Below are 144,179 nucleotides of genomic sequence, written 5' to 3'. Positions count from 1 at the left end.
GCTCACCTAATCCAGTATAACTCATCTTAATTTAACTAATTACATCTGCAACAACCCTATTTCCAATTAAGGCCACGTTCTGAGGTACTGGGGGTTAGGGTTTCAATAAATGAAATTTGGGGAAACACAATTCACCTCATAACACACATCAAACTCATTATTCTACGGGCTTTCTGTGCCCATTTTATTTTCTCATTTCCACTCTATTCCTAGCTACTGGCATTTCTAACTTAGATGTTTTTTCCTTCCAGGAGGGGTCCCCACACATCCTCTTGGCCCCTTTAATCCAGTGTCTGTATTGCAGCCACCACCGGTTTTCCATTTTGTAGGTAGAGGCAGTTCTGTAGCTTCTATGTGCGTCTCTCTTACCATAACACTCCTCACGCCACAGGTCAGGGAACCAATGTGAAGACTGCCAGTTACTGAGTAGGTCTGTTCCAGCTATGCATTCCAGAGCTGGGGAAATGATCATAGGATTCATACATTTGGGGACCCACGGGACTCACTGAGACAGAGATCTAAGCTAAAACTCCATTAATCACCTGAATTTCATGGACCCCTGCTCTGGCTGGTGGACCAGAGTAGCATTTTGGACCTCCTACAATTAGTGTCAACTCAAAGACAGTATCCAGTAATCCCCAAAGGATGATTGTTTCCCTTTCCCCAGTGTACAGCCTCCCTAGTAAATAGCCATAGGTCCTTCAGGGGAAACAAGTCCTTGGGGAAAAGATTAATATAAATTTTGGCAGTGTAGCAGAGGTAGGCTTCTGCTCAATCTAGAACTCTTCCATTTACATAGATCAAGCAAGAATTTAGTAGACCACTCACCTTTTCTTTTCTAGGTATGCCATAATCAACACCAACACCCTAGGTCTCTGTGAGTTAAGGTAAATGTTACTCTGACTCTGCTGTTTATTACCATAACCAGGCCATGTTGTCTTTGGCAACTAAGTGTCGCCACTTGGCCCCTCCTATCCTGGGATCACATTAACCTCATTGCATTTAGGGACCCCAGTTTGATGGAAGCAGTTCTCACTGTTTTTTCTGACCTACAAAGAGCTACCACTGTGCTCAAGGATGCTGGGGCCCCACACCCAAATTCATTTCTAAAGTAAAATTCTGAAAGGTGTCTTCCTCTGGACTCTCCCAGCGTGGGTGAGTAGGTCTTAACATGATAAATCTACCCTAACATTCCAATCCCATTAAGCCTTCAGATCCCTTCCTCTACAATATACCTACCAAAGCAGTTGTGGCAGTCTGACTTTAGTGTGGGCCATTTTTGAGTCCGTGTTTCAGCCAACTAACCAAGCTGTTAGAGCCCTTTCAAATCCCTTGAACTAAAATACTAAATCCAGAATCTGTTTAGTGGGCCCATATCAATAAATTTGGCCTGATTCAACTTTATATTTATCTACAATTATCTTACAACCTTAAGATCCATTCCCACATAGACCCCAGATTTCCATCTGTATAGATTGGAAAAATTATGCAGTTCTTTTGGCGTGTAATTCACCTCATGGATTATACTTTGTACTTTACCCTTTGGTAACTGCTGGGACAGGAGTCTACTTGTGGGTTCTAGAAGCAAAGTAGGGTGGTGGAATCCTGAGGAGAAGCGGTAATGCCTTGCAAGGAACAGCTCTAGAGAGGCCATATCAGGTGTTTCAGACAAAGTAGGATTAATGTTCTCAGACAAGAGTTGAAGGGCTACTTCTGCTGGTAAGAAAGAAACAGCAGACCTTAGGGGTTCAATGGCCCCAACCTTACTGGGATCTTCCCATACGTCCCCATTCCACTGTTCAGGCTCCCATTCTTTCCCACTCAATGCTCTCACTGTAACAGCAGACATTCCTTGAGGTTGGGAAGTCATTTGTGTTGTAATTCACCCACTTGCAGGATAAGATTCTGGGTTTGGTTTTCAGAAATCTCAGCCCTGTAGCTAAGGACGTAATGGTTTCTTTCAGAGAAAATACAAAAAGAAAGCTTTCAGGTCATTAATGTGAAGCTTCAGCTAGGAATTTGAAGCACTGAGCTCATCTTTTTCTTTTTCTACTTTGTCCAGCTCAGTTAGGAGCAACCAGCCAGTCCCCTTATGCTCCTTGTTAGACTAAAATGTCCTAAGGGATGGTCATCCAGAATCTTGCTTTTTATGTGTTACCAAAATGTGGTACTTTGTGTGTCTCCATTGCCACAACACTCCATGGACTACTAGTACCCTCTTGAACACTGGAAACAGTCATTAATGTCTTTCAATTAATCAGATTAGAGACCATATTCCAGAAAACCCAGAACCAATTTTCAAAACTCATCCTCAAGGTTCTGTTTGTTTAGAATCACTTCTGGGTTCAATCAGAGAAACAGAACCAGCAGCAGATGTATATGGAAGAGATGTATTAGAAGAAATTGGCTAACACGATTGTTAGGGCTAGTTAAGCAAGTCCAAAGTCCATAGAGTAAGACATCAGGAAGGGCGGATGTTACCTCTTGAGCTGAACTGCTATCCACAGGAAGAATTTCTTCTTTCAGGAAATCTTAGTTCTGCTCCCAAGGCCTTTCAACGGATTGGATCAGCCCCACCCATATCCCCAAGGATAATCTCCTTTACTTAAAAATCAACTGATTGTACATGTTAATCACATCGACAAAGTATCCCCACAGCAACACCTTGAATAGTGTTTGAATAAGTGATAATTATAACCTAGCCAAGGTGACACATAAAACTCATCTTCACACCTTCTAAATCAGACACTCTGAGGGTAGGGCCAAGCAATCTGTATTTAAAGCCCTCTAGTGATTCTGATGCTTCTTCAAGTTTAAGAACCACTGGTTTAGAGAACAAATCAACAGGGAGGAACAGGAGTTGGGAGTCAACCACAATGTTTTATTACAATCAGCCAGTATCTGTTGCTTACAGTTAAAGAATCTTAGAAGATTCACCATACACACAAGGTCCTTAGTAGCAAACAGAAAATGACTCTACTAAATTGGGCAGAAAAGGAACTTATTAGCATTTATATTAAATAGCTCAAAAAACCCATGGGAAGGCTGGAAAACCAGGCTTAGGAAGAGGCAGGTTTTCAGACATGGGCATCCAGGCAGCACACAAACCAGCCAAGACATACCACAGCAATCATCCAGTTAATAGGGTCCCCTGGGAAGTACCACCAGACACTCACCAATACCTCCATGAAATCTTGAACTACCCTATCACTGCTGGGAATAGTCTCTTAATTGTCCTGAGGTCTTTGTGCCATTCTCTCCAAAGACCTGGAGGGAACATAGGACAGAAATATTGACAGAATTTAGTCACATGACCATGCCCTAGCTGCAAGGGGCAGGAAGAAGTAATTTTTGGCCCTCTTTCCTAAAGAGCTCAGAGTAGTAGAAAGATCTACACTTGAGATCATTACAATGAAATGTACTAAAATCAATGGTAAAAGTGTATATATAATGTATTATGGAAGAACAGTAGATAAGTTTAACCCAGTCTTGGAGGATAGGGGTCAGAATCTAAAAGATCAGGAGTTTCAGAGAGAAGCATTCATGAAACTACAGAAACACACCTAACTGGTTAAAATACCAGAAATCCTATCCTAACATCTGAAGTTCTGCTGAACCCTCATGTGAGGAAAACTGTAAAGCCCCCTTTCACCTCTCCTTTCTCCTTTTCATGCCCACCCAAGCAGGTCCACCAAGCTCCCAACTTCAGTACCTTTCTTTCCCTTGGTGCCATCCCCTACTGTGGGCCATCAACACACTAAAGAGACCCAGTTAGTTGTACTGTCTTTTATTCTGTCTTAAATTTGGTGGCGATACCTCAGAATCTTTTCCACAAATAACAAAGATGTGTAAACATACAACAATAAAGGAGAAGCACCCTAGTGGGGGTTCGGGGCTGAGGATCTTGAGCCCTATATGCCCAGTTTCTTTCCCCTCTTTCCCTCCAAGCAGTCTTTGAAAGAGCCTCAAAGAAAACCACCCCTCGTGGGGCGCCTGGGTGGCTCAGTCGGTTAAGTGTCTGACTCTTGATTTTAGCTCAGGTCATGATCTCACAGTTCACGAGTTCAACCTTGCATCAGGCTCCGCGCTAACAGCACGAGCCTGCCTGAGATTCTCTCTCCCTCTCTGCCCCTCCTCTGCTCTCTCAAAATAAACTTAAAAAGGACTTTTTTTTAATAATAATAATAAAAAGAACATCCCTCGTGCTGAGAGTAATCTAAAGTCACCAATTTAGTCAACTCTATATTCACTCATCATTTTCTTAAAATTCCAATGACCTGAAATAATGTATCCAAAAATTGAAATTGGGCCTGAAACTAACATAACATTGTGTGGCAACTGTATTTCAATTAAAAAAAAAAAAAAATCAGGGCGCCTGGGTGGCTCAATCAGCGTCCAACTTTAACTTGGGTCGTGATCTCACGGGAATTGCTCAGAACCTGGAGCCTGCTTCGGATTCTGTGTCTCCCTCTCTCTCTGCCCCTCCCCTGCTTGCGTCCTGTCTCTCTCTCAAAAATAAACATTAAAAAAATTGTTTTTAAATCACTTTGTTAAAAAAAAGTAAATTTAATATGCAGATCACTATCACTGGGACAATCCACAGCAGTTTTAAATTAACAACTTTCTTTTTACTTTGCTCTCCAAGTAAAACATACCTGGATTCAAGATTATAGACCCCTGTAGCAAAAGGTAAATTAAAACCCAAAACACTAAGCAACTGGGGAAAAAGGCAATAAGCTGGATTTTCTTTTATTCCATCTCCCTTTACTAAGAGGAAATGGAGTAAGGATTTAGCGCAATACACTTAAATAAAAACTGTTTCTTGTGTGACATGAATTAAGATTTCTACCAAGTTTTACTGATGAGAGGGCAGTTCTGTTCACAATACTCTTTCAACTGGCCCCTAAATCACATTTTAAAGAATAAACACAGGTTTGTTTTTAAATGATTCCTAAGAGGTAAAAATGGGACTCTCGGGTTGCAGAGTTTAACTGAGACAAATGGTGCAATCTTTGAGAGTTGAGAGACTTGGAGATTTCTTTTTTTTTTTTTTTTAAGTCATTTTTTCGCAGAGGCCTCCTTCCACACCATGTCTGAATTCCTTTTTTGAAAACACCAAGTGACTGGAAGCTAAGGCAAGACTCCCAGGGGAAATTAGGGAGACCCCTTTTCCTTTGGGAAGAAGGATAAAAAAAAAAGTTAATACCAATTTGTGTCAAGGCTGGTAGAAAGAATAAAAATTAAACCCTTTGTTTTTACTTTTCCTGTCATTTTAACGTAAGACTGAAACAGACTGCTACAATATTGGAGATTCACAGAGAACGGCATGCTTCTGCTATTAAAAGACCTTTGCTGAAACATTTAAACTTTACTTCCTAAGAAATGAATACGGAGGTTTCAAGCATTTTTGTCAGCACAACATCATTCACAACAACTTTCTAGATACTCATTTTCTACCTTTTCCCAAAAAAGGTCATTCTCACTTATTAGAACCCCACCACCACTGAAGGGTTCAAAGCTCCTGAGCTCAAAAGTGATCAGAACACAGATAAGTATAATTGGTAGTCCAAAGCTTGGTTTAAATGTTATCAGAGCAAACACCAAACAGTAAATACCAAATAGATTATTATCGTTTGTATAAAGTAATGACACATATACTAAAACCACTTAAGATTGACGTTTTATGTATGCAGGATCTAATGGTAAGAAAGCCTCAGTCTTAATGGCATCACAGGTTTTAGAAATTAAATACATTTTCAGCTTTCCATGGCAATCATCACTCTCAGAAACCATAAAACACAACTGCATATTACACTAGCATACAGTTCTCTACATAAGCATTTTCTCATATATCATATCAAGTAACAGAACACAAAAAGCAATACAGGACAAAAAAAACTACAGAACTTTTGCATATTCCCCTTTCCCCAGTTGTTAGCAGGTAGCACTTTTTTTTTTTTTTTTAAGAAACTGATGAAAAGTCAGAAATTTTGCATCCAACGTTTGACTTCAACTTTTTACTTTCTTATCGTCTTCTGGTACCACCATATCCTAAAATGAGAAGAGTAAAATTTATATTCATTTTCAAAACTGCACTGGCATTGTTTATCAAATTACAACAGTAACACATCTATTGTTAACAAATGAGTAAGAGAGATGGGAGGGAGGGAGTGGGGAGCAGGGCTATGCAGACAATGCTTCGCCCCCCGTAACAGCCCTCCTAGTTGGTCATCCAAACATCAAGGCTGCTGCAAATCACTTGTAGGGAAACAAAAGAAGATGTGTTCCATGATTAAGGCAACGTGGGCAATTAAGGCAACGTAGTATGGGCAACACTCAAAACCTAAGCCAAAAAGCAGAGAAGCCTATGGAGCCAGCCACGCCCTGCCACCTGTTACCACGCCGGCGACAAACAGAAATAATGTGGGGGCAAGTTTCAGGCTCTCAAAAGTAAACGTTAACTTCATTACCCCCACACACAGGTACACGCACACACGCTAACGGGTTACAGATGACAAGTGTTCCCACCTGGAAAGTCCATTTTTTTTCAGGTTTTCCTTTAGATTATTTAATGTTTGATGATTTTCTTCATGTAAGTCCCATACACTTCTAGTTGATATTTATGGGTTTTTTTATAATTTTTGTTTCCAATAAGAATGAGTGTTCTATTATTGTGTTTTGGCCTATGTAAGCTATATTTTTCTATATCCTCCCAATCACTACCTCCCCTTTTTTCTCCCCAAAAATAACTACCACCTTAACATCTAACTCCATAGGTTAGCTTTGCTTGTGTTTAAACATGTGTATTTATAAAATATGAATGTTGTAATCATATTTATATACAGTCCTTTGTGTCTGGCTTCTTTCTTTTTATATTTGGAAGAGCTATCCACATTATTGCATACAGCTGTTTATTCACTCGCCCTGTTACACAGCATTCCATCGTATGGACATAACTCCATTTATTCAACCAGTTCACTGCTCTTGGATACGTGGGTTTCTTCCACTTGGAGGCTACTAGGAGTAAATATGCAGGGTGCCTGAGTGGCTCAGTTGGTTATGAAATCCAAGTCTGGATTTCAGCTCAGGTCATGATCTCACAATCATGAGATCTAGCTCCATGTTAGGCACGGAACCTGCTAAAGATTCTCTCTCTTCCTCTCTCTCTGACCTTCCCCTTCTTGAGTGCATGTGCACACACATACGTACTTTCTTTCTCAAAAAAAAAAAGAAAAAAGAAAGAAAAAAGGATTAAAGATGCTATGAGCATTCTCATACTTATCTTTCAGTGTATGAATGTGTGCATTTCTGTTGCTATACGTCTGAGAGTGAAATTGCTGGGGCTAGAGTATGCTCATGGTTTTTCAAAGTGATTGTATCAATTTATATTCACACCAGTACTATAAGAAATTCACTATTACACTTCAAAACATATTTAAATGCAGTTTTCTGTCAATATCAAGAATTCATCTCTCTTCTAGAACTTCCCCCTGCTGAAGATGAATCCAATCCACAGCAATCTACTTCATGACCCATTACCTCCCATTCTCTGCTAATTAGCTAGATGTTTAAAAACAAATAGTTATTTTTTTACTTTTTATATTATATCCTTGATTTTTACAAAATTTCCTCTTAACAATAGAAATAAACATTACCACCATACTTCAATTAATACATTTTTATTGAGTTTTGCTGAATATTCAGTATATAGAAATTCTCATTCTAGAATTTAAGAAGAACTCTAGAGGTCACAGAATTAAACACATGTAGAAACCAATGCTCAGGAAGGTTGAAGGTCAAGCCCTGGTTGGTTAATGTTGGAAGTGAGTCTAAACCAAATCCCTACTTGATTTTTAAAGAATATTTAGAGGTGAGAGGAAAGAATGAATCTAAACTATATTCTCTCTCAGCTAACTGTGCTATTAATATTTCTGATGGGTACGCCAAATAAAAGTATGATTACTAATACACAGTTATCTTTTTGAATGTATTTTTTAAGTTTATTTATTTATTTTTAATTTTTTTTCATGTTTATTTATTTTTGAGAGAAAGAGACAGAGCATAGGCAGGGGAAAGGGCAGAGTGAGAGAGGGAGACACAGAATCTGAAGCCAGCTCTAGGCTCCAAGCTGTCAGCACAGAGCCCGCCCCACACAGGGCTCGAACCCACGAACTGTGAGATCATGACCTGAGGCGAAGTCAGACACTTAACTGCTTAACCGACTGAGCCACCCAGGCGCCCTTATTTATTTATTTTTGAAGGGGGCAGTGGGGAGCAGAGAGAGAGGGAAAGACGGAATCCCAAGCAGGCTCAGTGCTATAAATGCAGAGCCCGATGCGGGGCTCGAATTCACGAACCACGAGATCAGGACCTGAGCTGAAATCAAGAGTCGGACACTTAACTGAGTGAGCCCCCCAGGTGCCCTCAGTTCATTATCTTCCTAAGTTCCAAAACTACTTCTATACTCTACTGCCACAAGATACGAAGCTCCATGTTTTTGCTCTCACCTGATGCTGTTCTGGTTCTCGTCTCTGAGCTTGCATATGCCGAATAGCTACCCGAGGCTCCACGAAGTGGCGAGTAGGCACGGCTATTCCACATGCTGGAGGACGAAGGAGGAGGAGATGGGTAATACCACGAGTCAGAAAAGGGTGTGGCTGCTCTATGAAGACATAAAAGCGTGTCAGGCATTTTCTTGTGACCAGTTTTAAATACTCTGTTGCTAAACTCTCGGAAAAAAAATCTTTATCAAGTGTTTTTCCTCAGTGTTCTGGTATAACATGAAATAGATACTATTTTGTTTCTCTGATATTGTATGGTCATTGCCATGGTGGGGGGGGGGGGGGCAGAGAGTGACAGGGAGAAGAGACTCTTTCAGAACTCACAGTCAGATAAAATCTAAAATTAAGCTACCAATAATACTGAAGACATCCCAAAATCTGGCTCCAAGCCCTGTCCAGCCTTGCTTCTATCATTCCCTACCAAACCTGACTGCTAACTGTTCCTCAAGCGCGATGTTCTTTCCTATCTTCTCATTTTCGCAGATGTTAAGTAAACAGTCTTTTTCCTATCTCATAGTATCTATAAGGATGACATCGGAAGAAGACACAATGAAAGAAAGTAGCATATACAGTATTGATGAAAGCCCATATAGCAGATACTCTGATTTAATATGGTAATGTCACCATTATTTATTTTCCTCAACAAAACCAAATCCACTCCAACTGCAAGTAAAACAAAGAAGCTTCCAAAGAAAAGTGGAATTTAAGAGCAAGTGAGATCAATGCAAAGCCTACCGATTGCTGCCAAACAAATATCCTAGTATTCCTCCAGTTCCCAAGCCAGTCCAGAACCCAGGTCCTGAATTGCCATATCCTTGTTGTCCTGTGAAAGCACTGCCAAAACCAGAAGTTGCACCAGGTGGTCCTAGAAATAAAAATGATTTATTATATACCCTCATGTAAACAAAACATGACCTACAACACCAAAAATAACATGACATTTCAATTACTTCACCTGTACTGTCTATTGCTAATACTCAGCCTTCAACTCATAAACAAGTTGTATTCAAAAAGTATATTCATAAAATACCGATTTATAACTAAGCAGTGCCTTTCCCATAGACGTGGAAAAAAGGGATGTATCTTAGAAGGGAGGAGGGTCCCTTTCTGAAAAGTCATATTTGCCCTGCTCCGGATCAGCTACTGCAAGACGACCCCACTTGTCGGAGGTCCTTCCTTTCTGCATTATGAACATCTATGAAAGCTTCATGTGATAGCTGTACTTGGGTGCCTGATGCAGGAATCCAAGTGGAGGCAGCAAAGATATTTGTATTGATTGGGAAGTCAGGTCTTAAACCAAAAAAGCATCCTCTGCTCAGAGGAAGTTTTTTTTAAATTGATGTATAACATACATAGAGGAAAGTGTGCTAATCTCACTTGTATAGCATAAGAAATTTGTACATATGTACCCATGCATGTAACCACAACCCACATCAACAAAACATTTCTAGCACCCCAAAAGGCTCCCTCATGACAATTCCCAATAGATACCCGCCCACATCAGAGACAGTATTACCCCGACCTCTCTCACTATACTTTGGTCTTACCCATTCCCGAACTTCTAAATGTAATCATTTACTAGGTACTCGTCTGTGTCTGGCACATCATTATGTCTGTGAGAGCAACCCCCACTATTGCACACATCTGGTTTTGTTTTTGTTTTTGTTTTTTAAAACCAATCTACAGTATTCCATTGTGTGAAAATAACCACAATTTGTCCCATTCTTATGTTTATGGACATTCTTTTTCCAGTTTTTGGCTATTGTGAATAAAACTGTTATAAATATTCCGTGCATATCTTTTTTTGTACAAATGCATGCATTTCCCTTAGATATGTATCAAGGAATGTAGCTGCTGGGTCATAGGGGAGGTGAATGTTTGATTTTAGACAGTGACAGTTTTCCAAAGTGTTTTCTATTTTAACTCCTACCATCAAGTTGCAGTTGCCATTACTTGATACTGTGCCTTTTTAATGTTAGCTCTTATGGTGGTTACACGGTGGTTAATAATGAACTCAATGTGGTTTTAATTTGCATTTTCTTGAAGACTAATGATGCTAGGCACCTTTTCATATTGTTACTAGACATCTGGATATCTTCTTTTATTATAAAATGGCTGTTCAACTCTCTTGTCCATTTTAAAAATTGGATTGTCTGCCTTTCCTCAGACTTGTGGGAGAGTTCTTTACATATTCTAGATACACACCCTTTGTTGGAAATAATGTTTTACAAATATTTTCTCCCAGCCTGTGGCTTGCCTTTTCACTCTGTTAATGTTGTCTTTTGATGGCTAAATGTTCTCAATTTAAATAAAGTCGAATTTATCCATCTTGTCTTTCTGGCTGGAACTTTTTGTATTCAAAGACATTTTTGCCCATCCCATGGTCGTGACAAATATTTTCATGTTTTCTGGAAACCTATGTTTTACCTTTTATACTGAGATCTATATTTAATGAATAGATTTTTGTGTATGGTATGAGATGGAGTTCAAGGTAAATGCCTATTGCCAAATTTGATCAAGTTCTTCTGATTAAGATGATTTATAATTTAACCATGCCACCTTAACATAGTGGTTGCAATTATCTTTACGCAGAAAAATAGGTAAAAGAAGTTGAAAAAGTAAAATATGAGAACACAAATCTGCTTTGGTCTCCCAATGCCACTATGTTTCTATTTCAGAAACCAGCACAAGATTCACTACCTCACATCTACCCTACTTATTGCCATTACCTAGGGAAACATACCTGTGAAGTCAGACTTAAAGCCTGCGGGAGGGGGTCCTGCAGAGTTGGTGAATCTCTGGTAACGATGGGAATAAGGAGGATACTCAGAATATGGGGGAGGAGAATCTTGACCATCACTAAGGAACAATTTATAAACTCCAAAAGCAATAGCAAGTAGTACTATGACGGTAATCAATCCACTGATGCCACAGGAATCTGAGGAATACAGCTTGTTATAATAATCAGAGAAAGAGTTAAAGCCATAGTTTTTTCCAGACTCTCTCAGTTTCTTCAGGCCAAGTTCTGTGTAATCTAAATTATACTCCAAGCCACAGGAACCTCTTAGTACATATTGGTCTTCAGAGGATTCATAGCCTTCACAGCTCACTACAGTTTTTCCAAATTTATACGCAATATCTAAATCAGTCTTACATTCCCACTGTGAAGAAAAACAGAAATAGATTATGAGAATCAAATTTTTTTTAATAAATACTATTTGGGTTATACAGTTGTCTCAATAAGGTAAAATGAAGTTAGGGAATGATAAACAAAATTCAGAACAATGAGTACTTCGGCGTTGGGGAGAAGGCAACCTACAGGGTTCAAAGCTAGGTAGGAGGTACCTGAGTGTGCGTTTTATTACTATTCCTTATTCCTTACATATACACATGAGGAATTCTTTTGTATATATTAAGTATACCACAATTTATAAACGTTAAGCAAAATTTATTTTTTATTTTTTTTTTCAACGTTTTTTATTTATTTTTGGGACAGAGAGAGACAGAGCATGAACGGGGGAGGGGCAGAGAGAGAGGGAGACACAGAATCAGAAACAGGCTCCAGGCTCCGAGCCATCAGCCCAGAGCCTGACGCGGGGCTCAAACTCACAGACCGCGAGATCGTGACCTGGCTGAAGTCGGACGCTTAACCGACTGCGCCACCCAGGCGCCCCCGTTAAGCAAAATTTTAAATGTCAACTTTTGCTACTGTAGTTCAAGATGTTTACTTTAAAAATAAGGGTTCTTGGGGCACCTGGGTGGCTTAGTCAGTTGAGCACCCAACTCTTGGATTCCAGCTCAGGTCATGATCTTGCAGTTTGTGGGTTTAAATCCTGTGCAGAGACCCATGCAGAGCCTGTTTGGGGATTCTCTCTCTCTCTGCCCCTTCCCTGCTCATTCCCTCTCTCTCCCCCTCAAAATAAATAAATAAAAACTTTAAAAATAAAAAAAAAAAATAGAGGTTCTTTAAAGGTTAGGGCTCAAAAATCAGCATCATACATGAATATCTGGTAACTACGTATAGCATCAGAAATAGTACATAACCTTGCGAAAAAAACTTTCTAAACAGGGGAGCTTGGGTGGCTCAGTCACTTAAGCGTCCAACTTTGGCTCAGGTCATATCTCACAGTTCGTGAGTTCGAGTTCTGTGTCAGACTCTGTGCTGACAGCTCAGAGCCTGGAGCCTGCTTCAGACTCTGTGTCTCCCTCTCTCTATGCTCCTACCCCATTCAAACTCCTGTTTCTCTCAAATAAACATTAAAAAAAAATTTTTTTTTTAAAACCTTCTACACAAATCTTATAATAGACAGACTAACACAGACTAACTTTTCAGGGTCCAATCCTGTACGTAATCTCTTAAAAAACATTTTTTGGGGCATCTGGATGGCTCAGTCAGTTGAGTGTGTGGCTTCAGCTCGGGTCATGATCTCACAGTTGGGGAGTTCAAGCCCCGCGTCAGGCTCTGTGCTGACAGCTCGGAGCCTGGAGCCTGCTTCAGATTCTGTGTCTCCCTCTCTCTCTCTGCCCCTCCCCAGCTTGCACTCTATCTCTCTCTCTCTCAAAAATAAATAAACATTGGGGCGCCTGGGTGGCGCAGTCGGTTAAGCGTCCGACTTCAGCCAGGTCACGATCTCGCGGTCTGTGAGTTCGAGCCCCGTGTCAGGCTCTGGGCTGATGGCTCGGAGCCTGGAGCCTGTTTCTGATTCTGTGTCTCCCTCTCTCTCTGCCCCTCCCCCGTTCATGCTCTGTCTCTCTCTGTCCCAAAAATAAATAAAAAACGTTGAAAAAAAAATTAAAAAAAATAAAAATAAATAAATAAATAAACATTAAAAAAACATTTTTTTAACATCTTTTTTAAGTAATCTCTATGCCCAGCATAGAGATTTTTAAGCAATCTCTATGCCCAGCCTGTGTTCAGAACCCCAAGATCAAGAATCACATGCTCTGCCACCTGAGGCAGTCAGGCAACGCATCTCTTAAATTTTAAGATATTTAGAAAAATGCAAACAGTTCACACTAGCCTTAAATATTTCCACCTTAAAAAAAAAGTCTAAATTTAGTTTAAATTCTGTAATTATATATTGAGCTAAATAGGTAATATGCTTCTTTTAACAACATTTAAAGAGACACAAACTAAAATAGATCTGATTTGTTTTTCTGCCTTTCTGTAAGTTTTGGCCAAATTATCTTCCTCTCTCAAATTTCAGATAAGCTGTTTTATTTTTTGTAACACCTTTATTGAGATACAACTCATATACTATACATTCACCCATTTTGATGGTTTTTAGTACATTTGTAGTTGTGCAACCATCACCACAATCAATTTTAGCATATTTTCACCACTGCAAAAGGAAATCTCATATTCATTAGCAGTCACTCCTTATTTCCTCCCAAATTTTCCAGCCCTGGGCAACTACCAATCTGTCTTTATAGATTTCCCTATCCTGGACATTTCATATGAATGTCTGATCAGACAATATGTAACTGACTTCTTTCACCTAGCATCAAGTTTTCACGTATATTGTAGCATGTATCTGTACTTTATTCTTTTTTATGGCTTAGTAATATTCTATTGTAAGGCTATACCACATTTTGTTTATTCACTCATCAATGACGGACATTTAGGATGCTTCTACTTTTTGGCTATTATAAATAATACTGCTACAAACATTTATGTACACATTTTTGTGTGGATACATGTTTTTAATTCTTTTGAGTATATACCTAGAAGTAGAATGATTGGGGCATTTGGTAACTCTATGTTTAACCTTTTGAGTGCCTGGCAGTTTTCTAAAGCACCTGCACCATTTTACATTCCTAATCATCTACAATTCCTGATCATATTAACATCATTTCTCAAAGTAGGTTGGTATTTTTTGAGGAATGACAGTAACATGATAACCAGCAGAGATTCTCTGTCCCCACCCCAAGTGTATAAAGTTTTGGACATTTACTAATGTCTTAGAAGAAATTTATGGATGAAAATTACAATGAATATTTCCAGGCTTTAAAATCAGTTTTCTTTGGAGGATGTTCTTCCAGAAAATAACTGATTTATATTTATATATTTAACTTGAGATTTTCTACATGCACTTCCCCAAAATACTGAATAATATCCCAATAAATACTTGAATAAAAATTCCAACTAGACTGCCATCAACATAATAAATATTACCTGTACATCATAACCATCCCAACCTTTGTTCTGACATTGTATGACTTTTGGGGTATAAGAATCACATCCAGCTGTGCCTCCAACACATTTCAACTGTGGGATCGGATCCAGCCTACGGGAAGTGGTATAGCGGTCGTGGTGGAGGGTAAGAGCTTTTACATCCCGCAATAATATTCTGTCTGAAACAGGAAGAATACAGATGAACAGGTAGTAAATATCCTGTCAAACATAGAAAGGGTCATCCTAATAAAATTCATGTCATAGGAAATACTTTCGAAAGTACATGGGTATAGAATTCTAGATTGTCACTCAAGCAAGAGGGTGGAATTTTCAGACATCTGAAAAGTTTCAAAATATATACCTTGTAGGTATCAATTCTCAGTAAGACAATGAAAGATATTCACCACCAAGAGAAAAAAATAAAACAAAGAGAAAGACATAAAACCCAGAGGACTAAAGAAAAAGTAATGGCATACAAAGGGACAAAGGAAATCCCAAGGAGAACGAGGAATGAAGGCAGCAATATGACAACCATGGCCAGGCAGAGGGCAGCAAGTCCACACTGGAAGAGTACTGCTCAAAAGCCAGACAGTAGGGCTGCCAGGAAAATTCCCTGCTGCTATCATACCATCTCTTTTAAACCTAAGGAAACAATGTCCAGGTGGACCTGGCTTTGGTTTTTATCTGTATTTGGTCTGTCTTGACCTCAAGCTGATCAATTCCTCCTCTTCCCCACCATGTCCTGCTAACTGGGCTCAGTTGAGGACACTCATGTCACCCCACAGAAGCATTCTGGCTTTAACCTATTCCTGAGTGCAACAGATAGACCATGGGAAACTTAGAAGTAAAAGACCGAGAACAACCTACTCCTTCTGACCATATTTCTGCCCAATGTTCAATATCGGACCACTACAGTCTTCGACAGATACCTTAATTATAGTGAGTCCTATGTTTCCCATGATTTTCCCCAGTGATTTCTCCAGAAGGGGCGCTTAAAATCTCAGGAAACCTGAAGCCAGAGACCTTTTTTTTACACCGCTAAGAAATGAGCTAGTCAGTTTTTCATAAACTTTTAGGGTTTTACCACATACATGAGTAGAAAAACTGGAGTAAAAAAAAGTAATCATTCAAAAATCAGGAAAGTAACTACCTCCAGGAAAGGAAATGTGCTTAGAAAGGATCATGAAGAATTCTTCTTTCTTTCTCTTAAGTGATTAACAACCTAGTAAGTACTTTTTTCTTGCTTACCCAGACACAGATACAGGAGTTGTTTTGATTTTTGTTAGCTTATTTTTATAAAAACTGAAACATACAGCCCACATTATTCTTCACATGGTTTTTCCACTTAACCAGACATCATGGACATTCCCTCATATCAGCAGATACAGATCTTATTTATACTTATTTACCAAAAAAAGAACTTAATAAATGCGACTAAGCTGAGATTTATCAGCCACACTCTCACCAAAATGCAATAAAATTAGAAATACAGTGACATAGTGGCGCCTGGGTAGCTCAGTCGGTGGGGTGTCCAACTCTTTGATTTCTGCCCAGGTCATTATCTCACAGTTAGTGGGACACAGCCCTGAGTCAGGCTCCGTGCTGACAGTACGGAGTCTGCTTGGGATCTCTCTCTCTCTCTCTCTCACTCTCTCTCTCTCTCTGCACCCCTCCCCACTAGTGCATGCATGCATGTGCTCTGTCTCAAAATAAACTTTAAAAAAAAAGAAATATAACGTAAAATACATATTAACATATAAAATCAATATGAAAAGACAGCTGAAAACCAATAACAAGAAAGGAAATTTAAACTATATATACTGAAATATATTATTAAATCTATAGTAATATAAACAGTATAGTATTGGCACATGATTAGAAAAATTAATCATTGGACACCATGGACAAAAGTTAACCAACGATGGCTAAAAACTTACACCATAAAACATACAACAAAAAAATACTGTACAAAGGCACAACAGAGTATGTTTATGATCATTAAGACACCAAAAGCAAAAGACTGACCAGCAAGATAAAGACTGCAATTGATCAAGTTATATTCAATCTATGAAAATCCAAAGTCCATAATAATGCTCAAAAAGAATGCAAAAAACTCATTTATCACTAAAAGTTGCTACCTACCTCCTTTCCCCTGAAAATTGGTAATTAAAGATTAAAAATTAAATTTCTATTCTGACTTTCCACCAGGAACTGTAATCTGAAATAGCCTCAGGTGATAATGGAAATCTCAACCTTATTTTTTTTTTTAATTTTTTTTTTAATGCTTATTTATTTTTGACAGACAGAGACAGAGCGTGCGTGGGGTACAGGCAGAGAGAGAGACACACACAGAATCTGAATCAACTTCCAGGCTCTCAGCTGTCAGCACAGAGCCTCATGCGGAGCTTGAACTCATGAACCGTGAGATCATGACCTGAGCTGAAGTCCGAGGCTTAACTGACTGAGCCACCCAGGCGCCCCGGAAATCTCAACCTTATTGAAGAATGACAGCTAATAAATGCAGATGAAATGACAGAATTAGAAAAAAATCGTCATTTTATAACCCCTAAAGAAACAGATTCAGACAAGGATTTATTGGTTTTAAAATCATTAAGAGACCAGATATTGGTATGGTGCTAGAGTGCTTTCTGGAAAAATATAACTTCACAAGGGAGAAATAACACCACTTTTAATCCACTAGTAATCTTAGCATCAATAATGGTAGAACAAATTGATATTAAAGAATCTACTATCATGTAATCCCTGAAAGTATTTAACATGAATTTTATCAATCCTTAGGAATTAACATTCAGTCTACAAGAAATACAAGGAAGAAAAAAAGTAAGCTAAAACAATGCCACGAAAAAACACAATCTAGAAGGTAGGATATTCTAAAGGACAATAGGCCCAAGCCCTTCACCAAAGCAGCAGCATAAAAAAAGGATTTCTACATTTAAAAAGACTTAAAGAAGAATACAATCAAATGTGATGCACAGACCTGGATTGGGTCTTGGTTTGAACCAACTAGTTTAGACATTTTGGGCAAAAATGTGATATCTGAATATGGAATAGATAATTAGTTGACATTAAAAATTTAAGATTAATTTTGCCAGGGGTAATGTTATTTTTACCTTGTGGGGAAAAGTTCCTTTTTTAAAAAGGGGAAGAGCATATTGAAGAATTAGTGGTGGCCTGTCATGATGCCTAAAATTACATGGAAATATTTCAACCTTAAATATGGAATTGAAAGGAAACAAGGAATATACAAAGATTGATTAACTTGCCATCAAAATTTAAAATATCTTTCCCAGGGGTGCCTGGGTGGCTCAGTTGGTTAAGGATCCAACTTCATTCAGCTCAGGTCATGACCACCCAGTTTGTGGTTCAGGCCTCTTCAGGCCTCTGTGCTGACAGCTCAGAGCCTGGAGCCTGTTTTGGATTCTGTGTTTCCCAATCTCTCTGCCCCTCCCTGGCTCATGCTCTGTCTGTCTGTCTGTCTGTCTCTCTCTCTCTCCCTCTCTCTCAAAAATAAATAAAACATTAAAAAACTAAAAGACATAGAGATAGATATAAATAAATAGATCTTTCCCAGAATTCCTCCAATAGACAGACTAGAATGACTTAGTATCAAGTAATTCTAGTAAAATAAGTATTTGGCTTTTCTAGTATTTACCTGGAGGTATACAAGGAGAAGGTAGACAACAGCTTCTGATTAATCGTCCAATAGTACCAAATTTTTTTGGTACACACAAGAAAACAAGTAACATTTTATTTAGAGTTTCTGGACCTACAAAATCCAAGAGAACTTCCCGAAAGACAACCATGTTATAATAAGAGAATTTGATAAAACAGCTAGATATTTTATCAATTACAAAAGTCAACAGGTTTTTCTATACATATAATACTCAATTAGAAATGAAAATGGGAAGCCTAGGGGTGCCTGGGTGGCTCAGTCAGTTAAGTGTCCAACTTCAGCTCAGGTCATGATCTCACGGTTTGTGGGTTCGAGCCCCACGTCGGGCTCTGTGCTGACAGCTCAGAGCCTGGAGCCTGCTTCAGATTCTGGGTCTCCCTCTCTCTGCGTCTCTCCCTCTCTCAAAAATAAACATTAAAAAAATATATTTTTAAATAAAAAAAAGAAAATGAGAAGCCTATCTGAAATTAGTGCCAAGCTACATACATATAAAAAATATCTGGAAATAAATTTAGGATCAATATGTGATCTATATTTTTTTTAAAATGCATATATAATAAGTCCTAATACACTTCCAACCAGGAACCCAACTGGGATTTTTGGAACTGGGAAGAAATATGTTAAAGGTCCTATGAAAAAAACTAACATCTATAAATAGCCAAAAAATGTTTAAAAAAGAATTGCGTTACCAGATAATAAACTTACTGTAAAATTACTATAGGGGTGCCTGGGTGGCTAAGTCGGTTAAGCATCCAACTTCAACTCAGGTCATGATCTCTCAGTTCATGAGTTCGAGCCCTGTATCGGGTCCTGTATGGACAGCACAGAGCCTGGAGGCTGCTTCGGATTCTGTGTCTCCCTATCTCTCTCTGCCCCTCCTCCGCTTGTGTCCTTTCTCTCTTTCAAAAATAAATAAATAAATAAATAAACATTTAAAAGTATATAAAATAATATATAAAATAATAATATATATAATAAATTAAATTATTATTTATATTAATTTATATATTAATTTATTTGTATTATGTTTAATATATTTATATTAAATTTACATATTTATATTATTTAACATTATATTATTAATATTGTTATTTAATAAATTTATATTATATTTATATTTTATTTAACATATTTATATTAAATTTATATATTTATATTTCTATTATTTAATATTATATTATTTAATAAGTATATCATATTTATATTATATTTGATATATTTATATTAAATTATACATTAATTTAATATATTTATAAATTTATATTATTTAAATAATATTAAATATTAATTTAATATTAATATTAATATATCGATAAAGAGTACTAAATATTAATAAATAATATTAATTTAATATTAATGTTATATTAAAATATTAATTTAATAAATATTAAAATGATATTAATTTAATATACTTATATTGAATATACTTATATTAAATTTATATATCTATATTACTTAACACTATATTATTATATTATTTAATAAATATATATTATATTTAATATATTTATATTAAATTATATATTAATTTAATATATTTACATTAAATTTATAATATTATTAAAATAATAATGTAATAAAAGATAGTATGGGGGTGTCTGGGTGGCTCAGTCGGTTAAGCGTCCAACTTCAGCTTAGGTCATGATCTCACAGTTCGTGAGTTCGGGCCCTGCGTCAGGCTCTGTGCTGACAGCTCAGAGCCTGGAGCCTGCTTCAGTTTCTGTGTCTCTCTCTCTGCCCCTCCCCTGCTTGTGCTCTGTCTCTCTCTCTCTATCTCTGTCAAAAATAAATAAACATTAAAAAAAATTTTTTTTTTTTTAAAAGATAGTACGAAGGCGTACCTGGGTGGCTCAGTCTTCAGACTCTTCAGGGTGGTGCTATCGAGCTTTGCCTGAGGCTCCGCACTGGGTGTGGAGCCTGCTTAAGATTCTCTCTCTCCCCTTCTGCCCCTCCACCACATGCATGTGTGCTCGCTCTCTCTCAAAAAAAGAAAAAAGATAGTATGGAATTGGAACAGAAATAGGCAAGGGAACCATGAAACAAAATAAAGTCTAGAAATTAATCCAGACAGGGGTGCCTGGGTGACTCAGTCGGTTAAGTGCCCGACTTCAGCTCAGGTCATGATCTCATGGTTGGTGAGTTAGAGCCCCGCATTGGGCTCTATGCTGACAGCTCAGAGCCTGGAGCCCACTTCGGTTCTGTGTCTCAGCCTCTCTCTGCCTCTCCTCCACTCGCGCTCTGTCTCCCTCAAAAATGAATAAACATTAAAAAAAATTTTTTTAGAAATAAATCTAGATATATATGGGAATTCAATATAAGATAAAGTGGGCTTTTTAATTTAGTAAAAAAAAAAGGGGGGGGCCTTCCTTAATAAATGACACCAACATAACTATGCAGCTAGAAGAAACTCCACCTACAGCTAGATAAAAACTTAATTCCATATGGACTAAAGACCTAGAATTTCCAAGAATTATATTAAAATAAAATATGCTATGTGCTATATTAACCCCAAACTATTACCTCATACATTAAAACTATAACAATGAAATTATTGAATGGTTTAAAAAGTCATAAGGTGGGGCACCTGGGTGACCCAATCGGTTGAGCATCAGACTCTTGATTTCCACCCAGGTCATGATCCCAAGGTAGTGGGATCAAGCCCTGCGTCAGGCTCTTTGCTGAGCATGGAGCATGCTTGAGATTCTCTCTCTTTCCCTCTGCCCTTCTCCCCTACTGGCACATGTGCTGTCTCCAAAATAAAAAAATTAAAAAATTTTAAAAAGTCACAAGAGGGGCGCCTGGGTGGCGCAGTCGGTTGAGCGTCCGACTTCAGCCAGGTCACGATCTCGCGGTCCGTGAGTTCGAGCCCCGCGTCAGGCTCTGGGCTGAGTTCGAGCCCCGCGTCAGGCTCTGGGCTGATGGCTCGGAGCCTGGAGCCTGTTTCCGATTCTGTGTCTCCCTCTCTCTCTGCCCCTCCCCCGTTCATGCTCTGTCTCTCTCTGTCCCAAAAATAAAATAAAAAACGTTGAAAAAAAAATTTAAAAAAAAATAAAAAGTCACAAGATAAACTAAATAACAGAAAAAAATAAAATAAAATAAATAACAGGAATAACAATAACTTGAAATTATTGTAGCAGGGTTGAGATAAGCAAAGAACACCAAACTAAATTCCCATCACCAACTTGCTATATGACTTTGGCCAAGTCACTTAATTTATCTGTACAGAAATTTCCTCACTTGTAAAATTAAGAATATCAACTTTAAAATTGGTCATGAATCTTAGATTTATCAACCTTAAAATAGACGGCGAAGCTTAGGTATGATTTACTATCATTATCCAGCAGAGTACTTGACACATAACAGATGATCGGGTACAATAAATATTTTTGACATGTTTAAGGAGCTATATACACATGCCGTATCATTACCCTAACCCTACAGCATCTTTCCTCCCTAGACATCCTAAAGCTCACTAGGTTTTGTGGCCCTAAAAATTCCTATGTTGAAGCCCTAATCCCAATGTCACGATATTGGAGGCGGGGCCTTTGGGAAGTGATTAGTTTTAGATGAGGGCTTGAGGATGAAGTCCCTCATGATAGGATTAGACCCTTATAAGAAGAGAAAAAGACCACAGCCCCCCCTTTCTCTGCCATAACAACAAAACAGCCATCTGCAAACCAAGAAACCAAACACCAAACATGCTGGCACCCTGATCTTCGACTTCCCAGCCTCCAGAAAACAAGAAATAAATGCTTGTTGTTTAAGCAACCCAGTCATGGTATTTTGTTATACCACACCGAACTGGGACAAGGTCTAAGTACCAAAAGCTAATACCCATCCTCCACTAGTTATCAGTCAACGGTCACAGGGAGTTCCCTGAAGTCCAGACTCACATCAAAATCCACTTACAGGTCTCAAATTTAAGATGAGCAAAACCAAAGTCCCCCAAACATGCTTCTCTCACAATCTGCCACATCTCAGGAAATAGTAACTCCACACTCCTAGCCACTCAGGGAAAAACCTTGCCTTCTCTCACCCCTACATCTAACCCATCAGAATATCATGTCAGCTCCACCTTCTAAATAGGTGAGAATCCAACCAGTCTCACCAACTCCACTGCCTCTCCTCTGGCCAAACCATCACTACTCTTGGAACTCACTGTACCAGCAGCCTCTTCACTGGCCTCCCAGCTTCCCTGGACCTCCTACAGTCTGTTCTCCACAGAGTGGACAGAATGAGCCTTTAAAATACAATTCACAGCAGGTCATTTATGCCTCCTCTCCCTTCAGGTTTCTGATCAAATGTCACCTTAACAGTGGCTTCTTCCCTGACCAATGCATATTTTAAAAATTCCACTTCTACCTGCACACCCTAGCTTCCTTACCCTGTGTTATCATTGTCCATACCACTTTTCACCACATGACACGCTACTTACCAGTCTGTTTACTGTCTATTTCTCCTCAATAGATGTAAACTCCTTGGGGTCAAGACATTCAGTTTTGTTAACTGCTATATTCCCAATGCCTAGAAAAGGGACTTAAATATAAAATAATTCCATAAAGAATTCTGAAAAGTCTTAGGTAATCTCTTTAGAATGGGTGTACAATTTTTTCCAGACAAATTACTGCTCTATGTTAAAGACAAAGTAAGTGCATCCAAAGCCCAATATATGTATCTATCTATCTATATAGTAAATATAGATAGATAGATAGATAGATACACACACACACACAAAATGAGGGAGTGATTATTGCTTTACTAAAGGGCTTGATAAAACTTAACCCAATAAAATACTTTCATAAAACAATTCCTCAAAGTAAATTTAAGGTACAATAGAATTTATAAATATCAATTGTGTTTACTCTGCAAAATATTTTGGTGCTTTTTGTTCCAGAACAATAGTGTATAGAATAGGTAGACTAAGATTTCCAAGAAGCAGTTCACCATTAATTTAAATTTGGTCCCCCTTTTTTTTTTTTTTTAATTCCCCGGATTCTTCATCTGTAAACTTTTTTTTACTTAAGAACTGAAGTTCAACTAATGTTTCAATCCAGTTTTTAAATTATAATTCTGACCAAAGTGTGATCTTTATATAAATACATAAGGAAATTACATGGACATTTAAACCCAACATGACTTTTATTACTAATAAAACATCCACATTCAAACATCCACACTCAAAGTCAAGCACCTTCTCTCTCATTGTAGCATTTAGGAATCAAATAGGAAACTACAGAAATAAATCTGTTGCTTAAGAAACATAGGCATTTCCTATCGCCTAAGTCACAAATGCAATATTGACACTTTTAATGCTGTAACATCTTCATTCCCCAAACCAAAAATGATGTTTTAACTTGTTTAAAAATTATTTCTTACATAATTACAATTTAAGCATGCACCATTAAATGGAAATCTGTATGTTTATGTATAAATTACCCGGAATATTACTTATCCCACAAAAATTCTTCAGAAAATTCTAATAACATAGTAATTTAAAAAAAAAAAAAGTCCTTTCTCAGAAAGTATTTATCATATACCATGACACACAAAAAATAATGTTTTTTAAATTCTAGTGTTCGGTGAAAAACAATGGGAAAAGCTGACGTAACGAAATGAACTTCACTGTAGTGGTCAGATTAAGAAGCATGAGTTCCGCTCACATGTCTGTGATTCTGCTAACCTACCTGCAAGGTTTACATCCCTGTCCACTAAGTGTGACTCACAGACTGCCGGTGCTGTAGCAACTGTCAGCCACAGCAACAGGCAGCCATGAAAACAGGCAGCGAAGATTACATCAGACAGTCGTAACAACAAAGCAAAATGAGCAAGTGAGTATCGAGCTTTCCAGTTAAGTCTTAGAGATGAGGGCTGTTGTCCGAGGAAGGAGAAGGTAGACAAATTCTGGGAGTCCAGGAAAGGGAGAAAGGAGATCTTTAAATATAGAGTCGTCCCGCCCCGCCCACTCCCCAACTGTCCCCATCAGTCCCATAGGACTTCTGGGAAAAGCAAAGAGGCCAGGTAGGACGCAGACGACTAGGAAAGAAGATGGAAATGAGAAATTAGAATAGAATGGCCCAAACGGCGGCGAACGGAAATGGTCGCCCGCTGGGCCTCTGAACGCTAGGTGAATTCAACAGAAAGGGGCGGGTGAGGACAGCACTCACCAGGGTCGTTCCAGGCGAGGGCAGGGCCAGTGATCAGCAGAAGCAAGAGGAGGCTGAGGAGAGAGCGTCCAGTAGCTTCTGGCCCGCCGGCTGTGGCCATGGCTCCGGTGAAAAAAGCGGACGGCTGCCAGGCGCTCGCGGGCCGGAACCCTGGCTGCGGAACTTGCCGCTACGCGACAACACCCAGCACAGGGGACGGCGTCGAAGAGAAGGTCTGCAGAGCCGCAGCGAAGGACCGTGCGCAAGTGTTACGTCACTGCCGCTGCGTCGCGCGTTGGAACACGAATGGACGCCGCGGGCCCCGCCCCTTAAGCTTAAAGCGGCTGGGGGCGGGGCCAAGGGAAGGACGGACAATCCGGGGGGGCGGAGCCCTGGGCGGGGCGCCGGATGTTGTGGGCGGAACCGAAATTTGGGCCCCTCCCTGTTGCGTTTGATCTGCGGCTCAGAATGGTTCCGCGCGAAAGTGCAGTGGTTAGAGAGATTGAAACCAACGCGAAATCTAAGAAGTGTAGTTAGGTTATGCATTTCCGAAACCTTCATAAGCTCCCTGAGGGAAGTGACTGTGCATTAGAAAACTTTTTGTCCTCAGCACCTAACATGGAGCCTGGCATATGACTCGCGTCCGACTACTGTTTGCGAAGATTGGGGTGAAAGGTAGCATGGAAATATGTTGTGTGGTTCAGAAGCTCAGGACCTCTACCTATTTTCTTGTACGTGGAGGCAGTAGGAATTTACAGAATATCGGGAGAAGAAACTACCACCTAAAGAACCAGTCAGAGAAAACAGTTCTAAGAGTGCTGGAGCATTATCTTTGAGGTCTGACAGGCCTGGGTTTCTCTCATTCATTCATTCAACAAATGCCAGGCACTGTTTTAGGCATGGAGGATATGGGCAAAGTCCCAGTACTCATGGACCTTACACTGAAGTGGGATAGGACAAACATTAAATAATTAGTAAACAAAGAAAAATAGACAGTGACAAATGCATTGGTTAAAGTAACACAGGATATTACAATAGAGACTGGGAGGTGACTTTAGGGAGGCATTTTCTTGCTGAGGAAGTGATTTTGAAGTTTGAGACCTGAAAAAGAAAGAACCAGCCATACAAAGGTCAGGGGAAGGTCCTTCAGGGCTTAGGGAACAGTGGGTGCACAGCCCTAGATTTTTGTTTTGAGGAATAGTCATTAATTCAGCCAATAACTTTATATATTGAGCATCCACCAGTACCTAACAGGACCTGCCAGACACTGTTCTAGGCACTGGGGTTACAGTAGTGAATAAAACAAAATTCAGGGGGTAGGAGAGGCAAACAAGTTCAAAATAACTGAAGCAAAGTAAATTAGGGGAAGAGTGGAACAAGAGGAGGCAGAACAGTGGAGACTTGGGATGGGACAGAGTGAGACTGGAATAATAAAGGTAATAGAAAATTCTGTTCTGAACATGTTGTTTTCAGGGACTATAAAGCATCCAGATAGACCTGTCAAACAGACACTTGAATATACAAGTCTGCATTTCAAAGCTAAAGTAAATTTGGTAGTTATGTTATCAAAATTAAGATGGTATTTATTGTCACAGGAAAAGGTACGATGCATATGGAGAGAATTTAGATATGCCAAAGAAGGAGGCCCAGAACTAAAACTAAGAGAACACTATCATTTGGACTCTGGGCAGAGGATCCTAGAAAGAGTCTGAAAAGTCGCCTCTGGTGAGATATGAGAAAAGCCAGGAGAATAGTTATATGGTAGCTGAGAGAAAGAGAAAGATCACCAGTATTTACTGTTGTTGAATCACAAAGCAACTTTTGGATTTTGCAATGTAGAGGTCATGAATTACCTTGACAGGAGAATTGCTGTTATTTGAGATCACATCATTTGCCACATACAGTCCTAGAGAGTGGTGAACAAAACATTAAAGTTGTACTAACTTACACTCTGGTGGGAGAGACAAACAACAAGTAATGTATAGTTCAGAAAAACAATACGTGCATTCAAGAACAAAACAGAGTAATGCACACACACAAAACCAGACTCTTAAATACAGAAAGCAAAGTGATGGTTCCAGAGGGGGGTGACTGGGGGGAGTGGGTGAAATTAAGGGGATTAAGAGGTTTCCAGTTATAAAATAAAAAAGTCACAGAGATGAAAAGTACAGCATAGGGAATATAGTCAAGAATACTGTAATGATGTTTGGTGGCAGATGGTTACGACACCTATCATGGTGAGCACTGAGGATAGAATTCTTGAATCAATATGTTGTACGTCTGAAACTAATATAACATTGTATGTTAATTATAGTTCAATTTTTAAAAAAGAAGAAGAAAACAGGGTAATATAACGTGAAGTGCTACAATAAATAGGATGTCCAGGAAGGGTTCTGAGAAGCTACCGTTTGAGCTGAGATCTAAATGATAAGAGGCAGTTTCTTTTAAAAAAATTTTTTTTCAACGTTTTTTATTTATTTTTGGGACAGAGAGAGACAGAGCATGAACGGGGGAGGGGCAGAGAGAGAGGGAGACACAGAATCAGAAACAGGCTCCAGGCTCCGAGCCATCAGCCCAGAGCCTGACGCGGGGCTCGAACTCACAGACCGCGAGATCGTGACCTGGCTGAAGTCGGACGCTTAACCGACTGCGCCACCCAGGCGCCCCTAAAGGCAGTTTCTTAAACCATCTCTGAGACACAGCAACAGGAATGTGTGGACCTGATTTGGGTCCTGATTCAAACAAACTATAAAATAAATGACAGTGATGAGACAATTGGATATTTGAACACTGACTAGGTGTATGATGTTAAAGAATTGTTTTTTAGGTTTGATAAATGCACTGTGGTTACCTCATTTTTAATGATCCTTTTAGAAAAATACTAAAATACTAAAGATGAAATTATGTCTGGCATATTCTTCAAAATAATTTGGTGAAAAGTAATATAGGAGGGCAAATATAGGAGGGCAAAGAGGATGGGGAGTATAGACAAAACAGCATTGACCATATGTTCATATTTTAAGGTAGTTGATGGTACAGGGGAATTCATTATACTATTCTGACTACTTTTTATGTATTTAATTTTTCCATAATAACATTTTTTACATTTTTTAGGGTTTTTATTTATCTTTGAGAGAGAGAGACAGAGCATGAGCAGGGGAGGGACAGAATGAGGGAGACAGAATCTGAAGCAGGCTCCAGGCTCCGAGCTGTCAGCACAAGGCCCGACGCAGGGCTCAAACTCACACACTGCCACATCATGACCTGAGCCAAAGTCAGATACTCAATCGACTGAGCCACCCAGACACCCCATGATAACATTTTTTAAAAACTAAAACTAGGGGTTCCTGGATGGCTCAGTTGGCTAAATGTCCAACTCTTGATTTTGGCTGAAGTCATGATCTCGTGCTCATGGGGTTGAGCCCTGCGTCGAGCTGTGCACTGATAGTGCAAAATCTCCCTGGGATTGTATCTCTATCTCATCTCTCTCTGCCCCTTCCCTGCTTGCACATGCTCTCTCTCTCCAAATAAATAAATAAACATTAACAAAAAAATAATAATAACTAAATACTCCCCTGAAATTTCTCTGACTTGATCTGTAAGAGTTAGTAACTGCAAATTTATAAAACTGTGGAGAGGATGAAATCAGATATTTAAAGCACCAGGTACATACTGGCTGCTCAACCGACAGCAGCTCTCTCTTCCTCTCACCCCCATCCCAGTCTTTGTGAGTCAACTTTGGAGGATAAGAAGCCATCTGAGTAACTTTTGAAACCATGTAAGGTAACACAGATTAACTGTTTTATAAAGATATGTAGAGGACATTAAAGGATATAACATTAACTCACGTTTAGGATTCACTTGGCAAACTGATTAGGAAAACCCCTGACATGCCACCTTTTCCAGACAATTATTTTCAAGCTTTCATTTTCTTAGGAAATCTTCAGGGTGCTTGATAAAATTTCAGAGTCCTGGGCTGTGGCCCACAAATTGGCATTTTTAGGAAGCATCCCAAAGAATTCTGCAGGTAGTCTTTGAAATACAGTGGAAACAGTGTTGTTATGGCCTCAAGTGCCTCCAGACAACATGAGTAGACCAAAAATAGTCCTTAGGGCAGTGAGTCTTTTCTTGCTAGTAACACTGCGGATCTCATGGAAAAATCAACGGAGCATAATCTCATTGGATTGTGACCATGGAAGCAAAAGAAGTAGATAGATCCTTCTAACGTGAAGAACAATCCTAGTTGCCTGTTAATGTCATCAAGGATGAATATTTGTACTCCCAAGAGAAAATTAGGGGACTAGTGCTTAACTCAGTTACTGGGGCTTGTGGAAGCCGAGAAAGGCTTCCTCAAATGTGATCTTTCCCCCAGAAGCTAGGAATCTATGGGATAAGAACCTATCACTTCCACCACCACGATTACCACCACCACTGGGCAGCTATCTCTATCATATTCCCTCAACCATTGTGCTTTCGAGGATGAATACTGCAGAACAAAACAAGAAAGGTGTTGATGGTGACCATTTGGGATGGAATCCTTTACTTCTCCAGGAATTTTACCTACTCCTTTCAAGATGGTTGGGAGGAGGACCCATACACCTGCTTCAGTTTAGAGAAGTGAGCTGGTGGTTCACAGACTGTCTGAACAGCAACATGTCCATAGCATATGTTCAAGCTTGCTACAATCCTTAAATGGAAACTTTCTGGATACAGAAAACACCAGAATTGTTTGCACTAACTTGAATAGAAAAGAATTCTACTGCTCCATAAGATATCTATAGATTTATTGGGGGGCATTAAGCCTCAAGTGACCTCTTTCTTAAAAAATTGTAATTCAACCCTGAAAGTAATGGAGAGAAGCAGGGTAGGGCAATACCTTTAGCTCCCAGGACCTCTCATCTTAAAGCATTTTGGAAAAATCTCTTTAACCATTCACTCAACAAAGTTGTACATGCCACTTTTTCTTACCCCAGTGACTGAAAAGATTGAAAAATTCAAATCTTATGTCAAGCACCTCCACCTGTAACTTTTAAAAACTCTTCAAAAGGGGCGCCTGGGTGGCTGTCCGTTAAGCATCTGACTTCGGTTCAGGTCACGATCTCATGGCCCCTGGTTCAAGCCCCCATCGGGCTCTGTGCTGGCAGCTCAGAGCCTGGATCCTGCTTCAGATTCTGTGCCTCTCTCTCTGCCCCTCCCCCGCTCACACTCTGTCTCTCTAAAAAATAAATAAACATTAAAAAAAAAAAACTTTCGAAAGATTCTTATTGCTCAGGAAAGGGGGAGAAATCTAATATAGGATGCTGCTGTCCTACTCTGACACAGAGCAGTCCCCCGGGCCTTCTGTCCTCTCTCCAACAGACCAGGCTCCTGGGGCCCAGTTTGCCTCCCAAGTTCACCATCCAACCACTCCCCAACCTGCACCCCCAACATATTTTTCTCTTCCCCATAACGGTTTTTCCCTTTTGTCTTCTAGTTATGCACCCGTTCGTACTTCCCTTGTCCCTCCCTTGGGGAAATCTCTCTTATCTAAATAAAGGCTTTCAAAGGACTATCTACCCTTCTTCCTAGCAATTATCAGTCCCAATTTTACCTTTTGCGGGGGCGGGGGGGCAGGGGGGCTGTGTCTCTCTACAAACTGCAAGCTCCTTCAGGGCAGAAACCGCATCTAGGTTTGCTCACCGCAGGGCCGAGCCCTGTTCCCACACATAGTAAGCGTTCGATACATTTGTAGGATGACTTAAATAAATGTATTTGTACCTCTGCTTTCTCCTTTTTCCTCTAGCCCTGCTACTACTAAAAACAAAAACAGCGATTCTCACAGACTCCCAAGAGATCGGATTTGTATTTAAATTTGTATTTGTTTGTAGTGGGTCCTGCTGCTCCTAATCTCTGGAGGTGGGTCTCAACAGAACCCCAGCTGTGTCGGAAATCGGGGAGCCAAGTGCAGACGTTCTAATTAGCCTTATTTCTCCTACTGCAAAGCAAGGGAGAAGAGAGAAAAGGGTGCGCTTTAAAGATCACATTTAAATGATGATCCTCCAAGGACATCCCCCCATGCCTCCCAAAGCACGGCGGCTACTCCCGCTCCTTTATCCTCCAAGAATCAGGGAGGCTGCGGAATCCGCGACGAAGGCTTCGGAGTGGAGCTCGCCCGAGCCTGAGGGGAATATGGGCATGGAACCGAGGCGAGGACTGAACGCCGGCGACCGCAGCGAGCCGCACAGCAGCGAAGCAGGGAAGGTGGCGGCCTGCCCGACCGCCCCCAGCCCGGCGCGCCCCCCGCGCCCCCGCGCGGGCGCGAGTCGCCGGCGGAAGTGCTGCGTCGTGCACTTCCGGGTGTTGTCTGGCAGCCGCCGCCGCCGCCGCCGCCGCCGCCGCCGCCGCCGCCGTGCGTCTCGGATCTCCCGGCCGCCGCTACCGCCGCCGCCGCCGCCGCCGCCGCCTCAGATCCTGGAGCCAGGAGCGACGTCACCGCCATGGCCGGCATCAAAGGTGGGCCTGGGGCGCAGGGCGCCGGAGGTCTGGGTGACCGCCCGAGGGGGGGAGGGGGCCCCACGCGGCCCCCGCCTGCCGCCTTCCCGGCCCCGGCGCGCGCCGCGGGGTCCCCGCGCTGGCGGCCGCCCCCCGCCCCTGGACCCCCGCCTCCGCCCTCGCAGCCTCGTAGCAGAGCTGGGCGCGGCGCCCTCCGGGAAAGGCCGGCGGGCGCGGCGGCTTCACCGTCGGCGCCCGCTTTCTGCTGATCTCGGCAGCCTCTGTCCCACCCATCGGCCCCCGTACAAAGAATGAAGTGGTCCGCGGTCTGCGAGAGTCCCGCAGCGCCTCGGGCATCCCACACGTTTTGCAGGAGTTTGCATCCGCGAGAGAGGCGAGCGGAGAGTGGTTTTGAGGGGGATGAGGCCGCTAGAGATGCCAGTTACGTGAAATCAGTGTCATTTGCCGCTTAAAGGCACAAGTGCGATCTTGGGGTGCTGAGCCGAACCGAGTCCCTCCGGAAAGCCTTGGAAGGACTTGGGGACGGTTCTTTCCGGAGCCTTGGCCAGCATATCCACTCTCAGGACCTGTGCTCGAAGCTTCACTGACTCCAAAAACTGATGCGTTTTGATTGTGTTTTGTTTTTCCGATAGTGTTAGACCGTATGAGCGACCCCGAGGTGCTCCTGTTCTCCACAAGTTGCACGTTGAGGCTTTTATATTTCAAAGTTTCAGTTGGGGTTTTTTTTTTTTTTAATAAAATAGTTTAAAACTTCATGGAAAATTACTGGTTTATTCGTATATTTCCTTTAGAAATAAGGAAGGTTGCAATCTTTCCAGTTGTTTGGTAATTTTGTCAGTGTGATTAGAAATACCATTGACAACATTTTCAACTTTTTGACCACGAATTACGTTGGTTTCCTGACCTGCGAATTGTAGAAGGGGCAGGCATGCAGGAAATGAAGAACTTTGATAGTGTTTTTTTCTGCATAATTTATTTCCTTCAGGACAACTTTTATTGAACTGCTTTCCCAGAGTCACCTTCTTACTCTTTCTGGTGTATTTTTAATGTCTGAGAACATTTCATTTCCGATATAAAACTTGGTAATTTGAGCAACAAAGATAATTTTTCGATCTGTTTTTTGAACTGTAATAGACCTTTTTGAATCCTTGTATGGAAAGGCATTTAGGGTAGAATGCTGTGGTTTTAAGGATGTGGCCAGTTTCCTAGTTCTTCCCCATTTCCTCAGTGTCATAAACGTAGGGAGTCTCTGTTGTAGGAAAATAACTGTAATTTCCTTCTCCGAATCTAGGAAAATATGAATCAGGTGAAAGTGCCACAGATGGAATTGTACTTACACTTTTGGTTTCAATAAGATTTTTTGATTGTTATGATTGTTTATCAGGATATTTTCTTTCTGTTGGGCTATCTTTATATTAAGCAGGAGTGTTGCTATCATTGGAGACCATTACTTATTTCTTAAGCCATATTATTCGGTTATGTTTAGATTTTTCTAGCAACTCCCAGGTTAGGGAACTGGTCCCTGCTACTCTAATTTCTTTGTAATCACAGAATCAGCACCCTGTCTCGAGAGAGTTTAAATAATTGGACTGTTCCATCATCCCTAGCCTAGAGGCTTTGGGAGTAGAAACTAGACTCATCTGAGTTTTGCCCTCCAAATGTTTCATCACTCATTTACAGTATAAATTCTTGCCTTATTGATGTGTCATCTGGGGCATCCATTTATACACGAATGATGAAATTTATGTATAAATCAGCCTAGTTGCTGATTTCATAAGATTGGAGAAACTTCACAAGTTTTGAGAACACTTTTGAGCAATTTAACCCCATTGTTTTTGTTTTTGTTTTATTATATCCAGTATGACTGGGCAGTGAGATGTCACATGAAGTTTTTTGATACTCGAATCTTACCTTGTTTTCATTTTCTATTTATTTAAAAGAAATCTTTCATTAACTTTTTAAGAGTGTACTCAAAAAAATTTAGACTTCCTTTTTTGATAAGAACATAAATAATTGTTCTTTGTCATAAAAGAGTTACCCCCCAGAGACCATCAAGTAGTAAAGCTACTTGCCTTTTGGCCAAGATTACCATAAACCAGTATGCTTTTTGAGGTTTTTCTGCCTGATTTAAATTTTTTTTCAGTCTCCTTTCTCTTGTCAGAGGGCAGATCTTGCTTATGTGCAGTTCTGCCTCCTCTTTCTCATTTGTCTCAATATGGGAAACAAGATCTTCAAACTTAGAAAATTTTATGTCCCAGGTTACATGTAACAGTGATCATTTCTGGGTGGGGAAGGTTACTCTTCACTTAATTTTGTTCTGGCTATATGAATTGCTATTGAAAAAATACTATAAATGAACATATATGACTTAAAATTCTTTTTTTATTCTGCTGAAATTCACACACAACAGTGGAATCACAAAAATGAATAAATCAATGTCGGCTGAATAGGAGCCTAAGGGTCTATTTATAAAGAATGGTAGATTTAGTGTATGGGCTTTGTGACATCTGCTTTGTCTCTTTAGTGACCCTTGTTTCCTCCAGGATTCTAAATTATATTCTGGATAAATAAGTTGTTACTATATAGTATTTCTAGTGGTGAATTTAGCTGTTTGGCAACTACATTGAAAAAGTGGAGATGGTTCCCTGAAACTCATGTGACGCTGTATGTTAATTATACTGGAATTAAAATTTATTTAAAAATGGAGATGGTTTTTACTTTTTTAGCATGCCTTATAACAAATATCTTTAGTGTTCTCAGAATTATTTGCATTTTAGATCTAATCCAGTTCTCATAGAAGAAAGAACTGACATTCAGATATTATGATGTAGGCAGTAAATGGCTAGTAGGGTCTAGGGACCCATTGTCTTCTGACTTTCAGTTATGTGCTGTTTTTACTCTGGTGTGATCTTCCCCTCCTCTTCCCTTTTGTCCTTTTCTCTCTTTTTCTCCCCTTGGTTTCCTTTTATGCATTCTACAAATATTTATTATTCAGTGTTGAGAGCTGGGGTGTGAGCATCAACAACAGAAAAACTCTTTCCCTGCTGTGGTGGCGCTAACAGCTTGCAAGGAAAGACAGATACAAATTGATATAAAATTATAGCTGTGATAACTGAGCAAAGGGGATGTGTACAGGGCAAGAGAGCCTCTGCATATGCATGGCTCTCTGCCTGGAACGCTCCCCCCAGAAATCCTCATGATTCAGTTCCTCAGTTCATACAAATCTCTGCTCAGATGTCACCTCATCAGCGATGCCTTTCCAGGCCACTGTGTCTCAAAAAGCGCTCCACCTTCTTACTCTACCTGGTTTCTTTCATAGCACTTGACATTCATTTGCTTACTTTTGGTTTTTTACCATTTTGTTCTCCTGTTAGAATGTAAGCTTCATGGAGCAAGAGCTTTGATTTTTTTTTTTTTCATTGCTTTATCTCTAGTATCAAGAACAGTGTGTGACACAGGTGCTCAGTAGATATTTGTTGAATGAATGAATGAATGAATGAATGAATATGATAAGGGGAATTGGTCAAGTCAGGAGGTTTGGAATAACTTCACCGAGAAAGAAACGATTGAGCTGAGATCTTAAGGACATAGACGAGTTCACTTGGAGGAAAGAGGAAGGGAATGAAACCAGAATACAAGCTTCATGAGTGTGGAAGGGCCTTGTCTGGTTTATTTACATAAATAATCTCCAGCACCTGTTATATAGTTGGTTTGCAGTAAATATTTCTTGAATGAAATGAATGAATGAAAACGTATCTGAAGTAGAAGGACAATAGGTACAAGGGCCCTGTGGGGGAAGGAGCCTGCTGATTGCCAGGAGAGGAAAGGCCAGTGTCATTGACGTGCAGAGTACAAGGGCTAATAGCCTGGTGTGAGTGTGTCAGGAGAGTAAGCAGGGCCAGATTTTGAGGACCTATTTTGAATTGAACAAAACAAATGACAAACTCAATATTTTCCTCACAGTTTACATTTCACTCCATTGTAAATTTGAGGTTCCTCACTTGCTATAAAATAAAAGTGCAGGCTTTTTTCTTTCCTTTTTTCTGTCATTGAAAATATAATGGTATTATGGACTAAGTAAATGTGTTCAGGTTTTACATGACCTGCATCGGTGATCTAAGGGAAAACCAAATCTGCCGACCTACCACGTAAGTGGATGTCCTTGATTATGACCATTTTATTTATTTATTTTTTAATGTTTATTTATTTATTTTGAGAAAGAGGAAGGGAGAGAGAGTCTCAAGCAGGCTCTCTGCACTGTCAGCGCAGAACTGACATGGGGCTCAGTCTCACAAAACATGAGCTGAAATCAAGAGCCAGACGCTTAACTGACTGAGCCACCCAGGCACCCCAATTATTACCATTTTAATTCAGAGAAAGCTGTCAGTAGTACTGAGCAGCATTTAACCCCTTTACTGTTAATTTTGGTTTATATATGTTAGCTTTTGTCCTGGTAACTTTTAGTCCTTCTACAGCTCTTTTGGATTTTAACGTTTCTGTTAAGGTTTAATAGACTGCATTAAAAACAAAAAACGCCTAAGTTATTCTTTTAGCCAGTGCAGTTGCAGAAATATAGGTTATATAGAACTCAAAATAAATTGATCATTCGTATCTTTGCTTAATTCTAAGCCACTAATAAACTGCCTATTCAAGAAAGTTGTTTCTACTTACTAATATATAGTAAAAAAAAGTTATAAAACACAACGCTTTGTGTGTGTGTGTATGTGTGTGTGTTTAATTTTAGAAACTGTGTTTCACCTATAGAATGTGTCTGTAGCTTGTGATATCTTAAAAAGTGATACCAAAGAAGGCTTGTACCCATTATCCTGCACATTTTCTAACATGTAGGAAATTACGGGAGGAAACCTAGCTATAGTTTTGTAAACTATGTAACATTTTTAAAAATTTTTTAGGGTTTTTATTTACCTTTGAGTGAGAGAGACAGAGCATGAGCAGGGGAGGGACAGAATGAGGGAGACAGAATCTGAAGCAGGCTCCAGGCTCCGAGCTGTCAGCACAGGGCCCGACGCAGGGCTCAAACTCACACACTGCCACATCATGACCTGAGCCGAAGTCAGATACTCAATCGACTGAGCCACCCAGACACCCCCATGATAACATTTTTTAAAAACTAAAACTAGGGGTTCCTGGATGGCTCAGTTGGCTAAGTGTCCAACTCTTGATTTTGGCTGAAGTCATGATCTCGTGCTCATGGGGTTGAGCCCTGCGTCGAGCTGTGCACTGACAGTGCAAAATCTGCCTGGGATTCTATCTCTCTCTCTATCTCTCTCTGCCCCTTCCCTGCTTGCACGTGCTCTCTCTCTCTCCAAATAAATAAATAAACATTAACAAAAAAATAATAATAACTAAATACTCCCCTGAAATTTCTCTGACTTGATCTGTAAGAGTTAGTAACTGCAAATTTATAAAACTGTGGAGAAGATGAAATCAGATATTTAAAGCATCAGGTACATACCGGCTGCTCAACTGACAGCAGCTCTCTCTTCCTCTCACCCCCACCCCAGTCTTTGTGAGTCAACTTTGGAGGAAAGGAAGCCATCTGAGTAACTTTTGAAACCATGTAAGGTAACACAGATTAACTGTTTTATAAAGATATGTAGAGGACATTAAAGGATATAACATTAGCTCACGTTTAGGATTCACTTGGCAAACTGATTAAGAAAACCCCTGACATTCCACCTTTTCCAGACAGTTATTTTCAAGCTTTCATTTTCTTAGGAAATCTTCAGGGTGCTTGATAAAATTTCAGAGTCCTGGGCTGTGGCCCACAAATTGGCATTTTTAGGAAGCATCCCAAAGAATTCTGCAGATAGTCTTTGAAATACAGTGGAAACAGTGTTATGGTCTCAAGTGCCTCCAGACACATGGGTAGACCAAAATTACTTGACTAAAATTATTAACTACCAGTATCCTTGGATACTTTTACTAGTTTTGAGCACAGTGAGGGTGCATGTGCAAGAAGCAGGAGCTGATCATGAGAGACTTTCCCATTTGATAAGGTTTCTAAAGTCTAGTAAAGCTGAGAAAGCAGAGTTTCTCCACATCCTGTTTTTCAAACTGTAATGATCTGTGGAGTAAATATAACACTAATGACTGGAAGAGCATTGATCTGGGAGGCTAGGATATTCATTAGAATTGGAGACAGTGGGGCACCTGGGTGGCTCAGGCTGTTAAGCGTTCAACTTCGGCTCAGGTCATGATCTCATGGTTCGCGGGTTTGAGACCCCGCGTCCGGCTCTCTGCTGACAGCTCAGAGCCTGGAGCCTGCTTCAGATTTTGTCTCCCTCTCTCTCTGCTCCTTCCCTGCTTACGCTCTGTCTCTCCTTCTCTCAAAAATAAATTTAAAAGAAGAAAAGAAGAAATGGAGACAGTAATGAGGGAATGTGGTGGTGTGCCCACAATAGGTCAGGGCCTTGAAAATCAGTGTTGCTTTATGTTGCTTTGAAGATGACCCCAAAAAACTTATTTTGAAACTATGGATAACTTACACTTTTGAAAATAACTCACTTTTTTTTTAGTGTTTATTTCGAGAGAGTGTGCATGCACACAGGAGTATGAGTGGGGGAGGGGCAGAGGGAGAGAATCCAGCCCAAGTGGAGCTCGATCTCATAAACCATGAGATCATGATCCGAAGATGCTTAACCAACTGAGCCACCCAGGCACCCTTGAAGATAAATCACTTTTAATGCATTCGTTTTTTGTGTTTTGCTTTTTGCTTCTGGGATCACAGGTAATGTTCAGATTGCTAATATTAATATTAATAAAAATAATATTAATTTAATATAATTAATATGTGTATTTGATTCTTTATTTACTTTGCAGCTTTGATTAGTTTATCCTTTGGAGGAGCAATTGGGCTGATGTTTTTGATGCTTGGATGTGCCCTTCCAATATACAAGTATGTAAAATTTTTGTCTTTTTTAGTGTTTTAGGGTAAATTTTTTCTACTTTTAAAGCTTTAAATTTTTTTTTAAATGAAAGCTTCTACTGTAGAAGTAATCCTAAGAAATGTTCATTTACCAAGGACAAATCTTTTTAAAAGTGCAAAAATCACTTTTTGGTTATTGCACTTCTGCTCAGTTTTGAGCATCTCTTAATAAAATTAAAGACAAGAAAATTTAAAATATCTTTTCAGCAAAAAAATACCAGAAGCAGGGTCGAGAGACAGTTGACTAAGAAAATAAAGTCATGTAAGCAATTATTTTCCATAGGATAGAAAGAACTTTTAAAAATTAATAGGATAGATTAGTAAGAAAAATAAAACTAAATAGAAAAATCAACAATAAATATGAAAAAAGAACTGCAAGTTACTAATAAGCGCATGAAAATATACTCAGCCTCTCTCAAAATTAAATGAAATCCTTTGGTGAAGGTAAGAGCTGGGGCAAACAGGCACTGTCGTGTATGAGAAGGGAGAGGTATAGCTTCATGTAGTCTGTCATCTTGGAAGCCAGTTTCCTTGTAGCTCTTAAAGTCTATATATTCCTTGAACTAGCCCTTCCACTTAGAATTTCTCATACAGGTCTCCTGGCAGATGTTTACAAAGGTATGTGTAGTGAGGGGAGAGTATGGATGTTCATGACAATCTTGTCTGTAATAACAAAAAAGCCTGGAAGTATCCTAAAGGCCTGTCAAAAGAGAAATGGCTAAATTATAATATGTCCATCAATGGAAATAGTAGGCAATCTTAAAAACAATGAGGAGGAGCCAAGAGCTGTGAGTGCTGATATATAAAGATGTTCAAGATACATTGTTAAATGAAAAAGTGCAATGATTCATATTGTTAAAATTTATCCATGTGGAAGTATGGAAGGATCCACAAGAAGGTTGTTAGGAGAGCAAGAGAGAGAAAGTAGGGAGACATGGGCAGCTTGGAGTTTTCACTTTTTGTGCTTTTTTTTTTTTTAATTGACTTTTTATGTTGAAATGATTATGTATTATCAAGAAGTTGCAAAAAAATAGTACAGAGAGGTCCCCTGTATCCTTCACACAGGCTTCCCCCGGTGGCTGTCGTACATAACTGTAGTTGTATTATCCAAACCAGGAAATTACACTGGCACAGTACAATAGCTAGACTGTTGATTCAAAGCCATCTATTTTCTATATTCTAACTTAAAGTCTTCAATATTACTTTCAGTTCATTTTCTACATTTTTATTTCAGTATTTTGGGAGTTCATAGTGACCTAACGAGAGTTTAGGGATGTTCCAGCTTTACCCTGAGAAGGCTGTCATTCATCAAGAAGTCAAGGGCATGAATCTTGAATTTTAAAAATTACTGTTACTATTTATATTTTCCATATGCCTCTTTATTTATAGCCTAAAATAAGAAAAATAATTTTGGTCCTTGATTCCAACTGCTATAATTTATAAAGCATTTTTTTAACATAAGGAATATTTAATCATTGTGTCATAATTCACTTTAGGAATACTATGATTCTAATTATTACTATTTTCAGTGTTCAGGTTATTGTTTATTTTTAAACTATGTCTTGTTTTGAACCTTGCAATATTTCTTTGGTCTTTATTTTTTAAAAGCGTATATTATGTGTAGGAAAATGACATAGATAGCAAAAACTACATTAACTTATTTTTTTTTTCTAGCCAATACTGGCCTCTCTTTGTTCTGTTTTTTTACATCCTTTCACCTATTCCATACTGCATAGCAAGAAGATTAGTGGATGATACAGATGCTATGAGTAATGCTTGTAAGGAACTTGCCATATTTCTTACAACAGGCATTGTTGTCTCAGCTTTTGGGCTCCCTATTGTATTTGCCAGAGCACATCTGGTAAGTGTATATATTTTTCTATGAACGATTTTACATCAGACTAGGTTAAAATTGTCTCAGGAAAAAGGATAGAGATAATCTTTTGTTGTTAACTGATAAAAATGATATTGGAGAGGGCCGCCTGGGTGTCTCGGTAGGGTCAGCGTCCCAACTCTTGATCTCAGCTCAGGTGTTGATCTCAGGGTCATGAGTCAGGCCCCACATTAGGTGCCACGCTGGGTGTGAACCCTACTTTTAAAAAAAGAGGAAGAATGATACTGAAGAGCATGGCTGGGGTCTTCGGCAACAGTTGGCTTACCAGTTCTTCACTCTCAGAAGTGGGCACATCCTCTCACCCAGTGCTTAACAACCACAGGCCGCCCTCTGTAACTGATTAAAGGCCTGAGGAGATAGTGTGTTCTTTGCATGGGAAAGTGTGAAAGAGGAGAAGGGCCTGAGCTCTGTATACCTGGTCTTTCCTCCCAGACTCACCAGTCAGATTCATTCCCCCATCTCTGGGGACTTAGAGATGCCAGGGACTGACCACCCTTCCACATGGAGGGGGCGATTACTCCCCCTACTGCTTTAAAAGAATGTACATGGGTGTGTTTTCGTTTCCGGTACTTTAAATTTAATCTCTCTAGATAAGATTTTAGATTCACTGAAGAAGAGTTGGAGCAATTTCTTCATGAGCATTAAGTTGTAGAAGTCTCTGCTGCCTCCTCAGAATCCAAAAGTCTAACTTTTGAATAATGATCATTTTCATGACTTCCTGTCTTTTTAAAGGAAGCAAATTAAAAACAGCAATATAGAAGGACCATTAAGTGTTGAATAGAGCGAAAGTTACTATCACAGATCTTGCTTGTTTTTATATCATTATTGGCATAGAACTAGAATCTAGATTTGCTTTTCATTTTCTTTCTGTTTTTCCTACATCTGTTAACTTAAGTGTTTATCTGTCTTATTTCTCTAGATTGAGTGGGGAGCTTGTGCACTTGTTCTCACAGGAAACACAGTCATATTTGCAACTATCCTGGGCTTTTTCTTGGTCTTTGGAAGCAATGATGACTTCAGCTGGCAGCAGTGGTGAAGGAACTACTGAACTATTGTCAAATGGACTTCTTGTCATTTGTCGGCCATCCGCGCGCACAGGAGATGGGGCAGGGATGCTGAGTGGCACAGCAAGCCTCTTGGGGGTGTTCTCAGTGCTCCCCTCTCACTTTTATTGTAAGCATACTATTTTCACAGAGACTTGCTGAAGGATTAAAAGGATTTTCTCTTTTGGAAAAGCTTGACTGATTTCACACTTATCTCTAGTATGCTTTCTGTGGTGTCCTGCTGAATTTGAGTATTTATGTGTCCCTGTTTAGTTATTTTTTTTTTTAATCAACATGCAATGTTAAGCATTTTTAAAATGTAATAACCATTTGCATTGGTTAGGAATTAGATTTCTGCTGGCTATTACTGGGCTAAAGGACATCTTTTGTCTTAAAATTATTTAACCTCCATTGCAAAAAGTTAAAAAAAAAAGTTTTCAATCAGTCAGGATGACATCACTCCCAATTTTATGCAGACCATTGGCATACCTTATAGACTGTACACTCAGTACGCATATAGCTGCATTTATACCTCAGAGGGGCCAAGTATTAATGCCCATGCCCTCCGTAAAGGTTGCTGGTTTTGCCAGTAAGCAGGTGTTTTGTGGATTGAAAATTATTTTACGGAATTGCTACAAAGGAATGCTTTTCTTCTCAGTCGTTAGAGGAATTTATTGTTAAACTCAAAGGTAAGCGTGTAAAACCAGATTTTTGAGGTGGTTTTTATTTATGTCTATTATAGATAGAGTGAGTCGCGTTATGGGAAGAAACGATGTTGAAATTCCATTTTTTTTAATCCTCTTTCTATTTATAAGTGAAATGTTTGATCTTCTATCAGCCTTTTCATATTTTACTGTGGGTGAAGTGGAACATACTACTGATAAGGAAAAGTTGTAGTGTGCATCATTTAGACCGGGAAACCTTTCCCTGCTTCCTCCTTTTAACTTATTTTATACGTTGTATATATTAGGTAAATTAACTTTCCAAATATAGTTTGATAACACTTTAAATTAGAGGTGTTGATCTCACCTGGAAAGTACTTGCTATGCTCTACATGCTGAGTGCCCTGCCCCGCAAGGCCTTGACATGATTAACAAGTGACTTGTTAGTCTTGCACATAAGTCATGCATTAACAATTTAAGATTTAGACCATGGTAATTGTAGTTCTTACTCTCTAAGGTTATATCATATGTAATTTAAAAATATTTAAGACAAGTTTCCTGTATACCTCTCAACTTTTTTGATTTTTATTTCATCATGATAGATCTGCTGTTTCCTTTTAAATGGCACTTATTGTGTGAATTAATGCAAGGTAGCCAAATCCAGCTGTATAGCAGCTTCAGACACAGAAGACCTGACCAAAAAGTTCCCAGTAACCAGGCATGATCAAATCGTTGTGGTCATTTGCATTTCAACAATTATCAGTACCTTTTGCAAGAGCTAGTAACGAAGATGTTCAAGTTGGTCCGACAGTATTTTGTTGGGATATTTGTGTGATTTTTCACTATACTTACATAAAAATCGTTTTGCCTTCAGACAAAACTGAGTGATCATGACAGCTTTTATATAAAATTTATTTCTGAAGAAAATGGGAACCCATTTTGGGTTTGTTAAGCTTTTTACTAAAGATGCCTAAAGTCCACGTGTTTTATTGCCAGGCCCAGGTGGTGACTCTAGCTGTGAGATGGGAAGCAGAATGAGGTACCTGCGTGTGGCTGTCCCGCTTCTACAGCAGGCTGAAGACGGCTTGCAGTGTGACAGTGATGTAGCCCTAAAGGGGATGGTACAGGCGTGCATGAATTAGCTGGCCATATCGTTGGGAACTCAGTGCGTGGGATCTACGTGATTCTTTTTTTTGCAGGAAGTACACTCTCTGGCCCTTCCCGTTTTCTGTTCTAGAATATCAGTGCGGTGCACTGCGACTATTCTATTCACTTGGCCATAGACTCTTTCTCTAGCAGCCGCATATTTCTGTGTCCTTGTTGCGTTGGCAGCATTGTGTCTCTCGTCTTGCACACGAGCTTGACATAGTGCTGTCTGATCTCTAGGCTAGTTCTTTGAGCTGTGAATTTTCCATAGAACATGCACTGACACCGCATTGCCATTCTTCTACGGAAAGAAAACTTTTGATGGTGAAACAATAAAGGTTTTAAATATCTATGTTACTTTGTGGGTGTTTTTGAAATGCAAATATGCTGCACACTTCGGCTCCTGAAGTGTGTGACTCATTTTAATAATGCAGTATATTAGTCATGAATGTTAGACTTGCAGAAGTTTCACTTCCAAAACAGAATTGAAACTGTAGTAGTAAATATTGCAAGGAAGCCCTGTGATTTTGAGCTATAGATTGGTAGAAGTAGGTTGGGGAAGTAGAATTTTTAACGAGCCCTTTACAAAAAAGCCATAGAGGATTCTGTTGACCTGAAAAGACTGTTGATAATCAAAAGTCAAGGTTGTACCTGTTCTTAGATTTTCAGAACCTTTTTTATGACCGTATGTTTTATTGTGTATTTATTACCATTCATTATTGGAGCATTTGGCTTTTTGCAAACCTTTCAAATAGTTAAGGGCAAGAATCTGTGTGGCACAGTGTGATTCGAGAAAAGTACTGTTCTCTTTTATCAAACGTGAATCTTGTCCCAAGTTGTCCTAATTATATAATCTCATTATATGTTTTAAAAAGTTTAAACCATAGTTTCTTAGTGTTTGCTCTAACATGATTGGGGGGGGGGGTGTTGTCAAGATAATCCATATTTCTAGAGGAGACTCTGGAACATTTACATTGAATGTGATGAGATTCAGAAGTTTCAGGTCACTTTAAATCAGCACGTCAAATTTAACAAGCAGCCATGCAACATTACCGTTAAGTGATGTGTACGTTTTACAGCTCAGGATGCTTTATAATTTATAAAATAGGTGGGAAATTCAAAATCCTGTTTCTTCCATTAAGCCTGTGTTATCCTTTCTCTTTGTGAAGATTAAGGAGCTCTTATTTTAATGCCTCCCAATTTTCTGGCACTCCCAGGGAAGAGAATACATCCTGTAAAATAAATATTCCAGATAACTGAAGCTTATCTCAAAAAGAACTGACAGTTGTTTTATTTATTTTGGTGAAAGTATTAAATGGGTCATACACTCTTGTACTTCCTTAGAATATATTAAGACATTTTGCGTTTTCCTTGGTAATTTAGGGTTGTCATAAATTATTTCCCCTTCTTTAAATGGCCCCAGACCCGTATTTTTCTAGAACCGTGTTTTTTGCTGGCTTTTCTTACAACTGAGTCTGTACCTAGCTCTCCTTAACTTACTTTGTTTCTAGTTTTCTAAATCTGTAGTACATTAGGAAGAGTGGAAAGTTGTCAGGGAAGAAAAATGAGGTAACCAGGTGGACTGAACCAATAATGTAACGTTTCTGCACACGGTACCTCAGTGGACCTAGCGAGATGCTCCCACCTCTTACACAAAGGAAAGGCTGTGTGACGAGTCTTCTTCCTGTTGAAAAGGCTTTTTAAAAAACTGTAGCTGGTAAACTGTACACCAGACACGGGGGTTGTGACAGAGAACACGGAGGTGTGACTTGCTGTGCCACAAGAGAAGCCTTCCAGTTCCACTTTCCGAACTTGAGGAGTTCCTTGTACTTGAGTAAGCCCCTAACTGATTTCTGAGAGCTTATATCTCTCTTCGCCATTTGTTTTCAGTTGCAGAAAGTCTAGATCTAAAGACAATTTTACAGTTCACTTTTACTGGACACTCTGTACTGTGTATTTTACTTCCAGTCGCTTGAAGATTATTTGAATCCATCCTTGGGTTTAGGACCATGCCCTGCAGTCACAACAACTCAGATATTGTTAAGCTTGTAAATTCCCATCAGAGGGAATAAAACCATCAAACTCCCAAGGTGTTTACACAAGTCACAAGAAATTAAAACCATGTGACCATGAAACGTTCCTTTTTTGATTCTAGTTGTTTCCTTGTTTGTATTCCTTGCGGTACTGACGGAAAAATCAGGAATTTTTGTTTTAGAAGCCAGTAGAATGGCTAATACTGTGAAAGAGGAAGTGTTGCAGTTCACAGCCATAGAAACCATCAAATAGAATAATATAGAAGGAAATAGTATTTTCATATCTCTCTGTAAGAGCATTACTGTTTAACAATTTAGTCATCTTGATTTATAGTGTGGCATTTAATGTCACGTATCTTTTTCTCTTTTGGCTGATCAATGTATTCTGTAATATGTAAATACAGTTATGACCTAGAAGTCAGTGAACTTGTATAGATTTGCAAACCTCCAAAATAGATATTTTCCTGAAAGCTGGATACACTTACATAGAACATTTGAGGATTGTCTCAAAGTGTTCACAGTTGGAAAACTCCCTAGATCTAAATGAAGATGGATGGATTTTAATTCACTTTTGTCATGGTCTAAATCATCAACTTCCAAAATATAGGTGAGAATCAGCTCCAATACCTAGTTAATGAGTATAGCAGTGAAGAAAAGGGTAGTAGTCTCCCAGGGATTAAAACAAAAACAGTTTTGAGCCATACTCCATGCTAGAAGTGACATTTGTCATTTACAAGCATAAATGGCTTAGTGATTCTGCTCATAATCCAGTGCTTTAAAAAGTGTTTTAAAAAAGATATTACTACAGAGGCACCTGGCTGGCTTAGTTGGTAGATAACTGTGACTCTTAATCCCAAGGTTGTAAATTTGAGCCCATGTTGGGCATAGAGCCTACTTAAAAAATATATCCTATAGACAGAGGGGGACACACACACACACACACACATGCACACACACATACGTGTGTGTATGTGTGTGTGTTTCACAAAAACATCTTCCAGACACTTTAGAGTGTCCAGCTGATTAGGTAGAAATGGTCTATACTCCACCTTGGCTATGTCACTGAGACACTTATGCTGAAACTCTGTTAGGTTCAAGTTTTTTATCTAGAAAAGGTCTTTTTTTCCAATGGCAGTTTTATACTACAATGACAGCATTTAGGTAATATTGGGGGATAGGAAAAAAAATAGGAATACAGTCCCTCTTTGAACTAGTAATCTAGTTAGACACTCAAGAAGGTTTCAAAGGAAGCTGATTCCTATCCGATTCCTATACATGCCAAAAGGGAAGTATGGGGGTTCACAGGAAGAAAAGATTTGGGAAGCAAAAGGGAGGTAGAGGGTAATTTCCTGCTCTGCTTTGGCCCATCTTCTGCTGGCAGGCAGGGTATTGGCAAGATGAGCATTTCTCTGGAGCAGCATTGTAGTGTTGGCTCTTAAGCTTCCTGGGATTCAGGGGCAGCAGAAATGGCGGGCGCTTCTTGATTCTGACACCCTCACTCTGGATCCCAGATACAATGGAGATGTAAGAGGGGTGGAGATTTAATTTTAAAGTAATAACCAAGATTTCTGATGAACTGTGTGGGAAAAAGAGAGGAGTCAAGGGTGACTAACAAGTTTTTGATAGTTCTGTCAGGGGATTGGGGGGGGGGGGGAAGTAGGGAGAGTCGAAAACAGCAAAGTCTGGACCGTATGTCCAAACTACTAGTTCGTCATATCCGTTTGTTACCTCGAAGTGACAGCACTTGCCTTGTTTCAAACCTTTACCAGACAAAACAGTACTATTGACGCTTGAACCTTTGCAAACTCCTGAGGGTGGACATTGTGGCACGCGTCGTGGCATAGCGGTTACACCGGGGGCTCTCGGGTACACCCAGCCCGTACTGCTAACTTGCTCTTGGACTAGATGTGCAACCGTAAATGAGTTATTTAATCTGTGTCTCAATCCCACAGCTGCAAAATGAGGATAATAATAGTAGCTACCTCAAAGAGTGGCTGTGATGTTGAAATGTGATGTGCAGAGGGCTCACAGCTGATGTTAGGTACTGTTACTGTTTCTTACCAGTTCTCTGTACCGCTAAGCAGTTCCCTCTTACGTAAGTAGACAGACAAAAAAACATTTTAATAATCCAATCTTAATAGAATATATTGCCAACAGGAGTCCCCCCTGTCAGCCTCATAATATCTCTTGGAAATTCTCTACCTACCTGGTTTCCAGGCATTCACTGCAGTAGTTCGAGGTAATCATGAAGACCTGTTGACTGTCTAATAAACACTGCAGGGTGCCCTGACATGTGCCTCCGGTGGGTTAAGTGTCCCTGATCCTCCTTACCCCCACCCCTGCACCAAACCTGGAAAATGACACACTTTTTTTAAAGAACAGGAAGCTACATTGCCAAACTTGAAACAAGAAGGGAAGAGTTTAGGTGGATCTGAAACTAAGAAATCCCTGAGAGAATGAAAACGCGATCAAATTGAAGAAGAAACCGCAGCCTGAAACGCAGGCGGCAAGCACATGGGAAGACACCGCATAAAATACGGGAGCCATGCCAAGGAGGCCTTCATCGCAAGTGGAGGCGTCCAGAGGCAGGAGGGGGCTCGGGCAACTTCCTGAGGGATCCCCGAGGGCGCTGCGGTGGGAGCAGCCAAGCCAGCAGATCGTTAAGCATCTCTGCATACACTCCCGTCCCCGTCTCACACCTTCCCGTCTGGGGAGGAGGACGTGTTTCCTGAAGTAGCGGAAATGGAAACACCCGAGTCCAGGATACCAGTCACCAAGGAACCCTACTCAGTTGCACATCTTTTTTTATCCCTTACTCGCTGGAAACATGCCTCTCCCTTTAGTCGGGCTGCACGAGCAGGAATAGCTGATGGTTTAGCCCAGGGGTTCTCAGTAGCAAAGATGAGTTCCTAGGCAGGGAAAAACCAAACAGTTCAGGAGTACTGGAAGAAAGCAAACTGGCAATTTACCAGCGAGGAAACAGGTAACAAAAAGAAGCTCCAGGGTTCCAGTTTTGAGAATGGAAACCATCCAAAAGACCATACCAAGTGGTGTACAAAATCAGGCTAATGAAATTACGTTACAGAACATTTTACATTTTTTGCACCCAAGTCCAATTAGATTACCCAAGACCACTATTTTGCTTTTCCTCAGAGGCTCTACCTCATATCACACCAGATTTGATTCAGAGACACATAGTATAACTTACTATAGATGAACCTCTTATTATAGATGAACCTTTCCCCACAGCATATTCTCCTCTCTGTGACATCCTGTCCTATGACAATGAACCTGAAACCTGCTGTCTGCTTGGATGGGAAGGAAGGCAAAAGCTATAGCTGGTATCACACATCTTACATGATGATTTGGATTCCCACCTGAAATATTGCATAGCCCACTATAGGCATTTATTAATTCCACAGACATTTTTGGAATCAGACACCAGGACTACAAAATAAAAATAGAAGGTGGGATGAGAACAAACAAAAGATTCTTGGAGGTCCGTACTACATTGTATCTACTGAGTAGCTGTGTGACTTCCCTACAAAGGGAAGGGAGGATAGGAATGCTTCACAAAAAAAATGATGTTGGGGCACCTGGCTGGCTCAGTCAGTAGAGCGTGTGACTCTTGATCTTGGAGTTGTGCATTTGAGCCCCAGGTTGAGTATAGAGATTACTTAAAAAAAAAAAAAAAAAAAAAAAAGGAAAAGAAAGAAAATGGTGATCGATCTTGGTCTAGGACAGTAATGAACCATTCCAGCCCCCAACCTGTGTGACGGTTAATGTTCTTATTTTCATGTTTGTCTTCCAAAGTATTTCTGGGAATCCCGGGAATGCTTACATGTTACGTGTAACATGCTTGTACCTCAGCCAAACTCTGGCACTGGACTGACTTCCACTTCTCTGCAGCCACCTTTTACCACTTTCTAACTACTTTTCCTCTTCTCCCTATAGCCTGCACCCAACCATGGATAAGACCCTCTCTCTTGATCCTGCAAAGCACACCTAAAATCAGGGTAGGGGCGCCTGGGTAGCTCAGTCCATTAAGCATCCTACTTCGGCTCAGGTCATGATCTTGCAGTTTGTGAGTTTGAGCCCCAAGTTGCGCTCTGTACTAACAGCTCGGAGCCTGGAGCCTGCTTCAGATTCTGTGTCTCCCTCTCTCTCTCTCTGCCTCTCTCTCTCTCTCTCTCTCTCTCTCTCAGTCTCTCAAAAATAAACATTTTTAAAAAAACCTTAAAGATAAAAATAAAATCAGGTTATAACTTTAAACAAATCATTTACCAAAGACCTGAGGAAAAGAGAGAAATTACTACACAACCCTCACCGCCCTCCAAAAAAACAAAAACAAAACTGAATGCTGTATTCACTGTCTTCTACAATCTTGGCCATGCGCTTGCCTCAAGTCTCTAGCTCTGACTGTGCCAGGTTGCAGGTAGCACTTTACCTCCTCTGGACAGTAGGGATTCTTGAAGCCCTTGTGAGGGGACTTATGAGGTCCCCTCACATGAGTCCAGGCCCCCTGCTCCAAAACAGCATCATCTGCAGTAAATGCAACCCTGCCCACAGAAGACAGGGTTCTTCTTAAGTAAGCACATTATCCTTTCAACCATTTTAATCTAGAATGAAGGTATCATTTTAGCCTCCATCGAATCACAGAACGTCAGATAAACCCAATTTGAGAGACATTCTATGAAACAACTGGTACTCCTCAAAAATCATGAAAGGCAAGAGTCCTCAAGGTCATGAAAGACAAGGAAAAACTGAGGAACTGTCACAGATGGAAAGAGACTATGGAGACACAACAATTAAATGTAAAGATCCTGCATGAGATCTGGAGCAGAGCAATGACGGGGGAGAATCGGTGAAATCTGAAAAAGGTCATAGTTTAGTAGTTAATTACATTGTACTGATATTAATTCCTTGGTTTTGTAATTGTGCTATGGTTATGTTATTTGTTAACATTAGGGAAAGCTGGGTAAAAGGTATATATATGAATTCTCTATACTAGTTTTTGCAATGTTCTGTAAGTCAGACTATTTCAAAATAAGTTTTTTAAAGTACTGTTACCACCCATCGGATCAGAAAAATTTTAAGTCTTGACAGTCTCCATAACTGGAAAGGACAGGGAGCAAATTAAACCCTCAAATACTGCTAGTGTAAGTGTCCACTGGTACAACCATTTTGTAGAATATATAGGAATATTTGACAACCCCTAGCAAAGATGGAGATACGTAAACATAACCAAACAACTCTGTGAACATATCGTAGGGAAACCCTCATACATGCACTCAAGGAAACATGTTTACACACGTATGAATGCCCATCACTAATTATTTTAATGACAAATACTGGGGGGGGGGGAGGGAAGGAGACTGGGTAAATAATTGTGGTACATTCACACAAGGGGACACCATACAGCAGCAAAAAAGAAGGGACTAGGACATCCAGCATGGATGAACTTGACAAGGATTTGTGAATGAAAATTCAGGTTACAAAAGAATACTAGACAATAACACCCACTGTTGTAAAGTTTTAAAACATGCCCCAAATACAATGTACTGTTTTGGAATAAATAAACTGTGACATTAAAATACAAAATCTTGGGGCGCCTGGGTGGCTCAGTTTGTTGAGCATCCAACTTCAGCTCAGATCATGATCTCGAGGTTCGTGAGTTCAAGCCTCGCGTCGGGCTCTGTGCTGACAGCTCAGAGCCTGAAGCCTGCTTTGGATTCTGTGTCTCCCTCTCTCTCTGCCCCTCCCCTGCTCTCTTGCTCTCTCAAAAATAAATAAACATTAAGAAAAAAAGTCTTAAAAAAAAAAAATCTCTCCTGAAGTGATAAAGTGGAGAGAAGTAATTAAGGAAGGATACAAAAAGGACTTCAACAGTATTCTCAATGTTTCACTTTTTAAAATTTTCATGGTACACACAGACACTTTGTTATACTTTACACTTTTTTTTTGATTATTTTTTTTTTTAACGTTTATTTATTTTTGAGAAGAGAGAGACAGAGCATGAGCAGGGGAGGAGAGAGAAAGAGGGAGACACAGAATCTGAAACAGGCTCCAGGCTCTGAGCTGTCAGCACAGAGCCCGACGCGGGACTAGAACTCACAGACCGCGAGATCGTGACCTGAGCCGAAGTCGGCGCTTAACCAACTGAGCCACCCAGATGCCCCTATTTTTATTTTTTTCAATGTTTATTTTTGAGAGAGAGAGACAGAGTGTGAGTGGGGGAGGGGCAGAGAGAGAGGGAGACAGAATCTGAAGCAGACTCCAGGCTCTGAGCTGTCAGCAGAGAGCCTGACTCAGGGCTCGGACTCATGAACCACGAGATAATGACATGAGCCTAAGTCAGATGCTTAACCAACTGATATTTATTTTAAAGACAGGAAAATGGGGACACCTGGGTGACTCAGTTGGTGAATGATCTGACTCTTGATTTCAGCTCAGGTCATGATTTTTGGTAGGAGTATAAATTGGTACAAACATTCTCAAATGCAGAGCACCTGGCTGGCTCAGTTGGTAGAGCATGTGACACTTGATCTCAGAGTCATGAGTTCAAGCCTGATGTCGGGGGTGGAGTTTACATTAAAAAAAAAAAAAGAGAGAGAGAGAGGGGCGCCTGGGTGCTCAGTCATTTAAGCTTCTGACTTCAGCTTAGGTCATAATCTTGAAGTTTGTGAGGTAAGTTTAGGCCCTGCATCGGGCTCTGTCCTGACATACAGAGTGGATCCTGCTTGGGATTCTCGCTCTTTCTCTGCCCCTCCCCTGCTCATACTCTCTACCCCTCCCTTGCTCATACTCTCTGTCCCCCTCTAAATAAATAAATAAATAAATAAATAAATAAATAAATAAAAACTTTTAAAAAATATTAAGGGGCGCCTGGGTGGCTCAGTTGGTTAAGCGTCCGACTTCGGTTCAGGTCATGATCTCACCGTTCATGAATTTGAGCCCCATGTCAGGCTCTTTGCTGACAGCTCACAGCCTGAAGCCTGCTTCAGATTCTGTTTCTCCTCTCTCTCTCCCTCTCTCTCTCTACCTGCTCGTGTTCTCTCTCTCTCTCAAAAATAAATAAACATTAAAAATTTTTAAAAAGAACATTAAAAGAAAAAACTAAAAAACATACTCAAATGTAATTTGGTGATAAATATTAAAAGCCTCCAAGTATGCATACTATTTAACCTATTAAGTCCTTGAATAGTAATCCTAGGGAATTAATCAGAGATAGAAGATAGTCATCACCTTATTATTTATAGCAGTAAAAAGTTTAAAAATGTTAAAGTCGCATAGCAGAAGATTGATTAAGTCATGAATGTATTAGGCAGTTATTAAAAATCACCTTGTAAAAAATGCAGACATAAGAACATTTTACAACATATTGTTAATCATTAGCAGGCTAGAAAATGAGTATGATCCTAATTTTCTGAGAATATGTAAGTACATGTATATAAATACATATGTATGTATATGTAGAGAAAGTTGGGAGGTTTTTGTGTTAGTTTGCTCAGGCCACCATAACAAAGTACCAGAGATTGGGTGGCCTGAACAACAGAAACTTCTGGATGCCTGTCTGGCTCAGCAGAGCATACAACTCTTTTTTTTTTTTTTTTAAATATTTATTTATTTGGGGAAGAGCACAAGCAGGAGAGAGGCAGAGAGAGCGGGGCCAAGGATCTGAAGAGGGCTGTGCACTGACAGGCTGACATCAGTGAGCCCGATGTGGGGCTCGAACTCATGGACCACAAGATCATGACCTGAGCTGAAGTTGGATGCTCAGCCGACTGTGCCACCCAGGTGCCCCAGAGCATGTGACTCTTGATCTCGGGGTCATGAGTTCAAGCCCCACGTTGGTCATAAAGCTTACTTTCAAAAAATAAAATTAAAACAACAGAAATTTATTTTCTCACAGTTCTGGAGGCTGATTTCTTCTGAGGCCTCTCCTTGGCTTGCAGAAAGCCACCTTCTTCCTCACCGTGTCATCCCTCAGTCTGTGTTCTCTCTGTCCCAATCACCTCATCTTGTACGAATACTAGTCATATTGGACTATGACCTATGCTATGACCTCACTTAATCTTGATTACTTCTTTAAAGGCCCCATCTCTAAATACAGTTACATTCTGAGGTACTGGGAGTTAGGACTTTAACATATGAATTTTGATGGAACAAAATTCAGCCCATTATACCTATATATCAAAATATTAACTAGATGTGTCTAAGTAATTTTAAAAATGTTTTTTTGTAAAAATGAGATCTTCCTACACTAATGATAAATGGGACTCTTTCAATCTCAGTTGAAGTCCCCAAAACCAAGAATAATACTATAGGTGCCAATTTCTGTCCCCTTGTCCTAAATGTGGTGCCAAGTCACATCTATTAAACACGTACCCACTTCCTACCTGTAGAAGTAAAACATGGAGGATCAAAGAGTAGAGGCGGTAACCCTTTGAAGAGAGTCACGGGAGCACTTTGGCATTTCCCCCTCCAAGGGTGTGAAAAGAAACTGCTTCCTCCTCCTTCAAGCCAAGGGAGAAGCAGTTTAAGGGAGCCACTCAGGGAACTTGGCATGTATTCCCTGAGCTTGGATGGCATGAGTACTAGAATGAGAGCTTTGGCCAGATCATCCTGAGCTAGAAAAGCAGAGGGAGAGATCATCAGGGCTGCAAAGAAAATGAGCTGAGGGGCGCCTGGGTGGCTCAGTTGGTTAAGTGTCTGACTTCGGCTCAGGTCATGATCTCACAGCCTGGAGCCTGTTTCAGATTCTGTGTCTCCCTGTCTCTCTGACCCTCCGCCGTTCATGCTCTGTCTCTCTCTGTCTCAAAAATAAATAAATGTTAAAAAAGAAAGAAAGAAAGGTGAATGCATTTCTAATGGCAAAGGTGGGGACGTATCTATGTACCTTCTCAGAGGAAGGTCTCTGTTTCAAGGACTTGTCAGTGGGCTCTAAGTAGCAAGGAAACTTAATTTTTTCCTCTTGCTTTTGTTTCCCACATCAGACTAGGCATTTATTTATTTATTCATTCATTCATTTATTCATTCAGAGAGAGAGAGAATAAGTGGGGTAGCAGCAAAGAGACAGGAAACAGAATCCCATGCAGGCTCCGCGCTGTCAGCACGGAGCCCAACGCGGGGCTGGAACTCACAAACTGTGAGACCATGACCTGAGCCAATATCTAAATTCAGATGCTTAACCAACTAAATCATCCAGGTGCAAAAAAGACTAGGCTTTTAAATGCCAGAACATGGGGACTATCTATGTAGTAACTGAACTAACGTAAATTCACTCCTTGGTGAGTTTCAGATAGAGATTATACCAGTTGAGTTGTCACACAAAGGAAACTTCATTTGCAGCAAGTAAGGAGATGATGGGGAATAATTTACAAAGCCACCATGTGAGGACTAAGCCCACCAACCCAATCAAAGGAGGGCCGTGGAAACTTGGAGCAGAGTCAAGGGAGACTTTAATCAACGTTCTTGCAAGAACAGGCGTCTGAGAGACAGGCACACTCTGGGCAGTTACAGCAGACAATTTATCTCCTAGTGTGCGAGTCCCTTCCCCGGTTCCTCATTGGCTGAGTACTACAGAGGTTAGAGCCTTCAGGGCCATGCCTGTGCCCGTGTAAGACAAAAAATAGTCTGATTGGAACAAATATACATTCCCTGAGGTGACAGAGACTTTCAGTCCCTCCTCCTTTTGTTCTTTGGCGCATGCTCATTGCAAAGCCCACTAAAATAAGCCCTCGAAATGCAGAGGGGAAGAAGAACCAGGAAGTGAAGTGTCTAAAGGTTTGGGGATCCATTGGTGGAGGGTGTAAAGGTTAAATTGTACTATAGGGCTAACACTTAGCTTGGAAGATAACAACTTTGTTCTGACACTAAAGGTCAAAAGATAACAACCTTGCTTTTATTCTTGTAAATCATACTTCATACTCTTGTGAATCAGGCTTTACCAATGAAGGAAACAAAACCTCAAAAAAGGAGCATCAGAGACAAGGTCAAGGAGATCCACTGGTTGCAACTTAGCAGCAAAAAGTCTAAAATAATCACCTCATTCGATAACTGTTTGTGACTCATCTGGCAACTGTTTCTAATCATCTGGGAACTATTTCTCTGTTCTGTTCCCAGATAATGATAAAACGATGTGATCGGCTTTAAAAACTGTGTACCCCGGCTGTTCGAAGCCACACTCTTATCAAGAGTGTTGGTCCCGATCAGTCGGCCACACTCTTATCAAGAGTGTTGGTCCTGATCGGTCAGTTTTGCCTCTCATTGTAATAAACTTTGTTGCAACTGTCACTGGTGCCCATAGCATTCTGTTTCAGGAGTGGTGTGGATGCAACAGAGGGGGGTGGGGGTTTGTACATATTTCCAATAGGTTGTAAACCTACTATTAACTACACATCACAGCTTTTATTTGGTATTTCTGAAAATGAATCATCTCCCTTATTTCTCACAATGTCCCGTCCCGTCCCCCCCCCCCCCTGCCTTGCAGGGGTGAGCAGATTGTTTTAATTTAAGTTTTGGGATAAATATTCAGAAAAGGAAGCTTTGTCATCACAAACGCCTATACACACATCCTATGTTATGTTAATGAAGCTTGTGTTCCTTCTAGGGTGGAGACTTCAAAGAAGCAGAGGTAAATATCAGACTAGGGGAAGGGACTATGGCTGTGCTCTGAGAGCAGATGTAACCTGGATGGGGTCTTGGGCTCCTAAGGTAAGGAATGCAGGGCCTTGCTTGTTCATAGGCTGAAATCAATCAGTTGACCAGGAGTCCAGGCTTCTGCAGAGACAGACTATTTGTTGGTGGGTCTGAAAAGAAACAATAGTTGATTAGGGAGAAACAGTTCTCTGAAAAACAAGCTTTAAATTTCCTGCTAGTTTAAACTCATTAACCCTATGGGTCACGGTTTCAAACCTGCAGAAACAACTCAAGAATGGGCATTCGGTCAATCTTTACTTTTGCGAGTTTTACCATTGATTTATTGTCTTTGAATTTGTTAGGCTATTTCTTGACTTGGTAGAGACTTCCCCCCCCCCCACCCCCCCGCAATTCCCTTTGTTTTCTTAAAATCTGTAACTACTAGGTTTTGCATTTCTTTGTGATTCTGACACCTAGGAAGCTCTGCCAGCAGTGTGCCTGGGCACAGATCACAGTAAATAGCTGGGATCTAAAATGACTTCTCTTGGGTCACAAAAGCTGTGTTTTGTCTTTTTTTTTTCAGGGGACCCCTAAATCTTTCTGCTTACATCTAAACCCTATTGAGAAAACTCTTCAAATAAAGCAGTCTCTTAAAGAATTCAAAGAACGCAATCATTCCCATCCTCATTTACCACCCAGAAATAGCCAATATTAACATTAGGTGACTGTCATCTATCTATGGACGGTTTTGTACAATAAAACAAAACTCTACATTCTTTCAGCAATGACGACAACAACAGGAGTATATAGGAAGACTCTGGACTAGTTCACAGAATCTGTGGAGAAGCTGCAAATCTGGTCTTGAAAAGGACAAGAACTTGGGCAGCAGCCAGAGTCTGCGGAACAGAGCCAGATGCATTGGCAGTATTTGGGAGCGCTGATGATCGGATAAATAGGCCCCAGGTATTTTTCATTATGTTCTTATACTCAAGATTTAAATTCTTACCTTAAAAAAAAAGTTTAACAAAGAAGACAAACTACAGGAGGCAGACACTTGTTTCTTTACCCCACAGCTCTTTCTCTCTTAATAATTGCTAGCAGAAACACATTTTGGGGGCACCTGGGTGGCTCAGGTGGTTAACCACCAGACTTCAGCTCAGGTCTTGATCTCTCAGTTCCTGAGTTCAAGCCCCACATGGGGCTCTCTGCTGTCAGTACAGAGCCTGCTTCAGATCCCCTGTCCCATCCCCCCTCCCCCCGCCCCTCCCCTGCACGGCAATCTCTCTCTCTCTCTCAAAAATAAATAAACATTAAAAAAAAAAAGGAACATATTTTGTTTGTGGCTATGTGAACAGTTATAGGGAATGAATCATAATGGTTTAGAGAATGACTTCCGAATTTAACCTAAACACCTTATAAAAGATCTTTCTTTTTCCTTGCAGATCAATAATTCCAGGGTAAGACTGGTTGAAGAGATCTTTGTCAAATTGCCCAATATAGGACTAAAGCCCCTGGTATTGACTATACCTTTTATTATTTTTCTCTCTCAGGAAAAAAGATTAAAATAAGAAATGAGTTAAGAACTCCTATATTCAACAATAAAAAAAAAAAAAAAGCCCAATTTGAAAATGGGCAAAAGACTTGAACTAACATTTTTCCAAAGATATACAAAAGGTCAATAAGCATATGAAAAAATGCTCAACATCAATAATCAGAAGGGAAATGCAAATCAAAACCACAATGAGGGGAGCCTGGCTGGCTCAGTCAGCAAAACATGTGGCTCTTGGTCTCAGGGTAGTGAGTTCAAGCCCCATGTTGAATGTAGAGATTACTTAAAAATAAAAATCTTAAAAAAAAAAAAAAAGAAATATCACTTCACACCCATTAGAACACACACACACACAAACATATGTATATATGTATTTACCTATACATATATATATATGTATGTATATATATGTATATATATACATACACACACACACATATATGTATATATACTTTTTTAAGTAAGCTCCATACTCAGCATGGGGCTTGAACTCATGACCCTGAGATTAGGAGTCACATGCTCTACTAACTAAGCCAGCCAGGCACCCCTAGAATGACTATTATATTTAAATAAAACAAAGCCAGAATAAACAAGTGTTTACAAGGACATGGAGAAATTGAAATGTTTGTGCACTGTTGGTAGGAATGTTGAATGGTGCAGCCACTGTGGAAAATGGTACGGCAGTTCCTCAAAAAATGAAACATTGACTATGATCCAGCAATTACACTTCTAGGTATATGACCCAAAGAACTAAAAGGAGGAACTCAAACAGATATTTTTACACCAATGTTCATAGCATCATTATTCACAGTAGCCAAAAGGTGGAAACAACTCAAATACTCAGCTTTAAAAAAGGATGAAATTCTAATACGTGCTACAACATGGATGAATCTTGAAGACATTATGCTCAATGGAATAAACCAGACACAAATGGCAAATACTGTATGATTCCACTTATATGAAGTACCTGGAATAGGGGGAAACACACAGAGACGAGAGATAGAACAGTGGTGACCAGGAACTGGGGGGTTGGGAAATGGGGAGTTATTCTCTAGTGGCTTTCTATTTAGAATGATGAAAACATTCTGGAAATGGATGGTGGTGATTACCCCAAGTATGTGAATGTTCTTAATACCACTGAAGTGTATACTTAAAACTGGTCAAAATGGTAACTTTTATGTTATGCATATTTTACCACAACAGAAGCAGTTTTGAAAAGGGATGACTGTTAATTGCTGTTCATAAGTAAGATACATGTGCAACTTTTTCAAAAAATTAAATTTTGCATTGTTGCAAATATGTAATCCTTGCAAATTTCTTGAGGCAATTATGCCAATTTACTTTTAATGTTGCATATGAAGCCACCTCAAATGAAATAATAAAATTATAGATGATTGTCATTATTACCAATTGTATTTGCCCCAGGCAAGGTTATAAAAAGGATCCAAAGAGTTCACCCCTTTGAAGCAGATTCTGAGTGAGGGAAAAATCTGTTAATAGATGCCCACTCTATGAAAACAAAAACGAATAGGGTGCATCCAGATCTCCCCGGACATTTGGGAAAAAATAGAAGAATAAGAAATGTCAACACACCACAACAGAGGTTATGCGATATTATATTGGTTGTAGAATATAAGGAGAGCAAAATAACCCTTTGAATGAGCCCTCAATAAGATGATAGATACATACATACTTACGTACATACTTATGTACATACGTACATACATAGATATTTAAAAAAACATGAGATTTACTGTCTTAACATATTTTTAAGAGTGCAGTTAGTATTGTTAGCTTATACGTACATTATATAGCAGATGTCTGGAACTTTTTCATCGTGCATGACTGCAACTCTACACCTGTTGAATAGCAACTCATTTCCCCCTCTCCTCCAGCCACTGGCAACCACTGTTCTGCCTTCTGTCTCCATGAGTGTGTCTACTTTAGATACCTCGTGTAAGTGGAATCACACAGTATTTGTCCTTCTGTGACTGGCTGATAAGCTGCACATTGCTTAGTGACAACCAGCATTCATTCCCACTATTACAGAAGTCTTGGAACTAGATTTTCCAGATCCCTCTGCCTCCAGGCTCCCGAGTTTAATCTGTTTTGCTAATTAAATACACTCACCATGCTTTTCGAAAACACAAAGAGACCAAAAGATGCTTTTCCTCTGCCAACAGTGGTGTGCAGGCTTAAGCAGATGAGAGTTTTCTCAAGGGTTGACAAGACTGTACTCCACTGCTCTGAAGCCGAATGTGTGAGTTCCTGACCTGTGGGTTTTACTGGAAACTTTCTGACCTCCGGATTAAAATATGGAATTTCTAGTGGAGATCTAAGATTTTGCTCCCCCAAGTTTCTCAGTGATTTTGTGTCTTTCTTTCTTTTTCTCTTTCAGTTCTTATCTTAAAAGAAAAAAATCAACTTTAGGTGCCAAGGCAATTAATTCAAAGGGGAAACACTAGTCTTTTCAGAGATGGTGCTGGAACAACTGGATATCCACATGCAGAGGAATGAAATTGGACCCCTACCTCACTCTACTTTCAAATGTTAACTCAATATATCATAGACCTAATGTAAAAGCTAAGTCTAAGATTTACATAAGAGCAAATCTTCATGACCTTGGTTTGGCAATGGTTTCAGAGATATGACAAGCAAAAAGCAACCGAGGGAAATGTATAATTTGTGTTCATTAAAATTAAAAATTTTTGTGCTTCAAAGGACACTATCAAGAAAGTAGTGAAAATACAACCCACAGAATGGAAGAAAATATTTGCAAATTACATATCCGATAAGGATCAAGTATCCAAAATATTTAAATAACTCTTAACAACTCAACAGCAGAAAGCCCCAAATAACCCAGTTTAAAAATGGGCAGAGCAGGGCACCTGGGTGGCTCAATCAGTTAAAGGTCTGATTCTTGATTTCTGCTCAGTCATAATCTCAGGACTTGTAGGACTGAGCCCCATGTCCAGTTCTGGGCTGTCAGCGCAGAGCCTGCTTGGGATTCTCTCTCCCTCTCCCTCTCTGCCCCTGCCTGTCTCTCTCTCTCTCTCTCTCAAAATAAATAAATAAACATTAAAAAAAAATTTAATAAAAATGGGCAAAGCATCGAAATAGACATTTCTCCAAAAAAAAAAAAAAAAAGAGAGAGAGATACAAATGCTAATAATTACATGAAAAGTACTCAACATTATTAGTCATTTAGGGAAATGCAAATCAAAACCACAGTGAGACACTACTTCATATCCACTACAATGACTAGAATGAAAAAGACATCTATAACAAGTGTTTACGAGGATATGGAAAAATTGTGAGCAGGAATGTAAAACGGTACAGCTGATGTGGAAAAGAGTTTGGCAGTTCCTCAAAAAGCTAAACACAGTTACCATATGACCCAGAAATTCCACTCATATGTATATACATAAGACCATTAAAAACATATGTACACAGGGGTGCCTGGGTGGCTCAGTCGGTTGAGTGGCCGACTTTGGCTCAGGTCATGATCTCGCGGTCCGTGAGTTCGAGCCCCACGTTGGGCTCTGTGCTGACAGCTCAGAGCCTGGAGCCTGTTTCAGATTCTGTGTCTCCCTCTCTCTGACCCTCCCCTGTTCATGCTCTGTTGCTCCCTGTCTCAAAAATAAATAAAACGTTAAGGAAAAAAAATTAAAAAAAAAAACATGTACACAAAAATTTGAACACAAATGTTCATAATAGCATTATTCATGATAGCCAAAGAGTGAAGTATCTGGGTTTTTTGTGAAGTGTCTGTTCAACATTTTTGCACATTCTTATTGTTTTGGAAATAGGTGCCATTGACAAAGTTCACATAAAATATAACCACTAACCCTTTACTTCTTAGTGCTGAACCCCACCAAGTTTCTGCTACGTTAAAACGTGTAGAAAAGAATATGTTGGAAGTGATTTGAATCTACAGTCTAATAGTTGGCATTTTAATCAGGGTTGTTACTAATGATTGCCATTTATTCTTTGATAACAATTGGGCATTGCAATGTTCATAATCTAGTGGCCCCTATAGTGCTTATAGGAATACATTGGTCCAATCTGTTCTTTCACACCTACTGAACCTGATTCACCATCAATCTGTTCCTCATTGTTTGATCCTTTCCCCTTCACCCAGGCTCGGCAGGCTGGCTGCCAGAGCCTCTCAAGCGACCTGAGAGAGAGTTCATTGCCTGTAAGAGATCAGTCACGTGGGCAGAGTAGCATCCTTTGGGCAGAGATAAAATTTGGCTTTCTTAGTACTTTTCTGGATTGAAATATCTGCTAATGCTTGCCAGGACGAACTCCTCAAAACGCTCTACCTGGGCCTCCTTTTCCATGTTCTCATGAAATTGATGAATCAAGGATTGATGAATTAACTGTGTGTCAGTGATGTCTCCCTATGGTTTGCTTTATAAAACTACATGGATAGAAAAAAATCAAGATTGGATTGTGTCCTTCAGAGAAGTTTAACAATTGAGATGGATCACTAAACTTGAGTTACCCATTTAGAGCCACTGGCTGCCTGTTGGTCACGGCAGCTGCCAACAGATGAAGAAAGAGGCCAGCGTGGGTGAGTGGCTACATGTGCATCAGGGGGACAAGGCTGTGAGCCTACCTTACCTAAAATTGAAAGGTAAATTGAAGTTCTCATGGAACATTTCCCGGGCAATGCCATCTCAACAGACAAATGATGGCCCCTATAGCTCCTTGGTCCTCTTAGGAAGGCAAATTTTGCAGTTTTTTGTTAAAGATTTTCTAATTAAGCTTTGCTAGTATTCTGAGCTTTTCAGTTATCATGGCTTATCCCATTGTTATTTATTTTATTTTATTTATTTATTTTTAATTTACATCTAAGTTAGCATATAGTGCAATAATGATTTCAGGAATAGAATCCAGTGATTCATCCCCTACACATAACACCCAATGCTCATTCCAACAGGTGTCTTCCTTAACTCCCCTTGCCCATTTAGCCCATCCCGCACCCAAACCCCCTCCAGCAACCCTCAGGTCTCTGTATTTAATAGTCTCTTATGTTTTGTCCCCCCCATTTTTATATTATTTTTGTTTCCCTTCCCTTATGTTCATCTGTTCTGTATCTTAAATTCCACATATAAGTGAAGTCATATGATATTTGTCTCTCTCTGACTGACTCATTTCACTTAGCATAATACCCTCTAGTTCCATCCATGTTGTTCCAAATGGCAAGACCTCATTCTTTTTGATTGCCAAGTAATACTCCATTGTATATGTATACCACATCTTCTTTATCCATTCATCCATGAAAGGACATTTGGGCTCTTTCCATACGTTGGCTATTGTTGACAGTGCTGCTATAAACATTGGGGTGCATGTGCCCCTTCAAAACAGCACACTTGTAGCCCGTGGATAAATGCCTAGTGGTGCAATTGCTGGGTCATAGGGTAGTTCTATTTTTTAGTTTTTTGAGGAACCTCCACACTGTTTCCCAGAGTGGCTGCACCAGTTTGCATCCTCACCGACAGTGCAAAACGGCTCCCGTTTCTCTGCATCCTCGCCAACATCTGTTGTTGGCTGCGTTGTTAATTTTAGCCATTCTAACAGGTATGAGGTCGTATCTCATTGTGGTTTTGTTTTGTATGTCCCTGATGATGAGTGATGCTGAGCATTTGTTTCATGTGTCTGTTAATGGCTTATCCCACTTTTAGAAATTTCTTAATCAACAGAATCTCATACAATGATATTTTTCAAAATTTGGATGAGGTCCCATGGGGGGATCTGTGAAGCCTCCTACCAAACTCTTTAGAGTAAGTTGGCTGATAAAAGGTAGGATGCCAGAAGCCAGGGGCTTCAGCCCCATTGGGGGCTGTTTCTATGGGTTACTTAGCTCTAGTACTTGGCCCCAAGAATCTAATTCACTTGTCCAGGGTACCACCTACAGGACAGCAGCTGCTGGCCCTTTCCTTGCATTTATAGAGGATAAACCTAATTTATCAAAATACTATTCCAGTCATATCCAGTTCTGAAAGCAAGGTCAGAGCCATGAGATTAATAATGACAGAGATGAAAAAGCAGGTGCTATCGGTGATATGTCAAAGGGAATTTGGGAGGCAATAGGTGGGGTCTTGGGAGTGATAATCAGTAACTGAAGGAAAGGGAAACTAAAGTTGCCAAATGCTGAGGGAGCAGCTGAAGCAGGAGTCAGGAACTCAAAAATTAAGTCCTAACAAAGGAAATGAGGATTGGAAGAAGATACATTCTCTGCTCTCTGCTCTTGGATCCCGGAATCTCCTCTGTGCAGACAGATGGCTTCTGGATCTACATGTCTGGCTCAGACTTTTTTCCTTAGATTAAGTCCTTCAAATCACATTGTTCTTTATACTGTCCAATATAAATGAAGCATTTCTATAGGATGCAAATAGAAAGCGAAGGAAGTAGATGTCCTGGTTTTAACCAATAGGAGGAGCAGAAATTACCCCTGGCCATCAATAGAGAGATAGATTTGGAGACCAAATTGCCCTTTAAAAAACTTTATTAACCAACTACTTTTTAAAATTGAATAATCTATCGTAAGCATTTTCCTAATCATTAAAGGCATTCATGTAAAAAATTTGTTCAAGTGTAATGTACATACATAAACTTGCACATATCTTAAGTGTACAATTTGAAGGGTTTTCATAAACTGAACACATACATCCATGTAGCTAGCTCCTCAGACGTGCCTGTATACAAGCATTCATTTTTTTTAATGGTTTTATTATTTTTTTAATTTATTTTTTGAGAGAGAGTGCAAGTGTGAGCGGGGGAGGGGCAGAGAGAGAGGAAGACAGAGGATCCAAAGCAGGCTCCCAGCTGACAGCAGAGAGCCCCACGTGGGGCTCAAACTCACAAACCTTGAGATAATGACCTGAGCCGAAGTCGGACGCTCAACCGACTGAGCCACCCAGACGCCCTCAACCGTTCATTTTTAATACCTCTATCATAGCCCATCGTAATTGCTTAACCATTCTCCTAATGCTGACTTTTTTTTTTTTTTATGATAAATAATGCTGCAATGGTTATTTATCTTTCTTCCCAACCTATAACACCATCCTATAACACCACTACCATCCCACTTGCCCGTCTGGGTCGGATTCTAGGGATGTCCTTCCAGCAACATGCTTGTAATGGTCTTAGAGTACTTTAACATCCCCTTGGCAACCTACTGCTTCCCCTTGACTATCCCCAACCTTGGAAAATCCTGTTTGTCCACATTGTCTCCTCTGTGTCGGAGGGTTAAGGCCACTACAAATTCCTGCCATCTGTTCGGGGCCCTCACTGCTTGTTGTGCTATATTCTGTGTGTGAAGATCGGGCTGTTTGTTTGCTGTCTGTTAGTGAGTGATATTGACACAACTTTTTTTTTTTTAAGTTTATTTATTTATTTTGAGAGAGAGAGAGCTTGAGTGGAGTGGGAGCAGAGAGAGAGGGAGAGAGAATTTCAAGCAGGCTCCATGCTGACACAGCACAGAGCCTGACGTGGGGCTTGAACTCACAAACTGTGAGATCATGACCTGAGCCAAAATCAAGAGTCAGATGCTTCACCAGCTGAGCCACCCAGGCGCCCCGACACAACTTTCTAAATGATCTATAACTTCTGACTGTCTTCGTCAGGTTTTAAAAATTAGAAGCTCACTTGCAAGTTTAAATTTTGTAAAGAATGAAAATGGTTGGTTTGGGAAGATTAGATGCTGTGCAGTGCTTCCCATGGTGCAATAAACGGAGTCAGCAGATGATTTTAAGTGGAACACAAACGATTTGTATGTATTCCTTTTAGTGAATATGAGAATAAAATATAATTAATGCACTAAACTCGATTTTCACCAATGCCATTGCTTAGAAAGAGGGTAAGTTTTTAAAGTAAGCTGAGCTAAAATTGATTTGAAGAGAAATTGTAATTCTGTAACATGCCAGGTGGCCCACAGATGTGAAAACGATCGATCGTTATGTGACTGTGGCTTCACTACCACTGGAGGTCTTGACAGCTTTCTCTTGGGGTATTTTAAGTCCTAACAGAGGAAGAAACGGAGACAATTATTTAGGATGTGCCAAGAAAAGGGAACTGGACCCTCAACGTTGTACTAAAATAGGATTTACTTCTTGTTCTTGGTCTCTTTGTGTGACATATTTCATGGGTCAGTTTTGTACTTAACAATTATGTAAGTGCTTATCAAGCCTCAGCCAGATTTTCAATTTATTAACATATTCTGAGATAATATCAGCCTTTCCATTCTGAGACCAAATTTTTCAAATTACTTACGGATCAGCATGAGTCTCTAGTTCATGTAACAAACTCACACAATTATATGATTTAGAGGGTTTTTGTTGTTGTTGTTGTTGTTGTTGTTGTTGTTTTTAATTTTTTTTTTTTAACGTTTATTTATTTTTGAGACAGAGAGAGACAGAGCATGAACGGGGGAGGGGCAGAGAGAGAGGGAGACACAGAATCGGAAGCAGGCTCCAGGCTCTGAGCCATCAGCCCAGAGCCCGACGCGGGGCTCGAACTCACGGACCGCAAGATCGTGACCTGAGCTGAAGTCGGACGCTTAACCGACTGCGCCACCCAGGCGCCCCTGTTGTTGTTGTTTTTAAAGTAATCTCTACACCCAACACGGGACTAGAACTCATGACCTCGAGATCAAGAGTCACATGCTCTAGTGACTGAGCCAACCAGGCGCCCCTGACTTAGGTTTTTGTTTTTGTTGTTTTTGTCTTGCTGAACTCACGGTCCAGGATCAAGTGGACCAATTGGACACTCAGTGTTTAGGTGTCCATGTATATACTGTTTGTCATTTGGTTCACAGTACCTAATGTTTTTATCTATCCCCTTACCTAAATGTTGTTTCCACACCTACACTGTAAGCCCCAAGGGAAGAAACCATGTCTTTGTCTCTTTTTTTTTGGGGGGGGGGGGGGGGGGGGACTTCGGTACCAGTATAATAGCTTGTTAAAGTAGATGCCCAAATTTCTATGGCAAGACATGAGGTATACGCATCCAATACTTGAAAAAAAAAAAAAAAAAAGACCTAGTATGGAAAAGTTCAAGCATATGCATCATCAACACACCATCTGGCACTTTTTAAACTCTATTTCATGGATGTATAAGATGAAGGCTGGGGAAAGATATCAGGTCAATTTATGCTTTCTCTTCGCTAATAGAAAAAGCAAAATACAATACACCATGGGAAAGACACTGTTGTAAGAATTACACAGCAGCCAGAGAGAGGAGAGGCTCCTGACCTCCACAGCCAGCATTATATAGGCAATGATGAGCTGGGTGTGGGCCCAGGTGACAGTTCTATAGAGCAGCTGCATCGGCCAGGATCTGATAGACAAGTTGGCAAAGGTGTGGATTAGGTAATCAGCTTCCACCATCAGAGCCCAGCAGAGGAAACCAAACACCTGTCCTGGATGGAGCCCGTGCCACCAGGCAGAGAAGGCAAATGTCTGCAGCAACGGCCAGGCCCTGCCGTGCTGGAATATGAGGCGTCTGAGCCACCCAGCTGTGCTTTGGTTCCACTTTCTCGTGAACAGGGATATCCTGTGGGTTGTTTCCAGTGTCCAAATGTCCGCATCAGGGACGTATCCCTCCCTAGCAGGGCTCTGACCAAATTCAGGTCCAAAGCCTGCTGCATGGAGGAGCGCATCATCCAGGATCCAGCAGGAATAGTAGGTGAGTTTGAAGAGCTCGGCTGTGGACCACATGACACGGATGCACTGGAGTTGCCGGCAGTCAGTCAGACCTGCTCCTGCACCCACCACCTTCCTCAGGACCACCTTTAGGCACTCGAGGCCCAGAATCTGCAGACCCATCCGGGTCAGAGCCCAGACAGAGCGCCTGGGACCCAAACTGCTGGACCCTTGAACACGAGCCTGAAATCTCTGGAAGGAACACAGGGAGCCTCCTAGGAGAGCAGGGAAAAAGAGCAAGTAGCTGAAATAGGGCAGTGTCTTCCACAGATGTTCAAGAACAGAGCTTCTGCCCCTGATGCCTCTTGCTTCTGCCTTCACTTTTCCCTCACAAAGGTCCAGAGAGAGGGATGTGACCCTCTGGGTCAAGAGCATGAGGGAGGAAAGAGTGATGCAGAACCTGAAAGAGATTTATTTAAATGTGAAAACGCTCCCCATATTTATTTCATCCCAGTACAGTCCCTCACACATGACCCCACAGCAGATAATAGCTCTGAATGATCAAGACCGATGTCCTGGCCTACAGTGCCCCCACAAAGACTCTTAGATTAGTTCAGACCACAAGCTACTCTGGGCAGGATCAAGAGGTAAATGGGGAAATCGGGGCACCTGGGTGGCTCAGTCGGTTAAGTGTCTGACTTCGGCTCTGGTCATGATCTCATTGTTCAGGAGTTCAAGCCCCGCGTTGGGCTCCATGCTGACAGCTCAGAGCCTGGAGCCTGCCTTGGATTCTGTGTCTCCCTCGCTCTCTGCCCCTCCCCCGCTTGCACTCTGTCTCTCTCTCCCTCAAAAATAAACATTTAAAAAAATTTTTTTAAGGTAATGGGGAAATTAATCATGAATCCGAGAGGCAACTAAAAGACTGACAAGGAATATCATGGGGGAAATATTGATTATAATATTTCTAAGAATGGCCTATACAGATTAGGATCAGGGACCTGGAAGAAATTTGCCATGGAAGAAACAAAAATTTAGTACTGAAGAGACTATAGTGAAGCAGAGATTTTGAATATGAACCGGTCCCTGATAGTAAGATTTTGCAGGCTGTGGTTTCTGTGCTGAGGAATGTGAGTCAACCTAGGGGTTCAGGGTGTGCACTGAGTCATTAGCAATTTGAGGGGTGTTCTAAACCAATCACCTGAACTGCTCTGGCTTCAGTGTCACAAGGTAGAGAAGATACTACTGGCAAAGTTATTGTGGAGAAAATTAAGGAAAATTATATGGTGCACTCTACAATCAGGGTTGCTGTCCTGTGGAGAGAAAATGGCACTGTTTCCCAAATGCTGCTGTTTCATTCTGTGAGTCTGAGGATTAAAGGACAACTGACTTCATCTGACTTATCCAAACAGTAAGTAAAATTGCCTCCAAATGCCACCAACCCCTGTTCACACTCCTTCTGTTGGGGTGGAATGTGTTCCCCGTAAATTCGTATTTTGAAGCCCTATCTCCCAGTCCCTCAGAATGTGACTATATTTGGAGACGAGTTGATTAAGTTAAAATGAGGTCATCAGGGGCGCCTGGGTGGCTCAGTTGGTTAAGTGTCTGACTTTAGCTCAGGTCATGATCTTGTGGTTCATGGGTCCGAGCCCCGCATCAGGCTCTGGGCTGACAGCTCAGAGCCTGGAGCCTGCTTCCGATTCTGTGTCTCCCTCTCTCTCTGCTCACACTCTGTCTCTCTCTCTCTCTCTCAAAAATAAATAAACATTAAAAAAAATTTTTTTAATGAGGTCATTGGGGTAAACCCTAAACGAATATGACTGGTCTCCTTATGAGAAGAGGATATTAGGGCACAGACACACACAGAAGAAAGACCAGATGAGGACACAGGGGGAAAGAGCCATCTACAAGCCAAGGAGGGAGGCCTCAGAAGAAGCTGAACCTGCCAACACCTTGATCTTGAACTTCCAGCCTCCAGAGGAAGTAAGTTTCTGTTGTGTGAGCCACCCAGTCTTCATTACTTTGTTATGACAACCAGAGCAAATTAGCACCTCTTCCCATTTCAGCTCTGGCTCAGCCTTCCTTCCGTCAACCAGATCCCGTTGAACTTGCTCCTCCAGCCCCTATCAGGTCCTGGCTTCCCACTGAAATGCTAATTCACCACACCCTAGTCAGTACTCCCCATTCCCTACCGGCTGCCATCTTGCTGCTTCTTCTGAGAAGCAAACCCTAAAGCCTTTGGTGAAGACAGGATAAAGAAAAGGATTCTGGGTGTGGCAGGGATGGCAAAATGAGTGAAGCAATGGCAAGCTAGAATCAGACCCGCCTCGACAGGTCACAGCCCCTGTTCTGTGAGTGACCATGGACCCACGCCAATTGTGATAACAGAGGGAGCCAGGGACCACAGGCCTCAAGAATACAGACATACCTGTATTAGATACCTCTAATCTTGGTGATCTCAGGGACTGATGAAAACATTTCTTTAGACTGATTCTTTTTCCTACACTGGGTGACCACCCTTCTGGGAGGATGGAATAGCTGAGTCTCAATGAAAGCAAAACTCTTGGGGCACCTGTGAGTCTCAGTCAGTTAAGCATCCACCTCCTTTTTTTTGTTTTGTTTTTTTAATCATTATTTATTTTTGAGAGAGAGAGAGAGAGAGAGAGAGAAAGACAGAGTGCGAGCAGGGGAGGAAGAGAGAGAGAGGGAGACCCAGAATCCGAAGCAGGCTCCAGGCTCCAAGCTGTCGGCACAGAGCCTGACGTGAGGCTTGAACTCATGAACCGTGAGTTCATGACCTGAGCTGAAGTTGGACGCTTAACCAACTGAGCCACCCAGGCACCCCAGCATCTGACTCTTAATTTCAGCTCAGGTCATGATCTCACAGTTTGTGAGTTCGAGCCCTGTGTTGAGCTCTGCACTGACTGTGTGGGGCCTGCTTGGGATTTACTCTCTCCCTCTCTTTGCCCCTCCCTTGCTCCTGCTTGCTCTCTTGCTCTCTCTCTCTCTCTCTCTCTCTCTCTCAAAATAATTAAATAAACATAAAAAAAAAAAAAGAAGAAGAAGCAAAACTCTTGCACAGCAGCTTCCATGGGAAGGTAGCAAAGGTTTACAGTGGATTGATACCTTCCTGGTCCTATTAAAGGGGAGGAGAGGCCGCTGGCCGTGTGTCTAAACCACCAACTCTGAGTTCAGCAAATAGTGCTTAGTCACTTCAAGACAGGCCTCATCCAGGGGCCCTGGGACCCCTGGTTCAACGCCCTTTCAGGCACAATGTTAAGTACAGCTAAGTGCCAGATACTGTACTACACAGGCAATACATGGTAGTTATTTATAGTCACATCATTACATTTATATACATTATCTCTAACATCAAAGATTTGCATTCAGAGACATAAACACACATATACACATACACGCACACTTTTGTTTTTAGGAAAAGAAATGGAGGCTGAGAGGTTAAATGACTTGCTTAAGGTCACACTGCTCAGATGTGCAAGAACTGAGATTCAAACTCCACACTCAGGGTCTCTCCACGTCCCCCAGGCACAAGCAAAGCCTTGGCTGGTTTAATACAGCCAAGGGAACAGGCCGCTTTACCTCATGGAAGGACGTTCTTGCAGGTAATATTCAGTATAGTGCAGACCCAGGTGACACAGTGTCTGCCAGCTCATCTGAAAGAAGAAAGCCCACCTGTGGACATCCCGGGGACCGAGAGAGGAAATCAGAACCCCGGCGCACAGAGCAGGGATGAGGACAAGCACGGCGAAGGAACCCATAGCAGCCCAGGCCAGGGCCCCGCCTCCAGCCAGGAGAAAGAGGTACCTGGAAGAAAAAGGACAAGTGTGAGACTGACTTGGAACAGTGTGACAGATGAGTCACTTCAGATATCATTCTGGAGAATCCCATGTAACACCTAAGGGAGCCATACTGTTATCACTCCAAAGTCTTCTTTTTGTTTTTCTGAGGGAAAGAACCCTGGGAGAAAAAGCCAGAATCCATTTGAAAACACCTACCTCAGGAAACAAATTTTGATACCCACCATTCAAGTGGGAACAACACCCTCCCCTGACAATCCTGTGGGTGACAGCTCTGGAAGGTTCCCTGGTGGGGACATCTTAAAAAATCTAGTGGTTTGCTGGGGCACCTGGGTGGCTCGGTAGGTTGAGCATCTAACTTTGGCTCAGGTTATGATCTTGCAGTCTGTGAGTTCAAGCCCCGCATCAGGCTCTGTACTGACAGCTCAGAGCATGGACCCTGCTTTGGCTTCTGTGTCTCCCTCTCTCTCTCTCTGCCCTTCCCACTTGTACTCTGTCTCTGTCTCTCTGTTTCTAAAAAATAAGCATTAAGAAAAAAATTTTTTTTAATCTAGTGGTTTGCTGCCTGACTGAAAAGTGATGGGAAGCTAGTGTCGAGGATCTAGGACAGCTCTCTAGACATCGTCTCATTGAGATGAGCCTCCTTCCTTTTCGCTGGGTTGCACTGCCCTGCACCATTCCAGAGAGAGTGGGAAAGGGGACTCCGTGCCTCTCTCCACTAACTGTTTGAAAACTCAATTAGAAAAAAAAAAAAAAAACAACTCAATTAGAAAATCTTTATAGGTGCTCTTAATCTTCCCTATTGCACTTTAAAGATCTTAGGAGTTGATGGTTTTTCTTAATGTTGTTAAAGACCCACGTCAGTGAAGTGGTTTATGCAAACTGCCTCCCTCAGAAGCTGATAGATGCCCTGAGGATGTGCAGAGACCTGGGAAATTTCACATTATGAGGACTCAGTTCTTCTTTCCACAGTGTATGGAAGTTAGTTTGTTTGTTTACTTTTTAAAGTTTTTTTTTTTTTTAATTAATCTCTACACCCATTGTGGGGCTTGGACTCATGACCCCGAGGTCAAGAGTCACATGCTCTCCCAATTGAGCCAGCCAGGTGCCCCTGTTTGTTTGTTTTAATTGGTGCCAAATTAATAAATCTGAATGAAGAGGTGTGAAAATAGGTCCTGACTGGTCAGGGATAGGAAAATTGAGTCAAAGAGGCCTATGCTTTTGGGGCACCTGGGTGGCTCAGCCAGTTAAGCGTCCAACTCTTGATTTCAGTTCAAGTCATGGTCTCATGGTTGGTGAGTTCGAGCCCCACATCTGGCTCTGCGCTGACAGCACAGAGCCTGCTTGGGATTCTCTCTCCCTCCCTCTTTGCCCCTCCCTCCCTTCAACCTAAATAAACATTAAAACAAACAAACAAAAAGATTAAAAAGAGGCCTACATTTTCTTGACCACTGCAGGGTATGTATCATGGCTCAGCGACACACACACATTAGTAAGAATGTCTTTCCTGTGGGGGGACTGATAGGTGGTCCCCGTGTAAGTTGCTCTATCACACAGGGTCTGGGCCATTCCTGTGCTTCCCTGCCACGGAAAAATAAGGGGAACACGTATTCCTTACACAGCAGAAGTAGAAGCCTGAAGTGGCAACTGCCCTCAGGCTTTGTAAACATTAAAATGTCTACACGTGTTCAATGTAGGCTACATGATGTATTGAGTACTTATTTTATTCTAGGCATTGTGCTAATAATCTCTTTGTAAGAAATAGCTTTATTTAATCCTTAAAATAACTCCATGAGATAGGCATTATTATTTCCATTTCATAGATCAACTTGAGAATTTATTCACATACACAGGACACACAGGAAGGGAAGGACCCAGGACCCGTCAGGCTGACTCCGAAGCCAGCCATCTCTCTCTCTCTTTTTTAAGTTTATTTATTTTTGAGATATTCCCTCTCTCTGCAAGAGAGAGGCAGCGCACATGCACGCATATGTGCACACAAGCAGGGGAGGGGCAGAAAGAGAGAATCCCAAGCAAGCTCCATGCTGTCAGCACAGAGTCCAGAGCCCCACGTGGGCTCAAAGTCACAAACCAAACCATGAGATCATGCATGACCTGAGCTGAAATCAACAGTTGGACGCTTAACCTACTAAGCTACCCAGGCGTCCCCCAAAGCCGGCAATCTTAACCCTATGGGAATTAACCCTTGTTTTTGCACTTGCTTTGCTTTATTATTTGTGATTCTTTCTCAATAGGAAACTTTTTTACAACTGCTCCCCTCCTAAGTGAGGGTAAGGGCTGTCAACCACTTGTGAACATGTAATATACCACAGATTAGTCAAACTCACTAGTTTTTTTTATTAGATACAACTAGATCTTACTTAAAAATCCCCAGTGTATAAAAATCTTAATTTCCAAAATAAGTGAATCATTAGGAGGTAGCCCTCGGGCAATGGATTTTCATGTGACACAAGGATATTCCACAAACTTCTTTAAAAACACGGGCTGCCTTTAATGTATATAATGTATTAACTATACAGGGGCGCCTGGGTGGCTCAGTTGGTTGAGTGTCTGACTCTTCGTTTTGGCTCAGGTCATGATCCCAGGGTTGTGGGATGGAGCCCCATATCAGCCTTTGCACTGAGCATGGATCCTGCTTGAGATTCTCTCTCTCTCTACCCCCTCCCCTGCTTGTGCTCTCTCTCAAATAAAAAATAATAATAACTGGGGCGCCTGGGTGGCTCAGTCGGTTGAGTTTCCGACTTCGGCTCAGGTCATGATCTCACGGTCTGTGAGTTCGAGCCCCAAGTCGGGCTCTGTGCTGACAGCTCAGAGCCTGGAGCCTGCTTTGGATTCTGTGTCTCCCTCTCTCTGACCCTCCCCCATTCATGCTCTGTCTCTCTCTGTCTCAAAAATAAATAAACATTTAAAAAAATAATAATAATAACTTATTAACTACACAAAAATCATTTCAATCAAGTTATCAAGTCTCTAATGATAATAATTTTTGGACCCCAGATTAAGATCCAGCCAATCTAACATAATTTATTTCGACTTATTCCATTTCTCTGAGAAATCATACAAAGGCATTTTAAAAATCAGTTATATATTTAATAAAATTTAATTTTATTGAAAATTATAAAATTCCATGAAATTAGGACTGGTCAAGAGTACAGGACATATGGTGGGGGTATAGACATATCTGTTTGGGGAACTCCTGTACTAACTCAACATCGATCTCTCCCCAGAGTTTATTTTCACCGTTTTCCCCTTTAATGTAAACCTGTCAAACTTTGAGTCAATGCAGACATGATGTCAATTTCCACTACCATTGCACTCTAATAGAGATATCAATGATTGAGCAATCAATAATCAGTGGTAGTGATAAGTACTTAAAAACAACCGTATAATTAATTATTTTTTAAAAAATTTTTAACATTTATTCATTTTTTGAGAGACAGAGAGAGACAGAGCATGAGCCGGGGAGGGGCAGAGAGAGAGGGAGACACAGAATCCATAACAGGCTCCAGGCTCTGAGCTATCAGCACAGAGCCTGATGCGGGACTGGAACCCGTGAACCGTGAGATCATGACCCAAGCCGAAGTCAGTCACTTAACCGACTGAGCCACCCAGGCGGCCCTGTATAATTAATTATTTAATCTTCATGTCTTCAGGCCAATCCGTGCTTTTTGACCTACTATGGTATTCATAGATGTAAGAGCAAAATTAGCCTTTAAACCTACCTGGCAGGGGTGGAAAATGAATCCATAGTGCAGAGATAATTAAACAGAAGTGCAAAAGGAAAAGCGGCCCCTTGATAAAGTGATACAGGATGGAGGAAGAACAGCTGAAGCCAATCCATTGTGAACTGGGACAAAGATACTGTGCTTTCCAGAGTCCTTAACAGGTGCCTTCCTTCAGGAATAGAAATCTCAACCAGGTTCTCTTTGATCTGCTTATATGGCTCAGGAAGGCGTGGGTGAGTAAAAAGCAAACAAAAGCACTGGCGAGAAGCAGCATAAAAGTTGGCTTTCTGATAAAGGGAACTGCACTATAGAAACCAAAATGCGTCTTGGTGTGATATTAAGAACGTACAAAAAACATTGCTTTCACAATTCTCGTTTAGTTTACATACTGTGTTATTTGCCTTTCCAGTCATCTGTCATATTTTCTTCACTAAGTTAAAGAAAAATGTCATTTTCCAGTTGTAGACAGACAACTGGCTGGCTGGGAAGGAGAAGCAAGGATGTGAGCGAGGAAAGGAGTCACCATAATCATGTGAGCCAATTCCTAAAATAAATGCATGTGCGTGTGTGTGTGTGTGTGTGTGTGTGTATAATCTCCCGTGGTTTTGTTTCTCTGGAGAACTGTGATTAATACATACACCATGGAAGTCTTTCAAATTAATTTAGACAGACATTGTTTGAAAACAGGTGCTTATATGCTTGGGGACAATAGAATGTTTTAAATTCATCCATATATTTATTCAACAATTTTCTTTTTTAGTATTTATTATGTGTCGGGTACTGTGGTCAGTGCTGGGTAAACGGGGACAAATTCGTGTGGCTACTTTCAAGGAACTAAGTCTTTGGGGAAAATAATAAGATAAACAATTACAGCTGCCAATGGGTCCTTTTTTTGCATTTTTTTTTTTAAAGTAAACTCTACCCCCAAGATGGGGTTCAAACTTACAACCCAAGATCAAGAGTCCCATGTAGTACCAACTGAGCCAGCGAGGCACCTGGATGATGGGTCCTCTTCTTATTCCATGGAGAAAACCAGCAGTAGAGCAAGAATGACCTATTTCTGATTGGGTGGCCAGAGAGGGTGTCTCTGAGTGTGATGGTTAGTTTTTTGTATCAGTTTAGCTAGAGTAGGCTACAGTTCCCAGCTATTCAATCAAACACCAATCTAGGTGATGTTGTGAAGGTGTTTTGTAGATGTGATTGAAGTCCATAACCAGTTGCCTTTAAAGAAGGGAGAGTATCCCAGATTATCCGGGTGGGACTGATCCAATCACTTAAAAGGCTTTAAGAGCAGGCCTGGAGCTTCTCTGAAGATACTCCACCTACAGACAGCAGCTACACCACATGCCTGAGAGTTCCAGCCTGCCCCACAGACTTCTGACTTGCCTAGCCAGCCCCCACAATTGTGTAAGCCAATTCCTTGCAATAAACCTCTTAATTTATAACTCCTAGCAGTTCTGTTTCTCTGGTTGAACCCTGACCAATACACAGAGTATGTGACATCTGAGACTTAAACCATCATAGGAAGGCAGGGTGGAGAGCAGGGTCAGGTGGAAGCGCTCTGGGGCAGTCAGCTTGGCTTCATAGAGAATGAACGCGTGATTAGAGAAAGAGGAAGAGAAACTGAGCATGAAGAAGTAGTCAGAAGAACTGAATAAGAGAAGTAGTCAGGGGCTGGATCTAGTCCAGAGGTAGGTTACAGAAAGGAGTTAGGAAGAAAAACGAAAAGAATGGAAAGTACAATAATTGGATTAGTGTTTAAAGGATGATTTTGTTGGAGGCTCAGTCGCTTAAGCGTATGACTTCGACTCAGGTTATGATCTCCGGTTGGTGAGTTCAAGCCCTGCATCGGGCTCCGTGCTGACAGCTCAGAGCCTGGAATCTGCTTTGGATTCTGTGTCTTCCTCTCTCTGCCCCTACTCTGCTCACACTGTCTCTCTCAAAAATAAAAACATTGAAAAAACTTAAAAATAAGATAAAGGATGATTCTGGCGACAGGAGAATGGCTTCAATGAGGGAGGTGGGGAGGCGGTGGGAAGGGGATGGGGGACACCCCGGGAGAGATGGCGGCTGAGATTGCATTAGGGAGGTGGAAGTCTTGCCGGTGAATTATATACGAATTATAAACGGGGAGGTGAGGAAAGTCTAAGATGCCTATTGAGTTTCTAGCTTGAGCAATTTTAAGTGAATGGTGGATCTCTTTACTGAGGTGGAGAGCAAAGCATCAACTAAGGGGTGTAAATCAAAAGCTCTGCCCCGGACGTTTTAGGTTTGATACGCCTTTGAGGCATCCAAGTGGAGGATGCAATGAAATAACCATGTATGAAGCTCGGTAAAGAGGACAGAACTAGAGATATTAACCCGAGAAAGTCAGCAGGTAGGAGGGTACTTATGGGAATGTCGAGCTCACCCAGCAAGAGCTGAGCTCACACTGAACGAAAAGGGCCCAGGCCCTGGCAGGAATTTAACGGGCAAAGACCGAAAAGCAGGCTGAAAAAGAATGGTGGAGTATAATGAGGTCATCATGATGTGCGCTGGATTAGACTAAACGGCTGCTTTAAATCCGAGTCTATCCATCTCTGGACTGCGCTAAAAATAAGCCAGCGGCCACGCGAGGTCGCCTCCCACAATCCTCCTCAGGCAGGGAGTGGCGCAACCACTAGCCCCGGCAGGCCCCGCCCCCGGGCAGGCCCGCCCCTGCCCTATCCCGATCCTGCCAGGCGCTCCAATCGCTTGTAGAGACCATCGCTGGACCCAGGCGGCTGTGTCGATCTCCGCTCCAACTGGAGACAGGGTCCAAACCATGGCGGAGAAGGCTCAAAAGAGGTGAGTCGGTTGTTTGAGAAAAGTCCATTTCTAGACTCCACATGAGTGGAATCTGCTCCTGGTCGCCAACGGTAGGGACTAAGATGATGTCTTATCCCGGGCGCTCGGCCTGGATGGCTCTTAAAGCCCAGCCTTGGCAGCCGCTGAGGCAGAAAACGACGAAGCGGGCGTAAGGGAGGATTGGGAAGGGATGAGGAATCGGTGCCTGGAAGGTTTTTGTTCTTCGATCCGACCGCCACCGCGCCGCCCTCCTCCAGAACGCGCCTGCGCGGAAAGGGTCTCCGAGAGGCGCTGCGCGGCGAGAATGGCGTCGCCAGCTTCCTCGGAACCCGGGGGGACCCCCCCACCCCGACCCTCACCCCCTGTCCCCCAATTCCGCGCTGTTTGATGCAGCTGTTCACGGAGGGCGGCTTGTAGCAGTATTCTCTACTGTGCGTTCCGACACACCCACGGTAGTGCTGGCCGCACCCCAGAACCCTCTTGCCCATTGTGGGCGCAGTGTGTGTAAACCCATCGCTGTCGCTTGTCACAAGGGGGACTGCGCCTGGGCTATAACAGTGTGAGACATTCTGCTCGGCGTGGCTAAGCTACTTTGTAAATGTGTGAGGACAGCAGTGGGGGCTCCTCCCAACAGCCTTCACTGCTGCGAACAGCTTGGATGGGAGAAATGCTTAAGTTAACGATTTCGAAAAGCAGCGGCGTTGAGCACCCTCTGCTGCCTCTCTTTGAACGGGAAACCGACACACCTTGTTTCTGTTGCAGTAAATTAAAATTTAGGGTTTTTTTCTATGGAGGCAGGTAACTATAATCTTTTTTCATAAGCTAAAGAGAACCAGGTATACTCTGAAAATTGTGTGCAGTATATAGCCGTGTACAGTGGAGTGTTTTGGGGTTTTTTTTAGTGTATTTATTTATTTATTTATTTAGAGAGAGCTGGGGAAGGGCAGAGAGTGGGAGAGAGAGAATCCCAAGCAGGCTTCGAGCTGCCAGCACAGCCTACGTGGGACTTGAACTCACAAACTGTGAGATCGTGACCTGAGCAGAAATCAAGAGCTACCCGGGCTCCCCAGATGGCTTGTTATGTAAATAGGTACTCAGCTAAGCCTTTCATCTCAGCTGCCTGAGCCCCCTCAGCCCCATCACTCGGAGGTGCAGTGGAGTCTACACAGAGATGATTGGACCACGTTTTAGTTGGTCTAGTGATGATTTAACTGTTTTCTGCCTCATGGAGAAGTATGCTGATGGGACCACAAACTCTGCCTGGGTCCTCTCCCTTAGACATAAAACCGGACAGGGGGACACTTGGGAATCGTTCCTATCCTCACTTGTCTAGGACAAGTTATATGTAGGTGCTGTTTTCATAAAGAAAAATCATCGAGGGAGGCTGAGGGAATGGAAACTTGAAATGGGAAATAAGGTCTAAAACAAGAGGCATTTTAATAAGATTGCATTATTTTAACACACAAACCCACTCTAAATGAAAACCATCAGAGGAATAGCATTTTCATATGGTGATCCATTCAAGGACAGCATCATTCAGCTCTCACAGGAAAAGTACCCAACATGTCAGGAAGTTTCCAAGAAACTTTCAACTAACAGAAAAGAAATGATTGGTGTTAGGATAATGATGCTTCAGGGACAAACTGCTTCAGGAAATTTCTAGTCTCTGGGCTTCAGTTTCCTCATCTATAAGATGAGAAGATCAGGCCATTTTCTGCTTTCTGTTCCATGTTACTGAAGTTTTTCTTTACTTGGTAGAAAGATAGTATTTTTTTACTGTGTCTTCAGCAGAGTCAGACACATAACCCCGATGCATCGTTTTTAGAATTTCATTAACTTGTGCCTTGTAGAAAGTCAGTGTATGTCAAAATGATGGAAACAGATACAGCTGTGTCTGATCTCACAAGTATTTCTTAGATAGACTCAGGAATTACTAGTTTTTGTTTGATATATATTCTTTTTACTTAGAGCTTTAAAAAATGCTTTGTGGTAGGAAGGTTTGTTTGCTGAAATTTGTAGAAGAAAAAATTGTGTCTCCTTTTTTATAGTTTTCCCTATCAGTAAGGAAGTGGGTGTGATTTAGGAAATATATTTTTGCTGTCACTTTGCACTTGTATCAGGGAATATTTAGGGGGGTTCTAGAATGTAACTGATGGAGAGACATGTTAAAGAGTTTGTACTCTGCTGACTTTCAGAGCTATATTTCTCTCTCTTTTTAATTATTTCAGGAGAATTTAGTGATTCATCACTTAACATATTACACCCAGTGCTCATCCCAACAAGAGCTCTCCTTAATGCCCATCACCCATTTAGCCCACCCCCGCCACCCCTCTCGCAACCCTCAGTTTGTTCTCTATATTTAAGAGTCTCTTACGGTTTGCCTCCCTCTCTATTTTTCCTTCCTTTCCGCTATGTTCATCTGTTTTGTTTCTTAAGTTCCACATGAGTGAAATCATATATTTATCTTTCTCTGACTGACTTATTTTGTTTAGCATAATACACTCTAGTTCTATCCACATTGTTGCAAATGGCAAGATTTCATTCTTTTTGATTGCTGAGTAATAGCCCATTGTGTGTGTGTGTGTGTGTGTGTGTGTGTGTGTGTGTGTGTGTATGTATACACCACATCTTTATCCATTCTCCAGTTGATGGATGTTGGTATCTTTCCATAATTTGGCTATTGTTGATAGTGCTGCTATAAACATTGGGGTACATGTGCCCCTTCAAATCAGTATTTTTGTATCCTTTGGATAAATACCTAGGAGTGCAACTGCTGGGTCATGGGGTAGTTCTATTTTTAATTTTTTGAGGAACTTCCATGTTGTTTTCCAGAGTGGTTGCACCAGTTTGCCTTCCCACCAGCAGTGCAAAAGAGTTCCTGTTTGTCCGTATCCTCACCAACATGTGTTGTTGCCTGAGCTGTTAGTTTTAGTCATTCTGACAGGTGTGAGGTGCAGGTGTAAGGTGGTATCTCACTGTGGTTTTGATTTGTATTTCCCTGATGAGTGATGTTGAGCATCTGTTAGCCATCTGGATGTCTTACTTGGAAAAGTGTCTGTTCATGTCTTTTGCCCATTTCTTCACTGGATTATTTGTTTTTTGGGTGTTGAGTTTGGTAAGTTCTTTATAGATTTTGGATACTAACTCTTTATCGGATATGTCATTTGCATATATCTTCTCCCGTTCCTGCCGGTTGCCTTTTAGTTTTGTTGATTTATTTCCTTTGCTGTGCAGAAGCTTTTTATCTTGATGAAGTCGTAATAGTTCATTTTTGTCAGAGCTGTCTTTCTGGTCTAGAACTCTCATGAGCTCTGTGTTTTTACTTTCTTACTGAGTCTTTCTCCTGAATTTTCTGTGGACCCTCAACCTGAATTAATATAAAATTTAACAAAATGACTTCACTTTTGTCATTGCCTTACTTTTCTATGTACTGATGATTTTCAAATCTTCTAACAGATATAGCAGATATATCAAATATCTAGTAATTATCACATAATCTGTCTTTTTTTTTTTCCCTTTGGATATCTTCCCATGAAACCCTCTATCATCTTTGTTCTCTGAGGCTGATGCATGGCTGTTGTCCTGTTATTTCCCTTTGTACTAACACACTGGAGCCTCTGTTTCTAGACTCTATCTTATCTATTGGCTTACTTTTATTTAGCTTAGTACATCCTTCGGGAGCTTCCCAATAAAGAGTACTTTTTTAAAGTTTTTGCAAGTCTGAAGATGTCTTTATTCTCTGTCCAAACTTGATTGCTAGTTTGGCTGGGTGGATAGCTCTGGTTTGAACATAGTTTTCACTTAGAATTCTGTAGGGATTGTCTGTGGTCTTCTAAATTCTAGTATTGCTACTGAGGACTCTGTTGCCACTCTGATTATTTTAACCTCTCTTGGTGTTTTGAGTTTTTGTGTTTTTGTTTTCGTTCTGAAAACTTTAAGGATCTTTTCCATAGCATTCAGAAATTTTAAGATGATATTACTTGGCATGGGCCTTTTGCATTCACATCCTTTTAGGGTTGAGATTAATATTCTTTAGTCTGTGGGAAATTTTCTTGTATTATTCTTTATTTATTTATTTATTTTTTAATAATTTTTTTTAACGTTTATTTATTTTTGAGACAGAGAGAGACAGAGTATGAATGGGGGAGGGTCAGAGAGAGAGAGGGAGACACAGAATCTGAGACAGGCTCCAGGCTCTGAGGTGTCAGCCCAGAGCCCGACGCAGGGCTTGAACTCACGAACCGCGAGATCATGACCTGAGCCGAAGTTGGACGCTTAACCGCTGAGCCACCCAGGCGCCCCTCTTGTATTATTCTTTAATAGTTTTTTTCCATAAATTGTTTTCTCCTTTTTATTTGGATTCTTTTTTTTTTTTTTTTAATGTTTATTTTTGAAAGAGAGAGACAGAGTGCAAGCAGGGGAGGGACAGAGAGAGAGGGAGACACAGAATCAGAAGCAGGCTCCAGGCTCTGAACCGTCAGCACAGAGCCCACTGTGGCGCTTGAACCCATGGACCGTGAGATCATGACCTAAGTCAAAGTTGGATGCTTAACCAACTGAGCCACTCAGGTGCCCTGAGATTTATTTGGATTCTATACCTCATATGTTGGTACTCTAATTTTCTCACTTTTTCTGTCCTATTTTCAATTTTATTTTATTTATTTTATTTTATTTTGCATTTTGTTCTACTTTCTGGAAGAGCTCTTTTTTTAACATTCCTAGTGATTTCACATTTTGGTTATGTTTTTAATTTTTAGGAACTCTTTCTTAGACTGTTCATTTTTAATAGACTTCTGCCTTGTTTAATGCAGTAGTCCTTTATTTCTCGTGAATTATACGTTTGTTTTTTTTTTAAGTTTACTTTTACTACCTGAATTGTCTGTGTTTCTTCAGACTATTTTTTTCCTTTGTTTTGCTTTTTTTCCTTTTTAGTTGGAGGCTTTCCTGATTTATCTAATCATCTCTGGCTCTCTGTCCATTATTAAGGATGGGAACTTAAACAACTGGAAGCTCCAGGTATACGCATTAGGCTTACCTTGTGATGTGCTTCAGGGTGGAGCAAATCAGGCAGGAAGCTGAACTTCTCATTGAAGAACTCATGTTGTCTGGTAGTTTCTTTGGAAAAGAATCCTCTTCTATTCCCCTGTTGCCTAAAATTCTGTATGAGGATAGGGAGGCACACAGGGGAAGGGGAGATGGTGGGCTCACTGTTGCTCAGCCAGTCCTCATCACCTACCTCTGGGCCTGATTTCTTGGGTGCAGTACCGCAGGGAGGGGCAAACTTTTTCTATAAAATGGTAGTTTTACCTTGTTTTTATTGTTAGGAGTATATAGTATTCCAGTAAGTTGATTACATTTTATTTCATTACTTCTCCCCTTTTATGGTTTCATTATTCTAAATAACATTGCCAATTTGTGCATATATTTTCCTCCTGTTGAATTCTTGATGGTAGAACTCCAGAAGTAGATTTCCTAGGTCAAACATTGTGACTACGTTGATTCCTGATGCATATTGGTACAGTATTTTCTAAGAAGTATCCTGATAATTATCATCAAAAGTGTCCAGATGTCTCAGTTAAATTACAGATACATCATCTGATAGCCAAAATAAATGAAAAAGCAAAAACACCTCATTATCCTGAACAAACTAATACAGGAAATGGACTGGAGTGTGATTATACTGAATATTCCAACTATTTGCATTTATTTCATAACATAGCCTTTTATTTCTTACTTACATTGACTTGTGTCATGTTTCTATTAGTATAGTATCAACCATCCTTCATGTAATATGACACAGAACAGTGACAGACAGTGGCCTAGAAATACTATAACCAATGCCATTGTGAATCGGCATGATAGGGTTGTATTTATGATAGCTGATTGTTTATTTGAAGATTGGAAGTAATGAGAGTGTTACTAATGAATAATAATTTTGTTCTGGGTTAAGAAAGATTGTTGCTGAATCAGTGAGAACAGTGATTTAAAGAACAATAACAAAAAAACTGGTCTTAAAAAGGGAAACTAGGAGTCTAAAATTCATTAAATGATACGAGTTATAAGAAAGTATTTATAGGTAGGGGAGGGCATATAAGGATCATGATTTGAGGGAGACTTTTTTTAAGGAAATAAGGATACATTTTCAGCCTAGTTACAGAAATGAATCCAGGATCCCCTTGGCACCTGGTGTTAAGAAAATTTTATCAATCTCTTTTCTGTCTTGTTTTATTTAGTTATATATTGAATAGGTAATCATTTGTGGGCTTCAAAATGCAAACAGTTAAAAAATGGGGATGTAAAGAAAAACATTTTCCATCTACCATTGTGTCCTTGCTATCCAGCTCCTCTCTCAGAAGGCAGTGAATATTATTAGTATCTTCTGTGTCCCTCCAGAGATAGTTTGGGAATATTGAAGCAAATACAAATATTCAGCAGTTACACACTAGAACAGCTATATTGGTTGCATCAGTTGTAAATGATGCTCAAAAGTTATATCAAAGAAACTGAATGTGCTAAACACAAGTATTTTATTAGAATGGCAAGCATGTCCTATTTAAGTTCATGTTACATGTAATGAAGATTTGCATTCATCAAAGAGGACAGATTTAAAAAGTGAATGAACCCATCTCACAGTAAAACATTTGGAAAAATAAAACCTGGCAGTAACAATTTTTTTTTTATCAAAGCAATGTCAAAAAAAGGCATGAAAAACAAATAGAAAGTACCATTGACATTTTTATACTATCTACTATCAGTTAAACATCAGTATTTTCATACATGAATATTTATAGAACTTAATACGAGTGATTATTGCACTCTACATTTCTGGTTCTTACTGGTTGGAAAACATTTGCTAAAGTTTCTGAAAACAAGTTTTTAACGTTTTTTTTTTTGTTTTTTGTTTTTTTTTTTAATTTATTTTTGGGACAGAGAGAGACAGAGCATGAACGGGGGAGGGGCAGAGAGAGAGGGAGACACAGAATCGGAAACAGGCTCCAGGCTCCGAGCCATCAGCCCAGAGCCTGACGCGGGGCTCGAACTCACGGACCGCGAGATTGTGACCTGGCTGAAGTCGGACGCTTAACCGACTGCGCCACCCAGGCGCCCCAAGTTTTTAGAAAACTTAACAAATCAGTCAAGATATTAACATTTTGGTCAAGAAAGTTTCCGCTGTTTTATATATCAGGTTTTAATAGTTTATTTAAAATGCATAATTGGGCCACCTGGTTGGCTCAGTCAGTTAAACGTCCAACGTCAGCTTGGGTCATGATCTCACCATTGGTGGGTTCGAGCCCTGCATGGGCTCTGTGCTGACAGCTCAGAGCCTGGAGCCTGCATCAGATTCTGTGTCTCCCTCTCTCTCTGCCCCTCCCCTGCTCTCTCTCAAAAATAAACATTAAAATGCAAAATTCATGGCTTAGAAAAGTAGTTTGATAGGTTTTGTTGATCTCATAGAACTAGAACAGGTTAAGGATATTAAACATTATACTAGAAATCTTAGGGCAATAAGGCAAGAAAAATAAATAATTGGAAAAGAAGAAAAACTGTATTCACAGACAGCAAAATTATTTATGTGAGAAATCCCAGAGAATCTACTTGAACTTAGTGGGTTTAGCAAAGTTTCAGGATACAAAGTCAATATACAAAATTATATTGTATTTCTGTGTACTTGCAGTGAACGACTGGAAATCAAAATTTTTGAAAAATCCAAATACAATTATGAAGTCAAAATATCTAAAATGGTATTGTTATTTTATAGAAGCGAGTGCACATTTAACCATGAATAATATCATTCCTACTAAGAAAAATACTTAGAACAAGTTACCAAATGATTGTCAATTTAATGGGAAAGTCGTTTGGTACAGTTCTTCACGTCAGCTCATGGCTCAGCTACAGCTGCATTCAGCTAGATTCAGCTGTGTCCAACAGGACATCATGGAATATCAAAAGCATCAATAAATTATTTGGAATTTAGTAATTTTGAACAGCTTGCACTCTAGTTTATATCACTTGATAAGCTGATTTATAATATAAATAGAGAATATTTGTAAATTTTGAATCTCTACGTTGATTTCTATATTAATATTACCTTGCCAGTTGTTATGTATTGTGAATATTCATTCCTTTTACAAAAATAATGGTGTATTATATACTGTCCATTTTCTGGCTTTTACTTTTTTTGACTTAAGATAGGTTGGATTACAGAGAGGGAGGGAGGCAAACCATAAGAGACCCTGAAATACTGAGAACAAACTGAGGGTTGATGGGGGTAGGGGAGACGGGAAAGTGGATGATGGGCATTTAGGAGAGCACCTGTTGGGATGAGCACTGGGTGTTGCATGGAAACCAATTTGACAATAAATTATATTTAATATAAAAATATATATAGCTTGGAAATCATCCCAAATCTTTACATAAAGGATTATTCATTCTTTTTAATGATTGTGTATTAAATTGTGGTGTACCATACTTTACTAACCTGTCCCTTTCTAATGGATATCTAGGTTGTATTCAGCCTTTTGCTGTTTGGAAACAATGCTGGTGTTAAAAGAATCCAAAATCTCTTTTCTCAAGCATTTTAATAGGGCATCATATATGATTTTAGCCTGATGGATAGTATGCCCCCTCAGAAACTTATAGTATATTAAATACCTTACCTTTTATCATTTCTTTTTTTTAATCAGATTTTTTTAACTTTTTTTTCACTGAAGTGTCTAGATAGCTTCTATAGCAATGTTTTTTTTTAATTTTTTTTTTTTACGTTTATTTATTTTTGAGACAGAGAGAGACAGAGCATGAATGGGGGAGGGTCAGAGAGAGGGAGACACAGAATCCAAAACAGGCTCCAGGCTCTGAGCTGTCAGCACAGAGCCCGACGCGGGGCTCGAACTCACAGACCGTGAGATCGTGACCTGAGCCGAAGTCGGCTGCTTAACCAACTGAGCCACCCAGGCGCCCCTATAGCAATATTTTTTAAACTTACCCATGGTGAATGTTACCTTTTTCTTCCTACAGTGTGAAGATTGCTCCTGGAGCAGTTGTATGTGTAGAAAGTGAAATCCGGGGTGATGTAACCATAGGTAAGGAAATTGTTTATTAGTGGTTTTTTCCTCAAAAATTGATGTAATTTAATTTATTTCAATGCTTTACAATTAATTAGGTGTTATATATTTGTCTGTTTCATTGACGTCCTAATTTTATTGAGAAAATGATGTATTTCTCCCATGTTTAGTATTTCTAAAAGAAGTAAGTGTGATGGGCACTTGTTAAAGATTTTATTTTATTTTATTTTTAATTAAAATTTTATTTATTTTAACTAATCTCTACACCCAACATGGGGCTTAAACCCACGACCCAAAGATCGAGTCACATCTCCTGACTGAGCCATCCAGGCACCCCAAGATTTTATTTTTAAGTAATCTCTACACCCAATGTAGGGCTCAAACTCAAAGCCCCAAAATCAAGAGTCACATGCTCCACTGACTGAGCCAGCCAGGCACCTGGATGGACTCTCTATTTTGAAAACCCCTCTCTGATAAAGGAATGAGGCGATGTAATATAGTCATTAATTTATTTGAGGAACATCTATTATGTACTACAGTGTGCACTGTGCTAGCACTAGAGACACAGCGATGAACACAGCAGACAAAGGTGTTGCCTTCATGGAGCTTATACACTACTAGGTAGTTAATAAGAGGTGGACCATGGAGTCGGACAGACCTGGGTTAGCATCCTTGCTCTTTACCTGCTGGTTTACCTTGCACATATTATTATACATAACCTCACCAGCCTTCATTTTCCCCATCTGTGTAAGTGTGTGTATTAGAATTAGGTTCAGCTGCATATAGTGGTGCCTTAAACACACAAAAGTTTATTCTCTTATATAAATAAGTCTAGAGGTAAGCAATTCAGGGCTGGTCAGTTGATTGTCCAGGAGCTCCAGCCTTGTAGGCCCGAATGTGATAGCTAAAGCACCAAGAGTGATCTTTGATAAGAAAGAGGAGGATTTGGGGCACCTGGGTAGCTCAGTCCGTTAAGCATCCGACTTACGCTTAGGTCATGATATCACAGTTCATGAGTTTGAGCCCCAAGTCAGGCTCTGTGCTAACAGCTCAGAGCTTGGAGCCTGCTTCGGATTCTGTGTCTCCCTCTCCTCTCTCTGATCCTCCCCAGCTCATGCGCTCTCTCTCTCTCTCTCACAAATAAATACTAAAAAAAAAAGAAGAAGAAAGGGGAGGAGTGGAAACAAAAGGGTGTACCTCCAAGTTGGATCAGCTTCCTTTACATAGTCTTCCTGAAAGTTTCACACATTCTCTCTTTGTATGTCTGATGCCTTGGACTTAGTCTCAGCCTTGGAAGGCTGGGAGATACAGTCTGAACTGGGTGCATTGCTGCCCCCAATCCAGTGGGATTCAGCTACCAGGGAAAGGGAAGAACGGATATCTAGTGGCAAGTAGCAGGTTTTTCGACGTGCAAAATAGGAGTGCCCACCTTACAGGCACTTTTTGAAGGATTAAGTAAGAGAATATTTGTGAAAGTCATTGCCCGAAACCTAACACTAGCTGACCACATTGTTAAATCTTAGCAGTATGTAGCCTTGCTGGAGGTGAGGTCCAACACTGAAATCAAATTAACAGTTTAACATGTGGTAACTTGCGTATATGGACATGATTGAGTTCCCCTGAACTTACATTTTAGCCACTAGTTCTTTTACGTATGTTTTCACTGCATCTTGTGCCTTTGTAGCTTTACGAACTAACATGAGTCCATCCTCACTAGCAGCTGCATGTTACCAGAGTAGAGCTTTCAGTGAGTTAAGTACAATTTCAGAGAGAAAACACACCCTGGTCCCTTATGCTAACAGTATCTGTCGTTGTTGTTGTATTATTTATTTATTTGGAAAGAGAGGTGAGAGAGAATCCCAAGCAGGCTCCATACTGTCAGTGCAGAGCCTGATGCGGGGCTCCATCTCATGAACTGCGAGATCATGACCTGAGCTGAGATCAAGAGTCAGACGCTTAACTGCCTGAGCCACCCGGGCGCTGCTAACACTATCTTTAATAGGAAAAAAAAAAACTGTGAATTTTAGTAAGTCTAAGCCTCCAACCAATTTAGACATCATGTCTTATAAAACAAGTAAAGATTGTACCAGTATTATGGAATATCATTAGGAATTTTCTAGGTTGGATTTTATTTTAGATTGACAGTATTTCAGAGTTTAGAAGGTGACACAGTTTCTTTTCAGTGCTATGTTAACTTTTTGTTAATTCTTAAAACCATTTGCAAACTTTTTATGAGGAGAAATCATGATGGCCACATGTTTATCAAAGATGTTGTTCTGCATTATTTTTAATCTGGTATTTAAAAAAATTTTTTTAATGTTTATTTATTTTTGAGAGAGAGAGACAGAGAGACACAGAATCTGAAGCAGGCTCTAGGCTCTGATCTGTCAGCACAGAGCCGTCGTGGCTTGAACTCCTGAACGGTGAAATCATGACCTGAGCTGAAGTCAGATGCTTAATCAACTAAGCCACCCAGAAGTCCCTTTAATCTGGTATTTTTATGGTTTTCATCATGATTCAAGGAATAACCCTCTCATTAGCTCACAAGGTATTGTTTTTTTCTTTTTTCTTGTTTTTAAAGTTTAATGATTTATTTTGAGAGAGAGAGAGAGACAGGCAAAGGGAGGGAGAGAGAAAGAAAAAGAATCCCAAGCAGTCAGTGCAGAGCCTGATGCAGGGCTCACACTCATGAACTGTGAGATCATGACCTCATATGAAATCCAGAGTCGGGCGCTTAACCAACTGAGCCACCTAGGCACCCCACCCACAAGGTACTCTTTTTTTTTTTTTTTTTTTTTAATGTTTATTTATTCTTAAGAGAGACAGAGTGTGAGCAGGGGAAGGGCAGAGAGAGAGGAAGACACAGAATCCGAAGCAAGCTCCAGACTCTGAGCTGTCAGCACAGAGCCTGACATGGGACTCGAACTCTGGAACTGCGAGGTCCTGACCTGAGCCAAAGTCAGAAGCTTAACCAACTGAACCACCCCCAAGTATTTTTAATTAGAAGGAAAGTAAGACTAAAATAATGTAGCTAATAACACAAATTTGCCCTTTCATTTCTACTTCTTCCTCATTTTTAACGAAGTATGGTATACCTATTATATAATAGATAGATGGTATAGAAACCTCTGCTGGCAAAAATGTACACACAGGTGTAGGTACATGTTTGTCTGTAGGTATATTTCAGATTTGAAAAAAAAAACAAAAAAAACTCCTGTTACTTTTCTCCTTTTCTCCTATGAAAAGAAAAGGTGGACCAGGGACCACAGCATAGGATTGGGACATGGGAGTATCAGGAGTCAGCACTCACTTTCCAGTCTCTCCTGCTGTCTTTCACTACTTTGTGCTCCTCCCCTTTCCTTATCCTTTTAATCACCAACCTTCCCTAAATGTTGAAATTATGTAAGGAATACAGTGTTTAAATCTACTTTTTTTTCCAGTAGCTGACAGTACAGAGATGGCTAAAATGTAAAATGACAGTTCAACACAGATTTTTTAGCATAAGAAGTGGTCGTAATTTTTAACTAGTGATTTGAAGTTTATCATAGAATGGATCTAAATTAATGTTTTTATGCTTATTTTTGACCCAGTGTTTTAAAACAGGAAAATTTGCTCACTTTATAGAAACATCTCAATTTTTAAAACTAAGGAAAAGATTCAGAAGTGATATAGTTATCCAGTGCTCAGTCTTTTATAATTCTTCTCTCATTATCATTATGTATGTTTCTTATCATTTTGTTTTGTTGTTTGTTTGTGTTTATCTTTAACTGTATATATAAGAATGGAAAATTTCCAGAATCAGTACTTAGATAGCCATTTCTATCATTGTTATATTTGGAATAAGATATCCCTAATCTTCTGACTGCTATTAATTCATTTTTCTGATGTAATACATGAGATTAAAAAGCACCAGGGAGATCTGAAGTTAAACGAGAGAGTAGAGATAAGTTATGTGATTAAAACTTACTCTCCCGGGCACCTGGGTGGCTCAGTCGGTTAAGTGTCGGACTTCGTCTCAGGTCATGATCTCATGGTTCATGGGTTCCAGCCCCACATTCGGTTCTGTGCTGAACGCTTGCTCAGAGCCTGGAGCCTGCTTCAGATTGTGTCTCCTTCTCTCTCTGCCCCTCCTCCACTTGTGCTCTGTCTCACTCTTTCAAAAATAAATGTAAAAAATTAAAAAAAAAACTCACTCTCCCCACCATGTTTTTTTCTTTTTCCCCAATTTATGGCTTTTATTGTTTTTGTTTTTGCTTAATTTACCAGACCAAAGTCGTCTTCTGTTATATTAGGGATATAGAGATTTGAACACAATACGCTTTGTTTTCTCAGTCAAGTAGCAATAACCTTAAGTGTAGTTGAGTTTAATAGATTTTTCAGAATGTTATGCAGAACTTTACATCCCCTAGTTGGTTATACTTTTACCAAATTATTCTATTCTGAAATATTTCAGAAAGAAAGTAATTTTTCCTTCTCTTTGTTTCAGTAGTGTAATAGAACTTTAAACCTGATCTGTTCTCCTAGAAAATCAGGTATTTGGTTTATCAAAGAAACTAGTCTAAAGCTTTGAAGCATTGTCCTTAAGCAGAAACCCTAGGACTTGAGGCACTGCTGGAGCCTGACCTCTTTCCTTAGAGGCTGCCAGGAAACAGACCTTGGGAAAAATAACAGCTCTCTTGTTAATTACAATGTGGGTAAACAAGGTTTCATAGGTCCAGCCTGTTTTTAATTAGGCTGCCTTGATTTTTGGACCACGCATTATTTCCTTAAATTTTGTTTTGAAAGCTGAAAAGCATTTCAGAAAGTTACTTCTAAGCCCCTTTTCTGTAGTCCCATTATAGGGTGAAAGTCAGTCTCCTGGTCTCAGGACAGGGCTCGGTTGGGACAAGGTACTAGGTAGGAAGGCAGACCTCCACGTAGTGGGAAAACGGAGATGGAACCCCTTTGTCCCATTTATTCTTTCTCTCCATTAGAGTTTTTAATACAGATCAAAAGCTTCCCTTTACTGTGGAAGTCTTTTTTAATAAGGCAGAACAGTGACCTTGACTTGAAATTCATCAAATATAAAGCAGTTCTTACAGGTACTTAAGCTTACAGCTCAAAGGAATTGTTTTAACTTTCCAAAGAGAGCTTGTGGCTTTTTGAACTATTTATTGACATATGAAAATGTACACAAAGATAGCTTCCTGTGGCAAAGATAGACAGGAAAAATGTCCTTTACCAAATGAGGGGAATGGAAGTTTGATGCAAGGAATGCCTTTCTGGCTGTGTTGCATCAAGCCCAGCCAACCATTTAGAAAAATAATTCATCAGCCAGTAAGGCAACATCAGCTCTAGACACATTTATCCAAACAGGGAGATAAGCCAAATAGGATTTCAGCACATTTGGTAAGCAAATATACAAACTACCCTGCCAGTTAAGAGCTCCAAAGAAGTTCACAACAGCCTTTAAAAAAAAAAAAAAAAAAAAAAGCAACTTTCTATAGTGATACATTTTTATTTTTAAAGCATTTTTTAACCTCAAGACCCTTAAACTTGGTTTGAAATCAGACCCGTTCTAGGTAAAAGTGCTTCTTACATGTAGAAGAGTGTGGAGCAGTCTGTGCCCAGACTTCAGTGTGCCGTGGCTGCCCGGGTCTTGGAATACCACTCGGATTCCTGGGCCCACTGGTGCCAATCTCCAGCACAAAACTGTGCAGAGACAAAGCCCACACTGTGCAGGTTACACACCTGAGTCAGAATGTCCCTTTAGCAAGTTCTAGAAACCAAAATTTTAGCAGTCACATGTACTGAAGTACATGAATACTAACCCCTCTACTCTCTGCCCCAAAAGACCTGCAAGAGGTTTAGGGGAACTGTTCAGTTTATTATCAGCCATGACTTTTGTTGCACCACAATTCAGAGTTGATATTTGAACCTTCTAAGTTATTTCAGCCCTGAAACACAAGGACTTGTAGTTTGGCAGTGCTGCCACCAGGTGGAGGCGGTGTCTCATGTAAGCTGGTGATCCTGCATTATATCCCAGGGCCCTTGGATTTATAAACAGATATCCAGTTATCTTCTTGCTAACTTATTAATTATGATAAAAATGAAAACAACAATAATAAAAAACCTGCTTAAAATAGCTCAGGCATTAGGGGCACCTGGGTGGCTCAGTCGGTTAAGCGTCTGACTTCGGTTCAGGTCATAATCTTGGGGTTGGGAGGTTCAAGCCCTGCATTAGGCTCTGTGCTAACAGCTCAGAGCCTGGACCTGCTTTGGATTCTGTGTCTCCCTCTCTCTGCTCCTCCCCTGCTCATGCTCTGTCTCTCCCTTTCAAAAATAGATAAACATTAAAAAAAAAAAAATAGCTCAGGCATTATATTTAAAAATTCTATAAGACATGGAACTTGGGTTTAGTTTCATTTTTAAAATTTGTGTTTGTATAGTTAACATATATTAGATCATTTTTGAAAGGGAAAAATGAAAATATCAATTATTTTCAAAGCTATTTCAGAGGAATTTTTAAAGAAAGACAGGTTTCAGTGACAACCTTATCATACTAGTCCATTCTCCAGTAACTTCTTACAAGTCTCCTTGTCGTCAAAGCTGCAGCTTAGGGGCCAGCAGAATACCTAGTGCCTCTGGCTTATCTGGCCACGGCAGACGATCTGCTTTCTATCACAGCATGGTGATCTCTTCCCCGTCTAAGATTTTAATGCCAGTACAGAAAATACATTTATTCTTTTCTTTTACTATCTTATAGTAATATGTGAATTTTCCCCCACTGTTTAAAAGGAGTTACCACCCTAATAACCTGAGTGGAGGAGAGGAGTTTTTCTGTTTCTCAGACCAGAAGGAGTTGTTTTGCTTATTGATAGTTATTTGTTAGCTTTTAGTGTCAGATAGTGATGAACTTCCCATTTTTAACACCTATGGGCCAGACCCTGTGATCTCCCTTTCAGACATTATTTCGTATAATCCACACTTCAACACAATGAAGTAGGTTATTCTGGATCTCATCTTTTTATAGATGAGAGAACAGGCATTTGAGAGATTAAGCATATAGCCTTTAAGTGGTAGAGACCAGAGTCTAGACTTTCTAGACAAGGAGTGGGGTGCTGGTAGGGGCTTTAATTACAAAGAATCTAAAATAGAATGATTTGTCCCTTTTATCACAGAACATTTTTAAGTAAAGTGTGAATCTGGTATTGTGCAAACTACAGATGTAAATTGGTTCACACAGCTGGAAGACCTGTAAGAAATTTCTCATTTTGGAGGAATCCAGTGTTTGTTTCAGTATTATTTAGCACCTGTCCCTCAAAAGTGGTAACATCTAAATGCCCGTCAGTAAGGGCTTGGTTAAGTAAATTATGATATGTTAATATGATATGAAGTACTATTCAGCCATTAAAAAGAAGAGCTAGCTAAATGTACTTTTATGGAAAAATCACCATGATTTTTTAGGTGAATTAAGAAAATTGGACAATAATAAGTACCATCCCTTGATTAAAAAAAAAAAAATCAACTATGTGCTTATAATCCATATTTTTCCACCTTAAAATTATATTCTATTTATTTTTTAACTTCATGGTAAAAGATATTTATATACAATGATATTTACGGGTCTTAAGGGTATAGTGGAACTTAAGTCTGGAATAATATACCCCAAACTTTTAAGAATAGTTACCTCTAGGGAACAGGATTAGCGCAAAGAGAGGATCTTTCACTTTTGCTTTGTTTGAATTTTTATAATGAGTATGTATTACCTTTGTAAATATGTGTATTTCTTAACAGAAAAAAAGGCACATGTGTTCACAATCATGGTCAACTTGAGAATCTTCCCAGGGACCCAAGAGATCCCATCTTTTATCCTGAATAGGAGAATTTACCAAAGCAATTTTACTTGGGCAGCTCAGGATTTGGGGAGCCAGGGGTGACAAATAACACAACCACTCTCATGTTATTTCTTATCAGACTGTGCGTCTTTTGACTGTGCATCCTGTCTTGGACCCCACCCTCCTTATCAATCCCCAGCTCTTCATTGTTAGGGGGAAAAAATAAAGTTGCACTGAGGTTCCTTCCAGTTCTCTGAGCACCAGGAACACCTTATTTAATACATTTGTGTGTGAGTATGTTAAGTATTTCCAGTTTTCAAGATAACAAAACAAAATAAAGAAGAAATGCAAGCTCAAAAGGGCAAAAGTAGCTTATATTTCTTTTTATTTCCCTCTAACATATAGCACTGGATCTTGCCTGTCACACGCAGCTAATGATTATTGAATAAATTAACTTACATAGTTGAGTACTGAATTACAGGGACAGTGCATCTTCCTGACTACCTTCCCACTGTCAACACTTCTACCCAGGCTGTCTTACTTTCAGAGTTGGTTACTTCATGTCCACTTATTTACCAATAAAAATAGCCATGGCATTGGGGGTGGGTGGGGCTAGTGTTGCAGGGAGTGGCAGTAATGAGGTTATATTTTCTCAAGAGTGATTTCATTATCACCAAAATGCTAGGCCTTTGGGAAATTAAGAACCAGGGGAGGGAATGTGTTAGCTGTCCAGAATCGTGTCCCTGTTTAAGCAATGCCGGCCACCTCCACCCTGGTGGTGAAATGGATGTGGTAAGACCCCTTCCCGCTCCTTTCAATTTGAGGTAGGAGGCGTCCCCTCAGTCTGCCTATTTCAGAGTCTTAGGATTCCAGTAATTATATTGGCTCCTTCCACTGCCTCCCTGTAACCTTTTCAACCTTTAACTGGTTAAAATCATGTCCTAGACCAGACACAACAGTATCTCTGCCTCCTTCCAGTGGTTAGGCTTGTTATTGGGATGGTGACAAAGTAACAGAGATAAGGTTTCCATGTTTCCCTTCTCCCATTCCACCCATGTTTCCTCTTAGCCACTTAATAGGAAGACTAACTCTATATAGTACACAAGCATGAGAAAGTGTTAATGTGGTTCACTAGCATGAGAAAGCCCAATATTATAAGCAAAGGGAGCCTTACTTTTATGAGAGAAAGCAGGGAAGGGAATTAATGTTATTGCCAACAATGTGCCAGAATACTGTGTCTACAAACATGATCTCATCTAATCCTTACAGTGCCTCTGTAAGATGGTATTCTCCCCACCCCCATTTCACTGCTGAGATAACAGAAGCTTCCAAACAGCTGGTTAGCCAGGGCTGTCTGGCTCCAAAGCCTGTGCTGTCTCCACTCACCTTGCCTTGAGATTTGGCACTAACTACTATTGATAACAGCTGAGGAGATAACATTTGTAAAGTGCACCTAGTGTGGTGCCTGGCACATACTTTAGAAAATGTTCCCAATAGCCTCGGCCCCCTCTTGGTCACCTTCTCCCCTCCTATTGGAAGCGTAGCCTCCACCAATAATTTCTTTTCACCGTATTTTTAACAGGACCTAGGACAGTGATCCACCCTAAAGCACGGATTATTGCAGAAGCCGGGCCAATAGTGATTGGGGAAGGTAACCTAATAGAAGAACAGGCGCTTATCATAAATGCGTGAGTAAGACACTTTCAGATACCCTGAACTAAGTACCTCGGGTTGTGTTTTTATTAATTCAGCTATCTATAGGAACCTTTTACGGTAGACATCTGGAAAGCCTACTATTTTAGAACTAGAGAAACATTAAGGATCTTTTCAACACAAGTGGTTAGTAAATAAGGAAACCAGAGACCAGATGGGTGAAGAGACTTGTCCAAGGTGAGATAACTTGTTGGTGACTGACTAGAATCTCCTCCTCTCAGTCTGATAATCTTCCCCTTACGTATCACTACCTCCGCTGTGCGCTAAGCAAACATTTCCTGACTCCAACAACCAAGTGCTGTGCTCACCACCCTTGAAGAGAGTCTTTTGGTTAGATTTCTCACTTCTGACTGAATTGTTATTACTCCTGCCCAGACACATGAGCTTTACTCTGATATATATTTTCATATGCTTTGTGGGGGTAGCACCCAGAATTATATTTGAAATTTTGGGGGCCTTAGAGGCAATTTTTTTTTAATGTTTATTTTTATTGTTGAGACAGAGACAGAGCATGAGTGGGGGAGGGGCAGAGAAAGAGGGAGACACAGAATCTGAAGCAGGCTCCAGGCTCCGAGCTGTCAGCACAGAGCCCGACGCCAGGCTCGAACCCACAGACCGTGAAATCATGACCTGAGCCGAAGCCGGATGCCCAACCAACTGAGCCACCCAGGCGCCCTGGCAATTTTTAACTTTCAAGAATAAAAAGTGATAAAATATTCAAACATGTACATGGTCTTAGTGAGCTAGACTATAATACCTATGACATTTTCATAAGCATTTAATAAAGCTTTCTAGATAAAATTTTGGCAGGAAATTCAAGCTTATACCTAATTTATAGCAACAATGTATGGAATTTGTAAGAAAGACCTTGGGAAAATATTTGACTGTGATAAAGAGATTGATTTGTCATAACACTTACTTAGGATTTGGGAGTTTCTTACTATATTAAGCAGTTTCTTTTTAAAATCTTATTTTGGCACCTTTGTTGTAAGTAAGTCAGTAATAGCTATATTCTGCAGTAACTCAGCTGTCAGAGATAAAGCACCATTTAAAAAATGGCTTCCTCTTAGACCACAAACATTTTATGTTCCAAATATTTCAAACTACCTAAGAGCATATAAAATAATTACATGAATTTCTGTTTACATTTCACAATCTCAAATGATTATTGAGAATGGAAATTTTTCGAGCCAGGCATGATTTTGATTCCAGTTTAATAAGCTAAAAATTATAGCCAGCATCATTTTTACCTTGTCCTGGAAAAGGCCCTCTGGGCTATGAGCTTTAAAAATAAGCAAAGGAAAAATTAAAAATAAAAAAAATAAAAATCAGCAAAGGAAGGCTGACCTTCTAAAATTACCTGTGACTTCTTTACCTTTTACTAGTTCTTTTTCAACTCAGAATCAAGTCTTCAGCATAGATGATAAATAATTCACTTGGAATAAGAAATTACTTATATAGTTACATATTTTAAGTTTGATGGAGATCAAATTGACAGAATGAACCCAAATTCTAAAACAAGAGAATTGCTTATTGCATTATTGACTTTGATGATTTGTCTCTTCTTTTTATAGTCACCCTGATAACATCACCCCTGATGCTGAAGATCCAGAACCAAAACCTATGATCATTGGCACCAATAATGTGTTTGAAGTTGGCTGTTGTATCCTTTACAATAGTTTAAAGTAAAACATTCTTCCCAGCTGTTTTTAGTATCCAAAATATATTCCATAGAAACCATCATATTTTACCTGTCAAATATATCAAGTATATTATAAGTATGCATTCACACACACACACACACACACACACACACACACACACTGCTCCTAGTGTTACAGCTTGTTCACAGGTAACAATAGGTAACAATAACTGAGTGGCAGTAGACATAGAAACAGAAGAATCCTGGCTTCTGTCCTGCTTTAAGAACCACAGCTCTGTCCATTCAATTCCTATATAGTTTAGGTTAACAGTATGTTGTCTGCTGCAAAGAAATGGTGGAAAGGGATGGAAATATTTCTTTTTTTTTTTTAAGTTTATTTTATTTATTTATTTATTTTAAGGGGGAGAGGGGCAATGAGAGAGAGGGGGAGAGAGAGGGAGGGAGAGAGAGAGAGTGAGAGAAAGAATCCCAAGCTAACAGCGGATCCTGATGTCAGGGTTTGAGCTCACAAACCATGAGATCATGACCTGAGCTGAAATCAAGAGTCGGACACTTAACCAACTGAGCCACCCAGGCACCCCTGGAAATATTTCATTCTTTGTTTTTTTTTTCCCCAGAGTGCTACTAGTTCTTACCTTGATTTTTGTACTCTAAAAAGCTAGTAAACTCTTTTCATGTTGTCAGAAAGATATAATTTTATGACAGAAAAACTTGGAGGAAAATAAAATCTATTTAGTGATAGCAAAATATTTAAATAAATTAAGCTACAGGCACAAAATGGACTATTCGGATCATTAAGCAGTCATCATCTTAAATTACGGTTTTAAAGATTTTAATCGTATGGAATAATGCCTGCAAATTTAATTGAAGCAAATAAAGCGAGCTGTAAAAGTTTATACAGTTTGATTCCCAGTTATGTTAAGGGAATTATATGTATTTACATAAAGATATATCAAACTGTTAGCAGTGTTATCTTTAAGTGATTGGGTGATAAATTTAATTTTCTTCAAACAGTTGTGAAAATATGTTACTTATAGAATGGGGGTAAAAGATGCTCATTTCCTTAAAAAACATAGAAGGCATTTATATCTACTTAGAGATGCTTACATTTAAAGATTAAAGCTTTACTTTCAGGCTGCCCTGAGCAAAGGAGCTCTCACCAGGCTGAGCCTGCATGGCCCTGCCCATGCTCCTACCCTCTGTCCCAGGGCAGGATAAGGATATAGTGAATTGGTAGGGGGAAAAGATGCACATGTTTACAATGTTTACTTAACTCTGGCTTACAGATTCCCAAGCCATGAAAATGGGAGATAATAATGTTATTGAATCAAAAGGTAAGCTGTATTCAGAATTTTATTGTGAAAATGATTACCTCCTTTTTCTTTGTGGTGTCCTAGAAAACAACCCAAGTATAACCTCTGGCAAAGTGGAAGGAAGGCATGGTTGGAAGTGGACTACAATAGGAGACTAAATCTTTGCCTTTAAGGAACCTAATAATGTGTTTAATACATTGAACTAAAAATTCAGCTGTGTACATAAGTTGGGATTGGATTAAACCATAACGTTCAGATGAAAGATTTGAAAAGATTTCTGCTAAATACTAGTGTCCGTGATAATTTAGTTGATTAATATAATTGCAGAATTGAAGAAAAAAATCATTTTCTGTATCAGTTTGCTTTCTTTAATTTCAGGACTACTTTACCTAGCCAGTCAGGAACAAATATAAGCAACTTATCATAAGTGGAGCTGGGCAGGAGGTCATGTAAAGTCACCACTACGGGAAAGCAGCTCCCAAGAGCGTGCCCCACTAAAGTCCAGAAAGAACCTGAACAATAAGATGTCTTTAGAATAATAATTTATCTTTGGTGGTCCTAACTGACATGAAAGAAAAATGCTTCTTTTTTTAAATACTAAAGTTAGACTTGTTGTTAGTCTACTTAATGGTTTTTGTTTTGATTACCAATTATTATCGTTGTTATTTTCTACTTATTATATACTTACTATGTGTCAAACCTGAGCTCGGCACTTTCCATTTAATATCTCACTTATTCCTTACAACAAACTGTAAGTAGGTTGATCTTTCATTTCATAGATAAGCTTCTCAGAATTTATAGTGACTTGTCCAAGGTCACACAACTAGTCAGCAGCAGAGCTCTGTGTTTAATCCATCTAATACTAGTCTGCCTGCCTCTATGCTTTACCAACTCTGAATTGAAGTATTTTCTTTAATTTTTTTTCTTAAAGCTAGTTTACTTTTTCATACTTAAGACATTTTGGAAAAATGTAACATTCTAATCATTTGTCTTAAAATACAGTTCTTTCTATGTTTTTATTGCAGCGTATGTGGGCAGAAACGTAATCCTGACAAGTGGTTGCATCATTGGGGCTTGCTGTAACCTGAATACATTTGAGGTCATCCCTGAGAATACAGTGATCTATGGTGCAGACTGCCTTCGTAGGGTGCAGACTGAGCGACCACAGGTACTGGAACCTGTCTTTAAAAGGAGTTCTTTTTTTTTTTTTTTTTTTTAATGTTTGACAGAGACAGAGCATGAGTAGGGGTGGGGCAGAGAGAGAGGGAGACACAGAATCAGAAGCAGGCTCCAGGCTCTGAGCTGTCAGCACAGAACCTGATGTAGGGCTGGAACCCATGAACTGCAAGAACATGACCTGAGCCAAAGTCGGGTGCTTCACTGACTGAGCCACCCTGGCTCCCCAAAAAGGAGTTCTTTCTGAAAGAAACAAAGAAAAACTTAAATACAGAGAACAAACTGGTGGTTGCCACAGGGGAGGTGGGGTGGGGGGAGAGAGATGGGTGAAACAGATCAAGAGGATTAAGAGGTACATACCTCCAGTTTAAAATAAGTAAGTCACAGAGATGAAATGTACAGCACAGGCAATATAGTCAGTAAATTGTAATTATGGTTGTCATGGTGACTACATTTATCATAATGAGCACCAAGTGATGTATAGAATCATTGAATTGATAAGTTGTACACTTGAAACTAATATAACACTTGAATAATGTTAAATAAATATACTTCAATTAGAAAAAATTTCTGGCGCTAATTTTCAAAAAACTACCACATAATTGTTTTAATGGGACAGCAAGTTTGCCATTTAAAGAGCAGATGAGAGGGGCGCCTGGGTGGCTCAGTCGGTTAAGCGTCCGACTTCGGCTCAGGTCATGATTTCGCAGTCTGTGAGTTCGAGCCCCGCGTCGGGCTCTGTGCTGACGGCTCAGAGCCTGGAGCCTGTTTCAGATTCTGTGTCTCCCTCTCTCTCTGACCCTCCCCCGTTCATGTCAATCCCTGTCTCAAAAATAAAATAAACATTAAAAAAAAAATTAAAAAAAAAAAATAGCAGATGAGAGGGACGCCTGGGTGGCTCAGCCAGTTAAATGTCTGACTCAGGTTATGATCTATGGTTGTGGGGTCGTAGGTCACAGGATGTGCACTGAGCGTGGAGCCTGCTTGGGATTCTCTCTCTCCCACTCTCTTTCCCCCTCCCTCTCTCTGTCTCAAAATAAATAAATAAACTTAAAAAAATAAAATAAAAAGCAAATGATTAAAATCAGAGAAACATTCCTAAAACTAGAATTTATTTGCATTGAAATTATTCAGTCTTTAAGTTATTATCAAAAATATGTACAAAGATGACAATGACAAATTGATAATGAGCAAAGAAAATCCAGAGATGTTGCTCCTGATCTTAATGTATTTTCACTGAAAATGTATCACCAAACTTTATAAACTGTTGATTCACTCCGAAAATACCAATCCTCAAGGTAAGGAATGATCCTACCAAATTTATACTGGCCAACCAACTTTGGTCCATCTGTTAGTTTACCAACATAGCTGACTTGAAAATAAACATAGTTTGTGAATATGCAAGTGTGTTTTGATATTTTCCTGGCTTACGAGAAATTATCTCTTCCTACTAAGAACCAAGAATAATTAAGAATATATATTTAGAGTTTCATACAGGAGATAAAATAGGGCATTTGGGGTTTCCTTTGGACAGAAGACATTCTGATTGAAGTTGTGAACTTCATTGTTTGGCACACAATATATTTCTTTAGTTACCCAGCCTCTTTCCCCTCCTCCAAAAGAAAATATTTTTCAAGACATCTATCATTTTGCATCTGATTCTTAGCCATATTTTATCAGATGTTAAAACTCCAGCTGTCTTTGGGTTATTCTGTTTCTGTAATGTTTGGATTTTATTATTATTATAAGCAAGTATTACTTCTATAGACCAAAAAGGCAGTAAAACAAACCAGGGTTGTTTTCACTATCTTTCTGCATACCAGCAAAAATGATTGAAGAAGGAGAAAAGAAACTGGAGTTGGGTTAAAAGAGATTAGAATTCAGTGAGTAAGAATATCTGAAGTTGAATACAGTTTTCCACATCTCACTCATCACAGGTCCTTATTAAAGAACTTACTGAATCAAAATGTCTCGGGCAAGGACCTAATAATCATCCATATTTGTCACAAGTACCCCTAGTGAGTTTTGCAATGAGGGAAGTTTGGGCGGCGCTGGTGAGTGAAGAGCAGAGAGTACAGCTGTGTACTTGTAGGGCCTGTGGAAAACTGTGCGTTCCAAGAATTCTACTTAGGTTGTTGTCTATGATTAGAACTTTTTTTTTTTTAATTTTTTTTTTTTTAACATTTATTTATTTTTGAGACAGAGAGAGACAGAGCATGAACGGGGGAGGGTCAGAGAGAGAGGGAGACGCAGAATCCGAAACAGGCTCCAGGCTCTGAGCAGTCAGCACAGAGCCTGACACGGGGCTTGAACTCACGGACGGGACCGTGAGATCATGACCTGAGCCGAAGTCGGACGCTCAACCGACTGAGCCACCCAGGCGCCCCGATTAGAACTTTTTAACTTTTTCAAGGCCAGCGTAAAGCCTGTAACAGCAGGGTTGAAAACTGAGTCATGTATATTTTTAATTTTTTTTTTAAAGTTTATTTATTTAGAGAGAGAGTGTGCGAGAGAGTGTGAGTTGGAGCAGGGGAGGAGCAGAGAGAAAGGGAGAGAGAGAAACCCAAGCAGGCTCCTTGTCGTCAGCACAGAGCCTGACGCGGGGCAGATGGTGACCTGAGCTGAAATCAAGAGTCAGATACTTAGTCACCCAGGTGCCCCTCATGTATATTTTTATATGTAAAATCTTTTGGCTTTTTCGTATTTCCAAACTTAATGTATATTCATTGTAAATTAAACAACCAAAATAAATAAATAAATAAATAACCAAAAAACCCCACAAAAAACAGGTAAGCAAAAATCAGCCAGTGGAAATCACCTATACTTCCCTGACCCTGAGCTGCCTGGTACTCTTGCTTTCTGCTTGTCAGTTCTTAATTCTCTTATCTTTTTAGCCCCAGACACTACAGCTGGATTTCCTGATGAAAATCTTGCCAAACTACCACCACCTAAAGAAGACTATGAAAGGAAGCTCAACTCCAGTTAAGAACTAAGAACAATATACAACATCAAGATAACAGTTTGTCTTTGACCACTGTCTTTTGAGAGGGCCACAGTGTTTATGTGCTCTTAGCAATTCACAGATTAATACATGTTGACTTTATTTTATAAAATTGAGTCAGAGAGGAAAGTAATGTATTTTCATTATAACTGTCCTCTGTAATTACATAAAATGCATTATTTTCCTATATCCTTAACTCCTTTTCTGAGAATTTACAGGTTTGGTTTATTTTTCTTTTGTCATATGTTGGCCATGATTTTAGTTGTGTAAAAGATTCCCTGTGATAAGAAGGGGCATATTACTATGTATTTATATTCTAGCATATGTTGTATTCAATAAAAATGCTAGTGACGGGACTTTCAGTGAACATACTTTGATCAAGTTTTCTACTTGTGTTAACTTCGCTAAAATAGCTCTTTTAATTTTTACTGTGTACTAGCCCTATTAAAGCTAATGTGTTTATCTTTTCCTTTTGTTACTTTGGAGCTGTTTGGTATTTCAGGTGAAATTTCAGCAGCTGTTGAACTAATTTGACTTCATCTTATTTCCAAGAAAAAAAATCTATTTTCATTTTAGTAAAACAGGTATTAGAAAAAGATGTATTCTGTAGCATACAAACAAAATCAGTAAGAATGATCTCTGATGGAAATGACAAGTAAATGACCCTTGAGTAGTCCTGAGTTTCTGAGGATAATAAAACTAAAAGAGATTTTGATATATTTATAAATTTATGAAATTACTTTGGCACATTACCAATGACTGTTGATCTTATTATTATTTATCTTAATTACATATTATTTATCTTAATTACATAATGGCAACATATTGAGGATTTTATTGTAATCCTAAGTTTTTTTTTAATAATTCAAATGCGTACATTTGATGGAACATACTTTTTTCTGAGTCAGTAGCTGTTGGTTAATATTAAGACATTAAATACCAAAATATTTCCTATCGAAATTAAATAATTGTATACTAAAAACTATTTTTGAAGTTCTGAAACGGAACAGGTGCACATTAGCCTTTGTTCCAAATTCGAATGGTTAAATTTTGGTAAGAATACTCATGACTCAAGTTAGAAAACTATACTACCACATATGGTGGATTGAAAAAAGGAAAATAACATCACATAAATGCCCTATTTTTGACAACCGATTTATTCATTTTTCCACCCCTGGTGGTCTCAACTTAGGATTTTGTTGATCATGGAAAATTTTTCTAGATGAAAGATAAAAAATTACAAAACTGCCTTTCATGTAGGCTATGCCAGTTTTAAAATATTATCTCTGGACAAGCTCTGACATGCTAATAAATGTCCTCTGTTCCTAACTGTACAGGTAATATGTGAAAGCAACAGTGAGACCTTTCCCAAGGACTCGGTAATAAGATACCCCCAGAGAGTTAAACTAATTAAGTCAGTTTGTGGGAAGGTAAGCCTCTGTTTCCTAGGTACTCTGTGGTTTTTAAGTGATATTATCTCATTTGAGGAAAGAAAATGTGATCATAAATGGTCAATTTGTCAAGAGTTTGGAGAAGCAAAATATGACTGTGTACATACAGTGTTCTCCCTGGAAGGGAGGTACTGAACCCAAGACACGTGAACAGTTTAGTGACCGGAAGTGTTCTCTTGTTCAGCTAGTATCAGTTTATCAAGACTTGCCATGGCTTGAGAAGAACATACCTGAGACTCACAGCTTTGGGCTCTAATTACCAGCTTAACTGAACCATCTTCCGATTTGCTAATATGACCTCCAAGCTATCATTCAAGAAAGGGAAGAACTCTGGCTCAGAGCACCAGAATTCCATTCAACACATAGCAAATTTTTTTTTTTTTTAAGTTTGTTTATTTTGAGAGAGAGAGTGCACACACAAATGGGGGAAGAGTAGAGAGAGAGGAAAAGAGAATCCCAAGCAGGCTCCTCACTGTCAGCAAAGAGCCCGAGGTGGGGCTCCAATTCACGAACTATGAGATTATGACCTGAGCTGAAATCGAGTCGGATGCTTAACTGAGCCATCCAGGCACCCCTACACGTGGCAAATTTAGAGAAGCTTTCTGATTTATACATTAGTCTCATGTGAATTTAATTTGTATAGTTCGGCCCCCAAGTCTGTCCATTTAGTCTATGAATTCTGAATATTCTGATAAAACACAGTTTCTGATCCTTTAGGACAAAGAACCAAAGCCTGGACAATGTATTACGAAACTTCGCTCTTTGGGGCTTCTCCATAGCCAGGTTGCCACTTTCTCTAATAGTCTCTCTCACTGAGACTGCACTCCAGCTTCATCACAGACATTCTAGGCAATTATGCTAATGGTAGGACAAACCCTGACAAGCTTGTGACAAAAATGGTAGCAATTGGGCAGGGAGAAGAAAGAAACCATTTTATCACAGCATCTTACTGCAATGTGGTGATAGCTCTTGGGTCAAGATGATAGATTTTCACCAGTTGGATAGTATCAGGTCCAGAAAGGGTACTCTACACTGCTCTCTTACTCATCCATGAATACACACTATAATACTTACTTATGCTATGTAGAAAGTTACCTTGAGATGTAACAACTAGATCCGGTGAACATATCTTACATGCTTTCTGCAGGTCAAATCTAGGAGTACTTCAACTGGTGCTTCTGGCTCAGTGTGCCTCATGATGTTTCTCAGCCAGTCAGTCGGACCTGCAGTCATCTGAAGACTTGACTGGGGCTGGATGGCCCACTTACAAGATGGAGCACGTGAGCCTTGCCATAGGGCTGGTGGGTATCCATGAAATGGCAGCCAGCTTCCCTCAGCTTCCTTCAGATCCATGTGAGGAAGGACCTTGTCTCTAGAGCTGCATACCATCCCTTCTACTTAGAAGCAAGTCATTAAGTCTGTCTCTCACTCAATGGAGAGAGGATTAAGATCCACCTTTTGAAGGGAGGAGCATCCAAGAATTCATGTTCGTATTCTAAAACCATACACACATCCCTTTATACCTGGGTTCCTTACTAGTGTGCAGTCAGCATCTCAAGGCTCTCCACATCAGGGAAGATGGGTTCAGGAAGAACTCTTTCTTAATGGGCATGCCTCATGACCTCATCCAAGGTCTTCAGCTTATAAACTTCTCTAAACATCATCTTCTTAGAAATTTAGATTACTCATCCCTAAATATATATTTCATTAACCATAAGTTTAACTTCTCTAGGCCTAGTAGAAATTATTATTAATAAAAATCCTGAAGGGTAAGAATGTTGAGTAAGAGAATGAAAACGATACAAAAACTCTTCTTCTTCTTCCTCCTCCTCCCTCTCGTCCCCCTCCTCCTCCTCTTCTTTTAAATTTTTTAAGTAACCTCTCCACCCAATGTGGGGCTCAAACTCATGTCCCATGATCAAGAGTCACATGTTATACACACGCTCTACCAACTAAGCCAGCCAGGCATCCTTACAAAAACTATTCTTAACATATACTTAGGCATTAACTTATTAAATGTGTATACAACCGACTACATGACAGGCACTGTTAAAAGCAGTTTACACTTAACTGGTTAGTTACACACTAAGTCATTTAATTCTCTTGACAATCAGGTGATATTATCACTGTTTTACAGATGTGGAAGTTGAAGCACAGACAGGCTAAGTAACTGTCCAAAGTCACTGAGTAAATGGCATTTGGCTCCAGAGTTCATGATCTTTTTTTTTTTTTTTTTAACGTTTATTTATTTTTGAGACAGAGCATGAGTGGGGGAGGGGCAGAGAGAGAGGGAGACACAGAATCTGAAGCGGGCTCCAGGCTCTGAGCTGTCAGCCCAGAGCCTGACGCCAGGCTCGAACTCATGGACCGCGAGATCGTGATCTGAGCTGAAGTTGGACGCTTAACCGACTGAGCCACCCAGGTGCCCCAGAGTTAATAATCTTAACCCCATTCAATACTGCCTTTTAATTTTTTTTTTTTTTAACGTTTATTTATTTTTGAGACAGGGAGAGACAGAGCATGAACAGGGGAGGGTCAGAGAGAGGGAGACACAGAATCTGAAACAGGCTCCAGGCTCTGAGCTGTCAGCACAGAGCCCAACGCGGGGCTCGAACTCACGGATCGTGAGATCATGACCTGAGCCGAAGTCGGCTGCTTAACTGAGCCACCCAGGCGCCCCAATACTGCCTTTTAGAAGACGTGTTAAACCTTTTTAGAGATTCCATAATTTAGCGGGCTTCCTAATGCTAGTTAGAAAAACAGTTGTAGATGTGCCTTGCTTATTAATTTTTTTTTTTTTAAAGTTCTTCAATAGCATGAGATAAAACAATAGGAAAACTTAAAAAGAATTATTTGGTCTTCCCCCTGAATTCAGTAAAAATTACTAGAAAGGGGGATGCCTGCCTGGTTCAGTCAGTAGAGCATGCAACTCTTGATCTCTGGGTTGTGAGTTCAAGCCCCACATTGGGTGTAAAGATCACTTAAAAATAAAATCTTGGAAAAAAAGAATTACTAAAAGAGGGGTCATCATGTTGAGGCTTAGGACATTCTATCCAAAAACTTTAAATTGGTTCTGCTGATTATTAACTGTGGTAGTAAATCATGGTGGTGTTTTTGTTGTTTTTACTAATAAACGTAATATAATTTCATTTTAGATGATTTAGGGGGTGGGAAGGAAATACTTACAATTCTATGGCCCACCCTTAAACACCACTGCTTGAACTCCTTATATCATTTTGGTAGCTAGTTCTCAGTATACAGTCCAACCGTTAATGAAGGTAAATGAAGATCTCTTTCAGATACTTGAATCTTAAAGCTTCATAATCCGCCCTGTAGACCTGCTGTTTTATCACAAGAGGGCACCAGGAAACAGGATAGTTTTGCCCCTAGTGATTAGCAAATAGGTTCCCTTGAAGAATTTTATTTTTTAACGTTTATTTTGAGAGAGGGAGATCAAGCAGGGGAGGGACAGAGAATGGGGGTGGGGGGCGGGGCAGCGTAGAGGATCCAAAGGCTCCAAGCCGAAAGCAGAGGAGAGGGCCTGATGCAGGGCTCTCGAACTCATGAACCACAAGATGACCCAAGCTGAAGTCTGACACTTAACTGACTCAACCACCCAGGCGCCCTGAGAATTTTATTATCCTTAGTAATCTGACCCATATTTTTTTTTTTATTAAAAAAAATTTTTTTTACATTTATTTTTGAGAGAGAGCACAAGCAGGGTAGGGGCAGAGAGAGAGGGAGACACAGAATCGGAAGCAGGCTCCAGGCTCTGAGCTGCTCTGAGCTGTCAGCACAGAGCCTGACACAGGACTCGAACCCCCAAACCATGAGATCATGACCTGAGCCGAAGTTGGACACTCAACCGACTGAACCACCCAGGCGCCCCATAATCTGACCCACTATTAAAGCTACCAATATTTTGTTCCTTCCTTCCTTCCTTCCTTCCTTCCTTCCTTCCTTCCTCTTCTTTCTTTGTTTCCTTCTTTCTTCCCTACCTCCTTTCTTTTTCTTTTCTTTATTTTCGTTGTCAAATGATCCTTTATTCAAATATTTTCCTTATTAGTAGTTCTTAACTAGCTGGGCATTCCATTGTACCACTATTGATGTCATCTGTGATGTCATGAGGGTGGTGGCCATCAACATTGCATCCCACAGACTGGGCAGTCTCCAGGATCTCTTTAATGGTTCCAGAGAGTTCTCAGGCTAAGCTAAAGATCCGTGCCACATTTATCAGGCAATATTGACAATCTCATCAAAAGTGAGATTTCTGGGGTGCCGAATGGCTCAGTTGGTTGAGCCTCTGACTCTTGATTTTGGGTGAGGTCACAATCCCAGGGTCATGGGATTGAGCCCCGAGTCAGGCTCTGTGCTGAGCGTGGAGCCTGTTGATGATTTTTTCTCTTTCTCCCTTTCCCTCTGCCTCTGCCTGTGCCTGTGTGTGTGCACACACTGTCTCTCAAAATAAAACAAAATTTAAAAAAATTTTAAAGTGATATTTCTACTGTGCTTACTGTTCTTGTGCTTCTTTCTGTCTGTTGGTGGTTCCTTGAGGACTCTGGTAATCCGGGTGGAGGCAGAAGGTACCACTTCAATCTGGGCCTGTCTGTTCTGAATGGTCCGCTTCGCTGTAATCCTCAGACTCTTCCAATCACCAGTTGCCTTGGTGATGTTATCACCAACTTTTTTTGTAGACAAACGCAGGGGGCCAATCTTCGGGGCCAGGACAGATGTGGTGCCAACCTCCTCACCAGTGCACCTCAGGTGTACGGCTTTGATCTCGCCGGGGTCAAATTTAGGCGCCATGTTGCAGGCGGCTGGTGTCAGGTGAACCTGGATTCGGGACGACCGAAGACAGTTGCACCTTGAAGACAGTTGCTTTCTGAGCCGAAAGCCGAAAGCTTGACTTCAATATTTTCTTTCTTTCTTTTTTTTAAATTTTTGTCTTTTTTTAATGTTTTATTTATTTTTGAGACAGAGAAAGAGCATGAACGGGAGAGGGGCAGAGAGAGAGAGGGAGATACAGAATCCAAAGCAGGCTCCAGGCTCTAGGCTGTCAGCACAGAGCCCGACGCGGGGCTCGAACTCACGGACCGCGAGATCATGACCTGAGCCGAAGTCGGCCGCTTAACCGACTGAGCCACCCAGGCGCCCCTTCAATATTTTCTTAAACATAAACTAGGAACAGTTCCTTTCCTGCCTTCTTCAAAGAAATGTATTTTTTTTTTTTTTTAAAATTTTTTTTTTCAACGTTTTTTATTTATTTTTGGGACAGAGAGAGACAGAGCATGAACGGGGGAGGGGCAGAGAGAGAGGGAGACACAGAATCGGAAACAGGCTCCAGGCTCCGAGCCATCAGCCCAGAGCCTGACGCGGGGCTCGAACTCACGGACCGCGAGATCGTGACCTGGCTGAAGTCGGACGCCCAACCGACTGCGCCACCCAGGCGCCCCCAAAGAAATGTATTTTAATATTTCAGAGCATTCACCATGTTGGACCCGGTGGCACCAAACACATCCAATGGGAGACCCCGGCATTATGCCCTGCTGCAGAGAAGCATTACTGGCCCTCCTGGCGGCTTAGCAAAGAAGGGTTTGGTCAAATCTTATTTGTTAGCATTCCCCTCAAGAGTTTCACAGCTTCATATGAATTTGAATGCTAAGTTTCTGAATTGAGATTTTCTGTTTCTAAAACCAGCTCAGCTTTCCTGTGGTTCATACCTTTGAACCAGTTCCTGTTCTGTGTGAAAAATACTCCTGATGCTGAAGACCCACACAATTTTTACAACTAGTAAGTAGGCTAGTCCCTGACGGGCTAATCACTTCTTCCTGACGCGTATGCTCTCCAAAAGTCAGTCATTTGTTCCCAAACTTGTTTATGCAAGTTGTACTTGGTAATCATATAATTTAATTTAATATTACCCAAATGAAACAAATAGGAGCGTGAAGAGAGTTGTGATGTCCATGAAAATAAGTTGAATACTTAGAAAGTCCTGGTAAAGACCTATCGGATACCCAGAAGTAGCTCTAAAGGATTGTCTTTCTCAAGAAAAAAATGCTGTGGGATTAGGTATGGGCAAACAAATGTGTAAGTTCGGCTGGAGGAAAGGTCAAAATCCAGCAGAATTCTGCCCTCAGTTTTCTCTACAAGTGTCTTGAGTCCTCAGTCCAATGAAACTAAAATTGATAGTGCTGCTTGCTCTGTATGTCTTTTGTACAGCCCTGGTCCATAGACTCCAATCAGAAAAGGCCTTTTAGCCCGATATCAGAGGAATGGTGGATGAATGGAATTGTATGTTTTTAATTAAAAATAACATTTTAAGGGGCGCCTGGGTGGCTCAGTCGGTTAAGCGGCCGACTTCGGCTCAGGTCATGATCTTGCGGTCCGTGAGTTCGAGCCCCACGTCGGGCTCTGTGCTGACGGCTCAGAGCCTGGAGCCTGTTTCAGATTCTGTGTCTCCCTCTCTCCGACCCTCCCCCATTCATGCTCTGTCTCTCTGTCTCAAAAATAAATAAACGTTAAAATAAATAACATTTTGGGGCGCCTGGGTGGCTCAGTCAGTTAAGCGTCCGACTTCGGCTCAGGTCATGATCTCACGGTCCGTGAGTTCGAGCCCCACATCGGGCTCTGTGCTGACGGCTCAGAGCCTGGAGCCTGTTTCAGATACTGTGTCTCCCTCTCTCTCTGACCCTCCCCTGTTCATGCTCTGTCTCTCTCTGTCTCAAAAATAAATAAACATTAAAAAAAATAACATTTTAATGTTTATTATAATTTTGTGATTCTCCACTCTGATCAGCAGATCCTGACGACCTAGGGAAGAGAGCTTCTACCGTAGACTTGTAGGAGCTGGCCAACCACACGTAGGTAGCGGAACGATTGACCTCAATGCTTGTTAGTGACTTATGTATACTGTTGAATGAATAACCTCTTTTTTTTTAATGTTTATTTATTTTTGAGAAAGCATGAGTCGGGGAGGGGCAGGAGTGCAAGGGGACAGAGGATCCAAAGTGGGCTCTGCACTGACAGTAGAGAGCCTGATTCTCACGAACCGTGAGATCAAGACTTGAGCCTAAGTTGGGCATATAACCCACTGAGTCACCCAGGCACCCCATGAATAACCTAACACACAGAACCCTTTATCTCTGGGTTAAGTGCACTTGATTTTTAATACAGCAGATTTTTAGAACTTAATTACCTGTAATGTATCTAGACCTGTTAGCTGAAAGAATGGTTTCAGGTCCTTCAACTTATCCTGTAACTGCCTAAAATACATTTTTTTTTTACTTAAGGCTTGCTGACACAATTGTAGATGTGTCATATATATTGCTTAAATGCGTAGAGCCCCCAAAAGAGAAGTCTTTGACTTTGTGTTTACTCCTGTAGTTAGTGAACTTCTGCCATTGTGCTCAGTATATTTTATAATTAGAAAAAGAATGACCCACACTTGGTATGATAATCTTTACATTTGAACTTTATTATAATGCAGTAAAAAAAATTGGAAAGCTTTTTACCAGTTGCAGATAAATTGTTAAATTTGTGCCAGATGACAGAAAATCAAATGCATTTGAGTTTTGAATACTGAAATATGAAAGGGGAAAACTTGTACTGTAAATGGTACTCTGCTAAAGTTGACTTCCTCTTTCTACAATGTGTTAGGGCCCCTCCCTATATTTCAACCCTTGCCCAAAAGAAAAGCCATGTTATTAGATCAAGGGCAAGCATCCATCCCCCTCTTCTTCCTCCTCAGCAGAGCCTCAAATTTTACTCAGCTGTCCGTCCAGTCCACAGGTGAACCTTAATCAGTCCATGCCAATGAGTGTTGGGCCTTTCCCTGGTCCACAATGTGCCTGTAACTTAAATTTGCCTGATACAAGCTGAAGGACGAACTAACTTGTCATTGAGGGAGGTTTTCCTTCTACCACTGGATGTGAATAAGGGGACATACTGCCTATTTGCTCCTGGCAGCCACCTTACCACCACGAGGAGAGGTAGCAGAACAACAATATAGAAAAAATGGAGGTGCTTTAAGACGTGGCTGAGCTTAACCTTAGAGCCTGCTTCACTCTGGACTTGTTAGGTGAGATAATACATTTTCCCATTATCTCAGCAAGTGTGAGCTGGGTTTTCTGTTACAGAAATTTTATATCCTAATACAAAATACCAAAAGTTTTCAAGAAATTTTGCCTCAATTTTTTTAAGTTTATTTATTGATTTTGAGAGAGGGGGTAGGGGTGTTCTAGTGGGATAGGGACAGAGAGGAGGGGAGAGCCCCAAGCGGGCTTGGCATTGTCAGCTCAGAACCTGACTTGGGCCTCAAACTCACGAATTGTGAGATTGTGACCTGAGTCGAAGCCAAGAGTCAGATGCTTAACTGACTGATGGACCCACGCACCCCTACCTCAATTTTTTTTCTTAATGTTTACTTATTTTTGAGGGACAGAGACAGAGTATGAGCGGGGGAGGGGCAGAGAGAGAGGGAGACACAGAATTCGAAGCAGGCTCCAGGCTCTGAGCTGTCAGCACAGAGCCCAACGAGGGGCTGGAACTCCTAGACTGTGAGATCATGACCTGAGCCGAAGTCGGTCGCTCAACCGACTGAGCCACCCAGGCGCCCCACCCCTGCCTCAATTTTTAAGTGGCCTGCTTTGCTGATGTAGTCAGTACGTGCCTGGTCTAACTATTGTGCAGTCCAGCACTGCCAGGTGCTGCAGGGATAGCAAATTGAAGAGGGACAAGTGTGCATATGCAAGGAGACCAGATAAGAAGTTTTGTGGTGGCTTTGGGATGGACCGTTAAAGATAGGGACAAGTGGAACACTTAGACATTTAGGAGGTAAAATTGATAAGATTCAGCGATTGACTAAATATTGGGGGAAGGGAGAGACAAGGTGGCAAGCATGACCTAGGGTTTCTATTTTGTGTAAGTAGATGGGTGGTGGTCTACTCACTGAGCTCGAGAGAGCACAGGAAGAAGACAGGTTGATAGTAACAAGAATTTGATGTTGGAAACATTGATTTTGAGATGCCTTTGAGATATCCAATGTAGATTTTTCTATAGCAGCTCAAGACATAATTTATCCTTTTAAAATCTACAGTTTTGAGGATTTTAATACATTCATAGAGCTATGCAATCATCATTACTAATTTCTTTTTTTAACATTTTCACTCCAAAACCCCATACCCATGAGCAGTTTTCTCATTCCTTCTTCCTCCAAACCCTGGCAACCACTGATCTACTTTCAGTGTCTGGATTTGCCTATTCTAGATAAGCAACTCATCACATAAAATGTGTTAATCACATCACATAAAATGAGTTAATGGCTGGGTTTCTTATCAGAAATCATGGAGGCTAGCTTTTTCTTCTCGGGATGGTGTCCATAGGCACTCAGAATGGTCTAGTGTTTGACATACCATCGTTGGCTGTCCTACGATACAGCCTCTAACAAAACCAGGCTGTCCTGAACCCCTGGTAATACAATCATTTACCTTTATACCAAGAAGATTGGGAAAGCATCCAATTCTGCTTGTGGGGTGTGCCCAGGCTGACTTTGAGGAGTTCATGCTATGAGACCTAGAGTTCTTCTGAGGTTGTCTAAAATGAAAGAACATATCATCAGGACCTATGGTGGTTCCATGTGAGCTAAGTGTGTTTGTGATAGGACCAATTGTGCTTTCCTTGTTGATGAGCAGAAAATTGTTTTGAAAGTGTTGAAGGCACAAGCACAGAGTCAGAAAGCTAACTAAAAAAGTGAAGTTTTTTTGAGTAATAAAAAAATTTTTTTTAAATCACAGAGGCTAGAAGGCAGTAGGTGACATATGTATGTATGTATTTTTTGATTTTGTGATTTTATGATTTTATCTTAAAGTAATCTCCACACCCAGTGTGGGGCTTGAACTCACAACCCCGAGATCAAGAGTTGCACGCTTCTCCAACTGGGCCAGCCAGGTGCCCTTAGGGTGATATACTTAAAGTCCTGAAAAAAAAATTGTCAACCAATTGAAAAGAGGTACTTACAAACAGGTATTTGCACACCAACAATGTTCACCAACGTTCATAGCATTATTCACAAAAGGTAGAAACAACCCAAGTATTCATTTACAGAAGAATGGATAAAAAATGTGTAGTGTGTCTGGGGTGCCTGGGTGGCTCAGTCGGTTAAGTGTCTGACTTCAGCTCAGGTCACGATCTTGTGGTCTGTGAGTTCAAGCCCTGCATCGGGCTCTGGGCTGATGGCTCAGAGCCTGGAGCCTGCTTCAGATTCTGTGTCTCCCTTTCTCTCTGCCCCTCCCCCGTTCATGCTCTGTCTCTCTCTGTCTCAAAAATAAATAAACGTTAAAAAAAAATTTTAAAAATGTGTAGTGTGTCTATACAGTGGAATAATATTTGGTCATAAAAAAGGAATGAATGGATCCATCCTACAACATGGATGAACCTTGAAACATGCTGAGTAAAAGAAGCCAGACCCAAAAGGCCACACACACAGTGTGATTCCATTCATATTATCTGTCAAGAATAGGCAAACCTACAGAGACAAAAAGTAGAGTGGTAGTTGATGGGTGATGAAGAGAAGGGCAACTGGGGACTACAGGTTTCCTTTTAGGTTAAAGTAGAAATATTCTAGAATTAAACAGGGATGGTGGTTGCATAGCATTGCGAATATACTAAAAATCACTGAATTGTATACTCTAAAATGTTTAAGGTGGTGAATTATGTTACATGAAATTTATCTAAATAGAAGAGTTTTCTGTTTCAGAAATGGGAAAGGATGATGAGACTATTTCCCCATATCTGATATTAAAGGACAAAACTGGATTTATGGCGGTCTCTAGTAAGGGAGAACTGCTTGTCAGGTATGGTCTCCAAGAGCAGAGCAGATTGCTGATCTCCTGTAGGGTTTTTGAGAAGTGTGGAATTCATGGATTGATGGCCTTTCAGAAGTGTGAATGGGTTGACATCATCTGTGGAAATGTGGTTGCTCAGGTGAGACATACTGATTTGCAGGTGCTCAGGTGCACTTTTACCACAGCGGGTCCATTCTTATTTATTGACTGATTTTCAAAAGCAAGAGTGAACACTGGTTGGTTTGCAAAAGTATGTTCAGTTCAGCTAATTGTCACAGATAGATTGAAGAGACTTAACAACCAGTTCTGGTGGCTTCTTGTTACCACGGCTACAGAACAATCCATCTTTCCCTAACTTGGTAGGATCCTTCTTTTTCTCATACCAACCTCTTCCATGTCTGTAACCTCTCCATACTCTCCCTCAGGGTCTGATCAATGAGAGGGAAAGGGCAGGAATCTCCTTCAATACAGGCTCTGTGCTTCTTTACTCATATATCTATTCAACAAATTGTGTCATGGCATACAGAGGAGGAGAATAATACAATCCCTGTCCCAGAGTCTGGGGGTGGAACTCAGCTATACTCGTTCTGTCTAGAAGAGGGAGGGAGGTTCCCAGAGGAGGAAAGCCTTGAATGGACCTGACCCTGACTCAATCCTGGCACTTACTCTATCCGTGTAAGTATGCAGGACAAATCAGGAGAAAAGGCTTTCAAGAGAAGCAAGTTAACAGTATATCGTGATTAAGTTTTTATGTCAATTCATCTAGATAAGAAATTAATATTTATTAGTTACTTGCCTTATGTTAGGCTTTGCTAAGTGCTTTAAATGGGTTTTACTAAAACCTCACAAAAACCTTATGATTAGGTACCACTCTTGACATCATTTGCCAATGAGGAAATTTACTCTCAAATGACATCATTTGCCAATGAGGCTAAATAATTTGCCCAAGGTTATGTGGTAAGTAGCAGAGGCTGGATTCAAATACAGACCATCTGACTTAATAGCTACTTGGAGCCTTTGATAAATTACAAGTTTAACATAGGGAAGAAAAGCGTAGCCTACAGAAGAGGGCATTCAATTTCAATGTGAAGTATATCTAATCCACCTTAATAAGACAATTTATGTTTCAGGCATCGATCAGGATTTGCATTCAAAAGTATTTTAAATATTATGAAAAAGTATTTGGATAGGGTGGCTTAGTCAGTTGAGTGTCTGACTTTTGATTTCAGCTCAGGTCATGATCTCATGGTTTGTGAGATCGAGCCCTATATCAGGCTCTGTGCTGACAGCATGGAGCCTGCTTGGGGTTCTCTCTCTCTCTCTCTCTCTCTCTCTCTCTCTCTCTCTTCCCCTCTGACCCCCTCAAAAATAAATAAATAAACTTTTTTAAAAAAGGTTTTTGGTACAATATATATCTCATAATTTAACAGATAATAACTGTTGAATTCAACAGTTATTCAATAGAATTGAATAATTCTGATTGAGCCATCAAGTTAAAGGAAGTGAAAATTTACAGAGAAAACTGGTTTTATCCTTCAGAAAGAAGCTTATAAGGGTGACACAATGAGGATGATAGGTATATATGTACATTTATTAAGGCTCAAATCAGAACACTAATCGGGGAGCCTGGGTGACTCAGTTGGTTAAATGTATGACTTCAACTCGGGTCGTGATCTTGCTGTTTATGAATTCGAGCCCCATGTCTGGCTCCTTGCTGACAGCTCAGAGCCTGGAGCCTGCTTCAGATTCTGTGTCTCCCTCTCTCTCTTCTCCTCCCCTGCTTACACTCTGTCTCTCTCTCAAAAATAAAGATTAAAAAAAATTTTTTTTAATAAAAACACAAATTATCTAAGTACTTACCCTGTGGTACATGGCTTATATGCAAAAAGTGGGTTTTTTCCCTAAAAAAAAGTGTCTGTAACTTCCATCAATCAACTTCTTAAAGAATTCTGTTACCACCCCCTGCAAAAAGCTAAGAATGACTGCTCTGAAATTTTCAGCAGGGAAAAATGACTAATACATTCCTAATTTTGCTTCCATTTACATTTCTTTCTCAATGTTAATTACTGGTTACATTACACAGTTTGCTTTGGTTACCATATTTTCTAGTCAAGGCTTTTTGTGTCACAAGGTAAAGACGTTAGTTAAAACTAATTTAAGCAAAAAGGCCTTCATGGAAGGTTCTCGATAGTTAATGGAATCCAAGGGCATCAAGCAGAGCTGGGACCCACAGAGGACTGGACCAGGAACCTGGCAGTCAGCTAAGCTTCCCTTACTCAAGTTCTCTCTCACATTGTCCCCTCTGTTGGCTTCTCAGCAGACCAGCGGTCACTGCTTATACGTGCATGTGACCCGCCGCGGTTGCCCTCACTCCCTGGTTTGCTCGTGCTCTGTTCACTGGCCTGCGGAAATGACGACACAGCATCTCACAGTGCCCCATTCAGAACTCTCAGGACGGAGTCTCTGCTGGACCCACTGCTGGTCTCGTCAGCCACAGGCAGGAAGGCAAGTGTGAGTGTGGCTGCTGGGTGTGACCATGGGCAACTCCCAGAAAGGGGAGCAGAGGCTGAGAGGCACCCCATCTGTGTGTCCTAGTCCACTCCACTGAAAGTGAATTTGCTGGTCTGTATGCCTGAATTTCAGGAAGTTTTCATTGATAATAGTCTCTATAATCTTAAAATACTCTCTTTTCCTATGGAGAGCATTAAGAGAGAAAACTTTACATAAAACCATGATCTTACTTTTAGATTGAAATCTCCATTATGTTGATTTAGGTCTTTTATCTGTATTGCAAACTTGTGGAATTTGTGTCACTTTCTCATGTTACAGTTTTAGATCCTGGTCACTATCATCATCCACCCACCCATACACACATTAGCTGAAAAGATAGATGCCTTCCTCAATATTTAGCTTAAAAGTTGTCATGGTTGGTATATTGGTTAATATCAATCATCTGAAGAGGTGAATCCCAACCTGTAGTGTCCCATATGTATTTTATTTCACAAGCCCTCTCCCTTCTCCAGGAGTGCTATGAGATCTGCCATTGTTTGAAAAACGAATTTAGGGGTGCCTGAGTGTTTCAATCGGTTAAGCATGGGGACTCCAGCTCAGGTCATAATCCCACGGTTCGTGAGTTTAAGCCCCATGTCAGCCTCTGCGCTGACAGCTTGGAGCCAGGAGCCTGCTTCGGATTCTGTCCCCACTCTCTCTACCCCTCCTCCCCCTCAAAAATAAATACACATTAGAAAAAGAAAAATGGGGCTGCCTGAGTGGCTTGGTCAGTTAAGCATCCAACTTTGGCTCAGGTCATGATCTCATGGTTCGTGAGTTTGCTCCCCGCATTGGGCTCTGCTCTGGCCGCGCAGAGCCTGCTTGGGATGCTGCCTCCCTCTCTCTCTGCCCCTCCCCTGCCCACGCTCTGTTGCCCTCTCTCTCAAGAATGCATAAACATTGAAAAAGAATTTTTTTTAAATAATGGGACCCCAGCCCCAGAGGAGGCTGCCACCTGATTTAACACCACCAACTGATAGCAGTGAGCTGCCACCTGGAGGTGACTTATGCTGCCCTTGAGTTCATTCTCCCTCTCAGGTTTCTGACAGCTCCCTCGGAGTCAGCTTGCCAAGGGTAGGAGTCCTTGTCAATGAGCAACTGTCCTCTCTGGAAATCTAAATTCTTTTTGAACAGTTTATATTTCATTCGGGTCATTGTGCAAAAGTATATTGGATTAATTATGGAGGGCCACTCAGGTAGAAATGAAACAGCTTAGAGAAATGATCACATATGTACTATATACACAGGTGTATAAATTGTTCCTAAAGTACAAGTGTAAAAATTATGCATCTATGAATACAAATTATCTATACTGAAAAGGAGAGTAAGTCAGACTTCATTCTAGAAAACAGCCCAGCCCCACATGTCCTTTCCGATCCACCTTCCAGGGAGGTGTGGAAATGACAAAGCCTCCCTCAGGAAGGCCTACCAGACAATACTTAGTAATAGAAGAAAGCCCTTTGCCCCTACAGGGCCCAAAGCAAGGCTTTCCAATTTTGTTTGCATAAAATACCACTGCTTACAAAGTAAACATTAGCAGAATAATTTAACAAGAATGGCTGTTGTCTTCCTGCCAGGTAATCCATTGATTATTTAGAATTTAAGACAAACTAAAGCCTTCTCAATTAATTATTCTTTAGAAACTAATTCCAAAACTGTATGCAGAATGCTGCCTCTTTCCAAAAGAAACTTGAAGATAAAGAATGTGTATGTATACAGGTTAACAAAATAGAAATGAACATAGCAAGCCAGGACATGAGGAGAAGCAGATGTGCTGACCCTGAGGAACCGCTGACTACCGTGATTGATCATTGGATTTGACTTTGAGAGCAGGTATACAAATCAGGAAATAGAAAACCTGAAAGCAATGGAAGGGCTAATAAATGGTGGTTAATGTTATAATTCATAGTTTCACATTTTTCAAATACCCATGTTTTTCACCACCTGAATTTGCAGCTGCATCGATATTTAAGGCTTTTATATTGTAACAAGACGCCACTGGATCAGAATCTTCTAGTACATTCCAGCACGAGCTCTACTGGACTGTGTGTCAGCTTGCTCTTCCAACTTAGAATCATTTGAGTCTTGTGTTTTAGGAAATAGAAAAGGAGGATTAAACTAGCAATGAGCTTTTGCCATATGTTTAGCTCCTTCATCTCTGACTGGAAAATTTGAGGCAATAAGGTCCCCAACATTTTGGCCTGAAAAACATACCTATTATTCTTGGGAGTCATGACAAATAAAAAAAAGAATAAGTTACATTGTTCTCATTACATAGAATAGACACTTTCAACTGGAAGATTCTCAAGATGTACTTCTGGCACAGGTCAGAGAGACTGGAGAATCTAACCAGACAGGATTCTCCTCTTACCCTTTTCTGGATCTGAGATCCCTGCCCTCAAGAGCCCACTTGTAGAGCCCAACGCCCACTACAGTCCCCAAGAGCCTCCCAGAAATGGCACCTGCGCGGAGGGCTGGGTGAGAGTCCTGCGTATACAGCAGTGGTCGGCACCAGAGGACAGCTGCAGACCTTAGGTGCTAGTAAATAAATAGATGAGAACAAAAAACATCCAGAACAGTAATGACCCTAATGGTTCAAGTTCAGGCCAGAAAAAAAAAAATTTTTTTTAAGGGGAATAACTTGTCAAAATAAAATTGTCAAAATGAGACTTCACAGGTTTCACCTATACACAGTCTCCTCCTTTGATCACGCGTGTGGCATGTTCCTCAATCTCTATGATCATCCAATTCTCATCAGAAACTATATCAACTATTTAGCAACTCTGCCTTAATGAGAATGAGAAGATGTGGGGTGAGGAGAGTGACAGCAGACAGAATACATTCTATTTTCTGAATTAAGACGAGAGGCAAGGAAGAAATGTGAACATGATCAATTTCTATCAGTAATCAAATAAAAAACACTAATTTTCAGAAAAGAGAAATTATAGGTTAAATGCCACTTTACTTTTCCTTGAAAAATCTGCATTTGGTCCCAATCCACCAAAACGAATGTAATCTTGGATTTATCTCTGGCCAGGTACTACCCTATCTTGATTCGTTCATGGTTAAAACCTTCTCAAATCTACCTCCTGTCCGTTGGAATTTTTATTTAACCAAAGAAATCAGCATAATAACATATGTATATATTAATACTAATGTATGTATTGTTGCAGTGTGATTACGAGAACAGTTTGACTTGTAGAACATTTACATCATCATTATTTCTTCAACTCTGTTCCATCACATTCCTCTTCAGAGGTGGGGCACCTGGGTGGCTCAGTCAGTTAAGCATCTGACTCTTGGTTTTGGCTTAGGTCATGACCTCAGAGTTCATGAGTTCACGTCCCACTTTGGGCTCTGCACTGGCAGTGTGGAGCCTGCTTGGGATTCTCTCTTTCCCTCCCCTGCTCATGTTCTCTGTTTCTCTCTCTCTCTCTCTCTCTCTCTCTCTCTCTCTCTCAAGTAAATAAATAAACTTTAAAAAAATTATTTAAAAAATCTGTTTGCACATAGAATTCTACCAGATGTGATTCACTCTTGATGGCACACAGGTGCAGAAAACCCTTCGTGACGCTGTGACGTATTGTTGATTAATTCCTTTAGTTAAAGAAAATTTCCAGCTGACACATGGTTGCCATTGGAAGTGCTTAACCACGAAGATAGGGGCTGTCCCTCCAGGACAAGAGCACGCGTGCAGTTCTTCCAATAGCGAAGGCCTGCTTTCTCCCCTGAACTGCTGAGTGTTGGGACCTTCATCAATCAGCACAACACCCAATCTCTCAGCCAACAAGCAGCAGATTCTTAAGAAGCTTTTTTCTTATTTTTCTCCTGGAATGCTGCTACCGCGAGATCAAAGCCACACTCAGAAATATCTTTGCATAGTATCTACACTGATTGTTTTTCTCGGTGCAAAATGAGAGAGTGCGTTGGCCCAGTGGTTCAAAAGCTCTTATCACAGAGATGAGTGAAGGGAAGTTATAAGCCCCTTCTTTCTTGACCTCTGATCCCAGGGGCCTGAGCTCTAAAAGGTCAAGGCGGCAGCCTCCCTGAGAGCCATGAGCCGTGGGCCAAGAGCAAACTAAGCTGGGTCTGGACTGAGAGAAGTTAGTACACAGCGGCCATATGTAAGCGCCTGACTTGCAATAGAGGCCCACACACCATTTTTGCTGATTCCCTTGTTCCCACTGTGCCTGCTTCCCCCCCTCACACGTTCCACTTGCCCTTAACCAGCCTGGTCCGTCACATGGCAGATTCCCAGCCTCTGCCCTCTCCTTGTTCTCTTCATGCCTCAGTTTCCACTGCCACCGACCTCAGCTGCCCCCTGAATGCCAGTGCTCCTTGAGTGTCTGTCCTGGGCCCTCCTTGGGTGATGTCACCTGCGACCCCAGCTTCAACTGCCTCCGGTATGCTAATTCCGTGCAGCCTGGATTCCCAGCTCATCTAGCTCCCCCTATCCAGGCCCCAGATGCTTTCTAGAGAGCCCCCCTTCCATGCCCTTCTAGCATTGCATTTGTCATGTGCTTTCATCTGATGGGGTCTCCCAGAAATGTTTCACGTGGGAGTCCGGAGTGAGTCCCACTTTACACAGCAGATAGTGGTTGGCACCAATGGCACAATTGCAGACCTTACACAAACTGGCAGATTCTATCTGGGCACAAAGAACAAACCTCTGTTCGTACGTCCTCCCTCAGCTCTTCATTTTGCCTTCTGCCACGTCGTTAGGCGATTCCATTCTTAGATTCGCGTGAGATGATACCAGAAGGCAGTTTATATAAAAGCGTTAGCTCTCCTCATGTATCCTAGCATAGTGCGTGCTAAGCACCTATTTTCCCAAACCAGCAAGCCTTCTATCAGACCTGACTCCTTCCTGTACCATCGGCTCTACCTCGGAAAGCTCAACTCAGCTCGGCTCTACCTCTGAAATCTCTCTTGACATCTCTCTCTCTCTCCATCCCTCTGCCTAAAGTGGCCTTCATCATCTTTATCTTCTAACCATCTCCAGATTGATTGTCACCGTCTCCTCTCTTGTTCATTGAGTTGACTTCCTAAGACATGAACGGCATCAGGCCTGCGCACATTTGGTGGCTTCTGGGTACTTGTAAGCACAGCCCAGTTCTGGTGCCTGGTGCCCTCAGGCCACCTTATCAGCTGCCTCTCCTGATCGCTCCCCAAGGACCCAGTCCTTGAGACACCCCTAACTTCTGGTGCCAGAGCCACCTCCTCCCGTGCCCCATGCCACTACTGGCCACATTGTCTCCTTATCTGTCTCTTCAGCTCTGAATGTCCTTGCCTTTGCCAGTCAAACATCCACTTAATCAAAAACCCAGCTGGGAGCACTTGGGTGTCTCGGTTAAGCATCCAACTTCGGTTCAGGTCATGATCGCGAGGTTCGTGGCTTTGAGTCCTGTGTCAGGTTCTGTGCTGACAGCTCAGAGCCTGGAGCCTGCTTCGGATTCTTTGTCTCCCTCTGCCCGGACCGCCTCTGCTCACACTCAGTCTGTCTCTCAAAAATAAACATCAACAACAATAACAACAACAACAACAACAACAACAAAACCCAGTTCAGACACAAGCACCCCCGACTCCCTTGGACACACTCAGCCGTTCTCCCCTGTGCTCCCCTGGGCCTGTGGACCCACCTCCGGGAGGACAGGACTGGGCTGTTATCTCACACATCCACATACAGGCCCCACTTCCTCGTGCGATGCATTGGGAGGTCAGGTGCTCAAAACTGCCTGTTGGTTTTGATTTCACCAGAATAAGAAAGCTGAAAAGTCCCAGATCCACTTCCTAACAGTCTCATTACATTTTAATTGCTCCTCTCCCCACCACAGATAATGTTTAAATGAGAGTCTACTCTGACATATTTATTGAAATGACTTCTAGAAGCAAAGAATAAGCCCTTATAAGGAAACTCTCCCAGTGGAAGCCTGTTCCTGAGGTAACAGGAATCCCCCATCGAGTGGGCACAGTGTCTTCACCTGGACGACCTGGAGCCCGGCAGGAGAAGGGTGGGTGGGAGAGAGGGGAGGAAAATGTGTTTCCATTAAAAGGAAAAAGAAGTGGTGTTGTGGGGCGCCTGGCTGGCTTAGTGGAGCGTGTGACTCTTGATCTTGGGGATGTGAGTTCGAGCCCCACGTTGGGTGTAGAGATTACTTAAAAATAAAATCTTAAAAAAATTTTTTTAATGTTTATTTTTGAGAGAGAGAGAGTGAGTGGAGGAGGGGCAGAGAGAAGGAGACCCAGAATCCAAAGCAGGCTCCAGGCTCCAAAGTGTCAGCACAGGGCCCGACAAGTGGCTCGAACTCACAAACTGCAAGATCATGACCTGAGCTGAAGTTGAACGCTTAACCGATTGAGCCCCCAAGCACCCCAAAATAAAATCTTTAAAAAAATAAATGGTGTTGTAAAACCTCCCAGAGTTAGGACCCTCACTGCCTAACAGCATAGCCTAACCCCTCAAACGTGTCTAAGCATGTAGGTCAGTCAAACTACAGTGGTAACTGGGCTGAGAGAACTGCAAAGAGTGAGTGAACCTGCGTGGTGTTCAGACGAAGACACTTGACCAGCTTTTCCTGACAAATCCGTCCTCCTATCTCAGTGACAAATCCTTCAAGGTCAGAGGCCATGCCCTTTGCAACTTTAACCCCACACCCACGCCCCCCTTTCCTCGAATCCTACCTGGTCCCTGGTGGGCCAAAAATAAAGGTTTGCCAAAGTGAACCTAACAATAGCTCCAAGGCAGGCCAGAAGGACTAGAAAGTAGAATGGCTTCTACAGTGACCAAATCTAAAATTTATTCTCCCCTAAATCCCTGGGCAGGGACGAGATTGCAATGTTTCATGGCAAGTGATAGCAACAGCATCACCCATCCTCCAAGTCTTATCCCCTTAAAACACACAAAAAATCGTGTATTCCTGGGGTGCCTGGGTGGCTCAGTCACTTAAGCATGCAACTTTGGCTGTCCATCCTGGGTTAACCTTTTGAGTCTCTGTGTCCTCACCTGTCAAGAGGAATACAGCAGGGGCCTCACAGGAAGGTTGTCAAGCACTTGGCTCAGTGCTGGGCACATGGGATGTAGTCTATATCTTTAAAAAAAAAAAAAATGTTTATTCTTGAGAGAGACTGAGTGCAAGTGGGGGAGGGGCAGAGTAAGAGGGAGACACAGAATCCGAAGCAGGCTTCAGGCTCTGAGCTGTCAGCACAGAGCCCGATGCAAGGTTCAAACTTGTGAACCATGAGATTATGACCTGAGCCGAAGTCGGATGTTCAACCAACTGAGCCACTCAGGCGCCCCTATTGTTTTTTAAGATTTTATTTTTAAGTAATCACTACACCCAACGTGGGGTTTGAACTTACAACCCTGAAATCAAGAGTTGTATACTCCACCAACTGAGCCAGCCAGGCGCCCCACGGATGTGGTCTATTTTATTGTTTTTATCGTTATGCGGGTCTTCAGTAAATTTGAGATGAGAGCAGAGATTCTACATTAGGGTAGAACACTATTGAAATATTAATGGATCTGGCAGTTTGGCAAGGTATAATGGAGAAATAGGTACCGACAAAAACAAATTAGTAAAGCAGCATGTTAAAACCTAAGACTGACAACACCTAGGCAGGACTTTTTTTTTGGAAAAGTGGCAGGTGGGGAGGAGAGGGTCTAGGCTCAGCCCACCATGTGAAACAGGAGAGGGAAACGAACAGGGGGTCAGCTCTCAACCATCATTTAGGTTCTAGGTGGCAGCAGGTTCCCACCTGGAGAGGAGGAAGCAGCCCAGAAATCTAGGCATCCAGTGATCCGGAGTCTGGATGTTAGATGCCCTGTCTAGAATTCTGGCTCCTGAGAAGAGAGATCGAGAACCACTCAGAAGCCTTGTTCTGAGGTGATGGAGCTCTGGGCTTCTGAGGCTCTTCCCCACCCCACCCCATAGGCTACCAAGCACAGCTTCCCACAGGAAGTGGGGGGACTGCTAATTTTTTTTTTCCATGAGGCTTGATCCTACAACCTTGGGATCATGACCTGAGCTGAGATCAAGAATCAGACAGTCAACAGACTGAGCCACCCAGGCACCCGTAAAGCTCTTTTTTTCTTAAGTTTATTTATTTATTTTCAGAGAGAGAGAGAAAGCACAAGCAGGGGAGGGGCAGAGAGAGAGAATCCCAAGCTGACTCCACACTGGCATCATGGAGGCTGATACGGGGCTGAAACTCACAAACTGTGAGATCATGACCTGAGCTGAAGTCAGATACTTAACCGACTGAGCCACCCAGGTGACCACCCCTAAACTCTTTAATTACCTATTGCTTGAGCCCTGCTCAGGAACCTGCATTGAGGGATAGAGGTCAGTGAAGTCAGTGGTCCCAGCTATGAGCAGTTGGTGGAGAAAGTCAAGAACACGGGATGGAAACCACACATCCTGAATTCAGTAGGTTGAATTATCAATTGTCGATGTTGGTCAATGTTTTTCTTCCCATGCGAGTCTTTGTGCAGAGGCACTTAGCATGCAGATAGGCACATACTGTTAACGTGCAGATATTTTTATAATAATATCTTCTGGCATTTATATGGTAAAAAGGGAGGTGATTGTTATGCCCATTTTCCAGATGAAGCCCTAGCAAGATTATAAATGCTAGCAGGCAGTTAATAAGTGGCAGATCTGGGAGTTGAAAAAGGAATCCTCTTCAAAGGATAAGTGGATAAAGAATGTGGCATATATGCAATGGAATATTATTCAGCCGTAAAAAGAAGGAAATCCTGTCATTGGCAACAGCAGGAATGAACCGGGAGGACGTTATGCTAAGTAAAATAAGCCAGACACAGAAGGATGAATACGTACGCTCTCACTTATACGTGAAATCTGGAAAAGTCAAACTCCTAGAATAGAGGAACAGAATGGTGCTGCCAGCGGCTGGGGGTGGGGGAACAGGGAGATGATGGTCCGGTTTATGAACTTTCAGTTATAAGATGGGAATCTACTGGACAGCACAGTGATAATAGTTAATAATACTGTAGCATATGCTTGAAATTTGCTAAGGAAGTAAATCTTCAGTGTTCTCACCCCCCACACACAAAAGGTAACTATGGGAGTGATGGATGTGTTCATTAACTTGATTGTGGTAATCATCTCATAATGCATTCATACAGTATATTAAATCATCATGTTATACTCCTTTAAAAAAAATCACATTGTACGACCTAAATATATACAATTTGTATTTGTCAATCATACCTCAATGAAACTGGAAAAGAAAAGAGACATTAAAAAAAAAAAGAAAAAAGGAATCCTGGGTACCTGGGTGGCTCAGTCGGTTAAGTGTCTGACTCTTGGTTTCGGCTCAGGTCATGATCTCATGGTTTGCGAGTCAGAGCCCCGTGTCGGGCTCCATGCTGACAGCGCAGAGCCTGGTTGGGGTTCTCTCTCTCCCTCTCTCTCTGACCATCACCTCCGCTGCTCGCCCACACTCTCTCTCTCTCTCATGCTTAATGAACTGAGCCACCCAGGCACCCCTGCAGCTCTTTTTAAGTCCCAGCCTTCTCTCTGGTGAACTTAATCAGTTAACCCTGAGGCCAGCTCCTTCTCCCCCTACTTCTCCTTCCCCTCTCCTCCCCTCCCTTCCCTGCCTTTCTGTGGTTTGTGTAAACTGTGAGCCACTAAAGGCTCCCTTTCTTTCAGCTACTTTGAGTTGGGTTTCGGTCACTTACACATAAAGAATACTGACTAATGTGTAAATATCTCCACTCAGGGGCAGAAACCAAAAGACACACAGAGACAGAGCCAAGCGATGTGTGGGAAGGCTGCCTCCCCAGCACCCACACTGGCACACAGTCGGTGTTCAAGAGGGACTGAGCAAATAAAACGGCAGAGAGGCAAGCACTGAACTTCTCTTGAGTGGGCAGAGAGGTGCCCCTGCCTGCAGGGCTGCTCTTGGTCCCGGGCTCACTTCTGGGTTCTCTGAATGAGTCCTAGCCGTGTCTGCCCTTGGGTTGCCATGAGGCCGGGAAGGGCCACCCTAAGATCCCATCTGCCTGTTGCCACACAAATGTTTACAATAAACTTGGCCACCACCCTCCACATCCTTGAGGTGAATCCCAGGCTCTGGATTTCTTGCAGCCCAAAGTGCCTCATGTGCTGTATGTCCTAATGACAGTTGCAAGATACAGATGGTCATCGAGTCTTACAAATGAGATTAGGACTCAGGGACATCAGGCAACTTGCCTAAGGGCACAGTGCTAGCAGGTAGCAACATCGTAGCTTTCATCCAAGTCTTCTCCAAGTGCATGCTGCTGCCTTAATCCCCTCCATTCAGAAATATTTCTCCTTTCCTCTCCTACTGCCCCCTACTCATCAGGAATAGCCATGGGGCCTTTAAGCATTTTGGGGAGAACTCTTTCTCTGAGAAAGGAGCAGGAATAAAGGCCAGTGAGGCAGGGACACATCAATCTATAACATTCCATGGCTCTCAGGGGATCTGGTACCTGTGCTGCCAGATCCCCCGAGGCACATGGCCCTGGGCCCATGCCCTTTGTTTATCCAGATCCTGCTTCTGAGGCCACCCCCAGCCTGCCCACTGAAGCTCCATTCTTCACCCCAGTTTGACTTGGTTCGTTCCCAGCTTCTGGTTTCAGCACTTGGCTTCTTGGTGGGTCAGGAGTGCACTCACCCCAAAGGCTCCAAAATCAAATGGGAAGTTCCAGGCTGGTCTCCTTACTGTCTGCTCTCCTTGGAGTTCCACCCCACCCAGGCAGCTGTGTTGTAAGTCTGAAGCATGCACCCTCATTTCTTCCATCTTCCTTTTCTTCCTCACCCCCATACCAGGAGCAACCTTGAAGCCGTGCGCATTAGGCCACTTAGTATTACTTTTCCATAATTACATATCCTCCTGGTTTTCTCTGATTGTGCAATGTTTTTGTCTATTGGATATCTTTAAAGAGTAAGGGCTACACAGCAGCAAGAGCACATCACATAGTTCTTTTATAACCTTGTATATCCTGGGACAGAACTTAAGCCCACAGGAAGTGCTCAACAAACAAGCACCACAGATGTAGTAACTCAAGAATCAGTTACACATGAAGGTGGATCGAGACAAACCAGACCTAGAGAGAGATAGAGCCAGTCTGTTACTCAGGAAAAAAAAAAGAAAAATGGATTTGAGTGCCTGCTATACTCTAGTAAGTGAGTTACTTTGAAAGAGAAAAGAATACAAAATGAGAATACGTCGCCGTCTCTGCTCTCTGTGCAGCACCGTCTACTGGGGGACCACAAGCAGAAACTAATGATTTAGTGCAATGTGATAAACACAATGGTGAAAATTGCTACAACATTCCATAGAAGGAAACAGAGGACAAAGTCACTGTTAATGCCTGAGAGAATTTGAGAAGACTTCACAGAACACTTGATTTGGGTCTGGAAACATGAATAGCAGTTTGCCAGTCATGACTGAGAGATTGCTTTCTTTGGAAGTTACGGCCATATATCCCATTATATGGACGCCAACCCGTCTGCCCAGCCATTTTATTTATCTATCTTTATTATTTTTTAAAGATTTTATTTTTAAGCCATCTCTACATCCAACCTGGGGCTCGAACTCACAACCCTGAGATCTAGAGTAGCATGCTCCACCAATGGAGCCAGCCAGGCACCCTAAGCCCAGCCATTTTAATGCTGGACCAACAGCGGGGGCAAAGTATGGATTGTAGAATGTCCCTACGGGACCAGTGCCCTGGGGCTTACGTGTGTGAGCTACAATCTTAGTTTCATGTAACATCTTCCAAAGCAATTAAAAATACTTTACCCAGATTGACATTGAATTCCCTTCTCTGTGCCCAATTAAAAAAAAAATGATAACAGCCTTATTAGATCTAAAAAAAGACCTGATTAGAAACAGCCTGTTCAAAAATCAATAAACTTTTCTTAATCCCTGCAGTGGAAAAAGAGAGAGGCTCCTCTCTGTCTTCCCTAAAAAGTCAGTATTTATACAAAGCATTACGTTGCCGGATTCAGAGACACAGAGGTGCCCGGGTTTCCACCCAGCTGCCTGCACCCTCTGAATCCTGCATGACTTATTTGGCTATAACTAATCTCAGCTCCAGGCTTGCTTACATTTTTGGGTTACCCTTTCGCCTGGAATGCATCTCAATGTTCTCATTAGTGCTGTCTTCCTAGCCCTGGCCCTTGCTTTGCTTTTGTTGCTGTTACTTTCTGTCCTGCCATTAGTAATCTTGACTGCTCCCAGCATGCAGCCAGGCCCTGGTGTGTTCCCCATCACGCTGACACTCTCTGTTCCCGCGCCAGACGGGCCCTGGACCCCTCCCTCCGTCCCCTGTCCCCACAGCCACTGCGGATCTTCCTGGTTATCTACAGGCAGATTTTTTGTTAATTCGTTTTCTAATTATAAAATGTATTTTGTACATTTCCTGGAAGACTCTAAAGAAAAATATTGAGAAAACCCTCATAATCCACACTCAGAGTTAAGCACTGTTTTTTTTTTTCCTGGAATAATCCTTATTGAAAATATATTTTATTGTGTGTTTTATTAAAAAAGTAATATATCTCTTGATGTGATGTGATAAGAATGGCACTTCACTTCTGTGTTTCTTGTTCCCCCAAATTTAAAACCCCCGTCTAATGAGAAAAACATCAGACAAACCCAAACTGAGGGACACTATAAAATCTGTGACTAGAACTCCTCAAAACTGTCAAGGTCATCAAAAACAAGTCTGACAAAATGTTACAGTCTAGAGGAGACTAAGAAGACGTGATCGCTAAATATAATCCTGGAACAGGAAAGGGACGTTACAAAACAACTTTTGAAATCCCGTTAAATAACGGACATTAGTTAATAATCATGTGTCAGTATCGGTTCATTATTGGTGACGAACGTAAGATGTTAACAATAGGGGAAACAAGATACTGGATATATGGGAATGTTCTGTATTATCCTTGCAGTTTTTATGTAGATCTAAACCTATTTTCAGATTTAAAGTTTATTTTTTAAAGAAGTACATGATCACTGGGGAAAAGAATTCAGACAAATGCAGAATTGTGTGGAATAAAAGGCAATCGCCCTCTGCGTCCATCTCTCCACCTCACGTCTGGCACCAGCCTTATTTTCCGGAAATGCTTCCTCTTTATGGCATAGTTGAGCTCACGCTGCCAATGCGGTTTTGAATGCTGGCTTTCTTCGTCAGCTTTACAGCATAAGCCTTTCCCCGTGTCCTGAAGGACTCTTCTTAAAGACAATTTTATAGGTTTTGTGATATTCAAGGCACTGTCTTCTTGCCTAAATTAGCTGTGATCTAGCCCTTATGTTTCCTGAAGATTCGCTTTCATTACCCATGTCTTAGAATGTCTTCTCCTGCAGAAAACCACTCCTTTGGTTTCTCCAAGCAACAAGGAAGACAGCAAGCAATGGCTTCATCCACGCTCTCCTGGGACCTCCATAAAACTTGCTTAATGTTTCAACAGAGATCGAATTTAAAGCCTTTCTTTTCTTGGGGCACCTGGGTGGCTCAGTTAAGCGTCCAACTTCAGCTCAGGTCATGATCTCACGGTTTGTGAGTTCGAGTCCCACATCAGCCTCTGTGCTGACAGCCCAGAGCCTGGAGCCTGCTTTAGATTCTGCGTCTCCCTCTCTCTGCCCCTCCCCTGCTCGTGCGTTCTCTCTCTCTCTCTCTCAAAAATAGATAAACATTTTAGAAAATTTAAAGCCTTTCTTTTCTTGATCTCTTCCTCTGCCTTTATTTCTCATGATGGAGGGATTTATAATCCACTGGGATAACTGTCATTGCTGATGGCTAAAATGTGTGATGTTTCATGCATGGGATTGAATGATGTCCCCCCGCAAATTCATATCCACCCAGAACCTTAGAATGAGACTTTATTTCAAAACAAGATCTTTGCAGATATAATTCAGGAAAATGAGGCCACACTAGATTAGGGTGGACCCCAAATCCAATGACGGGTGTCCTTCTAAGAAGGCCATGAGAAGACACAGAGACACAGATGGAGAACACCATGAGAAGATGCACACAGGAATTAGAGGAACGCGTCTACAAGCCAAGGAACATTCAGGATTGCTGGCAACCACCAGCAGCTCAGAGACAGGCATGGAGCAGACTCTCCCGCCGAGGCCCTAAGAAGGAACCAATCCTGCCAACGCCTTGATTTGGGACTCCCCGTCTCCAGAGCTGCGAGAGAACACATGTCTGTTGTTTTAAGTCACCCAGTTTGTAGTATTTTGTTATGGCCGCCCTTGTACACTACGTACAGGGGGCCGTGGCCTCGGAGGAACCTGGGTCTAAGCAGAGTCTGGCACTTGTGAGAGGAAAGGGGCGATAGTTCTCACTGTGAGAGGGCAAGGAGGTGTCCAGTGGTATCCACCAACATCGCATGTAATGGCAGTCGGCAAAAGTCCAATCAGACAGACAGGTCGGACAGAACGCAGACCACAAAGATCACTTTCTCCCCCTTTGATCTGTGTCCGTATTATTTCCAGAAGGTTTAAGTTGTTGTTTGCCAGAGTTTGCCCTTAATACACAAAGCCTCCAGGTTGACATGTGTTAATTTAATTTGGCTGTGACGAAATAAATTACTTTAGCACTTCATTTCTTTTATTTTTTTCAAGTTTATTTATTTATTTTGAGAGAGAGTGCACGTGCACAAGAAGGGGAGGGGCAGAGAGGAGACACAAAATCCCAAGGAAGCCCTGCACCATCACGCCATTGGCGCAGAGCCTGATGCAGGGCTCAAACTCACATGAGGTCATGACCGGAGCCGAGATCAAGAGTCAGATGCTTAACTGAATGAGCCACCCAGGCACCCCAGCACTTCATTTCTTTTAAATTATTTGTTGTGAATGTGCTTTGAGAACACACACACACACACACACACCCCTCTTAACAGTGATTGCTATATGTATTTTATAATTTTTCTAAAATGACCTTATATACATTTTATGAAGAAAATATTTTAATAAAATTTCTTTTAAAAGAGGGTGCTGCATCTGCTACAAAAATTGGTTGTGGTTGCAGAGATTCTCCTCAGATGAGAGGCTCGAGGTTGGTGAGGAAAACGCAGGTGGGACGTTGGCAATAATTTTTCTTTTTTTTTTTTTTTAATGTTTATTTACTTTTGAAAGAGAGAGAGGGAGGGAGAGCACAAGTGGGGGAGGAGCAGAGAGAGAGAGGGACATACAGAATCTGAAGCTCCAGGCTCCAAGCTGTCAGAACAGAGCCCGACTCAGGGCTCGAACCTGCAAATCACGAGATCATGGCCTGAACCGAAGTTGGACGCCCAACCGACTGAGACACTCAGGCGCCCTGGCAATAACTTTTCAATGGTGAGAACTGGGGACCTTTCAGGTCCAAAAGGTAATCTTGGTGGTGCTATGAGGTACTATGAGGTCCTGAGGCGAGTGTGTGGTGATGAATTCCTCTTGTGGGGGTGGGGGTGGAGACGGTGTTAGAGAGCAGAGCCTTGAAGAAGTTTAGTGACTGTTAGTACAACTGTGGGGTCAGAATGGCAAGAGAAAATGCTTCTCTCTCTGGGCTGCTGTGAATGAAAACAGGAGGGAGGGTGGGGTTTGTGGGCACAAGGGGAAGCTCCCGTGGTTCGCCACAGGAAGGCAGGCCACCCCTGCCTAGAGGCACCTTTGTGTCCTCTGACGATCCCAGCGTCACTTTCTGTGTAGGTTATCTATTGGTGCGTAACCTTGAAACTTAGTGGCTTCACACAATGGTAAACATTTATTACCTCAGAGTTTCTGTGGGTAAGGAATTCAGGAGTGAATTAACATAATTCTGGCTTGGGATCTCTCATGAGGTTGCAGTGAAGATGACCACCAGGGCTGCAATCATGCAAACAATTGACTGGGACTGGAGATCCGCTTCCCGAAAAGCTCACTCATACAGCAGGTGAACTGGTCCTAGTGGTTGGCAGGAAGTCTCAGTTCCTTGCCGGCCACCATAGGGTTGGTTGTGCCCAGAGAAAGTGATCCAAGAGAGAGCAAGGCAGATGCTGCAGTGTCTTTTATGTCACAGTCTCAGAAGTCACACATTGTATCCACCATGTCCTATTGATTATACTGTTGGCCCTACTCAGTGGGAAAGAGAACTACAAAACCAGAAGGTGAGGATCGTTGGGTGCCATCTTGGAGACTGGCTGCCACGCTGTACCTAGAGCTAAGCCACCAGTCTAGCCACATCATTGGATCCATGGCTGACTGAGAGCCCGAGTGCTGGTAACTTCCAAAACCTGAGCAACGGTATATTCTTTCTGAACCCACAAAGTGAAGCATTCAGAATATGTCCAGCCACATTGGGAACCTGGGAAAGATGCTAAGGATTATCCCCAAAAGGTCAGAATTCCAAGACAAACCTCACTCTACACTTACTCATTTTCCCCCAACTCTTTTTTAACCACTTTTTCCTTTTTCATATGAATTTTATATATCGTTAAATGCACAAATCTTAGGTGTACAATGTCCCAGTTTTGTATAATGCCTCATTCCTGCATAACCTAAACCCCTACAGAAATATAGAAAATTCCATCATGATCCTTCCCAGTCATCCTACCCACCACACACACACACACACACACACACACACACACACTCTAGCAACTACTGTTGTGATACCTTTCCACTGTAGTTTTACATGTTCTAGAATTTCAAATAAATAGAATCACATAGTATGTATTCTTTTGAGTCTAGTTTTGTCTTTAATCAGTATGTTGATTCATTCATGTTGTCATGCACCAGTGATTCATTTCCCCTAGCATCATTTTTTAAAATTTCAAATCTACAGAAGAACTGAAAGTTAATACAATGAACCCCTATATATCCTTGACCTAGATCCACCAATTGTTAATGTTTTGCCATATTTGCTTTAATACTTTCTATTTCTTGTCCCTTCTTTTTTACTGAACCCCTTGAAAATTGCAGGTATCAGAAAACTTCATCCCTAAATACTTCAGCATGTGCTCCTTAGAACAAAGACATTCTACATTATCATAAAACCATTGTCATGGCCAAGACATTGGACATTGATACAATGATATTATCCAACATACAGTCTATATTCAATCTCTTTCATTCTGCTTAGAGGAGAGCAGGCCCAAGTCTTAGGACATGTGGTGAGATCTGGGAATGGAGGGTCAGCTGTCTTGACCTTGACACTTCATCTTCTTTCTTTCCCCCTCACTTCTCCATGGCCATCCAGTGTGTCCTAAGCCCTGTCTTGGGTAGTACTCAGCTTTCCTGGGCAGTTTACTTCAGCCCTATTTATAGGAACTCTTTCCCTCCCTTGGGTGGTCAAGCCCTCCTCAGTGCACCCCACATGCTCACATGCACCCCTCCCCAGGGATCAACTTCTGTGATGGACATTCCTCGAGGTAACATAGATGCTGGGAAATAATCCTCCCTCCTCATTTTTTGGTGTTTGAGTCTCACTGCTTAAATAAACTTCCCTCCTCTCAGTCCCCTCCCCCAACAACAAGGCACAGGAAAGTTTCCCGGGGCTAGGAGTAAACACATCTTTCTAACACGCACACGTACATGCGCATACACTACACCAGCAGCCTCACACTTGGGTCTGATTCTCCCCACCACCAGCCCAACCCTCTGAGTCTCCATCAGGGTGAGGCGGGAGCTACCGAGCCCCATCCAGGCACAGCCACAGCCCCCCAGCTCAGCAGCATTGCTCTGCGCCCTTGGCAAACTAATGGGGGCTCGTACTCCCCAGCTGTCCCTCCCAACCTCACTGCTCACTTGGCCTCAGGGCAGAGATAACACACCTTGCCTCAGGCAGTAATTGATCATTCTCATGATTGGTCAGTTCTAAATATTTAGGTAGGGTTCTGCTGCAGTCCCCTGCATCAGGACATTGCCAACATGCAGTGCTGGGCCTCTGGCTGCAGCTGAGAGGGAGGTGAGGGACAAGGCCACGAGTGGAATTCACAGAGCCAGCGGCACACTGGAGGTCCAGCCGATCTGCTAGAGCAGCTTCCCTTCTGCATGAGTCTGTGAGCCCTGCCCGCCTGCCCGCCAAGGAACAGCCCGGGAGTCTGCAAAAGAAGCCGGATGTTTCCTTGGGAGACTCCATTCTAGCCTTAAGCCCACGTCGGAAAGCCTGGCCTCACGAACAAGTGACAGCAGCTCCGTCTGCTTCCCTGTCTAGCGGTTGGAAACAGGGAATCAGAAAATTACCTTTCAGTGCACAGAGGTGTGAGGTGATCAGAACACATGTCAACATTTTGTTTTGTTTTTAATGTTTATTTATTTTTGAGACAGAGAGAGACAGAGCATGAACGGGGGAGGAGCAGAGAGAGAGAGGGAGATACAGAATCCGAAGCAGGCTCCAGGCTCTGAGCTGTCAGCACAGAGCCCCATGCGGGGCTCGAACTCACGGACCATGAGATCGTGACCTGAGCCGAAGTCGGACGCTTAACCGACTGAGCCACCCAGGCGCCCCCACATGTCAACATTTTGGCAGAAAACTCCGGCCCCTTCCTGCTGCACGCCTGCTATTCATAACTTAATTCACTGCAGACGTCCCCACACCCCAAAAAAGTTCTGCACAAGCCATGCAGTGGATTCCAGGGTGCCGGGTGCCTTTATTTTAGACATTCACACAGTTGGGCTTCCTGCTGGTGTGACGTCTGCAGTAGGGGTGCCGGTGCCCTGTAGGGTGGGGGTGTGGCTAGCTACCAGGAGAGGTCACCAGATACTTTGACAGCCAACTCAAAAAATAGTCCTTTTGTCATTTCCAGACCCAGGCAAGAGATCTAAGGAAAGGGTGACAGACCCTGTGTACAGACCCTTCACTAAGGGCCAGCACTCATTTGGAGCACCCCTTTCTATGGTTTTTCCCTGGGTCATTCATTCTAATGTTTAGTCATAAGCTGTATTAGAGACTGGAGGTTGTTTACAAAAGCATAAAGAAAGATTAATAGCTCAGGTATAGTATAGGCACAGAGAAAAGCACAGTCCTATACAGACACAAGAAGGGGACCAGAATTTTCTGTCTCCTGGAAGCCCAAGCTAAAGGGCAAACAATCATTGCAGGGGGCACACAGGGCCCTTAGGTGTGAGCAGACTGGGTTTTAGGAATAGAATGTCTTCTCTTAAAACTGGGGGGGGGGGGGGGGGGGGGGGGGTGGTGCCTGGGTGGCTCTGTCGGTTAAGCATCCGACTTCAGCTCAGGTCAGGATCTCACCGTTCATGGGTTTGAGCCCTGCATCCGGCTCTGTGCTGACAGCTCAGAACCTGCAGCCTGCTTCGAATTCTGTGTCCGCCCCCCTTCTCTGCCCCTCCCCCACGCACGTGTGCACTCTCTCTCAAAAATAAATAAACATCAGAAAAATTTTTGAGAACTGAGAAAAATCTCCCCAGTGGGCCCAGCCAGAGTCCTGCTACACCATCTCATTTGGGAAGACTGCTGATTTTTCATGATAGTTTGGGGTTTTGGATTTGGTTTGGTTTGGATTGGTTTGTATGGTTGTGGTTTACCGCCCCTCCCTGCCAAACGTGGCCTTTTTTTTTTTTTTTTTTTTTTAACTCAAAGTCACAAGTTGACTCCAGTAACTTAACATTGCCATGGTGACTAACTCCTTTGGTAGAAAGGAGAAAACTGTAAGTGGTGCAAATGGACAAGAAAGAATCACAGGAAGAGGGAAAGGGTGGGAGAGGCATTTTACAGTTTATCAAGATCAAAGGACAGAAACATGGCTGCAAAAAAACCCACAAAACCTACAACTCCCACACCCGAACCACGTCTAAAGTTTACCGGATCCGCTCTATAGCACCCATCCCCGTGCTGGGTCCAGAGGAATTCCGAACTGTTGTCATTTATCCCATGTGGTGAGCATCTCCTGTTTGTAACTTGCAGTATTTAACTGCTGCTTCCTCCTTTTCACTTGTCTGAGGAGCTACGGGCCAAGTTCAGCAACAGTGTTGCAATTTGCCAGCAGGTGCAGCCAGCTAACAACAATCAGAGAAGCCTGGATATGCAAAGTTCTTTTTCCCTGCCTTCCAACTTTCCACAGAACCAAAACGCGGCAGGTGTAAAATCCCAGCTCCTAGCTGGGACATCCCCGGCCTTTCCGATTTGATCCAACTCACTTTTTATGGCCTTAGTTCTTACTGATTCAAGCACCCACTTAATCAGAGAGGTATCCTGAATATTTTTTTTAAGAAAGTGCAATGCTGGGTGTGGAGATGAAAAGATGAGCTTTCCTCTCTGCTCTGGAGAAGCCCGTTGCCTAGTCCGCCTAGGAACAGGCTAAGCTGCTACGCTAAAGCAAAGAGACATCTACACAGGCACACACAGCAGCTTAAAGAAGATTCACTTTATTTTTCACACAAGAGACCATTGTCAGAGGTGAGTAGTCCAGACTGCAGGGGCCGCTCAGTTCTATCAGGTCAGCTGGAGACCTGGCTTCTTCCCATCCTGTTACATCATCATCCGTAGGATGTTGTCCTTGGTTACATGGTCAAAGCTGGGTCACAACCACATCCACTCTTCAGCCTGGGAAAGAGGAAGAGAAAAAGGGGAAAGCGAGCAATTTCCTTTCAAGCAAGAAACACAGCCGGTGCACCTACCCTTTTGTTTACATTCTAGAGCATGGGCCTAGTCATGTGGTTGCATTTAGCTGCAAGGACGGCTGGGAAATGTAGTCCTTAGCTAGGCGGCACTGTGGCCAGGTAATAATAAGTTGCAACTAACAATCTGGCTAGAAAGCATCTCTTTTTTTTTCCCTCACAGCCTAACTTTATTTTTAATTGATCCATGAAATAGTTTTGTATCTTATAGCGTCGCTCTCAATTGTAATTGCACTGTCAGGGTAGAGAGATGCCAGTTCATAGAAACCTGTGGGGAAGAGAATGTCCTGTAGCAGTTTACTGTGTCAGTTCATATTCTGGGACATATTTTACTGCCCATCAGAGATGACAAGTATCATCACAATGGCAGTCGAGTTGATAAAATTCCAGCGATATGAAACTTAGTCGACTTTCAAGTTTATTTTTCGCATGAGAATGTGATGTTTCGGGTGGCTTCTTGAGGCATGAGTAGAAGCTGGTCAGGTGGGAAAACAGGAAGAACATTCCAGAACGTGAACAGCATGTGTAGAGGCCTGTAGCCATGGCGAGGTCAGGTATAGTCACACACTCATTATGGGGAGCAGGTGTGTATAATACGGGGGAAGAAAGGCAGGGGAGCAATTGGAGAAATGGAGTAGAATCAGATGATGCTGAGCCTTACACTCCAAACTAAGGAACTTGGATTTTTCCCTGCAAAGCAGATGCTGTGGGGCACCCAAAAAGAGTACCAAAGATGCTACACTCCCAGGATCCAGAGCCACTCCCAAAGATAAGCAGAAGAAAGCCTTAGGCAATCTCCCTGAGAGCTGCCAACTGTTGATAGCACCCGGCTTCACATGGACTACAACCCACATTTCTGTCTGCCCTATCTTCGGGCCTCCTCACCTGCCAAGCCAAGTTCTCAGGACACAAAAGGAGACCGACAAGAAGGCAATAGCTGTCCCTGAAAAGAAAAAGATCAACCATCAGTAGGTGCCCCAAAGCAAATTCACGTGTCACAATTCAAAGACTGAATCCTTATAGATGTTTTTTGCCCGCCAATCTGAATTTGGAAAGGGAAGGATCCTGTGAAAATTTACCTTCCCGTGTCAAGCAGGCACTGCAGCTAGAGATCTGGGAGAGCTGACTTCCGGTAAGAATTCTCACCCTCTTCAGGCTCTGCGGGTTTTCCCAGGATCCCATCTGCAGGCTCTGCAGTGAGTGTGGGGCCCCTGCGGGTCTCATCCTGATCGCCAGAAACTGTAGAGGAGGAAAAATAATTTCCCCTCTTCCTGTTATGGTGAATGCTTGGCTGAGACCCCTTTTTCTCTAGGCCACCTCATAAGTGAATAAGCTCATTTAGGTTGAAAGTTCTCCAGAGTGGCCACTAGTTCCAGATTATCCTTCGTAAGGTTTGCCTCCTTGTTCAGCCTTAAAAGAAAATTGTGTTTAAGTTGGACCCAGTCTGACCCCAAACCCTTTCTGGCTTCTAGGTCCAATCCAGCCTGATCCCAGACCCAGGCCGGTTTCTAATTTGGATCCAGTCCAGTTTCCAGGTCAGACCCAGTCCGTTCCCAGACCCAGCCCGGTTTCTAAGTGTGACCCAGTTTGACTCTGGTGCGTTTCTGGACCCAGTCTGGAGAGAGAACTGCTCAAATGAAGTCTGAAAGCTCACGACGCCAGACCTGCAGGGCCAGGACGCCGAGGGACTTCCCAGCCACCTCCAGAGGCAGCGACACAGCAGAGAGCTCGAGGGGCTGAGCAGGTACCTACATCTGGTTGCTGTTTGCTTCTGGGGGGCTCTCGGGGTCTCCTCCTGCCCCCAGAACTGTTAAAAGATAAACTGAGGCATATTAAAACTTTTTAAGCATTTATTTGAGCAAAAATCGATTCTAATTGAGCAGCCTCCAACCAGCAGAGAGAAAGTGAGCAAAGTCAAAGTCTTTTGTGGGCAGAAGGGAGCAGGAAGGAAAGAGCTGGTTGGTATCTGTGAAGTTCCTTTCCTTTAGGCGATGGCAGGGGCCTATCAGGCACATTACCTAACTATGCTGACCAGGTGGTTCCCGGGACAGCTGAAACGGGGGTTCAGTCCTAACTGGCTTAGCATAAACGATTCCATTTGTGCCTGCTGCCTTACTCTTAACAGCACACACAGCAAAAGTGAGAGTTTCAAAACACAAATCTGAGCTTGGCACCCTCCTGCTTCCAACTCTCCATTAGCTTCCTGTCGCTCTTAGGACAGAGAGCAGCCACCTCCCTAAATGCCCACAGGGATCTTCATGGTCTGCCTCCTCCTTCTCCAGCCTCCTCACATGCCACACTCCTCCCAGACACCCCAGCCCTTCTTATTACTCCATACCTGCCATGATGCCCTCCAGGAGAGAACATTGGCGTGAGTCACACCCCTTTCCCTGCCAGTTTCACCTGGTGAACCCTTGAGGGTGTTCACATGTTACTTCCTCAGGAAAGCCTGCCCTAAACTCTGGCTGGGTCTGTGCCCGTAATTACTCACGTATGTAACCGTCCTGCAAGTTCCGGCTGTCACAGGTGCAATGTTCCATTAGTTTGTGCGATTCGTTGATTAATGTCCTGTATTGACAGCTACATTTCCTGTGTGGTTCTTTTCTTCGTCAGCTACATTAACCACCAGTGAAGGCAGGGGCATATCTTACACTCATTAGTCTCCTTCAAAGGGCTTAGCCTATTGCTGATGTCTGGTTGTAACTGGAATGGTTAGTAGATTCTAAGCCCCTTTGCATAAAATGTGGGTTTACCTATAAATAACGCAAATCTTTCCTTAATTATACCCCATATCCTTGTGTGTGTGTGCGATCACAGTGGTCTTGGCTTATGCTATATCTAGGTTGTATAGGCAGCTGCCTATTAGCCCGTGAGTCACTAGAGTTACAGAGAAGATGTGATTCATCCATCCTTTTATGCGTGTACATGTGCACTCAATCAATAAACATTCATTGATATCAGGCAGAATGGTAGGCAATGGGCAACGCAGAGGTGAATAAAACAGCAGCTGATGGCAGGGGCTTCTCTGTACAGTTATACAAGTTGTGCACTGCATAAAGGTGCCAGTGAGGAGAGGAGCATATAAGCTGAAACTCAGGCATGCCTCATAGCAGGTAGGCTAAATGTGCCTGGAGAGGGTGACTTTATCAGTGATTCGAATGGGGCAATATGAAAAAGTTTGAGGCCCTGGTTAAGGGCTAGTTTTTTCAAATCGTGGGAGAGACGAAGAATGCTCTGTGAGGTTAGCAGTGTAATTAAGGCTCTGAGGGCACAGAGGAAAGAGTGACACAGACCAGTGGAAGGCTGAGCAGGACCTGAGGGAATGAGTTACCAGACTCATTCCAGACTTACCCCTGGGGTAAGGTGAACACATTCTTTGTGTGTGTGTGTGTTTATTTATTTATTTTGAGAGAGAGGGCATGTGCACAAGCAGGGGAAGGGATGGAGAGAGAGGGAGAAAGAGACTCCCAAGCAGGCTCTGCACTGTCAGCACTGAGCCCAACACAGGGCTTGATCTCACAAACCGCGAGATCATGACCTGAGCCAGAATCAAGAGTCGGACATTTAACCAATTGAGCCACCCAGGCACCCCTAGACATTGTCCTTTGACTCAGGTGTTCTGTCTCAGAAGAGGCCTGAGGACACCAGGGACACCCAGGGAGTGTGGGTAGAGAGGAGGAGGAAGGGAGAGTCATTAACAGAAGAAAGGAGGCCCAGAAGCTTATTTTACTGGTTTGCTCTGGTTTGCCTTTGAACATATACTGTGGCCACGCCCTCTCCCCATCAGGGATACCTATGCAGAGCTGGACAAGTGAACCCACACAGGCAGGGAGCACCCAGGCCCGTGCAGCTGTGCTGTGCTAAACCTGGAATGTTAATAAGCCGATTTGCAGTAGCCTCCTCCCAGCCTTTCCCACCCCCCAGTTGCAATGGGCCACCAAGGGAGGGTTGCCAGGTAGGCAGTTCTGTGTAACAGAGAAGGTCTATCTTTGTAGTTCAGGTTGTGCTGGTGAAGAAGAGGGCAAAACAGAGGACAGGACTGAGTTTGGTCCCACACTGCCTCAATCTGTGGAGGCTTTCGTTTCTGGAGCCGAGGATTCTGCTTACCTGTTGAGTCCAAAAGCCAAAACTCCCTTGCTAGGCCTCCAGCAACATGTATTTCAGAGACTTTTTGAGTGATTGATAATATTAAGTATGTTTATTTCAATGAGTAAAAGCCCCTCATGTAGGTTATTGGATTTCAGATGGGAAGCAATTTGTGGGTGTGAAAGGGCCGTCTCTCATAGAAGGGACGAGGGACTGCCCGAGGTTGCATGCCTGGTTGGTTGACTAACAGAGCTAGGATGCACATCCGTGTCTGGGTGATTTCGAAGTAATGCTCCACTTTCTCATCCAGAGAAAGGGAGCAGCAACATCTACCCTCTGGGGTGGTTGTGAGAATCTACATATGAAAATCTCCCCGTGCATAATATGTGCCTTATGTATTCAGAAACTCTTAGTTTCCCTCTTCTCCCTGCAACTAAGAGTGACCAACCCCCATAAGGCGTAATAAAAAGAACATGGCCTGGCCCTGGGCTCATCACTCTGGCTGCGATCGCGAGGTGTCTGCCTGCTGCTTGGTGCTCCAAGATGGCATCGTCTGGCCACCACGCTCCTTCTCTCGTGCCTCTCCCAGTAAAACACAACAGGCTATGTGTATAGGAACCAGCGGGGTGGGGACAGTTCTAAGACCATCATCAGTTATTATTAAAAAATATGTAATTGTTCCACTTGAACGCAACGCCTGTCTAGGCAGTGCCAGGGACAGGCTGTGGGAATAAGCAAGGGGTGGAAAACATCTTCTGATACCTCTAACCTAGCAGCTGTAGGAGGTCTCAATAGACACAGTGGCTCTCAACCTTACCAGATCCAGCTCCCCTTTTTTATAATAAGTACTCTATTTATTATTGTCATGAAATACAATTTTAAATCAATGTAACTTACCTTTGCTGGGGTATTGACTGGGAGGGGTTATAAAGGAGCCTTCTGGGGTGTTGAAAATGTTCTGTATATTAATATGGGTGGTGGTACCATGGCTATATTCATACATAAAAATTCATCGAGCAAGGGATCTCTCTGTTATTTTTTACAACTTTATGTGAGTCTATAATTATCTCCATAAATTTTTCAGTTAAAAATGGCGTTCAGGGAAATTTCATTTTACATGTATTTGCCATGATTTTAAAAAATGAGGTATCAGGGGCACCTGAGTGGCTCCGTCAGTTAAGCGTCTGACTCTGGGTTTCAGCTCAGGTCATAATCTCACGGTTCATGGGTTCGAGCTCCACATCTGGCTCTGTGCTGACAGTGTGAGACCTGCTTAGGATTCTCTCTCTCTCTCTCTCTCTGCCCCTCCCCCATTCGCTTTCTCTCTCTCTCTCTCTCTCTCTCTCAAAATATATAAATAAAAGTTTTAAAAAAGGGAAGTCCTTTTAAAAAATTAAATGTGGGGTGCCTGAGTGGCTCAGTTGGTTGGGCTTCTGATTTCGGCTCAGGTTATTATCTCACAGATCATGGGTTCGAGCCCCATATTGGGCTCTGCACTGACAGCAAGAGCCTGCTTCAGAGCCTGTGTCTCCCTCTTTCTCTGCCCTTCCCCTGCTCTCTCTCTCTCTCTCTCAAAAATAAATAAAAAATAAACATTTTTAATAAAATATTTATTTAAAATAAAATAAAACATTAAAAAATGAGGTATGTTTCATACACATCAGATTGGCAAAAATTGAGAAGTTTAATAATATGAAATCAGGCAAAGATGTGGAGACAAGGGAAATTCTTAGACACTTGTAGGAGCTTAAGTTAGTACAATGACTGTGGAGAACAATTCAGTATCACCTAGTAAGACTGGAAATGTAAATGCCCTATGAGCCAGCAGTTCCTGTTCTAATACACTATTGAGAAACAGTGCCACGCAGGAACAAGGATATGTGTATGAG

The 144,179-nt window shown here is 41.4% G+C and overlaps 4 protein-coding genes and 2 pseudogenes across 7 annotated transcripts; 3 read left to right on the top strand and 3 right to left on the bottom strand.

Annotated features, from left to right (window-relative positions):
* Positions 1-5,667: 5,667 nt before the first annotated feature.
* Positions 5,668-24,864, bottom strand: SARAF (store-operated calcium entry associated regulatory factor). 2 transcript variants are annotated; one of them, XM_049632507.1, is made up of 6 exons: positions 24,595-24,864; positions 14,737-14,915; positions 11,305-11,722; positions 9,297-9,426; positions 8,508-8,602; positions 5,668-6,051 (listed from the first exon to the last, which is right to left on the bottom strand). In XM_049632507.1, the coding sequence occupies exons 1-6, from the start codon at positions 24,692-24,694 to the stop codon at positions 6,026-6,028; spliced, it is 948 nt and encodes a 315-aa protein (XP_049488464.1). In that variant the 5' UTR covers positions 24,695-24,864; the 3' UTR covers positions 5,668-6,025. The 2 variants fall into 2 exon arrangements, with proteins under 2 accessions (XP_049488464.1, XP_049488463.1); XM_049632506.1 differs by having other exon boundaries at positions 8,508-8,662; positions 24,595-24,852.
* A 6,073-nt stretch (positions 24,865-30,937) lies between these two features.
* On the top strand, positions 30,938-41,143 carry LEPROTL1 (leptin receptor overlapping transcript like 1). Its single transcript, XM_049632522.1, has 4 exons — positions 30,938-31,065; positions 37,909-37,984; positions 39,689-39,875; positions 40,828-41,143. The coding sequence occupies exons 1-4, from the start codon at positions 31,050-31,052 to the stop codon at positions 40,942-40,944; spliced, it is 396 nt and encodes a 131-aa protein (XP_049488479.1). The 5' UTR covers positions 30,938-31,049; the 3' UTR covers positions 40,945-41,143.
* A 24,985-nt stretch (positions 41,144-66,128) lies between these two features.
* MBOAT4 (membrane bound O-acyltransferase domain containing 4) lies at positions 66,129-74,586 on the bottom strand. The gene is made up of 3 exons (XM_049630086.1): positions 74,191-74,586; positions 70,230-70,454; positions 66,129-67,092 (listed from the first exon to the last, which is right to left on the bottom strand). Exons 1-3 carry the CDS (start codon positions 74,307-74,309, stop codon positions 66,129-66,131), a joined length of 1,308 nt encoding a protein of 435 aa, XP_049486043.1. The 5' UTR covers positions 74,310-74,586.
* A 2,300-nt stretch (positions 74,587-76,886) lies between these two features.
* DCTN6 (dynactin subunit 6) lies at positions 76,887-103,233 on the top strand. 3 transcript variants are annotated; one of them, XM_049632515.1, is made up of 7 exons: positions 76,887-77,019; positions 86,035-86,099; positions 95,481-95,586; positions 97,186-97,274; positions 98,561-98,608; positions 99,613-99,755; positions 102,658-103,233. In XM_049632515.1, the coding sequence occupies exons 1-7, from the start codon at positions 76,997-76,999 to the stop codon at positions 102,754-102,756; spliced, it is 573 nt and encodes a 190-aa protein (XP_049488472.1). In that variant the 5' UTR covers positions 76,887-76,996; the 3' UTR covers positions 102,757-103,233. The 3 variants fall into 3 exon arrangements, with proteins under 3 accessions (XP_049488472.1, XP_049488470.1, XP_049488471.1); XM_049632513.1 differs by lacking the exon at positions 76,887-77,019 and adding an exon at positions 77,387-77,817; XM_049632514.1 differs by lacking the exon at positions 76,887-77,019 and adding an exon at positions 88,417-88,629.
* A 5,054-nt stretch (positions 103,234-108,287) lies between these two features.
* On the bottom strand, positions 108,288-109,021 carry LOC125923880 (60S ribosomal protein L12-like; annotated as a pseudogene).
* Positions 109,022-113,604: 4,583 nt separating this feature from the next.
* LOC125923877 (60S ribosomal protein L34-like) lies at positions 113,605-114,007 on the top strand (annotated as a pseudogene).
* Positions 114,008-144,179: the final 30,172 nt, after the last annotated feature.

The sequence above is a fragment of the Panthera uncia genome, chromosome B1, assembly GCF_023721935.1.
Source record: "Panthera uncia isolate 11264 chromosome B1, Puncia_PCG_1.0, whole genome shotgun sequence".
In the NCBI taxonomy this organism is placed as follows: domain Eukaryota; kingdom Metazoa; phylum Chordata; class Mammalia; order Carnivora; family Felidae; genus Panthera; species Panthera uncia.
Note: the sequence above shows the minus strand (reverse complement) of the source record. Positions and strands in the feature narration are given on the sequence as shown.

Excerpts from the sequence above, each read along its gene's own strand:
- SARAF (XM_049632506.1), bottom strand. The coding sequence starts at position 24,694 with ATGGCCACAGCCGGCGGGCCAGAAGCTACTGGACGCTCTCTCCTCAGC. Across the intron at positions 14,916-24,594 it reads CCTCGCCTGGAACGACCCTG|ACAGAATATTATTGCGGGAT; the intron begins GTGAGTGCTGTC and ends TTCCTGTTTCAG. Across the intron at positions 8,663-9,296 it reads TATTTGTTTGGCAGCAATCG|AGCAGCCACACCCTTTTCTG; the intron begins GTAGGCTTTGCA and ends ATGTCTTCATAG.
- LEPROTL1 (XM_049632522.1), top strand. Across the intron at positions 37,985-39,688 it reads TGTGCCCTTCCAATATACAA|CCAATACTGGCCTCTCTTTG; the intron begins GTATGTAAAATT and ends TTTTTTTTCTAG. Across the intron at positions 39,876-40,827 it reads TATTTGCCAGAGCACATCTG|ATTGAGTGGGGAGCTTGTGC; the intron begins GTAAGTGTATAT and ends TTATTTCTCTAG.
- MBOAT4 (XM_049630086.1), bottom strand. The coding sequence starts at position 74,309 with ATGGATTGGCTTCAGCTGTTCTTCCTCCATCCTGTATCACTTTATCAA. Across the intron at positions 70,455-74,190 it reads TCATTTTCCACCCCTGCCAG|GTACCTCTTTCTCCTGGCTG; the intron begins GTAGGTTTAAAG and ends TTTTTCTTCCAG. Across the intron at positions 67,093-70,229 it reads CAAGAACGTCCTTCCATGAG|GTTCTGCATCACTCTTTCCT; the intron begins GTAAAGCGGCCT and ends AATCTCTTTCAG.
- DCTN6 (XM_049632513.1), top strand. The coding sequence starts at position 77,618 with ATGTGTGAGGACAGCAGTGGGGGCTCCTCCCAACAGCCTTCACTGCTG. Across the intron at positions 98,609-99,612 it reads TAATGTTATTGAATCAAAAG|CGTATGTGGGCAGAAACGTA; the intron begins GTAAGCTGTATT and ends TTTTTATTGCAG. Across the intron at positions 99,756-102,657 it reads TGCAGACTGAGCGACCACAG|CCCCAGACACTACAGCTGGA; the intron begins GTACTGGAACCT and ends TTATCTTTTTAG.